The 144,179-nt window shown below is 35.8% G+C and overlaps 9 protein-coding genes across 14 annotated transcripts in view; 4 read left to right on the top strand and 5 right to left on the bottom strand.

Moving 5' to 3' along the window:
• Positions 1-44,471, bottom strand: part of grin2ab (glutamate receptor, ionotropic, N-methyl D-aspartate 2A, b) — an 80,394-nt gene extending 35,923 nt beyond the window's left edge. The window contains 3 exon segments of the mRNA XM_042716938.1: positions 38,784-39,179; positions 42,729-42,920; positions 43,478-44,471. Coding sequence (XP_042572872.1) covers positions 38,784-39,179; positions 42,729-42,788 — 456 coding nt within the window. The 5' untranslated portion in view covers positions 42,789-42,920; positions 43,478-44,471.
• A 15,553-nt stretch (positions 44,472-60,024) lies between these two features.
• Positions 60,025-66,410, bottom strand: socs1b (suppressor of cytokine signaling 1b). Of its 2 annotated transcripts, XM_042716937.1 has the most exons (5): positions 66,154-66,410; positions 65,971-66,041; positions 65,508-65,600; positions 64,032-65,377; positions 60,025-61,284 (listed from the first exon to the last, which is right to left on the bottom strand). In XM_042716937.1, the coding sequence occupies exon 5, from the start codon at positions 61,214-61,216 to the stop codon at positions 60,647-60,649; it is 570 nt and encodes a 189-aa protein (XP_042572871.1). In that variant the 5' UTR covers positions 61,217-61,284; positions 64,032-65,377; positions 65,508-65,600; positions 65,971-66,041; positions 66,154-66,410; the 3' UTR covers positions 60,025-60,646. The 2 variants fall into 2 exon arrangements, with proteins under 2 accessions (XP_042572871.1, XP_018946150.1); XM_019090605.2 differs by lacking the exons at positions 64,032-65,377; positions 65,508-65,600; positions 65,971-66,041; positions 66,154-66,410 and adding an exon at positions 62,669-63,249.
• Positions 66,411-68,742: 2,332 nt separating this feature from the next.
• Positions 68,743-72,165, top strand: LOC109074587 (toll-like receptor 2 type-2). Its single transcript, XM_019090606.2, is given in 3 exon segments — positions 68,743-68,937; positions 69,773-71,132; positions 71,134-72,165. Coding segments are annotated over 3 exon segments (2,379 nt in total). The 5' UTR covers positions 68,743-68,926; the 3' UTR covers positions 72,142-72,165.
• A 3,976-nt stretch (positions 72,166-76,141) lies between these two features.
• Positions 76,142-105,240, top strand: LOC109074589 (protein kinase C beta type-like). 2 transcript variants are annotated; one of them, XM_042716936.1, is made up of 17 exons: positions 76,142-76,498; positions 76,985-77,016; positions 87,074-87,156; positions 89,311-89,422; positions 89,951-90,079; positions 93,188-93,344; positions 93,429-93,563; positions 93,646-93,742; positions 93,852-93,998; positions 94,713-94,886; positions 94,981-95,072; positions 95,493-95,555; positions 95,870-96,008; positions 96,092-96,172; positions 96,282-96,389; positions 96,472-96,612; positions 102,199-105,240. In XM_042716936.1, exons 1-17 carry the CDS (start codon positions 76,338-76,340, stop codon positions 102,349-102,351), a joined length of 2,004 nt encoding a protein of 667 aa, XP_042572870.1. In that variant the 5' UTR covers positions 76,142-76,337; the 3' UTR covers positions 102,352-105,240. The 2 variants fall into 2 exon arrangements, with proteins under 2 accessions (XP_042572870.1, XP_042572868.1); XM_042716934.1 differs by lacking the exon at positions 102,199-105,240 and adding an exon at positions 98,609-99,095 and having other exon boundaries at positions 76,152-76,498.
• A 1,988-nt stretch (positions 105,241-107,228) lies between these two features.
• On the top strand, positions 107,229-117,118 carry LOC109094476 (voltage-dependent calcium channel gamma-3 subunit). 2 transcript variants are annotated; one of them, XM_042716933.1, is made up of 5 exons: positions 107,229-107,361; positions 107,449-107,798; positions 109,348-109,431; positions 110,050-110,190; positions 115,201-117,118. In XM_042716933.1, the coding sequence occupies exons 2-5, from the start codon at positions 107,588-107,590 to the stop codon at positions 115,980-115,982; spliced, it is 1,218 nt and encodes a 405-aa protein (XP_042572867.1). In that variant the 5' UTR covers positions 107,229-107,361; positions 107,449-107,587; the 3' UTR covers positions 115,983-117,118. The 2 variants fall into 2 exon arrangements, with proteins under 2 accessions (XP_042572867.1, XP_042572866.1); XM_042716932.1 differs by having other exon boundaries at positions 107,264-107,798.
• A 96-nt stretch (positions 117,119-117,214) lies between these two features.
• si:ch211-14k19.8 (mucin-17) lies at positions 117,215-125,243 on the bottom strand. Of its 2 annotated transcripts, none has more exons than XM_042716930.1 (11): positions 124,933-125,243; positions 124,104-124,448; positions 121,514-123,709; positions 121,320-121,390; positions 120,714-120,772; positions 119,965-120,122; positions 119,685-119,844; positions 118,569-118,760; positions 118,170-118,391; positions 117,472-117,628; positions 117,215-117,396 (listed from the first exon to the last, which is right to left on the bottom strand). In XM_042716930.1, exons 1-11 carry the CDS (start codon positions 125,000-125,002, stop codon positions 117,322-117,324), a joined length of 3,705 nt encoding a protein of 1,234 aa, XP_042572864.1. In that variant the 5' UTR covers positions 125,003-125,243; the 3' UTR covers positions 117,215-117,321. The 2 variants fall into 2 exon arrangements, with proteins under 2 accessions (XP_042572864.1, XP_042572865.1); XM_042716931.1 differs by having other exon boundaries at positions 124,960-125,242.
• Positions 125,244-127,241: 1,998 nt separating this feature from the next.
• On the bottom strand, positions 127,242-129,734 carry LOC109066849 (acyl carrier protein, mitochondrial-like). The gene is made up of 5 exons (XM_042716929.1): positions 129,531-129,734; positions 128,585-128,713; positions 127,906-127,993; positions 127,594-127,700; positions 127,242-127,514 (listed from the first exon to the last, which is right to left on the bottom strand). The coding sequence occupies exons 1-4, from the start codon at positions 129,732-129,734 to the stop codon at positions 127,609-127,611; spliced, it is 513 nt and encodes a 170-aa protein (XP_042572863.1). The 3' UTR covers positions 127,242-127,514; positions 127,594-127,608.
• Positions 129,735-130,409: 675 nt separating this feature from the next.
• Positions 130,410-137,678, bottom strand: palb2 (partner and localizer of BRCA2). 2 transcript variants are annotated; one of them, XM_042716928.1, is made up of 13 exons: positions 137,512-137,678; positions 137,250-137,289; positions 136,893-136,952; positions 136,617-136,752; positions 134,964-136,337; positions 133,195-134,681; positions 132,922-133,077; positions 132,599-132,681; positions 132,299-132,460; positions 132,070-132,186; positions 131,219-131,306; positions 130,984-131,132; positions 130,410-130,894 (listed from the first exon to the last, which is right to left on the bottom strand). In XM_042716928.1, the coding sequence occupies exons 2-13, from the start codon at positions 137,286-137,288 to the stop codon at positions 130,783-130,785; spliced, it is 3,963 nt and encodes a 1,320-aa protein (XP_042572862.1). In that variant the 5' UTR covers position 137,289; positions 137,512-137,678; the 3' UTR covers positions 130,410-130,782. The 2 variants fall into 2 exon arrangements, with proteins under 2 accessions (XP_042572862.1, XP_042572861.1); XM_042716927.1 differs by having other exon boundaries at positions 137,250-137,296; positions 137,512-137,677.
• Positions 137,679-140,632: 2,954 nt separating this feature from the next.
• On the top strand, positions 140,633-142,078 carry rasd3 (RASD family member 3). Its single transcript, XM_019082943.2, has one exon. The coding sequence runs from the start codon at positions 140,782-140,784 to the stop codon at positions 141,415-141,417; it is 636 nt and encodes a 211-aa protein (XP_018938488.1). The 5' UTR covers positions 140,633-140,781; the 3' UTR covers positions 141,418-142,078.
• The last annotated feature ends 2,101 nt before the right edge of the window (positions 142,079-144,179 follow it).

The raw sequence follows: 144,179 nt of genomic DNA, 5'->3' as shown, positions 1-144,179 counted from the left end.
TTTACTATGGGATTAGTTTTTAAAACTAAAGAAGAGTAACAGTTATGCACTTTGAAAGAAATCAGTTTATTACACATTATAATTTGTAAGGGAACTGGATCTATCTACAATTTATTAGTAATAAAAATAAATTCCATGTCTATTGCCTGGATGTGGGCAATATAGAAGAGCATGTGCTTTGGATGCATGTATAATAAAATACACAAAACCCATTGATTGCAACTTATATAATCACATAATTCAACAAAATTAGAAAGCAGAATTAAGGTGAGAATGACAATTCTAAGCAGTTTCTAAAACTGGACTCTCTTTATTGATTTAATTATACATTTAATCGGATGGGATGCCAGCTAAAACCACCAACTTTACACAGAAAGTTGTGAAAAAGGTCCAAATTCATAATGAAGGTGAATGAGGCAGAGTAAAAAGGTTAGTTTTCACTTTAGTTACACTATACGCTTACGATAAAGGTCAAAATAAATGAGGAGAAGCATTGTGAAAAAATATTATACTGCAATCACATATTTTCATCCCAACAGGATTAGATTTCTCGGAGGACCAGAGTTAGCTGAAAAACACTAGATAATTTGCCAAGGTTATGTGAGAAACACAAATGCGCTTGCTGCGGATGGAATTAAAACCATGTCTGTGGAAAAATGTCTGTGAAAAACAGTCCTAAACAGGGCTTAAGATACCAAAAAAATGAAAGAAAAGAAAAGAGAAAAAAATGAGCCTATGAAATGAAAAATACACTGTAACTAACTAAAATCTAAATTAATTTGGCAGTCCTGAAAATAGTATATACTGTACAATATTGTAGTGCAAAACTATAATAACCTTAACACACAGGAATGAAGATAAGCACATTTCCTGTTTTTGTATGCAAAAAGTATGCAAAAATCAAATCACGTTAGTTAGATCAAAGTTTCATGTTTATTTAACTTTACCCAGAGTAATGTTCTGTCAACAATCTGTCTAGAGACGCACATGACAACAAACTCCTATCCAGTTCAGACAAATACAAACGCATTTACAAGGTGGCTCAAAGACTGAAGAAAAGACTTCACTCTGATCTATTCAAAATCATTCACACCCCCACACACATTCAGTTGAGAGACACTTACCAAACCCTTCATCACATCGCAATCACACACAAACCAAACACATGACAGACCAATTAATTAATTAGACTGCCAAACAATGATTAAAATCGTGCTATGTTAAAAGAAGTGAAATCAACATCTTCCTTTCCGTCTTCCTAAAAGAGCATCTGCCATATTAAGTGTGTCTGCGCGTGGTAATGACATGTTACTAGCGTCTAAAAATCTAAAACCCATTCACTGAATCTTTATAAGTGCTGTTTGTGAGATTGCTGAGGGCAAAATAGTTTGTGCCAACAGCTTGCTTCAGCAATGTAAGCAAAATGTATATTAAGCTTGATTAAAAAAAACCATTAGGAACCACTTCCACAAAACATCCAAGTCCAATATCTGAGGCACTTATGAGGGAGCATTTCTTTTTCAAGGAACACTTCCTGTAATTTAGCTATCTGACGTCTATGCAAATGATTATTGAACTGTTACGAATAATTTGCATATTCCAATGCCAAGCTATTAAGCCATGAGGCAAAAGACATCAAGCTACAGTATGGTAAATAAAACTACAGTGCAACAAGAGTTCAGTATCTGTATTTGTTCACCAAAAAAAAAAAAAAGTAAATAAAAGAAATAATAAACCATTACTATGCGTTCACTATTCGAGCTTGCTGATTGGTTAAACAACAAGCCGCCAGTTTATCTTACATATTTTTGTTGCATACATCATATGCTTCAATTGTATTGGGCGATATGGCCATTTTTTAAATCGTCATAGCGTCAGCCCTTGAGATCGACGATACACGATATTATCGTGCATGGGTGGAGCAAGAGAGAGACTCTTTGTTCTTGTCATAGCATAACTATTTGGTGTTTTAAACCGCGCAGGTGCGCGAGAGAGAGCCTATGGGATCACCAATAATCAAAAAAATATATACTTTCAAACATACTGATAAACTAACGTTAAATATAAAAATAGTATATTTAAAACCGCTAGTTCATATATATAGTCGGACCCAACTGTCATACCACGCGTCCTGTTACATATTCGCCGCATCTGTGCATGGAAGTTATCAGTCTAAATGTTCTGCAAAATCAGTCGACGGTGAAAATCGATAGTAAATCCAACAGTTTAACACTAATATTGGACATAAACGAACACGTTAAATATAAAGTATTCAAAACAGGTAAGTTCATATATTTGGAGTAAAGTTCAATTGAACTGATGCATCATTCATACAGCGCTCCGGACCATGCGCACGCATGACGAGCCTGACGCAACGACACAGAAACAAGAATGAGATGCATTCTAACATAACTGTGGCATTAAACTCAGTTAGTGAGGGCTCGTTTAAAATATTGCACATATATAGGCCGTTCAGATTACTTTTTAAAGTGTAATGAAATACCTTATATCTGCAGACGATGTACATCTGTTTGTGGATGGAGACTTCTTCACCGGCTACAGGCTCTAATCCTCATTTGTGCGCGCGTGTGTGTGTGTGAAATGCGGTGCTGAAGTGAAATAGCTCAGTAGTTTGATAGCCGAATTATAATAGGCCGCCTAAAAAATTAAATAATTATAATAGAAAAGAATATTTAATTAATTATAATGATTATTATTATTTTTTTTTGTTGTATATTGAAAGTTATATATTCTATCGTTTATTTATTTGATTTGTGTCGATACACGATACTATCGTCTATTGGCACAACCCTATGCTACAACAGATTTAAACATGGATAAATGATTGTCAATGGCATCGCTGAAAATTATTATAGAAACGGTTGCGTTCACGTTGCGTCGCATCTGGTATGGACAGCCAAATTACTTGTCGCTGGTATCTTGCTGAATATAGTTAGGACTCGGTTTAAGAGTGGAGGCATCTTATGTTGTACAGCTCATCGAAAAAGGCTGGAAAACCTCACACAATTGGGGAAAATAAGATTTTTCCTGCCCAACACAAATAGCAGGTATATTTAAAAAATTGTAGGGGGCCGCAGAAACATATGTGGGCTACTTAATAGTAAATAAATAAATGGACATAAAATATGAATTTGAGCTGAAATTGTTTGATTATTTGAGAAGAATAAGACCATATTATTGAAAGGAGAGAAATGAACGGAACACAATGTAGGAAATTGGTTGTCTGGGATAACAGTCAGATATACAGTTAGACCTCAGTATGCCACATTTGACCAATCAGAATAGACTTTTCCAATGAGCAGTGTACTAACTTTCTAACACTGCAAACCTTAAAGAAACCTCTAATTTAAACATCAGAGCAACAGCTTCATTAATAGTACATGACTTAATATGAATTAATGTGTACGTGAATAGAACAGTGTTAAAAAATTAATGAATGTGAACACTTACAATAATTACCACAGCTGGCTAAAAAGAAATTTAAAGGTACAATAGTTTCTTGCTTTGACATTATGTGTGATCTGAAGATTTAACAAATAACGAGAAATTATTTTGAAACACTTAATCGATAGCATATGTGGAATTCTACTGATTACCATAGAAAATGATTTTAGATTCCATACGGTTGCATTGAAATTTTCATGAAATGTGTACAACTATCAGTGCATTATTTTATGTTCCACTGAAGTAAGAATACAGGTGTGTAACAAAATGAAAGTGAGTGCATTTAAATCATTTAAGTTAAATGTAGCCTATAACATACATTTAAAGGGGCGGGGGATGTGCCTTCTGTTCTAGGGATATCTGTAGATTTTTTCGCCAAAACTGCCGGAGCAGATTCAGAGCAGGATTACAGATGACTTCCAGTATCTGCTAAAGCTGTACTCCCTAAAGTTTTAAATGAAAGCCATTATCATGAGCCTCAATGTTTACTTTGTTAAAAAAAATCTGATTGAAAGAAATAAAGGAAATTAAGACTGACTCTGCTGTAACAAATTAATCCTCTTGCTAGAATATTGTCAAGTTGTCATCTCTTGAGCAACAGCCAGCAAGCATCATCCAAGCAATACAAGAAGATTCACTCAAAACAGCATTGGGATAATTGATGATAGAGATTATTACAAGTAATGCTTCAGACTAAGTGGGATAAAAGGGCAGTAACAAAGATTGAGCAAGGGTGCAGACGATTACAGCAAAAGAGAAGCAGCTGGCTCAGTTCAAGCTTGAATAAACACATTGGAGAAGCAGGTGCATGAAATAGATCACAGTGATAGTTTGGAAAAATAAAAGGAGACAATGAGGATGGCGCCAAGGCTGAAAAACATTCCGTCATAGTCTAGTTCCCAAGATTGGATTGAGAAATTTTCACGACTGAGAATCAGATTTTGGATGGGACTCAACATTAAAATACTTGTGTTATTATTTAGCAGTGTCACTAACTAAATCTACAGTGCAAAATATACAATGTGACCAGTGTACTTACCCTTCAAATGACTCTTAACCAGTTGTGTTCAGTGAATCAAATACACTTATGAATCTTATGAGTAGTAACAAAATCTGACTCACTTACTGAATCGCAAATCATGTCTGGATTTGAATCTGAAATCTGATTTATGCTGTCTGTCTATACAAAATGCAAAGAAATTATTTTTACTCCAGTGAAGAAATGACTTAATTTGACTGAAATTACCTGACTATTGGGTGAGTTAGTTTTTCAGGGTTAGATCTGATGGAATCATTTCCACTTTTTATAGTTTAGAATAAAACTTCTGTAAAAAACACAACCAAAAAATAAAGAGCAAAAAAGCTTGTGGCCTTCCTGGGTCCAAGAGGTTCTGGAGCATATGGTGAGAACTGAAAAATTCAAAGGTTATGTGAGTAATCAGAGGCAGACACAGGCCCTAGTGGACACAGTTTATAAATGAATCCAACTGTTCACACTAAAACATACATTTCCACTGCATTTAAAGGGATAGACACCCAACAAATGACAACTCTGACTACTCAGCCTCAAGATTTTCTTCTCTCCCAAACAAGGCTTCTAGCGGGTTGTATTAATTCTGTAGTTAAATTTAAATAAATAAACTGAAAGAAAAACAGATGGGTGAAATAATAAACCAAAAATAAATAAAAAGAGAAAAGCATCTTTAAATGATCAAAATCAATTACACGGTTGATCTATTTATGATGCCAATAATTATTTTCTCACATAAAATCGCTCAATCAAAACACATTTCATTTATCATATGGCTATATATAGTGTACAGTCATATGGACTAGTGTCTTTTTTTGGAGTTTGACAGCTGCAGTCACCACCATGTGTGGAAAACACAAGTATGGACGTTCTGCTAAATCTAAATCTTCTTTTGTGTTCCTCTGAGAAATAAAATCCTACATGCTGAGCAACATTAGGGTGAGTGGATGAATTTTGGTTGGATATTCTCACACTTTATTTCGATTGTATGTAAGCATATATCCACATGTAAACCAAAAACAGCACACACAACTGAATCCAGCTCATTTTTGCATAGTTGAAACACCTGCATAATTCTGCAAATAAACCATCTCCCTTTTGTAATCATCCTGCCAACTCGTTTAAAAACTCACTATACAGGGCCATAGCAAATAATTCTTGGCCCTACATGGTGGAGAGTGAACATGTCCCAAAATGTTTCCTTGGCAGTCCCACCACATATATATATATATTTATTAATATTTCATACTAGTAGTTTTCAAGGAATACGCTGAAAAAAAAATGCCCGTGAAACATTTTCATTCAGAAATGTTTACAAAGAAACCATAAGTAACACTGAATGAAATATTAAATTCTGAATGTAGAAAGACTGGAATAATATTTTCTAGTAAAATATACACCAATCATCTTCATTAACAACTTAATAATATTATAAATTTTTTTACAAAACAAAATTTGATTATGCATTGTGGTTCTACCTTTCTTTTATTTTATAGGGAGAAGCAAACGTTAGCAGAGATAACTACGGCACAGTCTCAAAGAAGGGAGTCTGCACTAAGCCCCTTTTTCTCTCTGTCTCTTTCTCTCCTTTTTATTTGACCTCACTGTCTCTCTTACTCTCTCTTTCTCTGTCTCCTGTCATTACTTTGTGCCTTGCTTTAACCAAGGGGTCGTCTAGAGTCCTGCTGGCCAAAATCTATGAAAGGCGCTCAGCTTATGCAGCCTATTTCATTCCTTCTATACAGGGCAAAACAGCATCATTTTTTTCATCTCTCTCTACCAAGATTTCTACTAGGACCACCATAAAAACACTGCATATTTAGCATGTATTATTATATTTGACAAAAATTATTTTTAGACTTATGAAATGGGAAATTTTATTTACAAAAAAGTATAGCAAGGCTTAAAACAAATGTGCAAGATCATCAGACGTGGGATGTAGTGACAGAGCAGCGACAGTTGTGACAGTTGTGTCAACTGGCCTAAAACACTCTCACACTGCCCCCAGGCCAGTGGACCATCATTATTGTTGAGCTCTGCTCTGTGAATCTCTTTTCCTCTCACACAGAAACACATGGTCAGAGCCATAATTCAGAAATACTTGGTTTTCTGATTCACCGAAAAGGCAGCGCTATCACTAACCTACTGGACACTTTCGTAGTGTTTATTTTTCCCTGAAGTCCACTAATAATGTTAATCAAGGTTTCTTGAATCAGAAAGTCTAAAACAATATAAATTATTTTAATTCGCTGATTAGGTGCTGATAAAAGTGGTTTTAATAATTGATGAAATAATCACTGTCATTAAACTGAACTGAATCAACACTGAACTGTCTACAGCTGAATAATGACACTACTTTCTTGTTTTAACTGCTTTAAAACAGAATTTGGATTGGTCTCATATTTGACATTTGCATTACTGATTCCGTTATTTAGCTCTTTAATATTGTGAATCTGCTTTTAAAGGTGATTTGAATAGACTAGCCTAAAACAATACCTAAATAACTATTTGGTTAGTGGTTAAGTGGTTAATTTTTTTTCTCCACTTACACAGTCTTGGTGACATCAGATTATTATTTTTTTTTTTTACATTGCTGCACTTTTGACAACAGAAAATTAACCTAAATTTGATCTAAATGTGCACTGACAATAATTTGACAAAAAAAACATGTTTTAAAAAAAGTAAACAGGGTCGATTCTGAATTTATGTTTACTAATGCCCTATTTATATGGTATTAAGAAGCGTTTTGGTCGATCGCATCACAATTGCACAATGAAGACGCATACCGTTTACACCTGGCGTTTTAATCCATCTCTTCTGTCCACTTTCGACCACTTCTGACCAGATTACCCCCCGTGGTGCTGATTACGTCAAGAGGAGGGTAAATGGGTGGATCTCCCTGTCGGCATCAAAAACACGAGCGGGAGGGCTAAAGTTATCGCGCACTAATATTACTTTTGCTTGTACTTACTGCTGTTTTTCTTTTCATGTTATCAGAAAATAATACTTCTAATTCAGCCCGTCAAAGTTTCAATCCCGTCTGATGAGCATGCATCGTTGTACATCTTGCAACAATTACGTATTAGGTCAGTAGGCAGAGAGTAGGCGCTCGAACTCATTCGACCACATCAGCATCTTCACAATGAAAGCAATCCAGTCTAATGCGTTTTCGACAAGCCTACCTCTGGAAGTTCTCGAAAATGGACAAGCTCAAACTGTTTCACACCCCCTATACACTTGTATTTAGTATTGTCCACTTGTGATCCGATCCACCAAAACGCATCTTAATACCAAGTGTAAACGGGGCCCAAGTGTGCTGATACAGATGATAATCTAATCCCCATTCAAACTTGCAAATGGTCATACAGTGAGTTTACACAATATACATCCCATACTATTACAGTGGACGAATGGCATGTATAATAAACATCCTAATAATTACATCTCATAATATTTTCATCCTCCCTTTAATGCAAGTCCATCAGTGGAGTTGAACTCTGTAATGATCAATCGGTCTGTGAAAGACACATATATAATCTGTGGGTTTCTCCGTTCTTGTGAAGTACAAAATCTATGATTTGTGTGTGTGAACATGAGTGTGTTATTCTTAGAGCATCAAGACTCCACTGATGGAGAGAAATAGCTGCTGCAGGGTACTCATGAATAAAACACCAAAGTTACTCAAGAGCATATCTATTCACACACACACATGCACACATACTAATCTAATGGGAGCTACATGACTTGATGGTTTACACACTTCTCACACACATGCACCCACACGGAGGGTCCAAAACTAACATAAAACAGACAAAAAACTACTATGAGCTGAAAACTGCTTTGTCAGTACATACAAGTTGGGTTTTGGGGGGGATTTTTTTCATAGCTGTTTTGCACATTGAATTCTATCGTGAAATTTGCCTTTGAATGGCTTCTCTGGCCATTCACTTTGAATTTACTCTAGCTCTCTAGTAGTGCAACATCAGGATGTCTGGATGTCGGTCTTCACTAAGTGACCTCAAACTCACTAAATAATTCACTGGGCTCTGGGAAGCATTGGAATGTTTTTGCAACTTGACAAATGTTGCCACTGCAGCTTCAAAGACAAACTGACACACTTCATAATGAAGTGGATGGAAACATCAGAGTCCAAGATTTGCAGTCAATCATATTCTTTGACCAACACAATCATAGCAACTGCACGGATCCAAAGAAATGGGTCTCTGCACTTCAAATAATTTGGTTTATTCAGATTATCCAGAGCTCTTCAAGGTGCTCCAGAAATCCCTCCCCCTGGGTAAACTCCAAACGGATTAGACATTAAAACCATTATTTTCCTGCCATAACATCATACAGCATTGGAAAATTTAATCAGTGTCAAGTATAAAATTACAGACTGTCAAACACTGTTCATTTAAAACATTCTGTATGATTCTAAATGCACATATGGAGCAAATAAAACAAAAAGCTTCTCAAATAGGTCACATGTTTATTTGGTGTGCAGTTACCTAGTTTAGTTATTGCATTATGAATTATGACTTTCATTTCTGACCCCTGCAAACGCCTACACTAGAACTATACGTGAGATTTAGAAGCAGGACTAATGAATAATGAATAATCTGCTTCTGACAACTCTATAGTTTCCCATCTGGACCAAATGTACCAGCAAATGGGGATAAACTTCTCTCATTAAAGTACAAGTTCAGTCTTCTGTGCCATATCTCAAATACTGAAATCAAATTTCTGCACCATTTAGTGCATACCCTAAAGTTTTAACTTTAAGCTCCTTCCACTCAAGTCCAAATTAGATTTGAAATATCATATATGCACTACAAATCAGCCTCAAAAGGAATAATTACCTCTGTCAGCACTTTTTATACACTTAATACTATGACTCACACTTCTTATGGACTAATCTACAGAGTTCGTTTGTTAGCAGAATTAAGCAGATAATAATATCTTTAAATTGTCTGCACAAATTGGTATTCTGGAAATAAAAAGGCCCCATGCTGCAAGCCCCTTGCATGCTAGATTTCTAACCGAATCTAACAGACACATAGGGTAACCCTTCAGTTTCCCGCTTTGCTTTCATCCTGTGGTACTAATGGCTCTAAAGCTTTCATCTTCCACCTTGTGACATATTGAGATTGATGCACAATCCAAGCAAAGGTTGTGCCAAAAGACCATAGCTCAAAGCTGACCAGCCAATAGCAGCACAAGATGAAAGCAAAGGCAGGAACCTGACTAATTTCTTGGGAATTATGATTTCCTTTGACTTCTTTTAGACCAACTTTAAAAGTCCCCCATTGTGCAGATATCATTATCTTTACTCCTGGGAGATTATATGTTCAAAAACTTTTTTAGCAGCACTCTCTTGATCTGGATAATTTGAATAAAGTTTGAAAAACAATTTTTAGTGTACTGGAGAACACATTTATAATCTTAGAAATGTCTGTGAAAATAGGGCACAATGTACTGTTAATATGAAGGAATTTTAGGCATTGTTTAACAGGTGTTATACTTGTATTTTGAATTAAATATTCCATTGTAGAAATTCCAATGTAGAAATTATCAGTAACTTTTCTACTGAATACCGATTTATTTTTCTTACAGTGTACAACAATAAACATTTTGTAACAATATTCGGTTTGTAAACATTTACAGGATTTATTTTACAGCATTCTGGAATCTAGGTAAAAGTTCATTCATTAAGAATGCTTTTGTTCATTGTTTATTAATGTTCTATCAAAAACTTAAATTAAAGGGTTAGTTTAAGAAATACGACAACTGTAGCCAAATTCATTGACACATTCTGTGTGTGGTGTCTCTTGATGCCTTGACCCCAGCCTTAGTCAATTCCTTGTGAAGTTTACTCAAGTTCTTGAATCGATTTTGTTTGACAATCCTCATAAGGCTGCGGTTCTCTCAGTTGGTTGTGCATCCTTTTCTTCCACAGTTTTTCCTTCCACTCAACTTTCTGTTAACATGCTTGGATACAAGCACTCTGTGAACAGCCAGCTTCTTTGGCAATGAATGTTTGTGGCTTACCCTCCTTGTGAAGGGTCAATGATTGTCTTCTGGACAACTGTCAGATCAGCAGTCTTCTCCATGTTTGTGTAGCCTAGTGAACCAAACTGACATTTTGAATTAGCTGATTGGCATGTCACCATATTCTAATTTGTTGAGATTTGGTGAATTGGTGGGTTTTTGTTAAATGTGAGCCAAAATCATCACAATTAAAAGAACCAAAGACTTAAACTACTTTAGTCTGTGTGCATTGAATTAATTTAATACACGAGTTTCACAATTTGAGTTGAATTACTGAAATAAATGAACTTTTCCATGACATTCAAATTTTTTGAGATGCACCTGTTTATATATGTGTGTGTGTGTGTGTGTGTGTGTGTGTGTGTGTGTGTGTGTGTGTGTGTTACATATGCTGCAAACTATTTTCATACATTTAACTGAATTGAAAATGTTAAGAAACCCAGTATGGTTTTGATGTATATGCTAAATAGAAATTAAAATTAACCTAATAAATTCTGCAAAAGCATTGTTAATTGTTAGCTAATAGCATGCTATTTTGATATGTATCAAAATAATAACAAAGGTATACACCTTTGTCGGATGTTATATTGCAATTTCATTAAAATATATTTTTTGACGTTTAGCATAAACTGGAAATTAGCTTATTTTATCTGAACATAATTCAGACAATTTTTTCTACTTAAAACCAATATGAAGTGCAGACAGTGTCTTTCACTTGACCTTTAAAACGCCCATTGTTATCAAAATCTCAATTGATTTTATGCTAACCTCATAGCTTCTTTCAATAGCAATGACATTGAATCACTGTAGAATGATATTGATATATTAGAAAACAGTTTGCACAGTATAATAAACACATTTATCCATCAAATATATTTGTACCACTAGAACAATGTCAGACTGACAGTGCTGGGTGTGTGACCTGAGCTATGTGTGATCAATATTTCATTGGATTTTTGCAGTGACAGTAAGCATATCGCTCTGGCACATGCTGCTGCCTTTCAATGTATTTGTACAGCATTGATAAGCATAGTGAGAGACCAGCCATTAGAACAAAGCCCTGCTGCTGCTAAAACACACAATCCATTCTCTTTCTCTCAATCTGTTTCTCCTCTTTTCTTTTTCTTTTCGCTCCGTCATACAAACACACACACAAAGCCATGCCATTACCGCACTGCTGGTTGCTGTATTATGCCCAGCAGTGAGCCAAAGACTTATGCAAACACTGTTAGCATGTTAGAAAAATCATTCATGTTCATTTGCTATGGTATATTAATTTGTGTGCAAGAACAATTTGGTAAATAACAGTTTTCGTGAGCCCTCTGCATATGTAATATCCTTTTTAAATTCATGCTACTCTGCAGTAAAAAGAGGTCAGCTAGTGTTACCATCGAATCCTTGATGCAGAGACATCGGTGCTGACTGCACAACTGACAAACGTCAATCAAAAATGGTTTTGTTACTCTTCAGTGATTTGGATGGTTTGGAATCTGAATCTGAATGAAGGTGAGCAGCCAAATCATATAACGGTCTGCAGCAGTGATTCCCAAGCAGGGGGCACTTAAGCAGGATCCGGGGGTCCTTGGAAATATTTCAATTTTACTTTGTTAAATCTATAAAACAGAAAAGACTAAAAAAGCTACTCATGATTTATTCAGTTCCTTAGGAAAAGTAAGGGGGGAAAGTGTGTAACAGGTGTAAGAGTCTCTTTTTCACTAATAGGGCTGTGGGGGAACAAAAGACAAAAAAGGTCAAGAAAAACCAGTCTACACTATGTAAAACTTTTAGAAAACAGTAGAATGTACTGTAAAAAATGCTTTTCATTTTTACAGCAAGAGACTTAGAATGCTACAGTAAAAAGCTGTAAACTGGTTCTAAGTTAACTGTAAGTTATAATTAACATACAGGGTGAAAAAGTTTACATGAGTTTAACACCATATTATATGTTATTTTACTGTAAAATAATAGGCTTATAGGGCCTACAATTTTTACAGATTTCACGTGACATTTCGAAGTGGAAAGACTGACAGCATTTTCTTGTAAAAAACTTCAAAAATCTTTGCTTTATTCACAGCTTCAAAGAATGATTTTTTTAGCAGTGTTAAATTTTTTTTTTTTTCATAGTAAAAACTATGAATAACTGTGTACTTAATACAGTGAAAAACATTAAAATGACACTCCCAGAAATACCTACAAGACACATCACATATTGTATGATTATATTTTACTTTTAATTATTTTATTTTTGCTATCAGTAATGTACATTCAGGTTTTTGTGTTGCATTATCTTTTATTTAATTCATGTTTATTGCATTATTTTAGTGTTGTGTGTGACCCTGATAATGTTTTGTCTTTTTATAATTCCCTGCTCTTCATCTATACACTATACATTCTGGCTATGTTTTAAAGCACACTACAACACTCATGTGAATTTTATCACCTGCATTATTATGGTGTTCTTTTAGTCAATTTCAGGGTAAATTGTCTAAGTAGTTTGGCACATTAACATTACATTACTTAATGAACTACACAGCTAAAAGTTGTAAAATATACAGGAACCAAAATGCCATCCCGTAAACACTGGAAACACAGTATTAGTATTTTTATCGTGAATTTCTGGCATCCAGACCTGTCAGTTTTCTACCCTGAATTTAACAGGAAATTGAACAAGATTAGAAAACAACACAGCATAGCTTACAGGAGAAGAGGAAAACAAATCACAACCAAATCTCTGCAATCTAGTGACAAATCAGAAAGGATTCCTGACAGAAAAATGAAACTGCTTTGACAATTTACTCCAAAAAAATAAATAAATAAATGGGAGTGCTGTACATACAGATCTACGTGGAACAGGTTTCACTGTCTCTGAGGACTGTCTAAAACAGGGGTCTCCAACCCTGCTCCTGGAGAGCTACTGTCCTGCAGATTTCAGCTCCAACCCCAATCAAACACACCTGATGCAGCTAATCAAGGTGTTACAGGCTACTTGATAATTACAGACAGGTGTGTTGGAGCAGGGTTGGAACTGAAGTCTGCAGGATGGTGGCTCTCCAGGAGCAGGGTTGGAGATCCCTGGTCTAAAACATCCTTCAAAAGACAATTATGTAATGTAAAGGGTATACGGGGCACTGTGCTATAGAAGGACGAATGATACGGCTGAAAAAGTTCCCATGATGCCATAAGTGTTTTTCTCACCCCCATGGGGGCTTCATTAAAAGATCAAACTATCAAAAACAACAAATTTCTCCCTCACTCAACCCTTCTTCTGCTATACATCTCTCACCGTGTCTCTCCCATGTGCGTGCGTTAAACAGCTTTGAAACCGAAAAGCTCCCTGTGGTTCCTTATCCTTTTCTGATATTATAACTGTAATAAAGCAGGAATCCGCAGTGTACATCTTTTGCATTGTAACGATTTTGATCTGTTGTTCCCACTGCTCTGAGAGCCCTTCGAGAGCAAGTGTGTGATTGCGAGCACACGCGTGTTAGGATGTGGGTGCACACGTTGCATGTAATTCCTTCACAATCTTCACAGTAACAGCTGGGGTTACGGTGACAACACCCCATTACTGCTCCGGTAGCCTTGGCAACACCGTGGTGACACCACGCCACTTGCCAGAGATAAGAGAGGTGTTAGTGCCACGGACACAGAGCATTTAAATTCATCGCCCTCGTCTCGCATCTGCCCTCTCTCAGGGCATTACTTTTATATAAATTAGATTCAATTCATTTTAGTGTTGAAAAATGTGATCATCTGTAAAGCGGCCTTTGAGAGTCAATGGGAACGTGGGGCGTTGATATAAAGATGATGATGCTGCCTGTGTTTGGAGATCCTCTAATATTTATCATCTGGCCCTCGATCTATACATCTTCATCTGCATCTCTCCCTCACTGGTGCGGAGGAGAGTTGAACAGTCAGGCTTTATTCTGTCAGGCTGTAATTAGTTTTCAGATTCGATGACACTTCTTTTGTTTATTCATCCTTTGCTGTGTCTTTTTCCTCACTGAAGCGTGGCTTGGAGGAGTAACATCCTTTATATCAGATGAGAAATAAAACAGTGTTACATATTCTCAGAACGCTCCCTCACTTCTCTCTGAATTCTCCCCGCTCCCTCTTGCTATTCTTCTCAAAGACTTTAACTTTCGTGTTTCCTTTCTTTTTTCTCCATCCCACTCTCCCTGTTGCCTTGTTCTGTAATTCCCTTCCTCTCTCCTTCCGTCCATATGTTTGTTGTGCTTTTCCTCTCTCATGGCCTCTCTTTGCTGATACTAATGTCTGTTTGCTGTTTTTGTAACTTCCTGTAAACAAAGCCAATCTCCAGAAGATATAGGGCACTCAAGGAAATAAAGTCAGCAATTTAAGTTGTCACTCTGAACTCTGGGGAGACGGTCAACTCGCTAATGCTATATTCTGCGCTGCAGACAGACAATCGCTAATGCATCTGACATCTGTTCTGTCTGACCCTGCATGCATAATACCAGTAATAACGACAATCTGAAATGCAAAGGGAATAAAATACACCTGATTTGTGACTAAAACAACTGCAAAAAATGATTTTTATTACTATACTACTACTACTACTACTACTACTAAACAGAAAAGACATGGCAGATAACAATAATAACAACATTAATAATAATAAAAATAATAATAAAAAAGCTCAGGAAACTTTATGTGGTTTTAAAAGAGTTAAAAAAAAAATACTTTTCTTCTCAATCCCTTTCTAGGAGAAACAATTGAGATATTAACTAAATCTCATTTGTGATTTGTCTTTCCTATCGGTTGTTTTTCTGCACCATTTAACACTAATTTAGTCACATCCTCTTCACATCCTCATGAACATAGAGAGTTTTAAGCTTTCTCTTGTTAAAACTGAGAGTTTAGAAACACCCATAACTGCTAATGCTAAAATCAAAGTCAAGCTTGTTTTTCCAAACACTTTGTTCAATACGTTCCCCACTCTTTTACTAAACAGAAAAGACAAGGCAGATGTGATGTCTTGTAACACCTACTGTGTAGAATCCATTTTCAAGAGCTGAACATCCTGTCTAAACCAGTCATAACATGACAGGTTTCCAGCAATAAGTAATATCTCTCTTCACTTAAAGTGACATGACACAAATCACAGCCAATCAGAAAATATTCCATGTTTAATATAAAATTATGTGGACAGTGATTTTGAATCAGTAAGATTTTACTGTGGGCAGCGCTACCCAAAATAGAAACTCACTTATCCCTTCCCTTGACATGGCTAGTCAGAAGAGGTAAAATACATAAATATAGTATAAAATCGCATGCAGTATAAATGTATATTTCTGTGGGTTCCTGCAGTTAAAATGTGTCGAACAGCAAAAACTAAAAGCACATAGGGTTCTGATAACTGCCTGCACTAAAAAGCATTTAACAGCTTTGGGTGGGTGTCAAGATGCCATGCATGAGGATACAAGCGATTAAGCAAGCCAGTGGTCAACCATTAAAAATCCTTAAATGGCTGCTGTCTTTGGCCTAAAATCTGCAACAAGTTTTGTAAATGGACCGGGGATCAGTCACTAATGAACTGTGTAATATTGTTGAGTCACTCATCCATAAAGGGAACTACACTTTACTTACAGTTATTCGGTCTGAACATTGGTCTTTTTTGACGTATTGCCTAGAGGAGTTGTTTAATTAGTTTAAGGAAGATGTATTATTTCTGGGGCACAGCTGGCTATTAAAAATCATCTGACAGAACCATATGACATTGTTCACATTTTTTCAAAGGTTCACCTTGGATTTAGCAAAGAACTCCTTTCTAAGAACAGGTTTGGAATGACATGAATACAGGATTACATACATTTTGACTGGCTACAGAGATGCTTGGAACTTAAGACGAGCCGCAAACTTACATTTGAACCAAATGGAGAAATTACAATGCAGTGTTATTTGTCTTTGTCTTTGTGTGGGGGTTCAAAATGTTTAAAAGGCTTTCTTTTATTTTTCATATCTCTCGCTCTCTGTATTTGTTTGGTAGAGGTCAAACCAACTGTGTGATTGTAGGAGTGAAGACTACAGGACTAAGTCTCTTCATGACTCACGCACTCTTAGATACAACAAATAAACTGGATACCGATTCATAATATTAGATTCATAATATTATACATATTTACCTATTTATTATTATACATTACATTCATGTGGCTAACTGTACAATTCAAACTACGGACATTCACATTCAGAAATTAATCTAAATACATATGCATACACCTTAAAGCATCACTACTAGTATTCTTCATACGTTGGGTTAAGGTTTTTTTAAGCATTAAAATCTATTGTGTAATGTGTTGGTGCTACAGACACAGATGAAACCACAAATCACGTTGCTTGCTGAGGAGAGGTGTGCAATTACATTTCTAAGTGATCAGATTTATGATTTTCGCCTAGAGCATGCTAAAACTGGTGTAAAAGTAACACAAACTTTCATTGAGGGAAAGAAACCGAGCCATTATCTAGGTACTAGAACATCAGAGACTTTGTGGCAGGCTTTTCAGATAAGCAAACACCAGAAGACCATAGCAACTGCACAGCAACACACTAAAAACAACTCAGAACACATTAGCAACCACACAGCGATGTCCTGGCAATCATCCCAAACACCCTAGCAGATATTAAGATCTGGAATATCTAAGCCAGACAATGTTCATTTTCACATTTCATTTTGAAGAGATAGTTCACCCAAAAATCATAATTCTGTCATCATTTACTCACCCTCATATCTTTCTTTTTTCTGTGGAACACAAAGAAAATATTTTGAAAAATATTAGTAACCAAACAGTTTTGACTTCCAAAAAAAAAAGAAAACGCACTAAATTTTCTTTAAAAGAAAGTGTCATACAGGTTTGCATATTAGAACTATCCCTTTAATTTTCTCCCAGACATTTTCACATTCAGCAAATGCATTATACCCTTAATGTCACTAGTGATTTTTTGAAAGACCCTGAGATAATGCAAATAACTCTCAATTAGTCTGCCTTTGTTCTGCCTAATGTTCATCAGTGCCATGTTAATCTTGAGGGTAGCTGGGATTAAATCCTTTGGGGAAGTTCAAATAAGATAAGATATGCACATTACCTTGTACATTTTAACCTAGAATCTTGATGTTGATTAAAAAACTCTGTGGACATGTTATGAATCAACTACTCTTAAGTTTATTGGCAAAGCTTCTTTAATAGCTGAGCTTTAAAGATAATACAGGGTTTACCTTCGACAGAGTAAACTCAGCAGGAATGCTGGGAAATTGGCAGATCTAACACTAATAAATGAAAAATTTTCTTGTTCTGAAATGGAACAGAGCTACTGTATCTCCCTCTCTTCCAACCCTGATTTTTTGTTAGTGTGCAAGTGTGTTTATACTGCACACTTCCCACGCGCAGTGAGCCTATGACTTGCATAAGAGAACCTCACCTCTTTAACTCTTTCCTTCTCTCTCACTCTCTCTCTCTCTCACACACACACACACACACACACAAACAGAGACACAAATATACACAAATGCACAAATCAAACTCGTACTAACCAGACTAACATTTCTTTAAAACCAATAAAATAAGAAATTTTTCAAAAGGTTGGAAGCTGGAGAGCTAAATATCATACAGCAATGTCAAAACCAAACCACCAGCACAGGATGATAAGCAAACCATAATAAGCAATAAGCTTTAAATTAATGGTTCAGTTCACTAATAGCACACGCTGTGAACACAAAGCACTTCAGGTCATTTCACAATTACAAATATTTTTGGCCTTTACAAGTTACTTTACAAAAGTATTGAACAAACAGCACAAGATGGACAATTTATCTACTTTTATAGAGATGATAGATGAGAAGTATATATAAAAAGTATCTAAAAAAAAAAAATGCCACATCACTATATAGAAGTTACGTCAAAGATTTGGGGTCAATAAAACATGTCTTCTATTCATCAAATAATCCAGAAGAAAATTTGAGAAATGCTTCTTGAGCAGTAAATCAGCATATGAGAATGATATCTGAAGGATTATGTGACACTGAAGAGTGCAGTATTATTATTGATGTTAAGGTTTTAATTATCAGGAATAAATTACATTTTTAAATATTACAATAGAAGACAGTTTGTTTGTAAATTGAAATAATATTTCACAATATTTTGATTCTTACTGCATTTTGATTAGTACATCACACTGCATAAGCACTTTCTAATATTGAATGTATTATTAGGGATGCACAATATTGGATTTTTGCCAATATCCGATGTGCTGATATTTTTCAACTCATTTTGGCCGATAGCCGATGCTGATACCTATATATTTCCTTTTGTTTGGAAACACCAAGTCTCAATTATTTTTGTTTTAAATAAACAATAATGAAGTTATTTTATAATGACAGTACATTGAAGCTTTGAAAATAACTATAAATAATCGATATACCAATTGCTGCATTTTTTTTCACCCAGAAAGATGCAGTAGAAACCGTTGATCATGGTAATATCCTTGCTGTCTATGGAGGGTCAGAGAGCTCTCAGATTCCATCAAAAATACCTTAATTTGTGTACCGAAGATGGGTTTGGAATGACATGAGGGTGAGTATTTAATGACAGAATTTTCAGTTTTGGGTGAACTATCCCTTTAAGATGTGTGTAAAATTCTATTCTGTTTTTGTGAAATTCAGATTTTCTTTTATTACCACCACATATTCCCACCACGTAACGGTTTTATCTCACTCTCAGACACAATACCCAATTCTCTGCCATTTTTCATAACCGGAGAGATGCTGACAGCCCTAACATCAGTGATTGACAGCAAAGAATAACCCACAACATTGTGCTAATGTCATACGCATGTCAATGACTTGCTCACTGCAGTTCATGCAGCAACAACTGAACTTTTTCGTAAAATGCTGCTGTGACTCCTGAAATTTAAAGGTAGTCACTTTCATTACACAGTAGATTTTTCTCTTTGTAACTGAATTGTGCATGAACATAACGATCTAAACAGGACTGACAACCATATTCTGCTGCTGTGTAAATATAGACATACTACACTCTCACTGTTCAATGACAAATAAGTCATCTGTATGTATGCTGTATACCTTCTGTAAATTCAATATATTTTCTTTGCCCTTTTTGAAGGACTCTAGTACATAATCCAGCTGGACTGAGAAAGTCGTCCGACTTTATAAATTCAAAAGAACATTTTACCTTTCGAACCCAGTTGGTAAAATGTCCACTTGTCAATAAAAAACAGATTTCTGCCTGAGGCATTGTGGGAAGACTCCATCTTTCTCTCTTTTCCTCTATTTCTTTCTCTTGTTCTCCTGAAGAAATTTAGAGGACACTCCAGTGGACAAAAAAAAAAAAAAAAAAAAAAAGAAAACTCCTGTAGCTGGAGAGTATCTTAACTAAATCAGTAAGTCATCATAAGTCACTTTAATTTTATTTTGCTTTATTAATTAAAAAAATATATATGATTATTTATTTTAATGCAGTGGTTCTCAATTCCAGTCCGGAAGACTAGTGTTAATTTCGTTAACGAAAACTATGGCGAAAAATGTTAGTTGACAAGCTTTTTTCCCCATGACTACAGACGATGAAGAGACAACAATGAGGTCAATAGATAATAACTATGACTATATCACCATGCATTTTTGTTGACTATAAAAGATGAGACTATAAAAGATCTCCTCTCTGGAGATGTGTTCGGTTTTTTCGCTTGCAAATTCCACCGTGTAAATAGCGAATTCTCTCAAGAGAATGGGAGATGAGACTCTGATTGGTTTATTGCAAGTTATGCCAAAAACACACCCATTACTCATTCAGGGAATAGGGACAACCCTTTTAGACCATTTTTCCCATTGTTAAACTAGCAAAAGTGGATTCGGCCATGCCATAAGTGTACCTGCGCCTTGTGCTTTAGACCAGTGTTTCTCAACCCATGGCCTATCACGAATTCAAATGCAGCCCACCATGTATTTATAAAAAAATTAATTTCAGTTTTACAATTCATTTTAGTATTTACATTAATTTAAATATATACTAAACAAATATAAGCTGTAATGTTTTTATGTAAAATAATTTAGTTTCTCATATATTATTTTCAGACAGGAGCAGACCTGTACACGCGTAATTAACGTTACGCATTTAACGAACACTTACAAGAGTGCACTTTGGCAGAATTCAATTCAAATAGTCATCAGCAGCCATTAGTTTGGTTAAATTTAGCATCAGAATGGACGAATTTGTTATTAAGGGAGAAAAACAAAATGTGGGAAATGCCAGCAAAGGAACACATACAAACAAGAATAGTCAAAGTATCAGGACTTTTAGCAGTGAAGGTAGGAGAGTGCGGGATTTTCGGCATCACCATTTGGTTTGCCGCGCCACTCACTCCGAGATGTAGGGCCCTATGAAATCAGTTTTATTTTTTCCTAAATTCTGTTTTATTTTTTTCCAAATTCCGTTTTTTCCATTTAAATTTTTCTGGATTCTTTTTTTTTTCAGTTTAATTTTTCTCAACTCCTTTTTAATAGTTAAATTAAAATGTATTAATCAAAAAGCATGTCTAATTAATTAAAATCATGAAACATACATTTTCACATCAGTTTATTAAAAGTTCAGCAAAAATTACATGTTTAGGGCCCTATGAAAGGTTTTATTTTTTTTCCTCGCCATTTTTTTTATTGTTACCAAATTCTGTGTTTTAGCATGTCTAATTATATAAATGCATAAAACAACAATTTATTAATTTCTTTCTTAAAGTAGCCTTATGATTTTTTTTCCCTCAGAAATTCTGTGTTGTGTATTTAAATTTTTCTGGTTATCAAATGAAGGCTTAAAACGTTTATTTTATTTATCTTTTAATTATTGAAAAAGCAATCTTTATTTTTTGGCAAACAAAGGGGATTAACTATTAAAATTAAAACATGGAAGAAATTGTGTGATTATTCCTTAAAAAAATAATGTTTGTTTCATTTTAATAGTAGTAGTAGGCTATGTACATTCTACTGAAAAATAGTAATAGGCAAAATGTCTTCAAATCAAACCAGACTTTTATTTTGACGGGTTGCCGTGAATACCTTTACAGTTCTGTGTATGTGATATGATGCTAGTTTTACGCGAATTAAATGGTCAAATGCTCATAAAGTGACTCTCAGAGCAGTTCTGGATTTGTTCTTGATGTGTTTACATCCTCATTTAGTGAGAGGGCAGACACTGAGATCACTGGGAGCGTCACGCATGCTTCAGTACGTGTAATAAATTAAACCGCTGGTCTGTGCCATTCATTAACAGAGACACATAGAGCATGCAGGATTCATATTTGAATCGACTTTTGCGGCTTAATATTCACAGATACTAGTCCATATCGCGATTTGATTTAAGTGTAATTACCTATTTGATTAATTCATTCAAAATTTGACAAATTCCATGACATTCCGCGTTAAACTGTGAATTCCGTTTTTATGACTGGGTTCTGCGATTCCGTCTGTGTTTTCCGCATCACGGAAATCATAGGGCCCTAAAGATGTTCAGGCAAAAGGAAACACCCATACTACGCAGCAATCGTCCTTAATTGCAGAAATGTGGCAAAACATCTCTGGAGAGAACCTCAGATTATTAAATTCGAAAGTGCTTTCCATATATGGATCCACATAGGCTACATTTGTGAACGCACATTTTCTGCAATAGTTAAAATAGTGAAAGTGAAGTGAAAAGTGAAAGGGGGCAGTGATTTAATGCACTTACCCTATAAGCATACGTAAATTATTATTCAATTAATTGGTGATTAAAAAAAATATTATATTGACTTCTAAAGCAATTTTTTTGTCATGTCTCTTTTTATAATCTGCATTTGGGGGCTTTTCTCAGGACATACTGATACACATAATAAACTTGATTAGTTAATTGCCATATCAGGTCATTAATTTAATTATAATCTTTAATCTGTTAACAACATATGATGCACTAAAATCATCTTTAACATTTACTACCTGTGGAGCAACAACTGTGCAATTAACATGTCTAAACATACTGCTGCCAAGGTATTTACATGCATAAATATATATTTATGTATGTGTCCTCTGATGCACTACACAAACTTGTTGACAGTAGCACAGCGCAGCACACTGTCAGTTAATTAATAGTGAAAGATTCCTGCTGGACATGAACTGAGCTAACACTTGATAAGATGACGAGGCAAAGGACGATGATGACACGTCATATAAACATAATGTGCATGAAAAGTTCTATTTCTGTAAATCTCTGGCAGACTAATAAACGCATACACACACAGACTGAGGAAGGAGATGAGGCACAAGGTCAGCCAAACTGCAGCATGCCCGGAGCAGACAGGGCTCAAGTGCCTTGCTCAAGGGCACAACGGAGGAAGGTTGTACGATGCAGGGTCTTTCAGATACACTCTTCAAAGTAAAGGTTGTTCAATGATTCTTAGATTAAGTGAAGAACCCCCTTACCAACAAGAATAATTTTTCAGTGTGTAGGGGGTTCTTGAGGCGAGATGGTTCTTTATTATTGTTTTTGTGCCAATGAAAACATTTATTGCTCAGAGGTTCCTCTTCCAGAGCTCAAGAGACTTCTCAGATGTTCTTCACTGTATCAGATATTTCTCCAAAGCCATTACTTAGGGAATACAATGGGACTAATATAAGTCAATTGTTGACATTCAGTAAATTAGAGCTAAATTTGGTAACTGCAGTTTTTGATGAGAAATGTTTGAATTTGGAGTTTCAGTCAGTCTATATGCTAAGATCTAGTGGTCGACGAATATAGATTTTTTTTGATGGCCAGTGCCTGTATCTTAGCAAGTAGGTTTATAGTTTATAGATTATCAATATATATGATAATCACACTATTTAAATTTAAAGACAGCAAAACACATGTATAACAATGTATATGAAATTACATTTATTTTACATAATATTTAATAATTTATATAATTTAAATAATTTGAACTTGATTTAAAAAATAGATCTGTAAAATAAAGACATTTATTTAGATGGCAATTTGTGAGGTTTGCACAAGTAAAGAAATTGTTTAAAATACAAATAAAAAGGAAGTAAACAATGTAACCAACAGTGCACTGAAGTTTGTGAGCACTGGGATTTTTTTTTTTTTTTTTTTTTTTTTTTTATTCCAGCACATGCAAAGCATGCATGACTGTGGCAACTTTAACATTTGAAAGGATACTATGCCAAAGCTATTGCTTTCCTTATTCAAACTGATTTTTTGTTTTTCATGAATGTATGAAGAGCATTGTATCTGGTGGGTACTGAAAAGTCCATTTTTAATTTTTAGCAAAATGCGATATCCGCTAAGTTATTGTAATGTTTTCTTCTTTTCTTTCCAAACTGCGACAAACGCCATGCTCCTTTCTTTGCAGAATGCGATATATCTGCTCAACTAATCACAGGGCACCATTCTACGCACTGTAAACAGTAACAACCAATGACAGCGCACCATGTCACACACTCTAGACAGTAATGGCAGTGCTCTGAATACACCGGGTTTTCCTCATCTACTTTGTACTTTGTAATCAACAAACAAGGGCTGCATGATAAAGCACATGTGATTGCCATGTGAAGCCTGTTCTGAGATAAATCTCCATCGTGTGCTTTCAGATGGAGCGGCATTTAATACATAGAGCCGTACATCACTCACAAGTTATGCAATATCACGTTCATAATCGCAGATGAGTCGCATTCAATTATGAAAGCGATATTGCGTAGCTTGTCAGTTTAAGTGTTTTGATTAATTCCAGTAATGTTTTTGTTAATACAGCATATAGTACTAGTCAACTAAATGAATGTAACATAGCAAAGATGAATGCACTTTTGATAGCTAGTTGAATGTAAGGGAAATACCATTTTGGAATTTCTGTGGTTTAATGTGATGTTGTTAATTTATGTTCATGATGAAGTTCTTTTATTGTTGTAGTTAATTTATAGCATTAACAAGATGACCTGTTGAATTCATTTTGGGAGGGATGACTGATTGAATGTATTTTTAGTTCAGTGCCTGTATATAAGATTAGTATTGACCAAGTTCAGGGGCTGTCATATGTGGATCAACTTCCTATGTTGTGTATTTTTAACCGTTTGATATGAAAAATAACTTTTATATTGATTCAATTTAAAAAAAAAAAAAAAACTGATTGTCACGTGTCATGGATTTATTGCATTTTGGGAAAAAAATAACATTTTATAATAAATCTTTGAAAATCTAAATCTGGATGTGAATTTTTAATGTTATTATAACCTAAAGATGGTATGTGGAAGTTTGAAACAGAAAATAATGGTTTTCATCTTGCCACTTTCATGGTAAAAAACAAACACTTTTACTCAAATTGATCAAAATGGATTTATTGCGTTTTGGAACCAAACTCTTCATATGGTTGACCTGAAGAATGAAAGCTATATCATACACTTGGAAAATTATGAGCTATATCACCACTTATCGACACTAGGGGTGTGACAATACACTAATAGAAATATTAACTAATCAAGGGCTGTAACTAATGATTAATCAGTAGATTAATCAAATAATCTACTGATTATTTTGACAACTGAGTAATCTGGTATTTTTTAGTAACACAAATAGACCTAAGTGAATATCTGGCTTTAGTATGACTATTTATATACAAACTAACGATGAGGCAATGATAATTGGCTCAAATAAAATATCAAAACCAAGTAATTACATGGTTTTATTGAACAACACTGTTAAAATACAAGATGTAATATGCCTATACATAATGAGCATAACCAACTTAAGTACATTATGTATTATAACAAATACCTGCAGAAGGCGCCAACTGCCTGGTGACGTTTCACTTTACAGCGTGATTAAACAATGTTTAAATCCATTAAATTTTCCTATTTGGCCACATGCAAACTCAGAAACTTTTATTTTGAATTCCTGGTGTACAATAAATAGCATATTTAGAAATAGTTTGATGTATTCTCCTGTGTTGGTTTATAAAGGTTTTTAAAGGTTTATAAATGATTTAAGTTACAAATCTAGAGATATAATGAACACTGTTTTCCCAGATGAACGTTAAGCAATTCAAATTCACAGCATATGCAGAGGAAGAGTTTACCCCATTTCGCACATACAGTCTCTAATGGTAAATTACCAGTAAGTTACCATTAAGAGATCATGTGTGAACAGGACCTTTTCAAAAATCCCGGTAAATTTGTTCTAGCAAATATATTGTTCTTATGGAGATGACATGATTACTCTGAGCTGATGCAAAGCTCCACTGCTTTTTAATTAGTTTTTCTATCTAAATATGCGCTAGATGGACATCTTTCACCATTGTGCCTCGCAGCTTTTTTAAAGTGTCGCACTTCTCCATTCATCAGGACTGCGGCTCTGCAATTGGATACTATTATGCGCGTCTCGTGTTTATAAGAGCAAAAAATTCTGATTGGCTAGTAATGTTAGTTTGGTTGAGAGTGAAAGCTGTGCTCCTCTCATACCATAGGCAAACTCATGGACTCAAAAGTGATAAAGTTTTTTTAAAATGTAGGCTTTTTTTCTCTGCAGCCAAGCACTGCACGCCAAAGATCCGGCACGGTGCCGGAGAACTTTAAGCCAGGTTTACTGTATAACCCAGAATATCACGGAATTTGCCAAATTTGGATGGATTCATCAAAAGTCAGTCAATACACTTAAATCAAAACAAAATATGGACTAGTGGATGTGAATATTACACAGCAAAAATATAATTTAAATATGAATCCTGCAGTCGGCACCAATGGCCTTGTGGTTAGTGTGCCAACATACAGTGCAGTTGCGCTTATGGCGACCCGAGTTTGGTTCCTGTCTCGAGGTCCTTTTGCCGATCCCTCCCCATCTCTCTCCACCCAGTGCTTTCTTGTCAGCTCTCTACTGTCCTGTCCCAATAAAGGCAAAAAACTCACATAAATATAAATTTTAAAAAAAAATGTATCCTGCATGTCACTGTGTGAATGAATGGTGCAAACGTGCGGTTTCGTTTGTTACACACATACAGAAGCGCGTGTGATGCTCAAGGTGTTTTCAGTGTCTGCCACCTCAATATATGAGTACATGAACACATGAACATAGTCTCTAGACTGCTTTGAGAAAAACTATCATCATATCATAAACAGAGAAACTTAAAGGTCTTCACAGCAACCCACCAAAATAAAAAAGTTGGTTTAACTTAAAGAAACCATGACAAAATATTACTTAAAGGCACAATATGTTAGTTTTCACTGCTAAAGGGCGCGTATTCAATGCAATCCGATGGGACTCGGGCAGAAATCATATTCATGGATGAGCTAATGATTTCTTAACGTAGTAGAATGAAGCAGGGTGAGGCCGCTGAATGAGTGCAACACATGGCTCGAAAGCAGCGGAGCTTTTATTATGCCACAGTCAACTGCTTCTGCTCCTTCTGGTAGTAAGTATGTGTGCTAAAGCAGTGCTGTTTTATCATACTAGATACATTGGAAAGTTCTGTTATAATGCTACTCTGTGCGGTCGTCACCTGTCTAATAAAACATAACATATTGAAGTGTCTCTGTTGTTTCCACGTTTTCTAAAAACAAAACCGGTGTCATGAGAAATCGAGTCCCCCCTCGAAATCAGGTTGGCTTAGGACCCCGAGTGATCCCACTGGCTCAACGAACTTTTAATGGGTATTATTTTTAGTGCCTGATTTCAATTCCTGCAAAATCACGCTTTGATTTATGTCTAGGGCTGCAACTAACGATTATTTTGCTAATCGATTAATCGGTCGATTCTTTTTACGATTAATCGATGAATCGGTTTATGTACTTATATTTTAGTTTTGCCCATTTTTTCCCCAAGTAAATTATTAACAAAGGGTCTTTATCATTAAACATAGACTTTTTAGAGATTTTTAACCATTTTGCATTGTCATATCCTCATCAAAAACATACCTGGAGTTGTGTTTTATTATGTGTTGGTTATCCTTTGTCAAACTCTTCTGCAATCAAAACACTGACCCATACATACTCTAGTAAATTTCACAAGGAGGTTTCAAGTAATGTTTTCACCATGGCAGTCCTTAGGGCTCCTAAAGTAGTTTAACATCCCGAACAAAGCTTATTAAGGAATCTTTCAGAACATATTTTCACGAAGAATAAGAATAAGAAAAAAACAGAATAAAATTGCAGTAAATTGCATTTTATTATTTTTTTTTTCCTGTAAACACACAGCTTATACCTGGGAAACAGCTTTATAGCTTATGGTGTGAAATTGTAAACAATTCTTCGAATAAAGTGCCAATGGCATGAAACCTGAATGGAATTCACATTTTAAAGTAAAATTTAAAGTAAAATCCATCAGATGTTTGTCCAGAAAAAAAATTGGACACACACAAAAAACCTGCTGTGTGAAAAAGTGCAGTGAATACTTAGAAAAAAAGTGCATTTCAAATACATTTAAACATTAACCTCTCTCATTCAGTCATAATTAGGGCTGCAAGAATGAATTATGAACTGGTAAACGACAAAGCTTTAAATGTGAATTGTTAAAAAAGCAATGTTATCAGCTTTTACGACTAAACATTTGCAAACAACAATGTACTGCAGAATCTGCACAAATAAAAGTCTTTGCACACTGTGATTTTCATCGGATTTAAATATGTAACTGTTAGTGGTCCTTTTAACAGTGCAAAATTCAAAAATGTAATAAAGCGATAAAATGTTAAACAAAACAGCTTATGCGTTAACTGACAGGAATTCGACTACCTGTGGGAAATGAGGCAGAACACTATTCACTCATTATTTGAGAAAAAACTTTGCAATACAGTGCAAAAAGGTCAACATGTCCAAATGTTCAGGGCTTAGGCTTGCTCTCTTTTTAGAGGATATGTTTCCTGCCGCAGAAAACAGCCGCAGTTTACAGGTTACTCTTCTTTTTTGAAGGCTCAAAGTAAAGTGCTCGCACACTTTGGATGACTTCGTTCGATTAGTTTTATCTTCCGCTTTTTTCTTTTTCTTTCTCGAGCTTACTCCACTGCCGCCTGCCTCATCCATCACGCTGAATGCTGCAGAGACGTTGTGCGGGAAGCACGTGACATAAAACGAGGCCAGCTATTGGCTATTCGCTACTTCTCCTGCTGTACTGGCTGAGTAAAACCTCCGGTGGCTCATTACTGCCACACTTTGGTCACCGCAGATTTAAAATATGCAAGAAATGAGCCGCTTACGGCAAAATAAAAATTATTTAGCAACGAATCGATTACTAAATTAGTTGACAACTATTTTAATAATCGATTTTAATCGATTAAATCGATTAGTTGTTTCAGCTCTATTTATGTCATTTGAACTTTGTTATAATGACCATTAATGTCTTTTAAATTACGTTTCATACGCTAGTATACAACTGAAGCTATAGGTTGTGAAATCAAACATTTCTCGTTTTTATTTTTACAGATTACATTCTGTATGTTGCTTTTATAAAATTATTTTAGCTTGAAAAAAACAAGCTACCGCAGCTCCGATCAGCCATACAACAAGCTATCGGACAACTTTTGATCAGGCATTTAAAATAGCTACTGTCTTGGTCCTAAGCGGACCAAATTTCGTGGAGGGACTCGATTTCTCATGACACCGGAAATCGAGGGGTTAATGACATCATTGCCAGGCGACACAATGACACTATGGACACGGCCCGTGTCGCTAGTTAAAATTGCTTATTTTTCGATTTAAACATTCTTCGAAACATTTGGGATAATGTAAGTACACAAGTCAGCAAAATATATAACACTGTTCTAGTGGTTTTTGGATATTTTAATGAAAAAAAAATCTTACATATTGTACATATTAAAGTAATGACAGTACTATTACTACTAATAAAATTATTATTAAAACATTTTTATAATAGGAAATATTTACCATAAAAAATATTTACCAGAATTTATTTAGCAGATATAAAATTAATAATAATTTGTTTAATAAAATCAATTAATTAGAGATGTTTTTGATTATTAATATATAATGACACCATTAATATGAAGCTTTTGATTATTATGGTTTAAACAGTTTTTGTTGAATATAGAAATTTATTTGAGAAAAAATAATTTGGTTTTCATAGGGCCTTAAAAATTAATCTTTTGCTAAACATTTGATGAAACATGATTTCAATCAATTAGAAATGCTTTTTGACTAATAACATTTTATTTAACCATTAAAAGTCTAGAAAAATTTAAATGGAAAAAAATGGAATTTGGAAATAAATAAAACGGAATTTATTAAAAAAAATCAAATGGATTTCATAGGGCTCTATATATTTCCTGTCAGCATTCAATTCACACAGACCGACCACTAAACAGAGTACACATTTTATTATGCAGTCTGCAAATGCACAAAGCATCTCACAGCTAAATTTGACAAAGTTTGCAAGCTTTGAGAGATGAAATGTTTATTAGATATTCAACGACTTCTTTAAATTAAATGCATATTTGCTAAATGCTGTCAATAGACAGTGGCGGCTCGTGGGTTTTAAAATAGAGGAGGGACACTAATTGTATTGGTCTGGGATCCCTGCCGACTATTATTATTTGCTTAATGGATTTAAAATGGCTTTTTGGTTGCTTTTAGTCAGAAAATTTAAAGAAAACGACACACATACAACAATATAATATCATTTCACTTACCTGGCCTATCACTTGAAGCAAATATCTATCCCTTCTTAAAAGTCTGTGTTAAAAGGGAACTGTCTGTTAAGCTGACTGCTGTATTCTATATCCAGCTTAGACGTGTTTTCCCTTTTTTTAATGTGTATATATACTGTTTGAATGACAGCTTGGTAAATCTGTTGGCGATCACATATTCAATATCGCTGCTCATCATAAGTAATTAGTGCCTTATCAGCGCAGCGCGAGACGTTCAAACTAATATCACGTAATTTACGTCTCTATGATGATTTGTTGATATCAGAAGGGAGGTTTGCCTCCTCTACAAGGTTTCTTTTCTCAACACTCATCAGCGCTGAAAGTGAACACTCGATGCTGATTGGCTGATTTTTTTTTACCAACGGAGGCACGAGAGCTCAACTCTCCCCCGGCCTCCCCCTCCCCTTCTCTATCACCTAGCGGTTGTAATTATTTCACCAGATTCGGCATATTTGCAATAGAAATGCAGCAATGTCCAACTTTGTTAACATTTTATGGTATTCCAACTGTGAAATTACAAACAAAAAAAATACACATTCTGAGATATGAACTGAAATTAATTGTGAATTTTATTAACATTAAATAGTCCTCCTCCCATTTTCAGCTCAAGATTTTGCCTCCCCCGACGAGCCGCCACTGTCAATAGATAAAGTATTACAGCATTTGCCTTTCTATTAATAATAATAGAAAAGCAAATGCTATAATACTTTTTTACATTGAATAGCCGCCACTGTCAATAGATAAAGTATTACAGCATTTGCCGTTCACTGTCAAACAGGGACTGTAAACTAATGAAGAGAAAGAATGCCACTCAAGCACTGGCATTCTCAGCGCTGTCAGAATAAAAGTCCTACACACTGTGAAAAAAAATGTTTAAATGTTTAAAGTTTCCACAAAAATATTAAGCAAGGCAAATCAGCATATTAGAATAATTTCTGAAGGTTCATGTGACACTGAAGACTGGAATAATGATAATTAAAATTCAGCTTTGCGTCACAGGAATAAATTACATTTTAGAATACACTGAAATCACTTATTTAAAATTTTAATAATACTTCACAATATTACAGCTTTTACTATATTTGATCAAACAAATGTAGCCTTGGTGAGCATAAGAGCAACAGTAAATGGATTTTGACTGGAACTTTTAGGGATGTAACAATTAACCGTGAGCCGGTTGAAAATCGATTTAAAATATGAGATGATTCAAATCAGTTGAGATGCTAAACAAATCGCGATTCATTTATGGATAGGAGTTTATATGAATGCATGTCTGAGGGGAGCTTACTGTCTTTAGAAAAGTTTAGATGGTATTTTTTCTTTTCATCTTGCCTCTGTATAATGCATATTAAAGTTCATAAGTGCAGCGATGCTTCGTTTACAACAGAAACCAAGGAAACACTTTAAGCGCCACCTGCTGGCAGAGACTGTATCTGCTTGTCCGCTGTTATATGCACATATGTATAGTTTCACAAAACTGAAGTCAAATTATTCTGTTTTTGCTTCAAAATGTCAAAATTATATAATCTAATATAGATTAAAAACTGCTCATGTTGCATGTATGTTTGTTTGGGTTATGATTAAAATGCTGTGGTTGCCTCTAATTTTAAATGGAAAGAGCACAGACAAAGCCTTATTTTGTTTATATGAAGAGATTTATTTTGTCTTATTTATTCGATTTGGGGCTTCTTTTAAAATTTCAATTTAGTTTTGTTATTTACATTTAAATTCTATTTAAATTTTGTCATTTAGCAGTTGCTTTTATCCAAAGTGACTTACAAATGAGGACAAAAGAAGCAATCAAAACCAACAAAAGAGCAATAATATGCAAGTGCTACTGTACATTAGAATATTATTATAGTTATATTTCAGTTTCACAAAGAAATGTACAGCATTTTGTCCAAACAATAATAAAAGGACACATTTAATTCATAATTTGTCTTAAATATAATTTTGTTTAAAACAAACAAACAAACATAAAAATTGTGAATCGAATCGTGAAATCAAAATCGTGAATCGAATCGTGAGTTGAGTGAATCATTACATCCCTAGCAACCTTTCATTTTAATAGTGTAGGATCTCACCATTTCCTTTGTTTCTCAACCTCATTAAAAAAAAAAAAAGATCTGGAGAATATACATGTACTGTAATACAGTTTGGTAACAGAAAAGTGAGAAATGCTATCCTGCCTGAACAGACAGAGTATGGAAGTGAATCATAAGGGGTGATCAGTCCCACACACAGCTACCATGCGACGCTTTGAACAGCTACACATTTCTGCATCTAATCCTACGCCAGGCAGTCTTTGATAATGCGATGACTGCTAGACCATTATGACCAAACATGGACATTCTCTATGAAAAAGCACCTGAAATAAACGCACAGCCTCTAGATTAGTATTTATGTAATTTTCAATGTGAAATATCAAACATTAAAAAGCATATTTAACTGTGCCCTGGTGCATGCTGACATTGATCTATCTATCTATCTATCTATCTATCTATCTATCTATCTATCTATCTATCTATCTATCATTTTTGAAAGAAGTCTCTTATTCTCAACCAAGGCTTCATTTATTTGTCTAAAAATACAGTAAAAAGTCAAATTGTGAAATTAATATAATAATTTTCTCTTTTAATATATTTTAAAATGTAATTTATTCTGGATCATCATTCCTCCAGTTTTTTGTTGATTAATTTAATGCATCCTTGATGAAAAGTATTAATTTTTTCCAAAAAAAAAAAAAAAACTCATTGATCCCAAACCTCTGAAAGGTAGTTTATATAGCAGCGACTTATTGTTTTGAAAGGCAACTCAAGCGGCCTGATGCATATAAAAAAAAAAGATCAGATTCAACATATTAACATAATCTCTTGAACTCACATTGTCTGTCTTTATAATTCAGTCTCACCCTCACACACAAAGAAAAAGCCTCTGGCCCAAGACAAATCCGAAAAACAGTAGGAATTATGAGGTTAACGTTTCACTCTAAATCAATTAGCCTGTGTGTCTACTTCACTATACAATATTCATAAAGTTAGTGTCACACAAAACGCAGAAGGCTGCGGAACAGGGAATCTAAACTTAGCCCTTAAAAGCTGCTTTCAAAGGTTTTTTTGAGTTGTTCTGCCCGTTCTTCTCCCAAATAGACTGTCATTTCCAGTGAAGGCAGCGCTAAGAGGGAAAATGACCTCATTCGGTCTTGAATGCAGCCACCAATCTCCATGTTAGTCAATTGTCCTTTACAACCCGCGGAAAAGAAGTGACGAAAGGAATAGGATGAAAGAAAATAAGTGAGGACGAGAGAGACATGTTGGTGGTCTGCCAGGGAGAGGGATCCTTTATGTAGACTTTCTCTTCGGATAAACCCTGAAGGAAGAATGATAGAGAAAGAAAATAAAAGAACGGGAAAGAGAGAGAAATGGGGAGAAGGAAGGTTCACATATAGAAGGATTGCTGAGATTAAAAGAAGAGGGGACAGACTGAAACTTGACAAAGGTCTGAAAGCTTTATCTTCTAAAAAAAGACCTGTAAAGCTCCATCTGATCCTACATTTCAAAGCACCACAAACAGTATGGGAGCTTCCCTATAACCTGACTTGAAGTGACACTGACTTGGCTAGAGATTTGTTATCCAGTCTCCTAATGGCAGTAACTGAATGTAAATTAATTTCTAATTTCATATCTTTGTAAACCAAATCCATCTATAACAGCATTTAAGAATTGCAGTGAGTCACTGTGACACAGCCCAAAATAAGTAGGTGGCCATCAAGGCGCTACTGTTAGGAGAGAGAAGGATTTATCATACAGTATTGAGCGATGGCAGATCGTTTGTCCACTGTGTACCATTCCGGAGTCTTGTAAAGCATCTTAAATTACATTTCAGCTTAGGTCCGCCATTGTAACTTTATTTCGGGGTCTGCTTGAAGCGCAGCGATAGATCACACAAAATAACGAAGGACAAGTTTATTTTGGCTTATACAGGACTTTCACTTAAGCTGTAGTGATCCTTCCTTGGGGGCATTTGGGAATGTAGGAACACAGGTAAAGTGTAAACAAGAGCTGGCACAGTATTTCAAAATGACAGAATGCTGTTCTAAGCTAAATAAAAACTGACATCTTAAATGACAAAAACATTTTAGTGCTATAAATATTTTAGTAATGGATACACTACCATTCAAAAGTTTGGGGTAATATTTTTTTAATTGATACTTTTTTCAAGAACAATGTGTTAAACTGATCAAACTAAAAGAAAATGCATAACAATCATTTTGAATATTGCCTTTCATGCAGTGTGTAATGTAGCAAAATAGAGTAGTATTTCGAATCCCACTTCCGTGACAGCTACACGGGGTAACACATTTGCATGATGCCCATCTATGTCCTACGTTAGCCAGTCATGCACAAATATACCCACCCTCAAACACGTCATTTTACTGATGACTGCTTCTCTAATCTCAGGGAGCTGATCGCGGTATTCACAAACCGCTTGCTCTTGAAAGACAGTACCCAGTTTATTTGTACTAGCTGGCTCCACTGAACCTGCAAGTATAACAAATAACAGATGTTTTTATTTTCTATCGAGTGTTCAAAATATGGAACTCTGGCAATGGGCGGATAGTTTCCGACAAGTGCTGCAAGCTGTAGACCAATCACCAACAAACTGGGCCATCTGACCAATCAGAGGAGAGAAGGCTCATAGAAAGGAGGGGTTTAGAAAGACTGAATCTTAGAACTGCTTCGAACAAATCGTTTGAGAATTGTTGGAAAATGAAGTGATATTAAATGCATATTTTGAGAAAACGAAAGCAGTGTTTGACCTTGCATGCATGTACAACTATTGTAAGAGACTCCCAAAGCAATATTAGGAACCTTAAAAATGGCATAATAGGGGCACTTTAAAAAAATCTTACTGGACCCAAACCTTTAAATGTAGTATACATCATGATTTGAAAAAAGTATAAACTGAAAAATTACCTAAGAGGACCTGCACTTTTTTAATTGTGGAGATTTTTTTTTTTATTTTTTTTTTTATTTTTTTTCTCTCTTTTTTCTTTATTATTACATATTTTATTTCAATTTTTTTTATGCTACCACATAAAACTAAGTAGCATTAATCGAACCAGTAAAGGGAGTTTTATTGTGGCTGACATCATCAAAATAATGTCACAGTGACATCAGCAAAGTGTCTTATAAGCTTGTTAGAGACGAGTTGGCTTTTAACCTTCGAGTGGGTTTTCTGTGCGTTACAGTGTTTTTTTTACAGGCACTTATTTGGCACTGCTGATGACATCATATGATCTAATGTGCCAGTGCAGCCTCAGTCTATTGTTAAATGAATAACAAGAAAATTTGAGAGTGTGTGGGAGATGGATAAGCGAAAAAGAAAAGGACTGTGTGTGTCTGTACACGTCCGCCTGTAAGTGTATGTTACATATTTAATTTATGTCAGCCCCTCTATTTAGTTCTTTTCTCCCATAATGCACCTCTCTAATACAGATGGGATAAAAGTGGCTTCAATGGGGTAGAAAACAGCTTTAGTGTTTAACTCTTCAGGCCTGGCTCTCTTTCCTTCTTTTCTTCTAGTTTTCTTTCTCTCTCTGTCCCCACATATAGACCCTAAACACATATGCCCAGACATCATTCCAGAAACTGAACATGCAAACCACATAAAGCAGCTCATCGAATATTCAGTCCTGCCCCCTCAGTGTACGTTAGTGCTCCCTGCCCTTTCTTTCCCATGTCAGAAGTAGAAACATGGATAAAAAGATGCGCCCCGGCGCCTTCATTTTTAATAACATAAGGAGGAAAATCTGGGTTTACAGTGAAGCGAAGCATCCTCCAAGACCCTCAGATACATGCTCTCAAAACACTCATGCTCTCCCCAGAGTACACCGCAAAAAGACATGCAGTTGAACTTGATCAAAGCAGGCCAAGAGACACAGTGGTACAAGAGAGAAAGGATGTATAATGCTATAGAGATAAAGGTCATTCTGAAACATTCTAAAGCAGTAGTTCACACAAAACTTAAAATTATGGCATTATTAAGTCACTCCAAACTTAAAATTTGTAGTTTTTCCATGGATCACAAAAGGACACATTTTGAAAAATCTTTACATGGTTATGTCTAACTCCTACTTGTTTGAATCTCTTCTTTTTAGATTCATGGGGAAAAAAGATGACTAATATAAAAGGTGCTGCACTTAGAGATCAACAGATAATCAATACTTGAGACGGGTCTACCTACAAATGTACATAAATAATATGCAGCCACAGTTTTTAACAAAATCCACTCGTACAATACTTCAATACTGACAGTATAGTAAAATCATACTCTTTACTTAATTTTCATACAATTTGTGATTTAAAAAGAACAACTTTGCAAGATAAACGTGTAGAAAACCAGTCCTGTTCTAATAGCATCATGTATGCAAAAGTTACATTTAGGATGCCAAATGTTCTATAGTGCTAAATCAACTAAATATGTCTAAACACTAAATTCATTAACACAGTTAACTCATTTATCTAATCTGACACTGAAGCGGTTTTATTCTGTTCATTCTAATCAGAAAGACTGAGACCAGAAACATCAAAAGCCGACCTTGATGTAACGGTCAGAGGTTATTTATATAAATAATTAATAAAGCACTGAGAAAAGACTTACTTCATTTGTGTGCAAATACATTTGGCTTGATATTTTGCTATTTTATGTAAGGAAAACTTCATACATGCCAATGTACACTTCTCTTTTAAAAGTCTGAGGTCAGATTTTTTTAATAAATGTATACTTTTTTCAGCAAAGACACATTAAACACATCAAAAGTGACAGTAAAAACACTTATAATTTTACAAAAGATTTCTAATTCAAGTAAATGCTGAAATGCTGTTCTTTTAAACTTTCTATTCATAAAGGAATACTGAAAAAAAATCTACAAAAATACTGGAAAAAAAATACTACACATTCTAAACTGTGATAAATGTTTTGTGAGCACCAAATCTGACAATGAAGACTGAAAAATTCAGCTTTGCCATCACAAGAATAAATTATGTATAATAAATTATATTTATTAAAACATTTTCCATGTATGTAATAAAACAGTTACTTTAATTGTAATAGTATTCTCAAAATATTACTGTTTTTACTGTATTTTAATCAAATAAATGCTGCCTTGGTGAGTGGAAGACACTTTTCCTACAGACACATTAAAAAAATCTTACTGACTTCTTACTGAATGTGAAAGGATCTGACAGTAATTGTTATATTTTCTGCCTCTCTATTTCTGTTTATTTCAGACTTGGAAATGCATTGTGCTTGACATGTTATTGCACAGCCAATACAGCCAAGGCTGTATCAGCCTCGGTATCAAAAGGAACTCTGGGAGATGATTTAAAGAAGGAATGAGAAGTGTTATGGGAGACAGCAAGCAGGGGGCCTCTTAATGTTTGAGTTTCATTCACATCAGCCCCAGCATTTGACTCCCTAAGCAGCGCTTCCCTCCTGAAGAGTCTCTTCAATTATTACCCTCCAAGCTCTACAGCAGCACTGGGGCCTAATGTGTCAAATACGAAGTTGGAGGATGTCGCTCGAAGGAAATTAGATAATGAAAAATCGGAACCTTATGAATTCTAAGCAACTTTCAATATATACACTTGCCATCACAAATAACTTGTCAAACATACAATGAGAGAATAAGCAGATAGTAAAACAAAAAAACTAAAGCAAGACTTAAAAAGAATCTACTAATTACATAAAAACTAAACGCACAGTACTGTCTGGTTTAAGCGAGAAACGTTTCTAACCATGAGCTTTGACAAAGCAACACAATCCACTTACTTTGTGGTTGTATTTCATCCCTGTTAAAAGGGATTGTGCGTTCATCTAAAATTATCAGATCACTCCTTGGAAGGGTAGTTTGAAGTGAACTCAGCCAGATGATGCAATGGGATGACATGGTCGTCTACAAGAAGTTTCTACAGTTTATGTGGATGAAGACTGTTTAGTAATTGCCTTATAGTCAAAAGCATCCATTTGTTAATGAATTAAAAAAATTTAAAAATCATTGATGTTTAACATAAAATAAAGACAGCATCAATGAATCCATTTGCAATCATAAACTTTCTCGGCTTCAATGCTCAACTCTTTGAGGCAGCTCTGTCACTACCCCGGCCGCAGGTTTCTGTCACACCCACACAACTGCAACCCATTTTGCTATAAACACAGCTCATTGCCAACTTTGCAGAAACAAATAGACTGACAGAGGGACAGTGACAGGAAGACTGGCAATCCGTCAGGCTATATCTGATGCAGATGGCATGACTGATAAAGAAAATCTGTCAGGTATCTGAATTGTGTCTCTTTTAATGCCACGCAGCTAGAGAATCCAAAACATGGCATTGAATATTTGAAATCAAGCTTTCTGTTTAGGCCTTGGTGGTAAACATCTGATTGATGCCAGATATGATAAAATATTCTGCGGTGGGTTGCTGTAAATGCAAAGTCGAGGACAAATAAAGCGCAAAGAGCCAGCAAGGTGGTAATGCATGCTTACCTTTTCGGCCATTGTCATGGCAGAGCCGCCATGGATTCCCAGTATGGGCATGGAAGTCTGAGAGGAAACAAAGTCCAGCATCTGTGCCACAGCTTCCTGGTCCGTGCCGTCTCCATAGACCAGCCCGTGCAGTCTCTGTCGGGACATGAGCTCACACAGGTGTGTAAGCATGCTTCCTGGGTCCGTCTGGTTCACCTGGACGCTGAGAACATTCACATCCAGAGGCGCACCTATCCCACGAGCCGGACGCAGGGCTGATTCGGATACGGTGGGGGTTTGGCCCAGTATCACAGCTACACTCAGGGATGGAGGCTTCTCTGCGGCCTGCGACCAACCCAGCAAAGCCCATAAGACCATCAAGCAGACTACAGCTCCCATCATTCCTGGCTTCAGCCCCTGTTAAGATGAGAAGTTTTAAAAAGATGCAAAACTCACTCAGTCTTACCAATCAGGCTTACTAGATCTCAATAGACCAAAATCAGATAAAGCACATCCATAAATTACAGTTTGCCCTGTAACTCTGCACGCAGTGATTCAGTGGAGGGGGACTGGGAAGCGAATCCAGAAGACAAGCTTTTAAAGGTTAAGATGATATGGTACTCTGTTCAACTACTCAATCATTTCAAGTCAATACTTTTCAATTAGCCTAAACAGTTAAATGGAACAGTGGTTCACTTATTAGCAATTAACACTGATGTACTGTCTTACAATATGTCATCGTGGTTACATTTAAATGGCCCGTCTAATTGATAGGACTCTTCAATAGTTTATAACGATTCTAGGCGGAATTTGATGCCCGAATGATTCCAGATGGCTAGTGTAGCTGTCTCTTAAATGATAGTAATAATTGATGAAACTATGCACTAACTGGAGTGCATTATAACTTCATGAGTGAAGAACAGCTTACACATGGTTAAATTTAAGTGTGCTGATGTCAGCGGTTTAAAGAAGGTTTAATCTCAAGAGACTGAATGTAAAAGTCAACTTTGGAATTAAGGAAACTCTACTTATGGCTTAAAGGAATAGTTCACTCCAAACCTCAATCGGCACCTATCCCTAATCATTTTCACTGTAAGGAAAACAGCAGTGTGAACGTACTTCAAATAAATCTCCTTTTATGTTACAAAGAAGAAAACACCATACAGATTTGGAATGATTAAACAGTGAGTGAATATCTGACAATATCCTTTTAAGGTAAAAAAAAAAAAAATAGATATAGATTTTTTCCTGTTCATTTGGCTCCTTTTATCAAGGTAGAGATACTTCGCTATCAAACATGCTTTGATACCAAGATTGATCGAATTCACTCTGAACTTTTCACTCTCAGAAATATCACTGGATACACCTGCTTCATCCCTGGAGTTTAGTCATCATCAGTCATATTTGCACCTCCATTTCATTTACCGACTACCTTGGGCCATAGCCAATAACCACAGATGAAAAAGTACTCAGATGATGAGAATTACAACAAAAATATATTAACTAGTACAGTCAAATATCCTGTTTCTTATTTAACTCAACTTATGTCATTGGTAGCACACAAGCAGGGCACATATACAGCAACAGCATGAAATAGTGTCAGTTTGTCTCTTAATATACTGTATGTGCCAGGGCATGTAATTTAAAATCAATACTCATCATGACACAAAAATCAATAAAATGAAATAAACCCTACAGTCTCCACAGCTTGAAATTTGGGGGTTTGTTTGGGGTGCTCAGCAAGGAATGATGTGATAAGAATGTGCTGCCATCAGCTACTACGAATACTACCATTTTTTTTTTTATCACCAGTCCTCAACAAAGGGCATAGCTCAATGCAGAAGCTCATGAATACACAGCTTAACAGAAAAAGTCCTACATTGGAATATTAGATGGAATATATTGCAAATACTTACTGTACATGTGGGTAGTTGAAAAATAATAGGGACATGAACATTTTCAAGATCAGCACATTTTTAATAATTGTATCTGCATTTCATTTAAAAAAAAAAAAAGTCCTGCAATGTGACAATTTTTTAAAGTATAAATATTCCATATGGTCTCTTAAATAAGGAAGCAATATATATACAAATGTATGTATGTATGTATATATATATATATATATATATATATATATATATATATATATATATATATATATATATATATATATATATACACACACACACACATATACACACACACTCACATACATACATACAAGCAATTAAATGATTATGCTGATTTTAATTAGTAATTTTAAAAGCACAACATTGATATAGCAATGCTTGAGCAGAAGTGGATGACTGTTACTGCCCGATGCATTATATAATTCCTCCTACAATGTCATTTTTGAATAAATGAAGCAAAGACTTGTTTAACACCTGACAAACTAATAATTTATTGATGCGTTTTCAATTGTTGGCAAACACTTATAGCAGATAGTAAGAGGGTTTTGCTTCTGTCGGCTTAAACATTCAGCTGTATTGTGAAGCATACTAATTAGTGCCAATCACATAATTGCCTAATTGCTTTCTTGACTGGTAGTTTGTGAGGGTCCAAAAGTGGTACATGCATCAATGACCACATTAGAGATTCCAGAGACAGGCAGTTGTGCACTGTTACCCTTGTAACTTTCTCATTTAGTATACTTGCTAACGTCCATAATTGGCATACTCAGAGCTATCCCAGCAAAGCAACCATGCCCTTAAGTCTACCCCGGACTAGCACTTAGCGTTTGCAAATGCATCTGTCAGATTTGTTGGACGTTTTACAAGTAAACGGTGTGTAATGTTTTCAGTCACATTAGGCATCACCTTCACCCTAAGCTTGCAGGATACAAGTGAAGAGCAGCCAAGGATCAAAACAGAGACAGTTCATTTCGCTTGCATACAAAAACAGACCCATGGATTTTTATGCATCAAAATTTGAGCAACTCTGCCAAAAACGTCTTGCCAATAGGAGTGTTTGTACGAGTGAGGTTTGAGTATATGCCTGGAAGTACCAACCACAGTTTTGATGGTCTGTCACAGCTCATATTTCATAATTCAAAACCACAGCATAAAGTGCCAAGTGCAGATCGGCTCCTCTGTTAGCAGAATATCACCGCTGAGATCACTTCTCTTCGCAGGCGAATGGGGAGGTTGTGGGTGGATTTCTGAGTTTGACTGTGTGGAAAGGTGGAGGGGTCAATAGTTATAAGCACCTGCACTAGGTCCTCCTCCCCCATCCATCTCTTTTTCTGACCAACACGTACGCTCATGTATTCCTTCGGTTTAAGGTACAAAACCTTTATTCTAAATGCAGACAGTTTAAAAAAAATTTTTACATCGTCCGTTTTCTCTTTCAGGTCAGCTACTGTTATGGTGAAGCAACAGTTTGAGGAAAATCTTGCTATGCAAATTTAAAGTCAGTACATATTATTTCATTTTAATTGCCAGAAATTTTGAAGGTAACTAAATTGCCCCCTTGAATCCTGAGGTTTGGTACCACCACAAGAGCGCATTAAGTACGTTCAACAGGGCAGTGCATTAGCCAAGTGCTCATGTCTGCGTTCACATATCTGATTAAATTATGTTCCTGGCCTAAGGCATCACAAGAGTTGGCCCAATATAGCAAATGTAAGAATGCATTGCTGTATATATATCTGTGCATTCAGTTAAGGTCATTTTATCAAGACGTATATAAGTGTCTCTATACATGAATGTGTAGGAAGTGTGCGGGCGGTTTAGAAATATTTCAGCTTCTAAAATTGTATCCTCCATTACAAGAAAGACTATTTCAGGCCTGGTCCTGTTAGCGTAAGGAAAACATCAAAAATGTGCCTGGACAACGTGACTGCACCCAAATCTGCAAGTCCCTCATTCCCCGTTTAGACCGAACCCGCGGAACAACGGCGCCCCCTGTCGGATCTCCCCCTCGGCCGCTTCACACCTATTACTAAAACGTTCAATATTTAAAACGTACCTTACCTTGCGTGTCACGAGGTGTCAGTGAAGGAGACTCGCCGTGGTTGAAATGTGCCATCTGTGAGACTGACCGATGTCTTGTGAATGTGATCCACGAAGATTTCCTCACAGAGAAGGCGCGTTTCTCGGCGCATTTTTTTTTTCAGACCTTCGGCGAACCACCTTGATAGGAGCTTAAGTGTTCAGTGTTCTGGAAAAAAAAAAAAGTCAACCAAAATCCTTACACCAGGTCAACAAACTCATTATTTTAGTGTATTTCTATAACTTCTCGCTCGTGTTCAGTAGTCTACGAGCGAAAAGCCACACCAAAAGGCTTCGCGAGTGGGCAAACTGATCTGCGTGGAAGCGTAACGGTTCCCCCGCACAAAACCAAGTCACCTCAGAGGCTGACTACAACGCCACATAACCGTGTTTTAAACGACACCTATCAGTGAGCTTCGAGGGTGAAGTCAGCGGTTAAAAGTGTGTGAGAGACCCGGCGTGTTTAAATAACGGCCGGTGTGGTATTCCCCTCACGCGCGCCGCGCTCGGGGTTAGTCTCTATGTAGGGCGCTCGCTCGCGCAGCAGGTGTTGCGCATCAAGGCGGTTGAAATAATTTCTCCCGTCACATAAATAAGCCGACGATTTCGTCAACGGGAAGCTCCAACGACTCCCAGTTGGCTGTGAGAGAGCGAGCCCACATTTGGTAAGGAAAAATAATACGGATTCTTTTATGTTTTATTGAAAGTAAAAAGAGAACAACTCACCTAATGTCCCCGTTAAACATTTCCAATACACCAGCCAGGAAATTAAACCGCGTCCTCGGTAGTCTTCATCGTGTAACCTTGATCTTTCTTTATAAACAAATCCGTCAAGTTCAGCGCTCTTAACGGCGTAATTCCACCAGTGTCCTTGTGTTTACCGAGTCCATTCCTTACAGAGATTAACCAGAAAAAGGAAAAACAACGACATACAACGACCACATGGATTGTTCACCTTAATATTTCTGTAATTTGTTTTTTCTGAGACTCGAATGCTTTCCGCAGTGGAGCTTGTGGAACCTCTGAGGGGGATTCCGTCAATAATATCGCATCCTTTTGGAGGAAACAACAGCAACGCGCCGTGTTCAGTCGTTAAACCGTCGATAACGGGGGTGAGGTGTATTTTGGAGAGAGTCTCCTCTGCGACACCATCGACTGAACTCGAGACATCATGGCAAACTGTCGAGCGCATGTACGCTCCTTCACATATCAGCGCGGATCTGAGACTGTACTCGCCAATGCCTCCCACGCGCTCCGCTCCAAATTCAACTCAATTCTCTTACCTTGCCACCTATAATTAAACACAAACATACGTTCCATACACGGATCTGCTGTCTGTCAATGCAAACAGACTAGTCTTGTCGCCTAACTATTGTAGGAAATCATTTGGTTATGAGGCGCATTCATATTTCCATCCAACTTTACAGACCATTGCTCTCAGACGCGCACACCATGAATCGAGTAGATGGTAGATTGAGGCTCTCTCTCTCCGTCACACACATGAATACAGTCAAATGATAATGAGCACCATTAACAGTCCCTGCGCACGATGGGTGCGTCAAAACTGTGGAAAATTCTCAATCACACGACGCCTCAGTAAACAAGTCATTTTCCCGCTCGAGGTTGCAAAACCATGTCCCATCCACTGTCGCCTCCACGTGTTAAAGAGAGAAAAACAGTTGGACGAACCTGTCTGTCTCAATAAAAACGGGGATTTTGGGCTTGCTCCGTTTGCGCCAAAATTGGTAGTTGGTTATGAGTCAGATGCTCCCAGCTGTGTAATTTCCCTGTTGGAAATCCACGGGAGCCGTTATGATCCTCAACTCATGCAATTAAATCAAATGATTTTATGCTCTAAGATCATTCACCCAGTCAAAGGAAAAACTGCTTGACAAGTCTATTTAAAGTCTTTTAAACTTATGATTATGTACAGATGACACGTGTCCCCACAGATTTTCAGCCAAGTGGATTTTAATGCAAATATCCGTCTCTTTAAAAAATTAAGCCACACCATTACTGTGGGTTTAAAAAAAAAGTGTTTTCCTTTTGGTCATGTCTAACCTTACAAAATCTGCTAGACAGAAATTCAGCAGATTACCACAGAATTCATAAAATGCAATACCATCTGATTCCTTTACCTGAAAATAAAGAGTACAATACTCTCAGCTATTTTTTTTTTATTTCATTTTACTGTATTGAAATTCATTTTGAAGATTATACCCCCCAAAATAACACTAATAAAAAATACTTTATAAAAAAAAAAAAAAAAAAACAGATTCCACCTGGGCCTATATGTATTATCTCGCCTAAGGTACTGAATGAGTCAAGATTGCCACTGGTGCCCCCTGAAAAAAAAACTCTCTGTATATATATATAATGATGCATTTCTACTCTAAAAGAGATGGTCAAATCTTATCTGACACATTAAGATCAGTTTATCAGATTTTTTTGAAAGCATTTGTAGCACTTTATACTGCTATTCACAACACAGACCATCCAGCCCACTATTTTATGGTTACCAGGAAACTACGCTTCAATATGATGTAACACTACAAAACCATTTAACATATATATCATTTAACCATTTAGCATAAACACAAGCTATGCCTTAGGAACGTTCTTTGTCTTGCTGTTTGTCCTCAAAAGCATTATAATTACTCATTCTTTATAGGTCAACCTTTATATAATATATTCATGTTTAGAAGTTACCCACTTTGACAACCTCCACACATTGATTTTGAAGAAATAAAACTGAATACAACCATGCAAACCACTATAAAGTAGATCTGACGTATCTAAACTCATATACATTGTAATGTACTGCTGCTTTTTGTTACCCCCAGCATTTTTTGTCTCCCTCAGCCAACCAATCATGTTTCAGAATAGGCTGGAAAAGGACGTTTTACAGTCCAGTGAACAAATTTCGAGATGATAAACTTTACCATTTGTAACAGCAGGTCCATTGTGATTATCCATGTCTGTGTATCTAAGTTTGGAAACCTATGCCCATTATCTGCTTGCTTGAGCAAATAATGCAAATTCATGGCTCAAAGGGAACTCTGATTTGCTTTGGCAGGAAAGATCTTAATTTTCTTTTTCAAATCATACATCATCTCATATACAGAACACATCAACAAATGTTTCAGGACATTTACAGTATAGCAGAATCTGAAACTTCCAGACTTCCAGTGGCTCAAACATGGAGCTAACAATGCCAAGGTTGAGTGTTCTGATGAAATGTATTTCTTGAATGGAAAGTAAATTGCTTTAGACAAAATTATCTAACAAATGCATGTTTTCTGGAATGTATTTCTGCTAGCTATCCATTCTGTTCATTAATTTGTTGTTTAATTAACACAGGTTTGTGTTTATGTGTGGGCATGGAAGCAGTATTAAAGCCCCAGAGTATCTGTAACAATTATTAACAATTCTTTTATACTGCGTGTGAATCACTCAAAGACACAAACACTTATTTGCTTGTATTAAATCAGCCCTAATGCAGAGTTAAACTGGGTCAAATTAGGAGTTGTTTACTTATTAAATTAAAGCCCAGAACTGACTTGAAAGGAGTCACAGGTAATTATCCAGAAAGCTCATAATGAAACAATATTTCGACTGAGAACAGATAATAAATTTTAGACATTTTCTTTTAAGGAGAGAGCTAAATGATATGCTTTGGCAACAGACACAAGCTCATGTTGACTACTGAAGATCCCATTTCCTTGGACTGTTTGGATTTACAATAAACATTTCATTTCCCACATCTAACATCCACTAATAAACATCAATAAATTGCAATTCTGACACAGACTAAATAAACCAAGTGCAAAAAAGTAAGGCGACAGCTACAGCATCACAAAACATACACAACTTCATGAATAAATGAAGAAGGAATTAAGAAATAGTAAAGAAGAAATGGAAGAGAGGTTTGCATGAGTCTGTCATGAGCACAAAAAAGTGGGAAAATTCTGTCTCCATGGTAACCCAATTTTCAGTGTCACCACTTTTGTTACCAAACAGACCATGCTACATTACATAAAATACACACTCACACCCCCCTTCACACACACAGACAAATGTGTGCATACACTCGCAAACATACATTCACTCAACAGAACAGCAGTTTCACTCTGACAATAGAATTTCCGTGACAGTTTTAGCTTTGACGCACCATAATATCTCTAGAATATAGCCATCTTTTGTAATTACTTTATTTTTTTTAGAAAAAGTAGCCCGAGAACAAACTTTTACACTTTAACACCCTTTCTATACCGGAAACATCTTGAGTGATTCAAAATTAAACACTAAGACAGTGTTTACTGTAATGCTGATTATGCAGTCATGCATCTGCAATTAGTTTAAATCAAATCTAATTTTAGTCCTAATGCATCTTTCTTTATACACAACATACTAAAGCAAATGCACTCACACGAGCCCTGATGTGCATGCACTGCCTCACGTATAACATGCATGCTTTCACACATACTGTGAAAATCACATTCTGCACATAGGCTCAAAAGAGAGTGGTGGGGTGTTTATAATGTCTTTAAAATGATATGTAGATTTTAGTTTGAATTAAAATGTGAACCTATCTTCATCTAATTTATAATAATAGATACTGTAGATAATGCAGAAAACAGCAACATTTTTCCTCGAATGCAGTGATTCATTCACTAGAGAAAGCTTAATGTCTCATTTTATTTGCGATGTAATTTTGCAGGATGTCCAATTTTGTAGTAAATAGTTCAGTTTATTACATTGATTCCTGTTTTATACACTCAATGCAGAATGATACAGTACATAGTGTCAAATGATGTTGAATAATGGATGCAGTATTATCACAATGCAATGTGGATGCAATGTGGAGACTGCCAAGCAATCTTGTAACAAGCAACAATACATACTAAATCAGAGGTCATCTCAGACCAACACTGGTACTAATTCAATAACAAAGCCATCACAAACACATACAGTACATCAGATATTAAAGACATAAACTATAGAGGTTTTCAGAGCTTCATGTATTCAATATCCAGCACATTATCATTAAATGAATTTGAACTCTCATTTTGTATTCAAAATAGTGAGCTCTGCAGTTCTAGCTTAATGTATAATGCAGATGAGTGGAGGGGGAAATGTCCAAATTCAAATTGAAAGCATATAGTATGTTGTCACACTATGTGTAGCGAGGAATGAGGAAACTCAGAATGCACGATACTCTTCTTTTAATTTCAGTAATCCAAAGGGGTACACAGGCGCACAGGACACACATAATCTCAGACAAACACAACCTGAAAGGACTAGGGTTTATGACATATGGGCAATCAGAGGAACACAGGTGAACAGAACCAATCCAATTAACAATTAACATGAGGAGAACCTGGGTAATGGGGAGCAAAACGCACACAGACAGTCCAGAACCCTGACATATGTATAGCTGAACCAGATGTCCTTTTTTTCTCCAGGTCATGTATTTGAGACCCATGTCACGTTTCTGGATTGGTCTGAAATTTGTCCCGTACATAAAACAACTTCTATGATAGGCCTACTGTTCTGGCAAAAAAAAAAATGTGGCATCTGGTCAACATACTTATAGGATAATTTCCTTTTTGATGATGGTAATTTCAGTCAGATGATCCAATTAATGAGATGAATGGGGAGAGAATTTGAAGGCTCTTCTGAATACTAATGAGCAAGGTGTACAATATTGCAAGAACTCATAAACAGCCAGCTGGACAATGATATGTTCTTGTTTCCACCACAGAAATCACTATAACACTATATATGATTAAGAAAGTAATGCAATGAACAATATCACTGCTACCCAAAAAACATTTTAAGACAGTTTTAACCAGTGATTCAATATCTCACTATTTCTGTGGTTTATTTGATAGGACAGCTGTATCAAGTCCTGTTCCTGGAGGGCTGCTTCAATGCAGAGTTTAGCACCAGCTGTAATTAAACATACCTTAACCAGCTAATCAACTCAGCTTTTCAGACTTACTAGAAAGTGTTGGAAAGTGGAGGAAAACTCTACTCTACAAGCTCAAATCATGGTGTTTATTGTAAGTAGTGTATGTCGATGATTATTTCAGTTTACTGTTCCCATCATGTTACATATCAGATTGTGACAAAGTGAGAATTCTCTTGCAGAGAGTAAAATAAGCTGAATGGTAAAAGGCTAATGCAGTAATCATAGTAATAAGGCAGGCACACTCAGTAGTAATCAGTTACATAGGAAAAACAAATCCAAATATGGCATAAACCTGAGTACTACAAACAAGAATGCAATTGAAGCAACTCAACTGCTTGTTTACACTATCAAGACTTATGATGACTGTAGATCCAGGCTACTGAAACATACTAGCAAACAGTAAACAAAGCACAGGTGCGTTCAATTAACTTGTGGCAATGCAGTAGGGTAAGACATCTGGTGGCTGCGGAATGGAACTGCAGGAACTGACTATAGAAACCTGAATGCATTAGCAAATAAACTCAACAAAACTGTACGTAGTTTGAGATTGGGTTAGTATATTAGGTTTGAACTGTTTGAGGCAATGGCCCATTCCTGTCTTTAGTCAAGAGACTTATATTGATACTGGAAACCAGCAATTCAGCTGATTAGCATCGAGATAGCAATGCGATGTAATGTACACTGAAATAATATGATGATATAAAAATTCTATTTAATTTAGTGCTGTCAAACGATTAATCTCGATTAATGGCATCCGAAATAAAAGTTTTTGTTTACATAATATATGTATGTGTGCTGTGTATATTTATTATGTATATATAAATATACACACATGCATATATATATTTCAGAAAATTATGTTATGTATATATATTAAATATATGTATTTATAATATAAATTATATGAATATAAATATAGACATGTAAATACATGTAAATATTTTAAAAATATATACTGTATATGTATGCATTTACATATAGATAATAAATATACACAGAACATATTATGCAAACAAAAACGTTTATTTTGGATGCGATTAATCACGATTAATCGTTTGACAGCACTAATTTGTTTTTGTTTTTCAGAAAGGGTGCAAAACTGATTGACAGCGAAGAATTTCAAATTGTTACAAAAGATTTTTATCAAAATAAATGTTCTTTTCAACTTTCTGTTCATGAAAGAATCCTGAAGAAAATGGTAATATTAAACATGATGTTTTCAGTGTTAATATAATGAAATGTTTCTTGAGCACTAAATCAACATATTAGAATGATGCTGTAAATTCATCATTGCCATCACAGGAAAAAAGTTTAATAAATACATTTAAAAATAAATCAATAAAAATAGAAATATATAAAATAGAAATAAAAATTCTCAGTAATAGTATTTTTACATTAAATGTGATGAGCAAAAGAGACTTCTTTCAAAAACGTGAAAAAACTTACTGACACTTTTGATCAGTGGTGTATGATTAATATTAACATTTCATTTAAATGACTAATATTAATTATTTTATGTAAATAAGTCATATGAGTCATATTAATTTAAATGTACTTTTATTAAATTATGAAGGATCCACAGTTTATACACAAATGTATATTTAAATGAATTTAAATTATATTAAAATGTCATTTTTATTCTACTTGTGATGCATTTGGGTGATGATAATTATATGATAATTATACTTTGATAAAAAATTATAAATTTCATCTGTGTCAAGCTATTTAGATGTTCTAAATCTTTCTTTCTTTCTTTCTTTCTTTCTTTCTTTCTTTCTTTCTTTTTTTCTTTCTTTCTTTTTCTTTTTTTTTTTCTTTCTTTTTTTATGCAGTTTAACATTAAAGGTTTTGTGATTTTAGGTTTTTTGTTTTTATTTTTCTTTGTTATTTTACTGTTTAATGTGCAGAGACAGCTATAAATAAGCCATTCATGGTTGATTTCCCCAAAGTGTGTAAACATGTGGCTCTATAATGCTTTCAGCGTTGCTCTATTAGTTCAAGTCTATACCTGGCAGACAGGAGGGACTGTTTGGAATTTTTTCAATTCTGATTGTGCTGCTAGAAAATTATAAAATAAATAATAATAATAATAAATAATATCATATGGTATTATGGCTAATTGGAGAACCAAGTTTACATTGTTCTTTCTGCTAATCATAGAGAGATACTAAATTTACAGTCATTTGTATTTAAAATAATAATTCATTTTTAAAATAATATTTTACATTGTTCAGAGTTTGCCATCCCAGCTTACTGTTACTGTATGTTACATTGACCCGTCAAGTTCCAGGTTCTTTAATAACTGTTATCAAGGTCAATGGAAGCCAATACAACATATTTTAGCTCATGACATGCAACACAAAAGTCAGTTCGTTAAAGCTTGAACGGACTCCCTCTACGGGTGTAAATCACTGAAGTGTGTGACACTAACTTGAATGATTTATAATCCCGCAACCCCAGTGTCACTGCACTTTAGCCATTAGGAGAGAGGATGTGCAGAAGGACATTTGTAAAAGTCAGCTGGTCATTAAGTTGAGGGAGGAGACGCACTGTCCTGTCTGATAATGATTTATTAAGAAGCGTTCAAATCTAATGGGGGTTTGTGTGATGGCTTGTGCGTGTGTGTGTGTGTGTGTGAGTGAGGGTGTGTGTGTGAGTGTGTGTATTCGTCTAAGTGTAATCCGCTAATTTAGGTTTGCATGGTTAGCTTCATCAAGCTGAATGGCTCACTGTAGTGAGCATGTGCTTTGCTCCACAGTTTCTGTACTGACAGTTTTACTCCGAGCCAATATCTGGAGCACGCGTGGGCCTAACACATACTCTGACGCAACACACACATGGTGTCCTGGATACACCACAGATCCGACAACAGCCAGGAACCACACATATTCAGACACACAGGCTATTATTCCACTATTTAACTTCAGTTGTGTCTACACATGAACATTGGTGTGTCTGTTAAAATGTTCATGACCAGAACACTTCCTGCATGACTTTTATCTATCTTTATGTGTTTGTGTCTGTGCATGTTATAACTTATTACTGTATTGTTTTTTCTTCCTTCTGTTTTTACTATAATGATTTAATACATTTTTATTTTACAAATTGCAAATGTAAGTTCACATAAACTCTGGTTTAAATGAACAGGGATGCTCCATACTGAATTAAAGGGATAGTTCACCCAAAAAATGTAACACATTTTGCATTTGCAACACAACAAAAATTACAAAGATTGGTCTGCACTCTAAAATCTGTTATTGCAGTTAAAGCGGGGGTTAAAAAAAACCCGACATTTCGGCCTTCATCAGTTGTGTTTTCAGCACAAGCCTTGATCAAAATGAACAGTAGAGATAGTTTTTGAATTCAGCTCACATCACTGAACATGTCACGGATTGATGATGTAAAACTCTGGACGAGTCTCTTTGCGCAAGTCTTGACTGTCACACAGTCTGACATTAATGACAACTGAGTGTGACATGGCTTATAGCTTGGAACATGTCCATACAGTCTGAATCTGACAAGCAAAAATTTGTAAAGGACTATTATAAATCACACAGTGAAGAATGAGAATGTTCCAAAGAGCATATTTTGTCTCACAGTACATCCAAGACATGATAAGCATTTCTAAAAAAAAAAAAAATTGTTTATGTCCAAGTTTAAATGACAAAAAAATCCCTAAATGTTTGTACCTCACTGTACGTATATATAACATTTGTGTAGAGGATCTCAGTGGAGCTCTGCTTCAGGCTTCTTGGTTGTACTTTATAACCTACTTTGGATTTCTGAGCGGGACAGTTTTTCCCCAAAGTCCTAGGCCTTCTGTAGCTCAAATATCTGCAACAAAGTCCACATTTGTTGTGTTACACATACACTCTTGTCCTGCCATGCAATATAAAGTGCATTGAATATACCAAAATACACCAGAGGCATTGTATTACATTCATTACATAACATAACATAGCCTCATAACATAACCACTCCTCACTTGTAAAGTCAAAGTCGAGTACTCATAGTGGGAAAAGGGGTATACTGGACATTTGGTGTTTTCCCAGAGAATCGACTTTTGACACTGACCTTGTGGTCTTGGTCTTAGGCTTCAATAGATGACACAAACATGGTCTTAGTCTGGGTCTTTTTACTTGATGTCTTGATCTGGATTTGGGTCACTGCTTACGGTCTCAGACAACAGACAGTCTATTTCCAGTGTTTTTGGCACAGTATTTTTTCATAACATTACACAGGGGAAATAAGCCTCCACAGCTCCTGTCCTCTTTGGTGGACCCAGAAGTCTTTGTTTTCATTTTGTCTTCATCAGGGAAATCCATTTTTAAGGTTCATGTTTATGTTCACAAAAAGATGGCATTTATGTCAGAATTTTAATTGGAATTTCTGGGTTTGGAAACATTGAAAATAATGTGACAACTTTCTTAAAAGAATTTGTAAATGACTGCTGGAATAGGTTTAGGATTTCCTCTATTTCTGTTCAGTAAGTGCACTTCTCTCACTACAACCTTTCAGCCTGTGTGCCAAAAAGCATTGGTAAAAATGAACATTATTATTCTTTTCAGTTCTACTTTCTGATTATTTTGACTTCTCCACTCCACAAGTGTTGCTGATATTGTAAAAGTTAATTAAGTTGATAAGTCTAGTTTTTGCTTTGGATCTGGACATCAAGAGGTTTCCTGTTATGTGTCTTGATGTTTCTGGTCTTAAAAACTCTATTTTACACTGTAAAAATATCTTGTTAAATTTATGGTAAATGTTTCAGGCAAATGTAACAATGTTTCAGGTACTACAGAATGTCATATTGCCTGTATATTTCACAACTCAACTGTGTATTTAACCACCAGGGCTCTAAAATAATGCAATAAACATTAAGTAAATAGCATATAAATGAACACAAAACATCTTAATGTACAATAAACTAAACAGTTTTAAACAAATTATATGGTAATTCATAGTTTTTACATGCAAATGCTATAGTAATGCAAAGTAAAATATTGTCAAATGTATGGTACATTTGAAAACATTTTACTTTGCATTCCTGAAGCATTTTGCAGTATTTCTTTATGCAAAAATTGCATTTTTTTTTTTTTTAGTGTACCTTTCTTCATTAGTTTTTAAAGATGAGCCATGTTGCAGCTGATTATTTTTGCTGCACAGTTTTTGTGGACTGTAAAAACTCTGTTTAGTCTGTAAAAGTATGACTCACCTCAAGTCTGAGTCGCAGGTATTCTAATATTTGCCAAGATATTGCAAATACTTGCAGGCCTTCAAAATTGTTATTGGAGTCTACAGTAAGTCACGTGCCTTGAGCTGTATCTCAATAATCACTTAATGCAGATGTGGATACCCAGTTGAGTTTAAGATTGCATTCACACAGTCAGTGGGATTGACACTGTATTTTATCTCCCAAATTTATGTTTTTTTCCATAAATAAGTCTGTCAATAAAAAATTATCTGGAACTGCCACCTTCAATCAACAATCCTCCATACCTGTATGTGTATACCTTAGCAAAGTGCCAGTTGTTTTTTAATAGATGTGGGTAGTGAGAAGAGTGTTTTTCTGACAGTGCCAAACTCACATTTCTTATGCTGTCGTCTCTTTACACTATTGCAGTTTACACTGTTTTCACCTGGACAATGTCTTTTTCTCTTTCTGAATGACAATGACTAAGATCATTATCCACATACAGACTCCATGGCTGCAAAACTGGCATGCTAAAGAGAGAGAGAGTAAGAATGGAAGAGAGACAATACAGAAGAAGATTTTTACAGCTGGACCAATCAGAATGACACAAAGATACTAAGGCAGGGAATCATAAGAGCAAGAATAACTTGGCTAGAGAACATTTGGAAGTCAAGTAGGAAGACAGCTCTACACTCTAAACATTTTAGGCTTAATATTTATGTATTTTAATTGCATACAAATCTTAATGTTGTGTAAATTTGCCAGTCATACATAAACAATAATAACAACAAGAAACAATACGATTTGTGTAAAAGTATTATGTGTTTCTAATACACAATGACCAGGTTTATATATTTATCATCAATAAATCCAATTTGTTTAAATCTCATATATTTTAACTTGAATATTGCTTGTTACACAGCTAGCCATATTTAAACCATGTCCATACTTTTTTAAACGGTTTTAAAATGAACAGATTTCTGCATTTTTTTCTGGGAATTTTAATAAATACCTTTTGGAAAACATCTTGAAATGATGAATTTGTTTGTTAGAAAGACATGACTTCAGTTGTGTAGATCACTGTGGTGTTTTATCAGCTGTTTGGACTCTCATTCTGATGGCACCCATTCACTACAGAGGATCCATTGGTGAGCAAGTGGCATAATGCTAAATGTCTCCAAATCTTTTCTGATGAAGAAACAAACTCATTTACATCTTCAGTGGCCTGGGGGTGAGTAAATGTTTAGCAAATTATAATTTTTGTGTAAACTATTCCTTAAATAATAAACTACTGTGACATGATTAAATTCTGAGTGAGCAAGCATTTTTTCAACCATAACGTCAAAGCCTAAGTATTTTATCCTTTAAAGCAGCTGGCTGAAGATTTATACTTGCATTTTTCCTCGAAAATATGTTTAAATGTACAAAACAATAATTCTGTATCTGTTGTTTGTAATCAATATTGAATTTATATTTATTTTATATGAATTTATATATTGAATATTATTTAATTTAGTCATTTTATTTTTATTTATTCATTCATTTATTTTTGCTGAAATAGTGAAAATGTGTATTGAGTGCATTCAGGTTTCAATAATGATTAGGAATATTTTATGAAGAAAAAAAAACACAATTATATTAAGAACATCCATAATATTATCCACCAGAGGGCATCGGGTAACCTTATCGAAAGAGGGTATTGGTTTTTTAAAGAATGCAGATTTGTTCTCAACGTGACTCATCTGGGTCAAATCAAACAAAGAGACATTCTCAGTGTTCATCTCCTAAATAAAGAAATCCTTTTGTGTTAGGTGATACATTTTTATTGGTTCTACATTTCCAAATTTAGATTTTTCCAAAACATTAGCTATTAAAACATGACTAAAATTAGAAGAATTAATTGAGACTTTCTGTCTCTCTCATCTAGGAAAACAGACTTTTAAGTCCAAGAAACCATTTGCATGTGTTTCAGCAAGGTGCGTCAAAACCAAGCACAATCACCAGGATCCACTGAAGTTTTGCAATGGTTATTTAAGTGTGAAAAGCTGCGGGCCCAAGATATGTTTGGTCCCTTTGACAGCTTTAAAACGCTAAGGGTGAAACTGACCCAATATGTTTATAATGTTTGAGTTAATCACATTGTCTGTAAACATTTAACTGGAAGTTTATTTATATAGACAAATGCTTTGTGATGTTTATGCAAATGACGTGATGTAACATTCTCAGCTCTGAGAAAACCCCAAGGTGTCTTTTCAACCATTGACAAGATGCAATCACTGCAACAGATACACATGCCCTAAAGCAATCCAGCTTGTCAAATGAAAATGCTAACAATGTACCACAAAGTATTTTAGTTAAATCTGAGTATTTGGTTGCACATTCAATTCTTTAACCGCAAAAAAGAAACCAGTCAGTTCTAGTTTAATGTAATTGCTGTTGGCGTTGAAAACCTACCCGATTAAATTACATTACATTTTAAGTGCAGGAATACAGAATAGTTACCACTCGGTTGGTGAATAAAAGCATAGGCGCTGACTGATTTCCTTGATGTAAATACTGCTGTATGATTTCTGGGAAATCACAGGTTTCTGGTGGAACCAGTCCCGCAGAGTTATTGCACAAAGTGCCACATTTGTTTCTTTTTCTTCTAACAGAGCACACCAGTTATTTTGTTTGAAGAGGCCATGCAAGATGGTGAACATTTCATAGCTTGTACAAACAAACACACAGCCCATGCTTGGTCAACAGCAGTTGTGCCAGTAAATATTCAAATTATAATATTTGGTTTTAGTGGATTTATGCCATTTTTACAGTCGATTATTATTTATCACATCTCAGATTTGCTATCAAGGGACTGTGCACATGCACAGTAACATTACACACTATAACTGTTACTAAAAACCTCATTACATTTGATTTTTGTTAAGTTGTATAAACTCTTCCTGGCCAGAACTGCGAATATCACACTTCACTCATATCTGTCATACTACTCCATATTCTTACTTTCCCTTATTCTTGTTCATTCTACTCCTATATATGGTTTTTATGTTTTCAGAATCTGTTTTCTTGACTAACTAAGCTCCCATTTAGTCCTTTGATTTGATTTTTGAATGGTATGTGTATTAAAACGTCCTATTAAATTAGTAAAATGCAAGGAATTACCACAGTGTAGTAGTTGGAAGCAATGCCCTCTTGTGGCCAATGTATATGACAAAGTAGCAATGATGTCTCTCATATGTGTTCAATGAGAATATATCTATATATTTTAAAATGAGAATATATCTATATCACTAAACATCACCAAACCCCAAGAAAGCAATAGGATTAAAGCCCGGATCCAAGTGTTAGTTTAACTGAATGAGGTCAACGGTTCTTGTTCTCCATAGGGATTATAGGCCTTAAGGGGTGGATGCCAAAAAGAGATATAACAAGTTTGTTCAGCTTTATGTCTTTTAGCATGTATTGTGGAAGGTATAAATCAAAGACCTTTAATCATTCATTGCTAAAAAAAAACTGAAGAAATGAATGTAACTCTCTTTCACATACTCTTGATTAAAAATATAATTTATGATCCATAGGTATAGGTATAACATGTTTGAACTCCCCTTCCACTAAACACAGAATTTGATTTAAATTTATGTATTTGAGAGACACTCGCATGACTTAGATTAATACATATTAGTATACACATATAATACATATTATTAAAGAAGTTTAAAGTAAAAATGTTACACCTTCAATGTCAATGGGAAATCAAAACTGAAATGTATTTCTTAATGCACCACTCTTTGTCTTACTCTGCATGATTCACTGATGCGTGTTATTCCTATTAAATAAAAATGTTGCATTATTTTTTTTGTTTTTCCCCCCTCTGACACTACTTCCTTTTTTATAAAACACTTTTACTTTTTAATCCTTTTCCCTTCAGTCACCTGACTCCATTCACGTGGGCGATGCTCTCATCATGGTCCAATCAACTGCTGATGGATAAAATCAACCACTACATTTTTTCTCACTGAATATCTTTCTTGCGCTTGGAAAAATGCCAATTACGGAAGAAATTTGGTTGCATGGAGTATTTCATGTTCACTAGCTATGCTGCTTCACAGCCACATTCATGCCAGATTCTAAAACGAACAGACCCTATCAAGAATTAAAATTCTAATTTGAATGTACTGTCATCATCATTTTTGATATATGAAAGAAGTGTATTATGTAAGAAGGAAATGCTGCATTAAACATTGAAGTGCTATTAATCTTGTTCTCTTTATGTCTTTTAGGTTTTTTGTTTTGCAATACCAAACAACACAAAGGCAGTTTTGTTGAAATACTTATTGATTAATGGATGTCAAAGAGAGGTGATGCCAAGGCATGCAGTAGGAATACTTTGGCCCATGACAACATTTCCAGTCAACACAGTGGTAAAAATCATTAAAATGCCTGGTTGAGCAATTTGAGCATTGACTTCTAATGAGAGAATGGCTTTCAATGGTTGAATGCTGAATGAATCTCAAGAACTTTGATTGAGAAAGAGAGTATACTGTGGCCTAGCTGTCGTCCTGTACATCTTGTCCAGATATATATAACTATATATACACACTGACCCTATTATTGTTTGCATGATCAGCATACTGCCTGTGCCCACTATGTATAAAAATGTAGTGGATGATGTTTTTATTTTTTTTGTTTTTTATTGTTTGCATGATCATCATATTGCCTGTGCCCACTGGCCTAGGAATATATGTGTAACATTGTAAAATCATATATATAAATATAAAATAACATTCTATATATATATATATATATATATATACACACACACACACAAATATGATCTCATTCTCATACTTTTCTCTCTAGGATGAAGCACAGTTGTTTTGGTATTCCTCATATAATATAAATAGTAGTAAATAGTAGTATAGTAGTAATGGTAATAAAATATAAATAGTAGTAGTAATAATAGTTTATAGTAACTTATAAAAAAAAATTAAGCTTACAAAATCACATAAACTTAAATTAAAATTTAAAATACAGAAATAAAAGCTAACTTAAAATATAGATACTATTATAGTATATATGTAAATAATACTAAAATAACTCTGCTTTGGATAAAACATCTGCTGACTGAATAAATGCATTGATGTAGATGTCCTCTCCTGTGTTAGGTATGTGAGGTATTCGGGACAGAATCACAATGGATGTCTTTGTTTCAGGTCCTGAAAAACCATGAATGTAATGAGATCATTTTCCATTTTCTTGCAAGAACAAATGCAAGAACAAAACATGCTTTTCTGTTTTATTCTGCAAAAGAATTGTCAAAAGAAAATAGATAGACATGGAGGAAAACAAATGTTTTCCTGTTTTGGTCCATGAGGATGTGATTTCTATAAGCACAGTGGTCTGTGATGCATGGTTTGTGATTTAAAGCTATGATTCTATTCCAGTACTGCTTCTGCTGTGAAAATACAGACAAATACACAACATGAACACAGTTATTTTAAGCATGTACAGATGGCCTGACAAGCACATGATGACATGCAGTAACTGGCAAATTTTAAATATAAAATAAGATCATTTTAATAAATTGTCATTCTTTTGTAGAAGTGTAAAATAGAAAGAGAGAAAAATGTGTTGCTTAAAAAATTCTGAGGCAGACAACTCATATTTTCCCCTAGATGGGGCCGTTTCTGTAAAGTCAGTATGTAAGAGGATACTGATTTTTTCTTTTAGGGTTGGGCCACATTACAAGAAACTTATCCGTTAGAACAAAAGAAGTGAAAGAGAAATTGACATAGAGAAATGACAGCAAAATTAACTTTAAATCACCTCAAATAATTTATTTTTAATAATAAAAAGCAATCCTAAACAAATAAAACCCTTGTCTCACTATGTGAAATGCATATTTCTGCATAGCAGAATGTGTTACTATACAATACATACTATAGATTATATAGCTTGCATATTGTATGTACCAATACATAAAAATAATTCAAACGTTCATACTGATAATGACATCACCAGTGTGTTGTGGTCAGTGGTTTACATTCATATATAACATTCATATATATATATATATATATATATATATATATATATATATATATATATATATATAATACAGACAATACTATGTAAAGGTAACTGAATTGTTAAATCACTCATTTTACACAAATTTAAACTCTGCACTGGCCCAGTACCAGCAGAATTGCTGTAAAGCAATTTAAGGCCTGTGGTGGTGTTGCCCTGATCTTACTGCGCATTAAAAAAAAAAAAAAAAATGTTTTGTAGTGCATAGTTAATATCGTAGAATAGTCCAAACAATCACTACACACATAAATACAGTACATGTTCTAGTTGGGTCAATGAAGAGCACAGAATCCTATAGGTATGGTCACATTTACCTCAGTGAAAATTAGCGTGCAAAATCAATGTCATTCAAAAAAAAAACAACACAACTGGAGTTTGTTGCACAACCACCTTAAAGTTTGTGTTCAGGTTTTTGTGCAAATTTGCCGCGTTGCCTAAAAGAAAATTACTTTGTTTTAAAGTAACTTCTATGTGAGCAAAATCGCCACTACTGACAAGAAACAAAGGACATTTTTTTGCCCCGTAAAATTTCGCTGAATTTCCTCTTATGTGACCCCGTCATATGAAATGTAATGTTTCCAATAAATTGTACTTTGTTATAGAGCTGCAACATCTGTAACATCTTCATATGAACTACACACATTCATATACTAAAAGGGTACAACCACAGAAATTCTTTAAGTTTCTTGCTCACAGGCAGATGTTGAATACTATCTTTCCCAAAACTCCGCACCACAGCTCTTCTCGCCAGTTCTTGCAGGCTCTGCGGCGCTTCTCCGCGATACGGCATACTCAGACTCTTTTTTGGGGATGCAATATAGTAACCTAGTAGGCCAAAAAGGCAAGAGAAAGTATGTTTACTGCCCGCTAAACTGAATCCTCCATCCTTCAGGAGCACCCTCACGCTGGTCGGGCCCTCGGGAGACTGATAGCTGAGAGTGAAGAAAACATTTGCTTGCATGCTGTCCCGGATCAGAAACGTCCCAAGAGGAAGTTTGGCAAGTCTAGCGTGGGCTTCATCTACTTCCAAGGGACCCCAGTAAAATCCACTGTGGTTCAAGTAATCCACAGTCTGGGTGATGAGGTCACATTCCCGCTGGTCCCGAAAGGGGTGAAAATGTGTTGGTTGGACAGCACAGGGTTTAGGGGACTCGGCCAGCTTGGATGGGCCCTGTCGTGCATCTGCATGGTCAGTGTCATTATGCTGGACCATTCTGAATCAGGGCCCACTCATACCATTCCTCCATGGTCCTAAAGCATAGATGAATGATTCTGTGCCGCCTGTTTAAAGAAACAAAGAGTTCTAACATCAAGAGGTGGGAATGGCTCTTGCACGGACACACTCGAGAAAGTCTGTGAGAAAGTGCATGAGTATGTGCAATAAAGCACACTGGTTTCAAGTGTACTCAGGTTTAATTAAATTCTTCATTACGAAACAGAAAGCCCACCCTTTCTATGCAGATGATGCTCTATGATGTGCGGTGTAACAAACACAGCCTACAATTGTTGCCTTTTGATAAGAAAACCATAAAACAGAGAAGACCCCTGTGTGTCTTAGTGTCAAAGCACTCTGTGAACTTTTATGAAAGGGCACATTTTTTTCAGATCAAATGGAGTAACCCTAGGAACATACACTCTTAAAAATAAAGGTGCTTCACAGCGATGCCATAGAAGAACCATTTTTGGTTCCACAAAGAACCGATCAGCAAAGGTTCATTGAAGAACCATCCGTTTCTTACCTTTTTATAATCTAAAGAACCTTCTTTCGCCACAAAGAACCTTCTGTGAAACAGAAAGGGTCTGCAGATGTTAAAGGTTCTTTATGGAACCATTTAGTTAAAAAGGCATCGTGAAGCACCTTTTTAAAGAGTGTATTCATTTGAAAAATCATATTTGAAAATCTGATGATTAAAAAGAATGATTATATACAGTGAGGACTGTGTGTGCTGTATTTTATTGTGCACTTTTACTTGATGGCTATTGGTTACACCGCATTTTTTAATCAAAAACAGTCCAAAGATTTGTAAGAAAAACGTATGAAATCAATATTAATGCAACGATGACATTTAGAAGAAGTTAAGAAATCTTCTTGTCACGGTTCAGTGGCAAATGAAAATGATTTCCCTCACGTGTGGCTAATATAGGCTACTCTAAAAATCAAGATCCATATCAAAAGCATTACAAAAATATAAAAGAAAAATATTTAAATAATTTATATTAACACATTTCATATTTTAAACTTATATTTTAAACATGAAAACCATCATAAATATCTAATGTGACGTTTTTGGTTGGCTATATAATTCTTTGAAAGTTTTGATGTGATATGGTCTTTATGGAAATAAGCGTTTAACGGTTAGCACATGAAAAGCGAAGCCCCCTTGCCTTCTCTGAAATCCCAGCACATACATGTAGGCTATTCTCGAAAGAACTCCAAGGTATCACATGATATTAAACAGTTCTCCTGTGCAACAAGTGAAACGATTTCCATTTAACGATTTTTAATGTATGTCACCTACACTTTTAGGAATAACCATTAAGATACATGTGTACCGAAAAGGTTTCCATAAAGCGGTGTTAATCCACGGATAATGTCAAGGTGAAATTAAAGGAGAAAGAAACACCTCCAGTCCGGTCTCAGATGAAAAACTTCTAGCCCACTTACCGCAAATGCAGTTTGATGTTGTCCAAGCCAAACTTCTCCAGAACTGTGTCAAGATTTCCTGCGATGCTTCATTTTAGTTGTAACACATCATTGTTCTCTCATAGGCTGACCATTACAAAAGATAGCGAAAGCGAAAGCTTATAAGGCGGTCTCGCCTCTAGCATATGAATAAATGGAAGAACTCTTTCAAGAACGGCATGAGTCTGGATTAAGATACTAGCCTATATGTCTCTGTTTATGCACGCGTTATACCATTTAATGTATTTTATTTACACTAGCCTCTGTGTAATCTGCAATGTGAAATACTAGATTTAGGAATGGGGTTGGATTTTGGCAGCTCTCTCTGCCTCTCCATGTAACAGGCCACCTTCAAAATGGCGAAGATTTTGGTGATTCAGCAAATAATGAACATTAAAAGCTTGTTATAACCAAGCTACTGCAGTTTGTGTTCACGAGTGTGTATTTTAAGATGTTATTTAGCCTGCTGTGTTGAACGCGCGTCTGTTTCACTTTCATTTCGGAGGCATGTTTTACTTTAAATCACGTGATCTTCAACTCATCTCGTCTTACAACAGGTTAAGAGGTTAAAGTATCAGGTCTTATCCTGGTTTAATTATATTGTTTAAGACTGTAACCCTAAACAGACATATGAGCTACACATCTACGAAATGAAACGCTATTTTCAATATAATTTGGAAAATCCTCTACTAATACAAATATAAATCAATAGTTTATAGCATTTTATTGTAAGATTATTATAATCTTCCATACCACTGCAGAAAAGTACATAAATATGTACTTAAAGCCTATAAGAATCAGCCATTGAAAAATCCTATCAGTCTATGGATCAATCATTATTTTGAATATTAAGAGACAATATCCACCTTGAAGTCTATGATGGTTAGGGCCCTGATGCACCCATTAACAAACACTATATGATTTTTACTTATAAGAGAAAAAAAATAAAAGGTAACCAATGACAATGTTAAAGTGACCTGTATAAACAGCAGCATTCACTGGTAACTCAATACATAGTTTTGAGTTTAAACGGATGTTGTACGATTAACTGTTCTCTCTGTAGATTGCTTCTGACTTTTAAAGTAATCAGACGATCTCTAAAAATATCTGATAAACTGCATCTCTGAGTGGCAAAGCAAAACGAAAACCTGGAATAATTCATCCTAAATTCAGGTCTTTTTCACATTTTAGAAAATACTCCTAAATCAGTTCCCAGTTTATATCTTTAACAAATATGTTTGTTTGAACCATAATTAGTAATCAATCAATTAAGGATAAAACATATTTTAATCTATTTTAGCTATAATTTGCATGTTTTGTTTGCAGATTTCAGGGGGGAAAATACCTTGCACTGTACTGCAGATGAATCCAAAGATGAATTTTCACCTGATGGACTGAAACAACCTTTAAGATGATGAGATGAGTCCCAAAATACAAAAAGACCAGAGCTCTTATGCGACTGACATCAACTGCTTGCACATTCAGCTAGAGAGAATTTACTACAGCTGAGTAGGATACTGCTCTAACTTTATAGGAAAATATTTTTACCACATCCCACCATTGGTGCACACAGGTGCTTTTTCATTTCAGTTTCACTTTAGTTGACCCAGGTATTGATCGTATCACATGCAGGTGAAAATATTTGGGAAAAAAAAAATTAGTGACAGTCAGAGAGACATAGTTGACATAACTGTACAGTATAACATCTAAAAGAGGAAACCAAACGTACTGAATTAAAGTAAATGGGTATTACTTCAGTCATTTGTTGATTAGCATAATAATGGAATATTGTAGATTTCACAACGATAACACTTAAACGAAGATTCACTTTCAGAATGACACCTGATCACAATTAACTGACATGATCATCCTGAAACAAAAAGCAGAAAAAAAAAATTCTAAAAATTTCATTTTACAGGAATACATCTCTATCTGATCTGCTAGTTTCACTAACCTAAAACCAACAGCTGTTAAAATAACCACACAATTTGCCTTTAAAACAGATAATGCAAACGGCTTCCAAGAAATGTACTTGATAATAAGCTTACACTGCACTCTACTGGCAAACCACCAAAAAGACTTAAAACAACAACAAAAAACATTATTGTCTGCATGAAATTAAAATTCACTTTATCAATATTCTAAATGGATGTTATAGGTTTTATTGTTTACCATACATCCAGGCATGCATGTATTGTTCATAAGCGACAGACTTTTCTCTTGGTGACGTAAACAGGACTTCATCTGCCTAAATCTTGTCCCTCAAGCTCATGTTCATCTGCATTCACTGATGAGTGCAACCAACATTTACATTTCAACGTTCAGTCAACACCTGATGCATTCAACCAAGTCCACAACCAAGTTACACTCGGATGTACATCACAATATAGAAGAACAGTTCTGTCGCTACTCCCATTTTATTGTGACTTTTAATAATTTTTTGAATGACAATCAGTGTGCATGAGAGAAAAAGAAAACATCTGGCCAGTTACATGTAGAAACTCGAGCTTCCTTAACCACGGTCCACTCATGTAGTGACCATAAATAATTTATTGTATTCTTAACCCCCCTTAACTTTCCATTTGTAGTTTATGAGGGGGCAGATGCTGTTTCATGTTCCTCCTTCCTGCTGTGTCTCATCATGTAGATGGCAGCTGTGAGTGCAAGAACACCATATGTGGCAAGAACGAACTGGAAAAGGGAATAAGTGGTGGGTGGGTGGGTATGGGGGGGTGACACATTTAGATACAAGTGACATGAGCAACGATCTTACTGTTGTATTTGATCATGCAACAATCTGACAGATCCTTAATGATCTTACATTTCTGCGTCCTTGTAATGTGTAGCTGTTAAAATGTTTCCTCCATCCTGTCAGTTCTGTTGGGGTTGGTGCATCAATCCCAAAGAGCTGTCTCTGTCATTATAAAAGAACAAGGAATTATGAATAAAACCATGTCCATAAAATAAAATAAAATGAAATGAAACGAAATAATAATAGTTTTAGGTGGTATTATCATAACATGGTACTTAATAAACCTAACTTAGCTACTATTGCATTTCTTAAAACACTATGGTACAGTATGTCCAAATGGCAAAGCCATTTCTATTATTATATTTTATTTTATTTTACATTTATACTCATTACTTTGCAATTTATATATTTATATATATATATATATATATATATACGTGTGTGTGTGTGTGTGTGTGTACACTTATTATGACAGCAAGCATGGCTGCTTTATGTTGAATTGTGATTTATTTTAGTAAAGTTATTTGTCTACCTTGACTTCGCTAATAAGATGCCCAAAACTTGTCAGCGGAATGCGGGTCTTCACGGGGGAGGTCGGCATGTCTGTAGAAAAAAAACATCTCTTTTTAACCATTTACTGCTGCAAATCAAAGCAAAGCACAATGGAAACATTAGCATGTGAGCCTTGAAATGCATATACACACTCAACACGTACTGAATCGCTCTAAAAATGCAGTTTCTAAAAAGAACACACTGCGGTTGTTTACAGCTGTGGTATTAGTTCCGGAATTTTTAAATGTCAGCTCAGCATCCAATTAAAACTCCCTAACTGAGCTGTTGAGCCAATGGCTGTAGGCCTGGAGGCGGGACTTTGAGGTGGTTACGCAAACTAGTTAAAGCGCCCGTGTTTGAATTTATGGTCAAACGTAGCCTACGTCGTAACCGAGGTCAGCCAGAGGAAGTTGTAGAGGCAATGTATGGGTATCTGTTAACCAGTTTAATTTAACTTCCTTTAATGTGACTTGTTTAACAGTTAACTAATTAATGACATAATTGTTAAGGCAATTTCCTCTGGTCTTCCTCAAGGACACAATGAATATATACTGTATTCAGCGGGTACGGAAAGTATTCAGACCCCCTTAAATTTTTCACTCTTTGTTATATTGCAGCCATTTGCTAAAATCATTTAAGTTCATTTTTTTTCCTCATTAATGTACACACAGCACCCCATATTGACAGAAAAACACAGATTTGTTAACATTTTTGCACATTTATTAAAAAAAGAAAACTGAAATATCACATGGTCTTCAGGCAGTTCCTTTGACCTCATGATTCTCATTTGCTCTGACATGCACTGTGAGCTGTAAGGTCTTATATAGACAGGTGTGTGGCTTTCCTAATCAAGTCCAATCAGTATAATCAAACACAACTGGACTCAAATGAAGGTGTAGAACCATCTCAAGGATGATCAGAAGAAATGGACAGCACCTGAGTTAAATATATGAGTGTCACAGCATAGGGTCTACTCTGTATACTTAGGACCATATGATATTTCAGTTTTTCTTTTTTAATAAATGTGCAAAAATGTCAACAATTCTGTGTTTTTCTGTCAATATGGGGTGCTGTGTGTACATTAATGAGGAAAAAAATGAACATAAATGATTTTAGCAAATGGCTGCAATATAAAAACGAGTGAAAAATGTAAGGGGGTCTGAATACTTTCCCTACCCACTATATATATTTTTTTTTAAATCTCAATTAGCCTACTCTTTTCCAGATCCAGAATATCGTTTTGCGATGTGGCCTGCAAGATGTGTTGTGGTAGATGATCATTATTGGCTGTTGCCATTCAGTTATTGCATGTTTACACAATACGAGGTTTAAATACATAAAAATTATCATTGGTCAAGTAGGATTGGGGTTTTGAACACAAGACATAAAAAGTCATATTTCTTGTTGAGGAGAGGTGTGCTATTATTTTATGTGATCAGACGTTCAGTTTTTGCCTGGTAGCAGATCAAATCCCATTTAAAGAAATGAGCCAAGACATTTTAGAGACCAGAATATCATTATATGGTACACACAGAACATGCCTTCTTTTTAGTATAAACTATGTTGGAGCCATTGTATTGAGTTGTAATTTTTGATTATTTTGTGTGTATTTAGGTAGGGTTTTGATTAGGGACAGGTTGCGTAATGGAAGGTCAAGCAAATTTTTTGACCGTGCTGTGTTGAGCATATACCGTGCAGGACTCGTAACAGTTTATCTTGAATTTAAAATATTTTGTTTTTATGAAGACTAAGTTAAGTTTGTTTAAGACTGTTTTTTTTTTGGTTGTTTGCAATATGCCAAATGGACAATAAATGGATTGGCATATCCAAATTTATCCCGAAGGTATGGACAGTGTATTCATTTTTTATTCAAGGCAGAAGCACGTGTCCAAACCAGACACTTAAACCATCTGCTTCCCTACAAATTAAACTTGCAAGGTTTCCTTTCTGAACCATTAGTGTAAAACATGTTTAGAAGTAATACTTTATGCCATTCTTTCTTCTGTTTTAACTATCCAAGAGAGTTTTGATGCTAATAGGAACTTAAGTTAATGCTGCCAGCACTTTCCTTTTTTGACTCAGTCTGCATATTTACACTAAACGTGACTTGTATAATTTTTTCTCTATTTGTATCTGAAATTCAAACACAAAAATACTGTTGTGCCATCAGCAGTTCAAATCAACTGGAGCAGAAATAGCAGAGTAACTTTATATGTCCCAAGTTAATTGAGAAAGTTGTTTATGTCTGATATAGGTTTATGCCACTTTTCACCCGTCACTTACTGGTGACACAAGGGACGAGTCAAGATATTTTATCTATAACAAATAAAAGCAAGTACTCAACATAAAACCATAAATATGACAACTTAAAATTCCTCTCTATCATTTTCATCATGAGGATCACAGTATTTTATCACAGGGCTCTTCTCTTTTTTTTATTACTCTTTGTAAAATATTAGCAGTGCCTCGAATTAAAGCTGGTTATGAAAAGCACTGGGTGTGCCCTGCAATAACCACAAGACTGATATAGAGATACTTTATAGTAAAATTCATGCCTTGCTTAAAAAAATGCTACTTCCTCTTTTCGAATCCTTAATTTGGTTTTTAGTGTGGTGAAAACAAACCGATATCTGAAATAGTTTTACAAAAAACTATTTGCATAAAAGCTGTGTAGGACAGTTGAGACAGTCTGAATACTTATCACCCAACTATAGCTATAAATGAAGTATGCAAGTTGCATTTACACATGCTCTGAGACTGGTCTCTATGGGTGGTTCCCTAAAATCTATGTTCCTGATAAAAGAGTCATGATTTTGTAAGTTTCAATCAGGCTATTGTGTCACTACCTCCGGTGACTCACACATGTTTGTTTGTTTTCTACTTTTATGACTACGGCCAAACTGCAGTTTGCATAGAAAAGTGGACCAGACATAATTATGGCAGGCAGGTAATCAAAGTTGACTTCTTCTGTCTTGAAATATGCTAGACTGGTAGTACTTTAATATTCAACATGTTTTAATACTGCAATCATAAGCTTGCGATTATACAAAACCAGCTGTAAAATTGAGGTAGTCACAGAACGAAGTGAAAGTGCATTGATTGACTGACCGTTTTGGATCAGAAATTGTGGATTTCTGTTCGGTGAGTTTCTCCTTTTGTGTATGCTAAATGTATTACTGTGACGCACAGCTGAATTTTCAGCAGCCATTACTCCAGTCTTCAGTGTCATATATTTCAGAAATGATTCCATTATGCTGATTTGTTGCTCAAGAAACGGTTCTTATTAATGTCAATGTTGAAAACAATTGTGCTGCTTAATATTTATTTATTTTTTTGTGAAAAGAACAGCATTTATTTAAATTTCTTACATTAATTATTTTAATTCGTCCATTAATTTTATGGGCATTTCAGTTAACTCTATAAATATACATGCCATGCAGTGCAAAAATTAATTACAGGTCAAACACCTGTAAAACTGTGTTCCTGTGGCTCAGTGTTAGAGCATTGTGTTAGCAGAGCAGAAGGTTGTGGGTTCAATTACCAGAGAACACATGTTAGGTAAAAAATGTTAGCCTGAATGCACTGTAAGTCACTTTGGATAAAAGCATCTGCTAAATGCGTAAATGTGAAACTCCTTACGGTAAATTCCTTCATACTAATACAATATATTGTGCCCTATTCTTATGGCTTGTTTTTAGAGTGTGTACTAGGCTTTTAGTCAATTTTATGCATCTTTACTAAATAAAATTATTATTATTTTTTTTTAATTCTCTTTTTTACAGGATGAGACCCTTGGAAGCAAAGAAGTCCGTAATACTTTTTTTATTAATTTTGGCCCAAGGCTTTGACTACTCCTGGACATGTAATTGTGATCAGCAATATTTTTGCAACTGTTCACTAAATCATCTCCAACAGGTCCCAAAAGTTCCAGCGAATGATCTTTGCCTTGACCTGCCATTCAATCAAATTGAGGCTATTGACATGAATGATCTCAGTCCATATAGTAAGCTGAAAACCCTGAACTTGCATAAAAACAAGCTCAAGTTTATACACAAGGAGGCTTTCAAATCTCAACATAAGCTGGAAGTTCTTGATCTGTCCTTAAACAACCTAGAAAAGCTATCTTCGTCTTGGTTCCACGAGCTAAACTCTCTTCAGCAACTGAACCTTGCAGGAAACCCATACACCACCTTGGGACCTGCTCCCATTTTTCAGTCTCTCCTTAACCTTAGAACGCTGAAGTTCGGTAGTCCTTCACTGAGAGAGGTGTGCAAGAATGGCTTAGATGGGCTCACCCATCTGGATGAGATGACATTCATTGGCAGTAACCTGAGGTCATATGAGAACGGGAGCTTAAAAGCAGCCAGTCCCATAAGTTTAGTCTCTTTGAGCCTTCAGAGTCTATTTCAGAATGATCCAGAATTAGTCTCTAAGGTTCTTCAAGATGTTTCCCACCCTAAAACTCGGCTGACTATCAAAGATGTTGAACTCAGAACAAACACTTCGACAGAATCCTTTAAAGCGACGAGAGAAGGTGGGACTGAAAGCTTGAGTTTACATAATTGCACCACAACTGATGAAGCATTGACCTCTTTTTTGATGGTCATGGATAATTCTTCTTTGTCTTACATTGGTCTTGAAGAAGTACATTTGATTGGTCAAGGGTGGTGGCAGAGAGCTTCTTACACACATTATGAAAACTTACATACGGCCTACATACGTAATCTCGACATCCAAGGATTCTTTGAGTTCAGTAGCATGAAGCAGTTGGGATTTCTGCTGCTGAATCTCCACAAGGTGTCCGTGATCAACGGCACAGTGTTTGTTATTCCGCCAATAACTACTGTCCTGTTGAAAAAACTTCAATATTTGGACCTGAGTCAGAACCTCCTTTCAGACCTGACAATTGCATCGACGTTATCTACGGGTTTTGGTGCATATCAAAACCTCATAACTCTTAACGTGAGCCAGAACGTTTTAAAATCCCTTGGGCTGATGTCTCATTTGGCCACTAACCTTAAGAGCCTCACATATTTAGACTTAAGCCATAACAGTTTTGTTTCTATGCCAGAAAAGTGTAGTTGGCCAGCGACTCTCAGGTTTCTGAACCTTTCCAGCACAAAGCTACGTAAGATGACCCCATTGCCTGCCTTCTAGCTTGACGGTCTTGGATCTCAGTGAAAACGATCTGATGGTTTTCAACCAAAGATTTCCCCAACTTATTACGCTAATATTGACAGGCAACCGATTTATAAAACTCCCACAGGGTGAATTATTTCCAAGGCTGCAGACACTGCTTATCCAAAGGAACGCCTTGCGGATGTTTAACAGGAGTGATTTGAACAGATTCAAAAACCTACAATATTTGGAATCAGGTGATAACAATTTTGTGTGCTCCTGCAAGTTTGTATCTTTCTTTAAACAGGATGTTGACCTTTTCATCACACTAAGGGACAGTCGTCGCAATTATGTGTGTGATACTCCATTCACTCTCAGAGGTGATTCTATTGACAGTGTCAGACTGTCAGTTTTCGAGTGCTATATGATCCCTGCTGTCTCAGTGCTTTGTTCTGTGATTATCATAGCGCTTGGACTTATTGTTGTTACCTGCCATAAGCTTCACGTCATATGGTATCTGCAGATGACTAAAGCATGGATACAAGCCAAAAGAAAACCTGCAGTTGGTCGACTGGCCGAAGAGCTCCACTATGATGCTTTTGTATCTTACAGTCAACATGACGCTGAGTGGGTCGAGGAGATCCTTGTTCCAGAACTAGAGAGCGCTCATCCTCCGTTTGCCCTGTGTTTGCACAAACGGGACTTCCAGCCGGGCCGCTGGATCGTGGACAACATCATCGACTCGATTGAGAAGAGCCATCGGACTCTCTTTGTTCTGTCTGAGCACTTTGTTACCAGCGAATGGTGCCGTTACGAGCTGGACTTCTCACATTTCCGCATAGTCGATGAACACAATGACTCTGCTGTGCTGGTACTTCTAGAACCAATCAAGAAGGAGACCATTCCCAAGCGTTTCTGCAAGCTGAGGAAGATTATGAACTCCAGGACGTATCTGGAGTGGCCTGAGGAGGAGGAAAAGAGAAGCGAGTTCTGGAGCAATCTGAGAGCTGCTCTACAGAGAGATGAATGTTAATGGCTTGCCAGGTTGTGTGACAAATATAGACTAATCAAAACTGGCCAAGTACCAAAATGCAATGTGTCTATGATGCATTACTTTTTTTTGTAGGCCTGTATTGCTATCATGAACTAAAAGCAAAACATAACAAACTGAACATTCAAAAAAAAAAAAAAAAAAAAACCCTGGCTACGTGTTCTGTACTAGACTAACTGAGACTTGTCATAGCACTTGTATACCATTGTTGTTCTCGTTGATCTGATTGTTTCTACTGTTCTCATTTGTAAGTCGCTTTGGATAAAAGCGTCTGCTAAATGATTAAATGTAAATGTAAATGTAAATGTTCAAAATATTAATAAATGCTACAATAGCACATAAATAAAACAAAACTAACACTACTGTATAATGTATTTTAACATTTGCAGAGTTTAAAATGTCAGATCTATCAAAAGTGACAATGTGGATAATATAATATATTTACAAAGTGTCAAAATGCAATGTCTGTCAGCTAGGATAATACCAAATCAGATGTGCCTGCTTTCATACATAGGCCCATTGTTACTTCACAGACACATGATATGTTCAGAGCACTGACAGCAATGTGAATGCATATGGTTCGAGGTACAATATTAGCATAACAAATATGAATTTTCCAGGCCATGTGTTATCAGTAGAATGTGTTTATGTAATGAGAGATGTGACAATGGGAGGTTATCTATAATGATTGTATACCTTTGTATATCAGATTACCTATTGTATATCACCAGTATGATGATTTCACAATGAGTTCAGCCACTTTTCTGTCACCTATAAGCAAATAACATTAGACTGAATCAAATGCTAATGTATGTGACAATAGCAATAATAAACTGTAATAAAATCACAAACGATTACTCTTCTGGTAACTTTCTTTTGTTCATATCCTATTATATTAGACTTATTCTTTCGTTTTTAGCATGTTGTCTGTAGGCCTGCATACTGCAGACTTCTCACTTTTTAAAAAAGAATTTGGTCTATTTTGATAGTCTTGATATTATTGCAAACGATCTGTTTTAGGTCTCTTTTTCCAGAAATCACATGATACTGACAACTTTTTAAATAGTATTTTATTACCACGGCGCCACCTGTTGGATGGACTGCTGATTGGTCAGAGAGAATCGTCACCATTCACCTCGTCACCATTCACCGCGTCATCATTGCACGCGCCAAACGGAGTATCCTGAAGAACCCCGTCAGCAGCGTTTCATTTTGCCTCCCTCAGCCTCTCCAGAAACAACGTTTGTCTTCTTGCTGTGAGAAACAGCCACATCCCGAGGACCAAGAACAGCATACACTCGATTTCCTCCATTGTCATGTGTGTGTGGGTAGCGGGTGTGTGTCGCGTAAAAGATTACGTCACTGCAGTTTCCAGCGGCGTCGCTATGACGACCAGGTACCATTGTGGAGGTACTATGTGCAATGGAAACCGGAGCGAAAAGCGAGCCGAGTCGAGTTGAGCTGGTACTGGTAATGGAAAAGCGCCATAATGTTCTCACAATATAACATTCTTGTTCTCATGATGAAACCTAAATCAAGCATGCAATTTTGTGCAATGAATTGACACTGTATTATCTTGTACCAGTGTGGAGCTCAGAAGATGACTCTATTAAATGCTTTTGTTGCCAATGCACGTGATTCAAAGAAAAGGGTTTTAGTGATGATTAGTGAGGGTCATGTCTATATATAATAAACTGTAAACTTTGACAGAATATTGCATGTTTTAATAATGCAATCACAGACTGAGTCCTTATTAATAACCTGACTGGTGACCCCCCAGTGGGTTCATCACAAGCTAATTAGTGAACACGCTGCGTGAGCAGTATGAGTCAGATAACATTTAACAGTGATCACATCTGTCAGGCTGGATGATGTGAGGATATGCCTCAATGATGAGCTCTTTTGTGTTTGTTAGTAAACTCAGATCTCTTTCATGAGCCCTTGGTCAGTATCTGATCATCAATTGCATCAAGACAGAGTGAAGAATATATAATATATATACGGTCAGTTAATCGTTTTAAGTTTTAATATCATATGTTGTGGCAAAGCGTCTGCTAAATGGCAGAATTAATGCAAATTAAAAGGGGAATTTTTTTGTTTCCCCAAATAAAGAACAAGTGGGAGGTCTGAATGTTCCTCATTCAGTCATTTTATGCTTTGCTCTTGAACAGTAATTGCAAGGACAGTCCCCTTGGTGGTGCCTGGGGTTAAGTGTCTTTCTCAAGGGCACAATGGTGATTTTAGTGAACCCTTATTCATGGGTCACCACTACTGGGGTTTAAATCAGTTCAGATCATAGACCACTAGGCTTTAACCACAATATTTGCATCAGATGCTGCTGGAAAGAGAACCGAAACATTTTCTGAGAAAAATAAAAGCTTAAAAGAATTGCCACTTTTTCAAAAACCAGCCTTTTTAAAGTGCAAGTGAAAGTACAAGTCAATACTGTTGTTTTTTTGTAGAAAATTACAGGTTTGAATGCCAACATTTTTCTGAAACAATTTGTCACCAACATGACAGTTAAAAAAGATACTTGAGATAGCTTTTGGGGCTTCTCAGAATTGCCACATACAGTCTGATCCATTTTGAGAGCCCTCTCAAAAAAGACTGGTCTCTAAATAACTTATAAGGTTTCTGGAGGTTTCATCATGGCTGCAAAACCTTTGTGCACAACGGAATCCTTAAGTTCCTGCAAGAAGTTTAAAGACTGTCCTCCAGTCTATCATGAGGGAAAAGGTTTTTGAGGCACCTAATATATACACTGAAGTTTAAGTTTAATTTGTGACTGAAGTATGGGGACAAAGATAATAAAGTAACTTACGTACAGTATTATCTAAACTGGTTTAATGAATTGGAAGGGTAATATAGGCCAGCATTAGTGTGTAAAGAACAGCAAAAATATATATATTTTATGTAAAAAAAACAACAACAAGGATTTCATGCCTGGTTTAATACATATATACTTTTGTATGAGATTATTTTAAGGAATTTTAATAAATTACAGAACTGGTGTCAACTAACTCAGCATGCTCTCTGGGTAAATAAAAATTTGAATCTACATATTAAAAAATGTATAAATAAAAAAACTTGAAATGTCATGGCTGACCACACTGGGAGGGTTGTAACACTACTTTCATATGTATTTCTACTCAACCCACAAAGATTGCACAAAATGGGACAGTCTATAACATGACATGACATAATTGCAAAAGTGTATGCACTAACAATGTCGCTTATGTTTTTAGAGATGTTGCCTCATGTTTCATGTCTTAGCTCTGTTTCAGTTTTGAATATGTTTAACATCTCAAATGAAAATTTTTCACATGAATTTAGGTAAAAATGGAGGGTAATAGAGCAACTATTTTTGTCGTTTTTAGTTTTAATTTGATTTTGATTGTGAATCCATCCATATAAATTTGTATTTGTTTTTTTTTTTTGTTTTAATGGTAAAAGCAGTTATGGGATTGGTTCTGACACAGTTTTGATTAAAGCAGTAAACTTATAAAGCAAATGTATGCATTTAGCAGAAGCTTTCATCCAAAACAACTTATTCAAGGTTTATACTTTACCAGCTCCTGCATTATCTGGTAATCGAACCCATGACCTTATTGTTATTAGTGTCATGCTCTAGTTTTCAAACAGATATGCCTAAAACAAAATACAAAAATACTACAGTAATATAAAAAATACTACAAACTATTAAAATAGTACAGTTTCAACTTTACACTGAATAATAATTAAACGTCCACACAGTGAGGGTAACAACACAACATGTGATACCCACGTAGCACAATTTCAATGTCAATATTATTTTAAGCGTCTTGGCGGAAAGCTGGTAAATGTTTGCAATGCGCCAAATCAACAATGACCCAAATGACCCTTCTAATGACAGTTTCCTCGGAAATTCTTTTTGGACGGGTTTTTCAATCGGGCTGCGCTACCAAAATGTTTTTCTCAACCGCAATAGTCATTCAAAACGGCTGCAAGAAGGGGGCGTGGTTACAGTGTGACTTACTGAGCGCTGATCGCGACGACAGTCAGCTGGGGAGAGGCAGGCGTTTGCGCGCGCGCGTGCCGACCAACCGGGAAGCGAAGCGCAAGTTGAGCAAGACCCCGTACAACGGCGCAGGCTACAAGTCGAGGAGATTTCTACCCACTACATCCATTCCGTCCCCATCATGGCCGACCCAGCGGCTGCGGAGGATGCGGGGGGCGCGCGAGGCTTCGCCAGGCAGGGCGCGCTGAGGCAGAAAAACGTGCACGAAGTGAAGAACCACAAGTTCATCGCGCGCTTCTTCAAGCAACCGACCTTCTGCAGCCACTGCACCGACTTCATCTGGTGAGTACGCTGGAGGACGCAAATGTGTTGTTGTATGTAAACGGCAGCGAAAGGCACAGGTGACTCACTTGATGCTCGCGACAGGAAAAACACCAAAGCGTTTGAACGCTCTCAGACATCCGCAGTGCTGTCAACTCTGAACAAAGACGCCGAGCGCAGACGGAAAAGACAAGCGACGAGCGCAGCGACTCCAGCGCAATGCTGCACCTCTACGAGGTGTTTAGATTTCAGTGCGCTTGTATGTTTATGCAATTAGGCTACAGCACATTTGTTTAGGCTCTTCTCTTGCTGTAGTAAGGATAAATGTTAACTGGCTATCACGAGAAATCTCTCTCGTTATGATTAAGCCATCATCATCATCATCATCATCCTAGAGATGGATTTGGCGATTTTGCGGAATATGGCGCGCCTGCGCGTCTTGCTGCTGAGCGCAGAGGAATGCAATTCTGTGCTGTAATCTCTCACACAGTCTCGTCTCTTTTGCAGGGGTTTCGGCAAGCAAGGCTTCCAGTGTCAAGGTAAGAGTCTTTGGCCCCCTAGAGAAATTTGAGTCTGTGCATTTTCAATGACTGCAACTGTTTATTTTCTGTTACGTGACAGCTGCTTGCTTTTTGAAAGCAAGCGGTGTTGCAAACATGTTTACATTGTTCTTTCATTGAATTTGCTTGTGTTTGAGGAAGAAATACAGAGAAGCCTTTTGGTTTTCTAGTGGCGAGTTGAGGAAATTGAGAGTGGCAGCTGTTGTTAGTTGTCACAGCCAACACACACAGCAGTTTGTAACTATTTTAAGTGGTTAATTCACATACATTTATTTTGTAGGATCTTCTTACGCCTCCTTGACTCTTATGCTTACTTTTTCCTTCATATGGATCACATCATACAATTAATGTGAAAACAGTTAGGTTTTCTCATAAGATCTGTTTGTCACAGCTTATTCGACATTGAATATTTCCTCGGGTAGTTTGTTTCTGTATAGGCACATACCTTAAAGTTTCAGCCGCAGCTGCACATTTGCACCATTATTTCCATTCCATATGTTTTCATACAGAGATAGGTCGTTCAGCTTTTTCTAGTAATGCTCCGTATGTATGGAATGAGCTTCAAGGTACATTACATATAGAATCTGTACCATCTCTTGCTATGTTTAAAAATATTTTAAAATCTGTTTGTATAGAACAGTGCACATGTTATAATAACTGACTAGGATTTGTATTGTTTTTAGAAAATTGTGCTTTATGTTTGTTCATTGTGTGGTGATGTGTATTTCTTTGTAACTTTGGCCTTTGCTGCCTATCTTGACTAGGACTCCCTGGTAGAAGAGATATTGTATGTCAATGGGACCTTCCTGGTTAAACAAGTAAATAAATAAATAAATTCCATACAAAAGCGCTGCTAGAGAAAAGCATTTGTAATCGAATTGAACTTTTGTCTCTTAGCTTGGCATCACTGAGTATAGCCCTTGGTGACAACTTCCCCATGTGAACTGCAAAGTGAACATTCAGATATGAAATACAATATTCAGGCACTGTTGCAATGAACGTAACAGCCCAAACTGCAGTTATACTGGCATTTGGCAGCATTATCCTTAACACATCGCCTCCTACTCAGATCATTAAAGGGCCGTTAAAAACACATCATCCACAATTACTACATTGCAGTACTACTTTAATAAGATAGCAGATTCAATGTTTTTCACTGAAGTCAACTTAAAAAGCATTCAGATGACAAACGTACAACTGCTTTGCCTATAGGTGAAATAACTTATGGACTATGCAATTAGTCTTAAGGTAATTATCAAATCAAGATTCCCCACCTGTCAGAAAAAAATGAAACCTGGAAATCATGTTGTGTTTTTTCTCCATCTTTTGTATGGAAAGGAATATTTTCAGCAAATCTTTCAGTTTAAATCTTAAATTGCTCCAAGCTTTAAATATGTGTTTCCAAAACATTTGGCTCACCGATATGTGAATAATCTTTGATATTTAAGTAGTGACCGTTATGCTAAGCATTACAGTACAGTTAATACACCGAAGTTGTCATCTGCGTGTTTTAGCACAATGAGTTCTGTACAAATGGACTGCTTGGCTTGTCTGCGGAAATAACGCCTCATTCCCATGTTTCCTGCCTCCACATGGTCTTCAGCAAATTCAAAATTTATGGAATTGATTAACATATTTTATCACACTTAGAGCGACATATCTCTTCAGTGGCTCTTTATCTTTGCAGTCTCTAATATTGTGTTCTGTAGTGAATTAGTTTTCTGATAGTTCATTCCTCTGGCATCATCTAATGTATATGAAAGCCTGTCAATATTAAAGGGATACTCCACCCCAAAATGAAAATTGTGTCATTAATCACTTACTCCCATGTCGTTCCAAACCCATAAAAGCTCTGTTCATCTTCGGAACACAGTTTAAGATATTTTGGATGAAAACCTGGAGGCTTGAGACTGTCCCATAGACTGCAACATAAATAACAGGGTCAAGGTCCATAAAAGGTATGAAAGTCGTCGTCAGAATACTCCATCTGCCATCAGACGTGCAATCTGGGTTATATGAAGCGACGGGAACACTTTTTTTAAGCGAAGAAAACAAAAATAACGACTTTATTCAATAATTCCTTTGTCAACGGTCTTCTCTGTCTCTCATTATCTCCATATGCTGCGTATGCTCTTCTGTATCATCCACGCCACAAGGATGCGCTGTTTTATTTCAAATCAAAGCTAAATACACGTAGAAACAGCACATCCTCCAGGTTTTCATCCAGAATATCTTTAATTGTGTTCCGAGGATAAACAGAGCTTTTACGGGTTTGGAACGACATGGGGGTAAGTGATTAATGACACAATTTTCATTTTGGGATGGAGTATCCCTTTTACAGTAAATCTTTGCTCTGTTTTATCATCTAATGCCATTTTGTACAGTATGTTGGCATGATTATCATTTTTATATAATTGCTGTAATGCATAGTCATACAAAAATTCCATCCATTTTGGCAGTTTTTATGTTTAATAAGCAGCAAGACATATTCACTCTGTTGATATATTTTTAGTACTCTGTGAGGGCCAGCTGGGCTGTCGCTGATGCAGCGATATGTTAACAGTTAATGTTGATCATTTACTTGACACACACACACACACACACATACAAATGCGTTTTCATGTGTTCTTTAAATTCCTAATGCAAATATTAATAGGTACATTTACATAAAAATTTACAAGACTAATTTAAGTTTGACGTCTCATACTTGTCACTTTTTATTTTTCTCGTAAGGGTTTATAATTGGTAGAAGTGAAAAATAGAAGGTATGAGAGGAGGTCAGAGCTGTGTGTCCCTGACCTGCTTCAGGTAACAAAGAGATGTGTCTGATACAAGCACAACAGCTATTTTTACCATTTAATTTTACTGGCAAATACTTGCAGACTGAGGATGAGGTGAAGAGAGTGAGGTGGTGCATAGAGATGAAATTGCAAACAAGAGGTTGAAGTGAAGGCTACTGTTCAGTTAACCAAAGACATGTTTGAAATTGTACAAAATGCTTGTATTAATGCCATTGTTAAAGCTGCAGCCAAATATAATGCTTTTTGTGATGTCATCACATTACTAATTCGTTCATTAACATCACTGATCTTTCTACCACTGCAAAACATGTACTTGTTGTGCTCCTGCATGCATGTAAATCTATAAACCCAAGCAGGCAGGTTCGTATTAAATTACACAGGCCTGAACAAGATGGAACAGTGCCAAAATGTGATGTTTGAAAAAGTAACAGTTGCTGTCATTGTTTTTCATTTACATTATGATTCTTATCAATTTATATGTAAGCTTACTACTCTGAAAGTGTTTCCATATTCTAGTGGTTGGGAACAGAGGTATTCAAGCCTTAAGTTTTTTGTAAAATGAGTTCAAAGAAAATGGAGATCATAATGGTTGGAAGTTGTTTTTTCAAACTTTGAAACTTGATACTCATTGCTTGCTTCCTCATTTACATTTCGAAAACATATTGTGTTCCCTTCAATTTATTCTGTAAATTGTCTTTAATTTTCTTTAAAAATTATGTATTACTGATAGTAGTGTTTTCCTGTGCAAAATTCACAACAGTGAGTGGTTGCCAGGGTTCAGCTATGTGGTTGCTAAGGTGCTCGGAGTGTTTTATTTTTTTAAACGTGGTTGCTTCCTAGCTTAAGTCTAAAGAGCCCATCCCGTGAAGTCTCTATAATGTCCTGGTCTTTAGTTATGGCTTCGGTTCCTCCTTCAGTTCACTCATTTTTCTAATGAAGCTTGTCAGATCAGAAAACAAATTGCCACTCAACAAACAATGACTGTGAAGTAAACAGTAACATTTAGTTTACAGTAAATTGCACGACTTCTACACTAATGGAACACTGGATGCAGTGTTTGGAAATGTTATGATAGTGACTGCATGGACTCTGAGGTTGCTTGGAGAGTTTTAAAGGGACAGACAAACTGATAGCAGGCCTTTGCTACAGAACCCTGTCATCACTGACAGCATGAATCTTCTGAATCACACATCTGTAATGTCTGGAGGGCAATAATTGAATGCAAAGTTATAATTAATAATGACCTTGACTCTAATTAAGATGCATAGCTGTGGGATTTAAGAGATTCCCTAATGAATGTGTGTAAAGGCCTAGTTTCGCCATTTGGTTCGTGTTCACTGTAATTCCTTTTATTAGTTGTGACTGCTAGGAAAAGCATCACTAAGCATTTGAACAAAACCTCACCACTAAAGTTAAAGGTTCTCAATCAATTTCAAAGCTGATTTTAAGCACAGTTTTGTTTATTTTTGTATGGTGGCTGCCCACTGCTCCAGGTGTGTGTTCACGGTGTATGTGTGCACTTTGGATGGGTTAAATGCAGAGCACGAATTCTGAGTATGGGTCTCCATACTTGACTGTATGTCACGTCACGTCACTTTAAAGAATGTTAGCGAAAGTTCTAAGAACATTCCCTGTAAGCTGAGAACTCAATTTTATGTTTGTGCCAGTTAAACTTACATTGAACTTTCACTGAGGGAGGGATCTGAGCCACATCTAGAACAATCCTAGAACATCCTAGCAACAACACAGGACTCTCTAGTAACCACATAGCAATATCCTTGCAACCATAACACCTTAGCATCGTGGCAGAGTCATTTGCAAACACAACTGTCATTTTCTTCATTTCTCTCTAGTGTGTTGTATTTAAGCACATGGTCCATATTGTCCAGGAAGCTCGGGAGTAATTCAGGTTGTAATATTCACGTAAGCAATTAATGTTTGCGACACTAATTTACGGTACTATGGAAAGAGATTGGTGGGCATTGGCCAGTGATTTGTCACATTTAAATGTGGCTGCAAGCAGTGGATTAAAAGCTTTAAGTTTGGTACTCACTGTTTGTCTCCTTATTTAAGACTGCATGCACTGTCCATCAAAGGCAACAAACAAAGAACAAGACACAGGTTTAAATGGCGAGGGTGCAGTAGTGTTAGCCTGCCTATGCAAAAGCAGCTGTTCTGTCACTGCAGTGCCATATTTTAGTGTTAGAGATTTAGTTAGAGAACTTCTAGATACTGTGCAAGTTCAAACTTGCTCAGCTTCCAAACATTGGAACGTTTGTCTTATCTTAATGGTACACAAATGCGTAGGTGTGAACTGGGGAAGCTGTGCCACTTAAGTTGCCTCTTGTCAAGAAAAAGTTTGTTGAAGAAGGGCTGCACGACTATGACAAAAATTATAATTGTCGATTATTCCCTTGAAATTGTAATTGCAATTATTAATTACGATTATCAAAATTTAAATCAAATGATGTTTATGCCATTGTTTGATGCAACTGCATGCCGTATTTTTATAAGCGAGATAAACGAGATGAAAACACAATAACTGAAAAACTTTTAGTGCTTTCCTATAGTATTAAGCCTCAAAAGTCAACTATACATCGGATTGGTTTCTTCTTTAAATTATAAAAAAGTAAAAATATGAGTGGTATTATAATGTAATACTAAAACCAAAATTAAAAGAATGTGGAAAACCCTTAAGATAACATGTAAAAAGAAAAAAACGCATCTTAAGCATGCAGAATATAAGTTGACTTTGAATGATTAATTGCCGCTTTGAACGATTACGTAATTGTGGCATCCATAACTGTAATTGTGATTAGAAATTCGATTAATTGTGCAGCCCTAAGTTGAAGTTAATAGGCCAAATTATATTTCGAGATGTCTATAATGGGACAAATATGATTTCTATAAAAAGTAGGTTAGCGAGAAAATGTGATGTCCACAGGCAGGTTGAATTATTGGGAATGCTTAAAAAGTTAGTGTTGTACATAAATACATAAAGGTAAATCAATACTTGAATAGTTTTTCTGAGCACCACCTCAGATTTGGTTCATTTTACATGCTTTGTAGAAAATGAACATTTTTAAAAGACCCTTTCCACATGAACTACAGTTCAAAATTTGGGGTCAAGGCTTTTTTTTGAAAGAAATTAATTTTTTATCCTGTAGTAATCCATTAAATTGATCAAAAGTGACAGTAACGACATTTATAATATTACAGAAGATCATTTCAAATAAATGCTGTTCTTTTGAACTTTCTATTCATCAGATAATTCTGAAAAAAAAATCATGGTTTCCACAAAAATATTAAGCAGAATAAGTGTTTTCAGCCTTGAGGATAATAAGAAATGTTAGTTGAGCAACAAATCAGCATATTAGAATGATTTCTGAAGGATCATGTGACACTGAAGACTGGAGTAATGATGCTGAAAATACAGCTTTTCATCGCAGGAATAAATGAAACATTAAAATGTAATGAAACAGAGACGTTATTAAGAATATTTCAAAATTTTACTGTTTTTACTGTATTTTTATCAAATAAATCCAGCCTTGGTGAGCATAAGAGACTTAATTTAAAAACATTAAAGAGATCTTATCAAAGGGAGTGTATATAATCACACAGCAAAAATTGTATACAGTTTGCTAGATTAAGGAAGTCACACATCTCACCCCGCTCTCTGCTACATGTGTATAATTGTGATATTGTCAAGAGTTAGACTGAGGGAGACTGTACTTGACATTTAGTGGAGAGAACAGTTCCACACTCTTTAACCCTTAGGTCTTGTTGCTAGGCAACAACTGACAGATTAAAGAGGGAATGTCCTGGAATGCTTCTATAGAAAAGGGGAAGGGTGTGCTGAGTAGAATAGACTGTTCACATGTGAAGGGGAGATCCTTTAGCTTCAATCTGGCCGCTGTGACTCAACTTTCCCTGTCGCCTCCTTTATGCAACTATGCATGTGTTCTTGTGGCTGGAATGTCAGTGCATACCAGTCTGTTGTTCCTTCCCTCACCTCTACCCCTGTATTGATGTTTACCTGGCCTGTCAAGTCCACCCAGGTATTCAGACAGAAATAGCTTTTTTTGTGAAACAGGTTTACGGCTAAATCACAGATCGCAACAGCTGCCATTGGATTATCAACCTCATAAATAATTTGTCAAACAATACATATTTAATAGTCTGGTTAATATGAATGCTAGTTCCCAGTGATTAAAGTCTGAAGTCCTGTGATGTTTTGTGTGTGTTTATCTGATTGTTGCTTCTTTCTTTATGGTTGTCAAGCCAGTTTTATTTGTCAGTAACATTTACAATTCATTATGCTTAAAAGTATGCTTAATTAATATAAGCAAGATATATATAGGCAGTAAGACTGTACAATATTAGCGAATGTCAGTTAATACATTAACAACACTACGAGCAATACATTTGTTACAGCATGTATTAATCTTTGTTAATTAATGTTAGTTAATAAAAACACAACTGTTTATTGTTAGTTCTTATCAGCTGAAGTCTATTAAATAATATAGACAGATTCAACTTTTGATTTTAATATTGTTAAAATTATAGGCTGATTTATATTAAATAATATAGACAGATTCAACTTTTGATTTTAATATTGTTAAAATTAACTAAGAATCCCGGAAGTGGGCAGCCATTTTATGCTGCGGCGCCCGGGGAGCATCCTTATTGTTAAGTGTTACCCCCAATTCCTGCCGGCCCGAGACTCGAATAACCAGAGGCCACGACTTCCCCTAATATTGTTAAAATTAACTAAGAATAATTAATGCTTGAAGTTAGTTCATAATTATAAGATATTTTTATATTGTTTTATTTTTTCATTATTGGTTATTTGTAAACCATCATAACTATTTAAAGAATGTGATCTTTGACACCTGCAAAAATAATAATAATAATAATGTCTACAAGCTGGACTCTTTGTACCTGCAAAACTACCCCTTGTAAGCTGTGTTTACTGCATACTTCTTAATAATTTGACTTTTTGACTTGTTTTGCAGGAAAAAAACATCCAAAACAAGACACATTTAATTGAAGTGACTCTGAAAATGATTTTTAGACTTGTTGACAAGTGTATTTTGTTGTACTGCACTATCAGATTTGTGCACTTATCTTTAACTAGTTTATGCGTAACTTATATGGAAAAAAATTCAGTGCAATAAGACAAACCAGTTTTGTCTTAAAGATATGCTAAATACCTTATGCTGTTGCTTCTCAAGTAAAATGATCATGATTCAAGGATTTTTAGATATTTTAATCATACAAATAAGACAAAAATACTTGTTAAGACCAAGTTCAGTTTTCATCATTCAGTGCTGATCAGGACTTAGCTGGCAAATGATTATTAGCGGTTTATGATTATAGGCTTTGATTGCCACACTGATAGACTGATTATAAAAAGAGCAGATTACAAAAAAAGCCTCAATCTTTTTTTTTTTTTTTTTAGGTTTTTTTTTTACGTTTTTATCCCATCCCATGCTATATTTTGAACAAGAGCATTATTTATTAGTATGGATGCCTATACATTTACATTCATTAGACAGACATTTTGAAGTGATTTACAGTGAATTCAGTGTATACATTTATCATTATGTGCATTATTCTGATTGTGTTTTCTGATTTGTTGAACATATTTAAAAAATGTTCTGCAGAAATCAGCACAGAAAATGTGTGAACAGTTAATTTAGGCCTCCATGAACTCCATGGTTATTTAGAAATGTGGACTCTTTTTAGCTTGTGTTATGTATTCATAGTTTGGCCTAATGCTAGTTTAACATTGTATACAGAGATTAAAGTGTTTTTGACCCCTACCAATAACTGTGCCGAATATGAACCTGTTTGGACTGACCAGAGAATATGGGGTTTTGGTGATTTACGATAACATTTAGAGAGTATTAGATTTCCAGAGGCATATTCTTTTATAACCTTTGGTTGTGAGGTTTATGATCAAGTAACAGGCAAATTGGGTAATTATGCAAACATGAGCCGGAAGACAAAATGCTTGGCTCAAGTTCACAATGCAGCTGAAGCAACAAGACTCAAATGTACATGAAGTTTAATTACATTTGGTGACTTTTATTTGTTGATAGCTTGATAGTTTTACATTTTTGCTTATGTGCAAATAAGGCCTAGGCCTATATTACAGGGTGTTGTGAAAAAAATTAATAAATGTGTGTACTGTTTACTTTTACAGTTAATTGGAATAGATTTGAAATGTAAAATATATATATAATATATATATATATATATATATATATATATATATATATATATATATATATATATATATATAAATATTTTTACATTTAAATATTAAAAAAAGAACAAAAATGAGAAAAAAATTAAATAGAGATATTTAAAACAAAACCTAGTAAGATTGAAAACTTTAGAAAAATTACAATGTAGTAAAAACAAACTTGCATTTTTAACTAGTTAGATTCATGTCAGTGTTATTGTTAACTTTCATAGTCAATTGAAATAAAAATGCATACATTTTTAGACTTATAGTACATATAAATATTTACATGCATTTATATATGTATGTGTGTGTGTGTGTGTGTGTGTGTTTAAACTAAAAAATTAGACTGAAATAAAATAACTAAATTGATATTAAGATTATTAAAATTAAAACTGAAAAAAGCTTAATGGAAATATAAATAAAATGAACAAAAATTATGAACCTACCCTAATAAAAAATACTCAAACTTAAAAATGTAAGTGAAAACTGAAAATATAAAAAATTAGGGTTATTTCAAAACATTAAGAAATGTTATAAAAATACTGAAACAACACTGATTGATATGAATAGCTAGATGCACATATGTCATCTCGAGCTTTTCAAAAAATAACATAAACAGTGACTCCAAGAAGTATTTGGGCCCTTGAGCTGCACTTAAATATGTCTGAATGTGATTATATTAGATCACAAAATATCTAACCACATGGCATTCGCAAACAAAAGCCACGGTTACTCAGCACTAATAAAGCAACATGTAACCAACAGTGTAGTTCATCACATTTACTAACTTTTATTAACCTGTTACATCCACATTTGACAACCAGAACATGTTTGTCTTCATTCTGAACAGTATAGTTTTACCTTCAAAGCCTAACAAGCTTGGCTTAAAAATGTGCTTGTGCAGTCTTCCTGTAAAATATTGTGCACAATGATGGAAATGTTCAAAAATGTCCTAATGAAGTTCTCTCTTTCTCTCCCCCAGTGTGCGGTTTCGTGGTCCACAAACGCTGCCATGAGTTTGTTACTTTCTCCTGCCCCGGGGCCGACAAGGGCCCCGCATCAGATGTAAGTAAAGCCACATGCACTAGAAAACTCCCTCATCCACCCACCTTCTGGCTTCTCTTGCGCCATCTTTTCTGATAGTGAAGTACACTTCCTTTTCAGCTGAAGAAACGTCTTCCTGTGACTAAGCAGTACACACACACTCACACACATATGTAGACACACTGCTTGGTGAGCAGTTTAAATATGTATTCAGTGGTAACTGATTATGTACTGTTTAATGAGCCTAACACAAATCATGTTCCTCTTGTGTTTGCTTGCATTATATATTCACATGCAAACAGGCAGAGGCATCTGTTTTCTCTTCTCTAATCTCTATTTATAACCGCGCATCCTCCCTATATGTGTAAAAGCGCATTTCCTGTGTTGTGCTTTGTTTCTGCGTTGCAGCCAATTATGTTTGTTTTCCATGAATGATACTGTACTTCACAAGTGATATTTGTTGCATCTTCGTTGTGTGATGCTGATGTGTAGGAAAGCTTTGATTCTTGACCCTTTCACTACTGACTCCTTTACAGAAGCTTGAAGAACACCGAGAAGGTGCTGAATAATTAGACCACTAACTTGTTTTTGTTGAATTTGCACTTTGCACTTATTTAAACAAAGGAAAAGCAAGTCAAAATTCTGCTTCTTCACATAGCTGCATTTTTTTTTATTAATTTTTTTTACAGTAAACTTTGCTTTACATTATTTCTTTGGGTCTCTACATTGGCGCCCACTAGCTGTAGGAATTTATCATAACATTTCATACAGTGCTGCAGAATTCTTTTCATTGTTTTTTAAATTCCCACTTGTATATCTTGCTATCAGTTGCAGTGCTTGCTTTTTCAGTTATACGGGTGCATCTGACCTTTTGCAAGCTCCGCCCTCCTTGGTTACTGTTGCTCAGTCGCTCAAGTTTTGCTGAACTTCCTATAGGAATAAATGGGTGATTTATGTGAATTCTTCGGAAAATGTTCTCATAAATTGAATGGATATTATTTGTGCATGATGTGGAATTTTTGTGCAAAGGTGCATTTTTATCTGCCGTTTTCTATGAGTCTAACACTATAAAAGTATATCATTTCTTGAAATCAAATAAACATTAACTGAAATAAAATATTTAAAAACTTATTTTATTTCAGCTAGCTCCCAATGCAAAATTTCTTATTTTCATTTAGTCTAACCTGTACGGTGGCCATGAAGGGCAAAACAGATTACAATTCTGAAAACAAAATAACAAATTACAAACGCAAATGCAAATCTAAAAAACAAAATAATTCAGAAAACAGAACAACAATTCAGAAAAGATTAAAACAAGTCAGAAAACACAATGACAAATCAGACAAACCAGAAGAGGTAGGTATAGTTTGAGACAGCGCCATTGGTTTGCGATTACTCACCACTGACTGGACGAGACATCTGTCAGCCGAAAAACAGCAGAGTCTTGGTAGAAAGTTCGGAGGTGGTCTTAAAATAGCTCGGTTTAAATGTATTGTAACTATAAATTTAAATGTATCAGACTATACTACCTCTTCCGGTTTGTCTGATATGTCATTGTGTTTTCTGACTTGTTATAATGTTTTTTTTAATTGTTATTTTGTTTTTTAGATTTGCATTTACATTTGTAATTTGTTATTTTGTTTTCAGCTTTAAGATCAATTTATGTCAATATTCAAAAAATTCTAGTATCTCTGTGATACTGTGTTGGTGTAAGTGTAACATCTGTTTCTAATGCACTTGCTGCGATACAATGAATTTATAACTGTCACCTTCACTATTAAATGAATTAGTATGTAATGAAATTATTTTAAGCCACAGTGAATTTAGGCTGATATAGCTTGTCTTTCAGATGTTTTACATGTTCAGGTGGGAGTAAGAGCTGAAACATGAATTAATTCACACTGTGACGTGAACTTCTCAATTCATATAAAGATTTGAGTGAAGGAAAAAAATCTAACAACAGCTTTACACACACATATATGTATATAGTGATTATTAATAATTTTATTTTTATCTATTGATAATTTTACTATACATTTCAAACCTATATGCCCTATATATTTCAGCCATACATTGCATTGTGAATGCATCTGTGTTTGCTTCTGCATTATTGTTGTAACCTGAGGTTTACTAATTAGGTATTTTGATAAGAAACGGTGTGTTTTTGTGTCATAGGACCCTCGAAGTAAACATAAGTTCAAGGTACACACATACTCCAGCCCCACATTCTGTGACCACTGTGGTTCTCTACTGTATGGACTCATACACCAGGGGATGAAATGCGACAGTGAGTCTAAACCTGCACACACACTAAACTATGAAAGCCCTCTTACAGTGACCTCTGCTGGTTATGATCATGCATTACATAATAGACTGTTTGATCTGCTCATCTGTTTACTTATTTGAAAATGATGCATGAAATGCAAAATGTTTGTTATGCTTTGTATGAGACTATAAATCTGTTTACATAGATGTATTTTAAATTTTAACTAATTAAAAAGCAATAAAAATCTGAACGCTTATAAATATTCTATACAATGAAAAATAGCACAGTTATAAACATATATAGATTGGGCTTATATAAACATTAATTGTTTTTTAATCGTTCAGTTGTTAAAATCACAATTATGTGCAGTGCATGCATGTGTAAATACAGCTGTCTATTTAGTGTTCTGTATATTAGCTAGCGTGGGTGTGATCTTTGTGTGTTCTGGTGTCTGTGGTGATTGTGTGGGCATTTCTGAGTAAGTAGTGAGTGAGAAACAAACGCTGCATGTGTCATGCTGTCAATCTAATTATGTGTGGTTTTCTGCAGCTTGTATGATGAATATTCATAAACGATGCGTGGAGAATGTTCCCAGCCTGTGTGGAACAGACCACACCGAGAGGAGAGGACGCCTGCAAATCAATGCTAGTATCACCAATAATGTTCTCAGCGTGACCAGTGAGTTCCCACACACACACACACACACACACACTTTATATATATATATAAATATATATTATAGTGGGGATATTTCAGTGACTCTTAAATTCTTAAATTAAGCCAATTTAGTGGTTCAGGAAACCCTACAGTAACAACCACTCAGAGCACCCTAGTAACCACATGCCACGTATAATAACCACCCACAAAATAGTACATTAAATTGTGACAGTAAGGATATATCTAATGTTACAAAAGATTTCTATTTCAAATAAATTCTGTTCTTTTGAGCTTTCTACTGATCAAAAAAAAAAAAAATTATCAGTGTCATATGCTTTTCAACTTAATACGAAGATCATCAAATGGGCATATTGGAATGATTTCTGAAGGATCATGTGACACCACTGTAATGGAGAGTAATAGCTGCTGTAAGTCCAGTTTAGCCATATCATCAAATATATTAAAATAGGACAGGCACTTTAAACATTTTTATTGTATTTTTGATCAAATAAATGCAGCTTTGTTGAGCATAAGAGACTTTTTCAAAAACATTAAAAAACAGCATACCGAACGTCAGGCTGAGAAACCAGCCGGTCTAATCTAATCTAGTGAAATGCAAGCTTGTTCATTTCAAAAACAATTTAGTCCTGCAAATCATCTTAGACTAGTTTAACCTGAGGTTTGTTTCCAGCAGAGTTGGCATGCTTTAATCCTGTTTTATTTTGAGGTGCGATTTATACAATAGAATTAGGTATTAATATTAAATAATTAGTCTTGATTCAGGTCAGTTCATTTAGATGATACTACATAAATAACAGGATTGGTTAACTGACAAAACATTTTACAACCCCTGAAACTACTATGTAGCTACACTATCAGTGTGTGGATATTTAGTCCTGACACGGCTTTATAAAGGTTTTATTGATTTTAAAGAGATACACTTCTAAAAATTCTCAATGTGCTGCATTTTAATGTGACATTTTAATCATTTTAATAATTGGTCAGTAGCTTTTTCAAACAAATGCTCTGATAATAATTTACTTGACTGGAGTAGTGAGGAAGGGCTTTGTTCAGAAACTAGAGAACCCACAGCTGTGCTAGATTTGAATATGTAATGTTATAAGCAAATATCGTCTGTGTTCATTGTGTGTGTTAGTGCTGTTGTGGGATATATAATATATCAGCAGGGCAGAAAGCAAACTGCTTCTCTAGCTGGAAATTTCAGCTAAGCATGCAAACCAGTTCAAGAGTATTGAATGGAAATGTTGAAATAATGGTGATGGTTGCATGTTTTGGGCTTAGCTAAAGAGGATTCCTAGGTTTTTGTGCCTTAAATTTGGTTAAAAATGTAAAATTTGTCTCCATGAAAAATGCTTCTATCACTCGGTTTAAAAAAAAACACACACACACAGCTCAGCAACAAAGTGTTTCTAAACGAATCTGTGTTTTCTCAGCTCTTTTTGCCTTGGGCAGAAACTGCATACTCTGGAAACATGAGATCAATCCGCCAACGATTGCCCCACATCCCATTCACACACACCCACACACCAGCTCACCCATCCATCAGCTCTCTACAGATACATTTAGAGGCCTGAGTATATAGATAGAAGTTTCATACACTTCACTGTAAATTTATAGCAAACTTGCAGATTCTTTAGAATTAATCTGCTGATGACATTGTACAAATATAGAAACCCCCACAACAGCCACATAGAAACAACCCTTAGCATCCACCTAGTGATGCACAAACACCAAAAACAGGAAACCCCACCCCCCTCCCTCCCAAAAAAGTAATTAAAATAAAATAAAATCAAATATCAATATTTTTGAAAACTAAGTTATTTATTTAAATTAGTTTGTTGTTTTAAATATTTATGTTTTAGTAATGTTAGTTTTATTTAAAAACTTTTTTTATTTTTTTGGGGTTTTTTTTAAGTTAAGTACAGTACAGACCAAAAGTTTGGAAACATTACTATTTTTAATGTTTTTGAAAGAAGTTTCTTCTGCTCATCAAGCCTGTATTTATTTGATCAAAAATACAGAAAAAAATTTGTAATATTGTGATATATTATTACAATTTAAAATAATTGTTTTTTTAAATGTATTATACTTTTAAATTATCATTTATTTCTGTGATGCAAAGCTGAATTTTTAGGATCATTATCACATGATCCTTTAGAAATCATTCTAATATGATGATTCATTATCAAAGTTGGAAACAGTTCTGCTGCTTAATATTTTTTCAGAACATGTGATACTTTTTTAGTAAACTTTGATGAATAAAAAGTAAAAAAAAAAAAAAAAAAAAAAAGAAGCTATGTTTTTAAAAATATAAATATTTTGTAATAACAATATACACTACTGGTCAGTAATTTGGGGTCAGTAATTTTTTTTCTTTCTTTTTTTTGATAAAAATCAATACTTTTATTCAGCAAGGATGTGTTAAATTGATAAAAAGTGATAGTAAAAAAAATATATTATTAGAAAATATATATTAGAATTTTTTTTTTTTTTTTTTGAATGAATGCAGTTCTTTTTAACCTTTTATTCATCAAATATATTAGACAGCAGAACTGTTTCCAACACTCATAATAAATCAGAATATTAGAATGATTTTTAATGATCATGTGATAGACTGGATGTTACATGTGACACTGAAGGCTGGAGTAATGATGCTGAAAATTCAGCTTTGCATCACAGGAATAAACTTGATATTTTTTTAAAGTATATTCAAATAGAAAACTATTATTTTAAGTTGTAATAATATTTCACAATATTACAGTTTTTTTCTGTATTTTTGATCAAATAAACGCAGGCTTGATGAGCAGAAGAAACTTCTTTCAAAAACATAAAAAATAGTAATGTTTCCAAACTTTTGGTCTGTACTGCATATAGAAATAGAATAGTATTATATTACATAGAAATGTTTCAGACAACATAAACTATTAACGCACACAACAAAATGAATAAAATTTAAAATAAAAACTGAAATGTACAAATAAAAGCTAATTCAATATATTAATAAATATTTCAATAGTATATAAGTAATACAAAAAAAAACACTTATCTACTTTGAAATATATTCAATCCATTGGTTTTCAAATGACATTTTTCTGTATTTTATTATAGTCAAGGAAGCTCGTAACTTGGTGCCAATGGATCCAAACGGCCTGTCGGATCCATACGTGAAGCTTAAATTAATTCCAGACCCAAAGAGCGAGAGCAAGCAGAAGACCAAAACCATCAAGTGCTCCCTCAATCCTACCTGGGACGAACACTTCAGCTTGTGAGTGGCATTCATTTGTGTGGAATGAATATCGATGTTTGTGTCACATGTGCAATGTCTGTTTCCATCTCCGTGTTACTATAGTAACCTCAAAGATACAGATAAAGACAGGCGTTTGTCAGTGGAGGTGTGGGATTGGGATCTGACCAGCAGGAATGACTTCATGGGGTCGATGTCTTTTGGCATCTCTGAGCTGCTGAAACAAGGTGTCGACGGATGGTAAGCACTACAGATGCCTCCTACACATGAGACCTCAGCGCTCGAGGATTAAGATCATCCTCTTTATCTGTTTGGATTGTAGGTTTAAGTTGCTGGGCCAAGAGGAGGGGGAGTATTTCAGCGTTCCAGTTCCACCAGATGGAGAGGAGGGCAATGAAGAACTGCGGCAGAAATTTGAGGTGAAATCCACGTCCCTTTTCAGTTGTATTCACACATATTTTTTTTACTTGTATCTTTCTTCCCTTTCTGACAATATTCTGATTTTGATTGACATTTTAAACTCTCCAGAGAGCCAAGATTGGCCCTGGCACTAAGAATACAGATGGCTCTTCAAAGAATGACATCTCCAAGTACGATGCCAATGGCAACCAAGACCGCGTGAAGCTCTCAGACTTCAACTTCATCATGGTGCTGGGCAAAGGCAGCTTTGGCAAGGTAGGACACACCATTCATTCATGCACACATCCTCATTAACACACACAGTAGTGTTAGTGTAAGGTCTGCCAAAGCTAACTTTTTGAGATTAAATGCAGTTAGGTCACAAAAGATTTCTGTTTCAAATTCTTTTGAGCTCTCTATTCATTAAAGAATCTAAAAAACATATAAAAAGATTATTAAGCAGCGAAACTGTTTTCAATATCGATAATAATAAGAAATCTTTCTTGAGCAGCAAATCAGCATATTAGAATGATTTCTGAAGGATCATGTGACACTGAAAATACAGCTTTACCATCATAGGAATAAGTGACATTTTAAAATAAATGAAAAATAAGTTATTTTAATATTTCAAAATATTACTGTATTTTTGATGAAATAAAGGCAACTATGGGGACCATATGAGACTTCAAAAATGGTTAGTATTCATAAAAACTTCCTCTAAAAGTCCTCTAAAAGTTATTTTTAAAGACTGGTTGAATAGTCAGAAAAAAAATCTCTGGTAAATAACTGGTAAATAATTTATTCCGTACGAAATATTGAACAAAACGTAATGCTATTTGTAGGCTTTATATAATGTAATGTTAATATCATAAAATCAATTATACATAATTGCTCAATAAATTAGTTAATGACTTTTTAAATTTAAATCATTTCTTTTAATTATGTCATTATCCGAATAATCATGTTCTCCTTTGCGCTGTCTTTCTACAGGTGATGCTCGCCGAGCGCAAAGGCTCAGATGAGCTGTACGCAGTGAAGATCTTGAAGAAGGATGTGGTGATTCAGGATGATGATGTGGAATGCACTATGGTGGAGAAGAGAGTTCTCGCTCTCTCTGGCAAACCACCCTTCCTCACCCAGCTCCACTCCTGCTTTCAGACCATGGTACACATCACACTCTCTCTGTACTAAGCAGATTCACATACGTATGAAAAACACATTATAAACCTATGATCAGTTGTGTTGTTGCTGTTTGTAGGACCGTCTTTACTTTGTGATGGAGTATATCAATGGTGGAGATTTGATGTATCAAATACAACAAGTGGGAAAATTTAAGGAACCCCATGCTGTGTATGTATTCACTACTAAAACACAAAACAGTTAAAGGATGCTTTTAATTAGTTAAAATTATACATTTAATTATTTATTGCACAAAATAGTATTCTAGATTATTATTTTAAGACTGGACTAATGTCTGCTGGAAATTCAGCTTTGCGGTCATAGGAATAAATTACATTTTTATTATTATAGATATATTAAAATAGAAAACCGTTATTTTTAATTTCACAAATTTTTCAAAAAGCTTACAAAGTGTTTTAAAATATGACTTTATTTTTCCCATTTTATAAAAGCAAACTTCGTAGTCATCAATTATGGTTATTGATGTGTTTTAAATATTAATGCTATGCCATGCTAACCAACAAAATTATTGTTCTTTAGATTTAATCATGAGTCAGATCAGTAATCTTTTTTCTTTTTTTTTACCATTAGGTTCTATGCTGCAGAAATTGCCATCGGCTTGTTCTTTCTTCATTCAAAGGGCATTATTTACAGGTGAAATGATTGTTTGTTTGTGAATCTAAGCAGTATTTAATAATCTGTTAGAATAATACACAAAGCATTATACATTAATAATTATAAAAATATTTGTTAATATTGTAAATCTATTAATGATGTAAATTATCCCTTCAGTTAATTTCTCATATTTTTAAAATACCAAAATAATGAAATTTAATCTCATATTTTTTGATGCATTGCATTATTTAGTAAATAATCATATTGTTGTCAGAGCAAATATTTACTAATGCGTGTGTGTGTGTGTGTGTGTGTGTGTGAACTGTTGCTCTTTGTTTTCTGGGTTTGTATAGAGATCTGAAGCTGGATAATGTGATGTTGGATGCTGAAGGCCACATTAAAATTGCAGATTATGGCATGTGCAAAGAAAACATGTTTGATGGGGCCACAACCAAAACCTTCTGTGGCACTCCAGACTACATCGCCCCAGAGGTGTGTGTGGATATATGAGTGTGTTATGTTATTACACTTATGTTAGGGTGCACGAGGCATATATATGCTCTCCTATGTTACAGATCATTGCATATCAGCCGTATGGCAAGTCTGTCGACTGGTGGGCTTATGGAGTTCTCCTCTATGAAATGCTGGCAGGACAGGTAAACTAATGCCACCTTATTATTCTGGGTCTTAATTCAGAGCAGTTGTCAGAAGGAATTATGTGATTGTGATAGATGCAGTGATGCTAGTGTGCTTCCTCTTCTTTAGCCCCCTTTTGATGGTGAGGATGAAGATGAGCTTTTCCAGTCCATCATGGAGCATCATGTGTCTTACCCCAAATCCATGTCCAAAGAAGCAGTGGCCATATGCAAAGGGGTAGGTGACAGACACAAACACACACTTTATACATTCTTGTCTATGCTTGCATACAATAAGAGACACTGATACATGTTGGCAGCTGATGACCAAGCATCCAGGGAAGCGTCTGGGCTGTGGACCGGAGGGAGAGCGAGACATTAAGGAACACGCTTTCTTCCGCTACATGGACTGGGAAAAACTGCAAAATAAGGAAGTTCAACCTCCCTTCAAACCTAAAGCAGTAAGCAATAATGCAGCATTTTTTTTCTGTGTGTGTGTGTGTTTTATCAGGTGGTTGCATTTCAGAACATGGAAATAAAATGGCATCCTTTTTAAACTTTTCTTGATCTTAGTACATGTGATGGAGAATATTTAATCTAGTTTTAGTCTTAATTTTCTAGTCTTTAGTCTTAATTTTGTAGAGAAGATTTGGTGTATGTGGCCAAGACGCTGTGGTTCCAAAATGCTTAGTGCAGGAAGTAAAGCGTCACTTCATGCTCTGCTGTTAAACCACAAAGATTATGAAAACACAAATATGTGAGGCACTGAAGGTTTGCTTTCATATTTAGACTAATATTCTGCAAAAAACTATAATGGAGCATTTTAAGAATTTTGCAGGTTGACTCAGGATGTGGATATACAGTGACCCAAAAACATATTCAGAGACTTAAACCACACTAAAATATATCTTTTTATTCATTTTAAAGACATATAGCACAATTTATGTATCATGATCAAATTTATGTATCATGATAAAATGATACATATGCTGTTTCAAAGCCAACCAGCTGCTTTGGGTAAACAATGTGCAAGTGATTAATGGTAATGCACTGCTTATCTGCCAACATCTGCATCACTTAAATTTAATTCATATTCATGACCCAAGCTGCGCCTGGCAGAGCATGTGCACAATACTGCTGAACAACTGAAGAATCTTTAATTTAAAAAAAATATATATATATATAGTTTAGTTTAGTAAAGTAAATATTTAGTATAGTATAGTAAATATATATATATTATATATATATAGTTTAGTTTAGTAAAGTAAATATTTAGTATAGTATAGTAAATATATATATATTACAAACATAGCACAGTATCTCAAATTTTTATGATTACCAGGACTATACTTATTTGATCAAAATATTGAAAAAAAAACAGTACTTTTTTTTTTTACAATTTCTATTTTATTTTGTTTTAATATGTTTCATTCCTGTGATGGCAAAGCTGAATTTTCAGCATCATTATTCCAGTCTTCAGTGTCACATGATTTGCAACAAAGTTTAGGTCTAATTATTAAACTGACAATAATGTTAGTTATTTGTTTTTAAGCTTTCATGTGGTATCTGGAATAAGTGTATCCATGGCAACTAGGCATTTGAAATCATGTGGAGAGAGGCTGATGAGATTGTTAATGTGTCTCCCTCTTTTCGGATCATTCCTAAGCCCCTGCAGTTAACAGATTGCACATGAGTATTCTTACAGGTTTGATTTAATTATTTGATTTATTTTGAATTCTTCATGATGAGTCTATATGTGCATAGATCTCCATGTGACAGTACCGCCTGATTCAGGTTAAGGTTAGATCATCATTTTGGGGGGGTTTTCTCTAAAGTCTAAGCATATATTTCTGAAAATGCATTTATAGCAAGCCCTGCCCCACATAATTCTGCATTACGGATGTGTGAGGTGAGTTCAAAGAATAAACATTTAAATATTGAATTAAAAACCCATTTACCCATTGACAGGTAAGTGATTTAGATACAGAACCCTTATTATTTTCTCACAATCCCTGCTCTTCATCCTCTCACTTGGAATTGTCCAATTCCACAGATCACATTTTTCTGAATGCTGCACATTCATGGCCTGAAAACAAAATGTGTTTTTAATGTGTTGACTTCTAGCGGCACAACAATTAGCAGCATCAGAAATATGTTTCTAACACAGAAAATGATGTGCATGAAAAGTTTTGCTCAAACGTGAGCAGGAAGGTTTTTGACTTACAGTGTGTGCATATATTTTAGTTATGCAATGTAGGTATGTGCTCATCATTTTCTATCATTACACATTCACTCAATTAAGACTGTTACTATATAAGTGCTGTTACTATTATCACAGTTTTTTCAGTTATTTTCCCACATTTGAAGCTTCCATTTGTCATTAATTCCTCATTTGTTTGCTCACGCCGTACCATCATTTTCCCATCCCACATCTCTCTTCTCTCGTCTTCTCCACAGTGCGGTCGAGACGCAGAGAACTTTGATCGTTTTTTCACCCGCCATCCTCCTGTCCTGACCCCTCCTGACCAGGAAGTGATTCAAAACCTGGACCAAGAAGAATTTCAGGGCTTCTCATACATTAATCCAAATTTTGCATCTGTGAAATCCAAGTAGCCAGTTTTAGCCAAGCTCAAAATAGGGACCAATGAGATTACAGATCTTGAAATTACGTAGTGTGAATGAGCCAATGAGAGAGTTCAGGTAATTTCGATTCATATTGTTCCTTCCTGCTTCTTATTTTTTGTTTGATTAAAAGGATCAAGGAAAGAGATTGACTAACTTTGTAAAAGAACCTATAAAGAGTGAATTTGTGGCAGCCTTGTGAGATTTTGACTATTTGATGCTTGTATATCATGGACTGTAGTTTTACGGATTTAAAAAAAATCTGGATAAATCTAGTGTTATGGACACATTTCACCCCTAGATATTATATATATATATATATATATATATATATATATATATATATATATATATATATATATATATATATATATATATATATATATATATATATATATATATATAATGACAATGACAACTATAAAGACAATTTAAGAAAGACAAAAAATGCACTCAAATGTGATAATGTGACAATGCAAAAAGATTGTAATGGTTTTAAAAATAGGCTTCATTTTATTTATTATCAATTTGTTTCTTATTATTTTCTTTTCATTTTGGGGGTGAAATGTGACCTAGACCGGCCCTAGAGGCTTTGTGAGATTCACTCATTGTCTCTGATGAAGCATATCTTTAGAATATTAAATATAGCTGCCAAATCTATCTTTCTCCCCACACGCACATGTGCGCACACAAGCCATGCACCTCAGATGAACCATTTACAGCTTATGGATCAGTATGTTTACTGGGTCTTACCCCATTTTAGTGCTTTTTTCAGTTGGGTGTTGTACGTGTGTTGTGTGAAACCGTGCCAAGTCAGAGATTGAAGTTTAGGAACTGGTCATGCCACGTGTAGTTTTCCAACCAGTGCTGCTTGGATACTCATAACCACATCCTTAAACCAACTGGAAATGATAGTGATGTGACTACAACAACTTAGTTCCAGACATGATGATGATGTAACTACTTACGAGAACATATCTTTTATGTCATTATTCTGCCAAATTTGTGATGTAAGACTTTTTTTGACTTGTTATCTGTGCCTGGCAGTGTTTGGATCAAATTACTGTGAAACTGTGGACAGACTGTTTCTATAGAGGAAAATATATGAATATGTATTTGGAATATATTCATGATTTTTGTATGTCTGTATATTTTCCTTCTCTGTGTTTATTCTTGCATACACAACCAGTACCGAAATGTAGTCTCCGAATACTGATATTTTAGGATATATACTAAATATAGTTAATAATATGCACTTTTTTATTTTGATCACTGATCATACATTGATCATTTTTAGATGACAATATTTCATTTTTTCTGGTAAATAGAATTCAGCGGTCTAAAAAAAAATTTTCCAATGTATAAAATGCAAAATTAATGTTAACATACAGTAAATATAAGTATATCGGTATACATAGCATATATATAAGGTGGTCAGTAAGAAAATTAAGTCTTTTATGCTCACCAAGGATGCATTTATTTGATCAAAAATACAGTAAAAATCTGTAACATCACAGAAATCATTCTAATATGCAGATTTGTTCCTCAAGAATCAAGTTTCTGTGGAAACCATGAAGCTTTTTTTAGGAATCTTTCATGAATAGATTTATTTTAAATGTTTTGTAATATTATAAATTGTTTTATTTGTCACTTTTGATCAATTTAATACATTCATCTCGTCACTTTTGATCAATTTAATCCATCCTTAGTGAATAAAAGTAAATAATTAAAAAAAAAAAAAATAATAAATTTACTGATCCCAACCTTTTGAGTATAAAACAGTGTCCACAATGCAAGTACACTAATTGACTGGTCTTAAAAATAAGCTACCTGTAAAATAACCATCAGCAAACGGCAGATCCATATGAGAACAGGAGGAGTGTTTCACGTGAGTGTAAAATTGTGTGTTTGGACTTCTGGGTCTCATGAGGACATGATGGTGCAGTAACTGAGTAGGTACAGGAACCAGACTCTCAAGAAGTACTTCTCTCCAAGGCCCTTATTCTTGAGCTGGTTTGGGCCTCTAGCAGAAGGTAGGACTTTGTCTTGATTGTCCTCTGTCTTGAATGAACGGGCATTTGGTGTCTCTCTGTTCCTGGTTTATGTGTTTAGAAGAACTTTGAGCTGTTTGTCTCCAGTTGGTGGCTGGACTTTAAGGTCCAAACGTTCATCTCATTCTCATTCAGAATGTTTTAAAATGTTTTAGACATTTAGGGTCTAGTTTGCTCTCCTCTGTACTGTCCCTCCATGTTATTTGTGGTTTAATTCGGCCTCCTCCAGACTGACTCTTTTGTCTTGAGTGTTTGATTCAGATGTAACTTCAGGCTGTGGGTTCCTCTTCATCAGTTTTCTCTTGGTCTTTTTGTGTTTCTGACTTTTAATATCTGATTATTCTCTGTGATGTTTTAGTGTTGTCTTGATATGTGATTATAATCACAGATGTCTGATTTAAAGTCAACAGAAAATCAAAATAGATCCTATTTGCTTTCTTCATGCATGTTTCAGGTGATTTGGGATATTTTTCCAAAGTGCTTCCGTAATTCATGATAAACTTTTTTTCTGCTGTTGTCACCAAGGCTTTGTGAGCCATTTGATCATGTTAATTTATTAGCAGTTTTCATTGGCAATTTCCAGAGGACAAATTTAAGATTTTGTTGTTGAATTTCCTGCTTATCACAGAAACACACTGTGTAAGTAAAATAGGTTGCAAATGCAATTTTTTGTTGACTTTATTGCATTGCTGTAAGTATAATGGTCTTATTGAAGTGAGGCACAATGCAAAATGCCAACAATTTTTTTTTTACATTTAAATTGTAAATTTTCATATACAGTAATTAAATAATGTTAATTTATACAAATTAATGTTAAAATGTACACTATCATTTAAAACTTTTGATTAATACTTATATTCAGCAAGGATGCATTGTATTGATAGAAATCAATGGTACAGACATTTATAATGTTACAATAGATTTTTATTTCAAAACAGCACAATGTTGTGACTCTAAAGACTGGAGTAATGATGCTGTCAATTCAGCTTTGCATCACAAGAAAAAATACATTTTAAAGTATATTTAAATAGAAAACAGTTATTTTTAATTGTAATACTATTTCACAATATTACAGTTTTTACTATTTTTGATCAAAAATGTGATCAATTTTTTTTTTAATCTTAGCAACCTCAAACTTTTAAACAGTAGTGTATGTAATTAACTAATGTAAACATGTAGAGCCTTGCTGTATTGTGATGTTATAAAAAATGTAAAAACTTTAAAAAGGTGTAAACAAGTAATATCCTTGATCTTTAACCTTTAACACCTTGAGTTCAGGTTACTAGTTATAACTTAGACCATTAGTGATGTATGCGAAACATTATGCACATTCATGGTCACACTCATAACTCTCTGTCTCTGTTTTTATTTCAGAAAAATCGACGTGACGTAGGTAATTTTGACAAGGAGTTCACCAAGATGGCGGTTGAGCTGACACCAACGGATAAACTCTTCATTATGAATCTGGACCAAAATGAATTCCAAGGCTTCTCCTACACCAACCCTGAGTTTGTCATCCAGGTTTAACACCAAACTTCAGTTGATTGCTCCATACAGGTGTGAGAGCAGGACACGCTCGGTCTTATTACTCAGATAGCATCATTTTGTCCCTGTGCCACCTGAAACGGCACAAACCCAGCAGGTTCATACAGAACCAAACCAGGATTATACTCAGTCTCAACCAAGGCCTCAGAAACTCTGAAATGAATTTGCCAGAGGAGAGAGAACGGTTATAATAGAGTGTATTCATAGTCTCCATGAGAATGTCTTGTGTTTTCATCTCCATGAGAATTATCCTACCTCTTTCCTTTTTCCTGCAGCCCCTCATTTTCAAATGAATTAGCCTGACAACATGCAGCACTAATGGCCTTTTCCAGAGCTAATTAGGCCTTACGCAACCTTGAACCATTTACGTTACAATCTGCTCTAAATTAGTAAAGCATTTTGTTATCAATTCAAAGTCAAGTTCCCGTGCATCAGTGAGTGATAGATGAGGAAATATCCTCAAGCACTTCTTGCTAGATGTTTGTTTAGATGGTTGATATCTGTCAGCTTGGTCTGAGATTCTCAGCATTACAGCTAAATATTTAAAATAATGACATCCATATGGCCTTTAGTTTGCTCCCAGCATAATGTCTCCTGTTCATGAGATGCTCTTTAAATTCTTTGTGTCATGATAACTTGAGGGGAAAACATAAGACAACAGGGTTGATTTATAATTTGGATAAAGCTTTGAAAATCATAACTTTACATGAAAACGGTTGACATTTGTGGTGCCAGAAATATGTTGATTGTATGCCTTTATTGCTGATCAGTCTTGAATCAATTAATGAGCTTAACTCCGAGAGCATCATATTGATTTTGCTTTTTGAAAATTTTCAGTTGAATTTTCTCTGGGAATTCTGTGCTCTTGTTATTATGACAGTCATATTTATAAGATAAGGAGGGTAATTATAACACAAGTCATAATTATGACATAAAAAGTCATATTTATGAGAGGAAAATCAGTCATACTTTCAACTTGTTTTATTTTTTAATCTTACAATTTCAGCTTTTTAAAAGTGATGACTTTTTGTCAGAATTTTGCCCCTTTTTTTAATAATGACTTTTATCATAAGTTTTATGTCTCAATTTCAACTTTTTATGTCTGCATGACTTAGTACGTAAATTTTGACATGAATTCATGTCATAATTATTTACCAAAAGCATGATTTTCCCTTGTGTGATGGAATTGGATTTTTAAAGAAAAGTTGGCATATGTTTGAGAGGGAAACCTTCTGCAAGCATGACACAAAGAGAATAAAATGCAAAAAGCAGTGACTGTAGCATCAAATAACATCAAATTAAAATATGCTTACAAAAAATGGATTGTATGACAATACAGCCGTTTGATGTGCAATGTGATGAGAATTACAGATCCTGACTGGAAAATGTTAGAATGCACTTTCAACCTTAACTGTGTTTAAAGCATTGAGTTTCACCATTTCTTTTCAATTTATTTTTGAACAGCTGACAAGTGCATGCGGTTGCAATCCTTGATAAGGTGCATTAGTGCTGTTTACTGAATTGGCATCAGGGGTTGTTCCATGCATATCACTGGCTGCAGAGAATGTGATTCATTCAGTATGAGCTGAAAACTACAACATTAGCTACTGTACCAGTCTTGACTGAAACCCTAATGTGCCATATATTTTTGTGGGGGAATCTGCAGTGTTTGGGGAACTCGTTATGTGCAATGTGTCTGTGTTAAACAGACTCCACAAGGAGTTTTAGTCTACCCTATGCATGCCTGGTAGAGCCCTTGCTCTTTAACTCGGTGTTAACTTATTAACTAAGTGTGTCAGTAATGGTTGGATCTGTTGTAGCATAGATCCTTATAAGGGTTATGGTGTGTGAACAGTTCTATTTGTTTATGTTTTATTTTGTAATTAGATATATGAAATAGAAATATAAGTATTCTAGTCTTCCAAATGAAAACACGTTGTGTGATCATGTAAACAGTGATAAGTATAATCTGCTTTTCCTGAGGTGATAACTGGAAAAGTGGGGATAATGTATAAAGATATTGTATAATATTTATTGTATAGTGTATATGGAGGGTTAAATGTTTGTGAAGACCTGTAGCCTGAACTACAAAGATGTGAGAGCTGGAAAAAGAGATTGAAAAGCTTTTATTTGAAAGCAACTGTTTGTTTTTAATAATCTTTAAATACAGTTTCAAAATCATTCTGATGGTTCACTGACTTTTAATAATGCAAATGGATTCTGTTTCTTTTCTGCTCCGCGAAAAGGGTGGATTGCTTCATTATGGCAGTAACATTATTGCTTTAACTGGACTTTTATAAAAAAATATATATATATAAAACAAAGTGATAAAATAGCATATAGCTGACGACCTTACTAGCGTTACTGTCCTAAACTAAATCTCTTCGGCATGTGCGTAACTGTAAATGAATTATGTGGCCTTTACGCAATCAAGGTAATTGTCACACCTCGAACAAACATGCACACTTTAATATTGTAATCCCTGGCCCTGTTTAGTAGGCAGTTATTATTTTAGTTTTTCTATCATGTTTTAATGATGAAGGGTTTAAAGGGCTTCCTGTACAAGAATGAATCCCCCCCAAAACAAGTTTTATACTATGCAAGACAGATGCAAGTCAACAACGACACATCGACATAACATCCAGACAGCAGCAGTGGTTGGCTATGGGGAGGGCTATCGCTGGTAATTGCAAAGATATTTTGCATGTTATTTATTTATGCTATGTGGATTATTAAAGCTGAAGTTTTCATATGCCAATATGTGTGTTTGTAATTTTTGTTGTTTTTGTTATGAGGTTCCATAGAGAATCCATAGGTTCTAAGGTTATTGGCCCATTCACAAGAAAGTGAGAAATGTGTAGGCTCAGTCATTGTACTTTAAGTAATTGGGATTGAGAATAAAAGTATATAAAGCAGCGACTGATTGATGATGATGCTTTCTTTTTTTAAATTAACTGTTCTTTTCCAAGCCATTGTTAGATGCCAATGTTACCTGTCATATCTATGCAAAGATTTGATTTCAAAATCAGTATTGTAGCTACTAAACTAGTTCTTGTTATGGTTTTAAACCTCAGAATGATCTCAAAGTAAGTCTGATTTTGAGGTGGCTGTGCTTTAATATTAAATTATTATAATCTTAATTGATTTTGCATGTGACAGTGATCGGTGTTAAGTAGCATACTACTGTAAGGTTATCCCTGCCTGCTTTACATTATTAACAGTTCAAAACATTAGAGACGTAAAAAAGTAATCAAATGTAATCAGTTACTGTCACTAATCCCTAGCTGGAGTCTGGATTCCAGACCCTTGCAACTTACCCGGGCTCCATTTCCCATAATCCTTTGCCCAGACTCATCAAGACTCACTAATTACAGTCACCTGTCTCTCATCAACTCATCAGTCACACACTATAAGAATGACACACACACACTCTTTCACCGCTGATGAGTGATAGCCTGTAATGTTTCCTAGTTTCCTTGGTTTTGTTGTTTGCTGCCTGCCCTGACCATAGCCTGTTTATTGGATTACTCTTTTGGATTTGCCTTGGATGGTTCTGTTTTGCTGGTGTTTGACCCTGCCTGTCTGACTACGATCTTATTAAAATTGCATTTGGATCCTCAACCCTGTTGTCACACATCCAACGTTACAGTTACATTATTTAAATACAATAATATAAATAGTTACATTACTTATTACATGTCAGATAGGGTAACTTGTAATCTGTAACCTATTACATTTCCAAAGTAACCTTCCCAACACTGAGTACTGTAACCTGACATAACTGAGTATTTAAAATTGTACATTGTAAAAACATGTCATAGCAACAATGTCTAGCCATTTATATTGTCACAATGATTGTATACGTTTCATACGACTTTACAGTCTAATAAAAAACTTAAATATGTGTAATTTCAGAAATGTTAAGTGTTAATAAAAATAAATTTTCTGTCAATATGCGCGAGCCTCATCACCTCTATATGCATAGAACGCAATTAAAAGTCCCAACTAATTTTTACGGTTTTTAAATAAGCAAATGCAAATGACAGGGTAACTAAATAAATGTGTTAGTTTGTGCATGTTCTTCTTTAAAATCAGTGTTAATTTCATTAACGAAGACGATGACGAAAAATATTCGTAAACAAACATTTTTTTCTGTGACAAAGGGAGACGTTGACGAGTAAAAACATATTTGATGGGTGAAAACTGAACGTGTGTCACATGCATGCCTTCCGTCTTAAAGGGACAGCATTCCCAATTAAGTACCTATCCGTGTCATTGTTAACCAACAAAAGATGTTAAATAAATATATTAAGTAAACCTATTGTATCTGAAAAATGAGTTTAATTTGTATCTCTTTCGTATTTGTATTATTGTCTTATTCTGCTTCTTTTTCAAAAATTTTAAATTATATATATGAAATATATTATATATGAACAACTATCATTTTTATAAGTTGTACCCTTGTTTTCACTACTGTTAAAGGGATAGTTCACCCAAAGATTTTAATTGTCATCATTTATTCAAGTTTTTCCAAATTCAATCCTTGATTCAAATTTATCATAAGCTTAATTGATTTGTTCTTAAAAAAAAAGAAGAATCCATGACTATTTTTGTTTGAAGACTACATAGAAAATAGCTACCAAAATAAATGACTAAAATGTGACTAAGACTATTAAGCATTTTCGTCTCAAGATAAAGAGTGAATCAAAATCCCAGTCAAAATGAACACTGTTTAAAATGTACTGATCCTTTATTGCATAAGTTTATCTGTGCTGTTCACGACACTGGCGAGCGCAAAGTGGAGGCGGTGCTTTACATCCACAATCAGAGGCTCAACCCCATACCCACCTCAGTAGTATGATCCATGTGGGAGTGCACACAGACCAGTCATGGGCATACTGGGTTTATTCGAGGGAATATCGAGAAAACCTAACACCACCGTAATGTCTTTTGGGAAAAAGTTTTTCTTGGAGTTGATTTTGAATGTATAAGGTAAGTTTGAAGCGTTAAAAGGAGAATTTAGCCTACCTAAATGAAGGAGATAAACCCCAATGATCTTTCTCACTTTGCGCGTAAAAGCGCACCGGATGAGGAACGCGTGCCAAAACTTATCGAAAAAGTCACTGTCACAATCGCAGACATGTGAGACTTCATCAACACGCGTGAATATGGATAAGCCGTGCTAAGTGTACACTGATGCCAGAGAGCCGGGTGCAGGATGAAGGTGTGTAATCGTGGAGTGCAGATGCTCCTCACCACGGCGGGGGCTTTCGCGGCCTTCAGCTTGATGACCATCGCGGTGGGCACCGACTACTGGCTGTACTCGCGTGGAGTCTGCAGGACCAAAAGCGTCAATGACAATGACACCAACCGAAAGAACGAAGAGGTACTTACGCACTCGGGACTCTGGAGACAGTGTTGCATGGAAGGTACTTTTTTCCTTCAAAACTGTGATAAAATGCTTTTTATTACATGTATAAGTGGATGACTTGATAACACTATAATAGCCTATATATTTAGCTCAAACTATGATATGATTTTTATTTTATGATTGCAAGTTGTTGCAGTAGAACTGTGGTATAACACTGAAAAAGAATTAAGGTAAGTGTTTGCAAACCATTTATTTTAGCTACATTTAATTAAATATATATATATTGAAAGTTAGTCAACTAAATTTGTTTATTTAAATGTAGCTAAATCAAATTGATTTGCAACCACTTACCTTAAAAAAATTGTAAATTCAATAAACCATTTTTTTTTGCCAGTGAAGTAAGTGTTGCAATAAATTGATGGTAAATTGATATTCATTAAACGAATGAATGAATTAAATGACAGAAAGGTTCTGAAACCTTAACCCAGTATTTGTTTGAGATTTAATGTTTCTGAATAATTGAAATATTTATACTCCTACACCAAAACATTGTAAATGATAACATCTTAAATGACTAAATTAACTAGGCTAAAGTCAAAATAGCATAACATCACTTAATCAACCTAAATACATTAATTTATACCAACTATTGTTTATGGGTTAAATCAGGTAAAAATAGCTATTTAATTTTTTTTTTTCATGGAACAGTAGTATTACTGTTTTTTACATGTACCATGCTAGTCTTTGAAGTACCTTGAATTACTCATAGTACACATTCACTATAATAGTACTATCTTACGTCACTGTCATTTTACCATTACGTTTTTCTAAAGCTTGTGTCAGATGATTATAAATGTTTAAAAGTTGGAGCTGAATCAAAACCCTTTCCTGTTTCCCGTGGGTTGATTTATTTATCTAATTATTGATTGAATTATTTTTACTTTCTCTCACAATACGCATTCCTCTAGTTTCGACCCATCTCTCACTCGCTCTTCTACTCTCTGACCTATATCACTTCAACGTCAATTCTTTTAATGGAAAGTGTAATGAAGCGTTCACTCTGTTAAAAGGGCATCAAAGTGGCAGCGTTCATGTTACGCGTGTGAATGCAAGAGATATTTAGGGTACGAGTAGACTGTTATGAAAGATGGCTGGCACAGACCATACACTTTCTCTAAAACTAATATTCTCTAAAACATCAGTTATACACACAAAGACATAGAAATCCAGCTATTAAAAATGCAGATGCATGTACATGTATGTGGCATCTACATCAAACTCACACATGCAGTGAGCATTTTGTATTAAATTACAAACAACAAAAAAGAAAGCCACGGAAGCCCTGTTTAAATTGACACTTTTGCTTCTCTTTTAAATAGTTACTTTGGCTCATGATATTTGATATGTGGAATGACACTGAGCAAAAGAGAAAATGTGTTGCCTGGATAAAAGAGAAATAGTGTCTGTGTGTTTTGAGAATGTCTAATTAGTTTGGAGGATATTGATATTGTTAATGATTTGATAGCATTAGTCCAATCATGTAGAAAATGGCATTGGCCTTTAACTGAGGCATGTGTGATTTTGAAAGTATCTGGTGTTTCTTACAGGCATATTTAAAGGGGTTTGTAAAAACATTGATCATTTTCCAGAGGATGCAGATTATGAACAAGACGCTGCAGAATATCTACTGCGTAAGTATCTACAAAGGTTTCACATTCAGTTCACATGCAATGAAAACCTACTATAAAAATAGCATTTGCAAACTCTGTAGTTTCCAGTTGAATCACTGTTAAAACAAGGTTCCTTCCTAAAGATTTTAGAAAAGTGTGGAAATGTACTGAATTTGATTTGAGTAAATTCCAGATGTGAATATATATATATGAAAAAAAAGCAGTGTGTAAAAATATTTGTGTTATTGTGTTAATCATAATAATGCATCAGGTGAATACAGTATACAGCAGATTCTTCTCATCATGTAGCATGTTATTACTTCAGGAAAACCAACGGCAAAAAAAGAGAAAATAATAATATTTAGAGATGACAATGTTATATAAATATAAAGTTGAAAATAATGCTGTATGAAGCATTTTTATATATGAACCATTTTATGTAAAAATATGGACTGAAAAATTTAGAATGGTTTGAAAATTATGGAATTTTAAAATGGTAAATATTTAGGAACCCTGTAAAAGAGCTCAAATAAAATAATAAGAATTAGAATAATATTAAGTATATACAGTAGATTAGAGAAAAAACACTATTAGAGATTAGTTATAATTTGTGTGTGTGTGTGTGTGTTTGTGTGACAGGTGCTGTGCGCGCCTCGAGTCTTTTCCCTATACTGAGTGTGGGACTGCTGTTCATTGGTGGAGTGTGTGTTGCTGCCAGTGAGTTCTACAAGAGCCGACACAATGTCATCCTGAGCGCAGGCATCTTTTTTGTCTCAGCTGGTATGTCCATATGCTCATATGTAGACTTTTACCTGGTTATATGTACCATAGATGTTTTCAAATGTATCAATTATAAACATATCCACAGCAATCACAGGGTGAAGCACCCAAATAGCAGCCCTTTGTAATGTTGAGTAGATTTGTTTGATCATAGCAAAGCAGATTTTGTATTACTTGTAACTTTTTAGCTTTTGACGAGTAGGTGGCACTGTAAGCACATTTATGTGGTATTCTCATGACAGTAATATGGAAGCCAATTCCGCCACATAAGAAACACTATTTGGTTAATCATAATTATGACAAATGTGAATTTAGGACATAAAGAGTCAAATATATGAGATAAGTTTAATTAGCACATAAAAGAGGAAATTATAAGAAAACGACTAAGAGATAATGACAAACAATAATGATAAAAAGTCGTCACCTTTAATTATATAGTGCTTTTAACAAAACAGATTGTGTCAAAGCAGCTTTACAGAATTAAATAAGAAAAATAGTGTGGAATAATGCAAAACAGTAAACACTCAATTTTCAGTTAAAGTCAGTTATGACATAAAACGTCTTAATATGGAAAACCGAAATTATGACTTAAAAAATCAAAATTATGACAATTTTTTTCATTTTACTTCATAATTTAGACTTTTTGTCATTATTTTGACCTTTATGTCATGTTTATGACTAGATTCCCATAATCTAGTCAAAATTATGAAAAGTCAAAATTATGGGAAAATAAGTCCTAATTGGCCATTTTTTTTGACTTTTTATATCACCATTATGACGTTTTGTTAGAATTTCAACCTTTTATGCAATTTCTACCTTTTCATTTCATTATGACTTCACATTTACATCGCAACACTGCCTAGTTTTTATCTCATAATTATGACTCAGTATCTCATAATTTCGACTTTTTATGTGGCATAAATGGGCTTCCATACAACGCAACGTTTCATAAACAAAACTACAGAATCAGTGACAAGGGTGTCTTTAGCAACTTCATGAGTTTAGAAAATTAGTTTTGAAGGCAAAACGATTCTTTTCATAAGTTATTTATGAATTTTTGTTCAATAAGTCACCAGTTATTTTGAGGAAAAGCGTGAAAGCTTCTAAGGACATTTCTTAGCAAATTGCATGATAACATTATGGATATTGATGTCATTTTTGTAACCATGACACAAAACTGCATAGAACACACAATGAAATTACTCACATTTTCTGTATGAATTTTTACTAGCATTTTACCTGTATTTTAAATCACACATTGTACTCCGATAGACAGATAAGATGAAAAAGATTGATTTTTTGAGAAAATAACTTAAACAGTGTACCCAAATAATTAACAATTATAGGTGCAAAATAGGGGTTGAGCGACTTTGAATTTTAATTTTTTTTTTACGTCGACTTTTATGTGACTTTTAATGTGATTATGTGACTAGTCACTGATGAAGTCATTAATGAACAAATAATAAACTCTTTGTCCACAGCTATGGCATATGACAGCGCTGCCCACATGGCTATTGCTCCTATAAAAAAGTGACGTGACATACAGCCAAGTATGATGGCCCAAACTCAGAATTCGTGCTCTGCATTTAACCCATCCAAAGTGCACACACACAGCAGTGAACACACACACACCGTGAACACACACCCGGAGCAGTGGGCAGCCATTTATGCTGCGGCGCATAGGGAGCAGTTGGGGGTTCGGTGCCTTGCTCAAGGGCACCTCAGTCATGGTATTGCTGGCCCGAGACTCGAACCCACAACCTTAGGGTTAGGAGTCAAACTCTCTAACCATTAGGCCACGACTTCCCCCTATAACAGCTCATTTTTATTAGTTATTTTGCCTTGGGGTCGTTTTATTTCTCACAGATTTCTGCTCATTCTAAATCAGATATAGATAAAGTAGCACAGTAAAGATTACATTTATATGAATGCATTAGTGAGAGTGACTGCGTGTGTTAATTAATTCTACATGGCAGCGTCTCTCTAGTGGTAGTGACGCTGTGGGACTTTAGAGCACTTTGGAGTAGAACAGGGATTTTAACTAACCTGTACAATAAGCTGTTTAGACTGTTCAATTTCGAGCATCCAGTAATATAATCACACATGTCTTGTGGCGCTTTCGGAGTATACATTTATTTGTCATTTTAACTGTTTGGAAATGGAGCGTAAATGTGGAAGTCCTTCAAAGATTTATTATCCTGTTGCGCCCTCTATAGGACCAGTGACTAGTCGAAGTCAAGCTTGAAGCATCATGGGAGAGCATTGAAGTCGACTAGTCGATTACTTTGTTGAACCCCTATTGCAAACTAACAACTAAGGTATCATAAAGAAACTATTAAAATTATTATTGAACAAGTGTAACTAGCATTCTAATTTGCATGCATTGTGCATACTGCTAGGCACCTCTCTCCAAGTCTCTACCAGCTGATGTGCGGCTTGGTTGTGTAGCTGTTTCAATACTTACTAAATTTTTTGTGTGGTTAAGAGGAAAAGCATGTCTTTTTGTCATTTTATCACTTTTTAATGTTGTCAAAGTCGTCATTTCTCCTGCTACTTTTAACCCCTCTTTCTTTTCAGTGGTCTCCAGCTCCTGTAACACACTCTAGCGTGAGGCTGTTTCTGCTAGCTGTGCAGGCTCCACAGGCTCTTCAGCATTTTTCCCCAAATATCACAAGCCCCGCAGACTACAGCTACAGCAGCTGAAACAAGCGCAAAGCTGCTTACGCTTGCAACACATGCCCTCACATCTCAGTCTTTTCCTCCTGTTACTTCTAATCCTTTTCCTTTTCAGCGGCTTCCAGCTCCCATAGCAGACGCTAGTATGAGGCTGCCTCTGCTAGCCGTGCAAGCTGCACAGGCTCTTCAGGATGTCAAAAAACCACGCTCCCTCCCCGTGGCCTACAGCAGCTGAAGGAAGCGTGAGGCTGTCTCCGCTTGCAACTCAGGCCCACACATCTCAGGATTTTCCTCCCGTTTCTAATGACCACTTTTTTTCTTTTCAGTAGCCTCCAGCTTCCATAGCAGACACTAGCCCAGAGGCCGATTTAAACGTCAGGCTGCCTCTGCTTACAATTGCAGCCCATGCTCCACTTCCTCATAGCTCCCTGCTTCATTTAAAATGACATTGTCTTCCAGATCAAGTTCCACCTCCCCTCGAGCTTCAAGACGCAGCAGATCAGGAATTCAGAATTCAGAAGCTTTTCAGAAGCTCTGTCTGTGTGAGCTGGCTGTGTGCGCCGTTCATGCGGGGCATGTCCCTGCCGGGATTTTTTAGTATCGCCTAAAGCATCAAAGCAGTTTGACCAATAACATGCAGGTATTGTACATAATCAACCAAGCTGCACGTGAGATGGCGAGATCTACAGGGAACAATCAAAGTGATGTATGCACACGTCTTTGTTTGTTCATTTGACTTGAAGCATTGCTGCATACCGAGAGAAAAAAAAAAGACACCAAAGTAGGTGCAAAAGCGATTAAGTGGTGCGAAAGCATAATGAGCAGTCTGCTCTTCTCTCAATAACTCTAATGAATGGCACACAATGATTGACCTGCACAGTGCAGACAGCCAAAACCTGGATGTTTTGGGCGGTATTGGGGTCCTGGCTAGGGCATGTCCCGTGTGGGCGGTGCATATGGCCACCTTATGTCTACATCCCCTCTTGACCCTCTTTTTGTCGATGCCTGTAACCACCCCATCACATGTTTTTTGGTTTCAAAAACATCTAAAACTCTCCCTCGTCCAATCAGGCATACCTCTAGAAATATTTTCCAGCCACTCCTTCCGAATCGGGGCAGCAACTACAGCAGCTACAAACAGCCCTCTCACAGCAGCGGATCGAAGCTCTCGGTTGATGATCATCGGGCGCCTTCAAGAGCTATCAGTACAAATAATTTTCACATTAAGAAAGCCCATTTAACTCTAATTTAAATTAAATTTTAAGCTACTGCTGCAGTTTCCTGCTTAATTTGATACTGCCGCCGCAGTGCCCCGCTCATTTGATACTGCCGCCGCAGTTTCCTGCTTAATTTGATACTGCCGCCGCAGTGCCCCGCTCATTTGATACTGCCGCCGCAGTGCCCCGCTCATTTGATATTGCCGCCGCAGTGCCCCGCTCTTTTGATACTGCTGCTGCAGTGCCCCCGCTTATCTGATACTGCCGCCGCAGTGCCCCGCTCATTTGACACTGCCGCCGCAGTGCCCCGCTCATTGGTACTGCCGCCGCAGTGCCCCGCTCATTTGATACTGCCGCCGCAGTGCCCCGCTCATTTGGTACTGCCGTCGCAGTGCCCCGCTCATTTGATACTGCCGCCGCAGTGCCCCGCTCATTTGGTACTGCCGTCGCAGTGCCCCGCTCATTTGGTACTGCCGCCGCAGTGCCCCGCTCATTTGATACTGCCGCCGCAGTGCCCCGCTCATTTGGTACTTCCGCCGCAGTGCCCCGCTCATCGGATACTGCCACTACAGGACCCTGCTTATTTTGATACTGCCCTCCATCTGTCGTTTTGAGTTTCAGGCTTAATTAGCATCGGACAGGGCTCTCCCTTCCGGTGCAGCAGAGCTGCAGCTCCCTTTGGTCGTAGTGAGAGCCCTCCATCTGACGCTTTAAACCACACCACCTATTCAGCTTCAAGAGGGGCTCTCCCTTCTGGTGCAGCAGAGCCACAGCTCCCTTCGGACACAGCGAGAGTCCCTCCCCTGGCGTTCCATCATGCTCCTCATTTGGATCTTAATGTTTACTCCACTTTTCTTCATGGCACGCATATTTTTGGGGGGCTACTCACAAGTTTGTCCGGCTGCGGTCTCATACCATTAGCTTCTTTTGGGGAGTTTTCTGGGTTCGGGCTCTATCCTGAGCTCGGAGCCCTCCCTCCGGACAGCACGCCAAATATGCTACTAATTGCTCTACCATATTATATGTTAGTGTGAACTCGTGAATGTATGATTAGGTTAGAAACACACACATAAATGAACTGGAGCAAAGGTTGACAGTATCTTTTTTTTTTTTTTAGGCCTTAGCAACATTATTGGCATTATCGTGTACATCTCATCCAACGCTGGCGACCCTAACCAGAGCGAGTCGAAGCGCAGTCACTGGTACGGCTGGAGCTTCTACTGCGGCGCTCTTTCCTTCATCATAGCGGAGATTGTTGGGGTCCTGGCCGTGCACCTGTTCATCGATACGCACCGTGCGCTGAGATTGCGTTCGCATCGCACACTCCAAACCAGCACGCATCCCCTACAGCATCGGCGCTCGAGCAGCTACCGTTCCCGCTACCGCTGGAGGCAGAGTCAAAACCGCTCCTCAGACTCCCGATCGCGCGAACCCTCTCCGGCACCGGCGGCCGGTCCCGGGAACGACCTCGGGCTTTACGCGCTGGGACGCGGACTTCCACCAACAGCTGCTCACGCGCTCGCGCACAACACACTCAGCGCCGGGCGTGGTTTTGCACATTTTCATAACTCTGTCATCGCTAAAAACAACTTTGCAAATCCTTATGTGTTCACCATGCAGAACTCGTTGAAATCAGAAAGAGGGCTTTCGCACATACAGAACTCGTTGAGTACCGAGAATGGCTTTGCGTTTGCAAATGCACATGGCCAACATTCTGTCAAACCTGAAAATGGAGTCGTGCTGTCGCAGAACTATAAACTAAACTCAGTTAATCCCAGTAAAAGCCCAGTGCATGCACAAAATTCTGGGAATGACAATTCACCAGTGCAAAATGCTGTAAAAGAGCCTTCATATATGTCTCATAGTAGCACTGCGTCAAGAAGAACAACTCCTGTGTAAAAAAAAGAAAAAGAAGAAGAAAAAGGACATATGCTGCTATATTATGCTATATGAAGTTCATGAATATTAGCTAATTCCTTCACTGAATATGTGCATATTATTTGCTTTTAGCTTCATGTACTAAATGAAGTGGATTGACTCTGGAAAAAAAAACAAATACTAATGGTGCTGTTTATTATGTCCTCTGCTGCCTTGTCCTTGGAACTTTTCCGGATGCAATACTCTCAATGGCCACATGAGCAGCAAAGGGCAACTGTTATGTCAAAACACACTGGACCTTTTTCACTGATGACGTTTTTGACCACGTAAATGTAGAAAAGCATTTTATATTTTCATTTTAAAAATTTCATGTACATAGAAATTTGCCCAAGTATGGTGACTTATGAGAACCCCGGAAATTTGAAAAGGGTCCACTGGCTCATTCATCATTTCTAGATCCATATTATGACTGATAAAATCAATCCACTCTACTTCTCCACTAGATCTTCTCTGATAATATAATACATTATTCTCATTCCAGTGGTCCAGTGATCAGCAAAAAAAGCTTCAAAAAAGTGTTAAAACGTTGTTTAGAGCATTCGGTTTTTAGTGTAGATTTGATGTAACCTATTCCATTGGAAAAGTTAATATACAGTTTTTATACAAATTAACAGACAATACAACTGATAGGACAGATGGCCTGGAGCAACGGGGTTAAGTGGATTGATTTTACACTCAATGAGGACAGAAAAGGATGGTGGCATTAGTGTCAGGGTCATGCATGACTATGACTGAACCTTGAACTTTACATTTGCATGTTAGCCAATCAGAAAACGCTGTCTTGCTACCTCAATTATTTGGCGTGTTCAAGTTTGCTTACACCAGGTTTGTTGTCACATCTTTGGAAAGTAGAGCAGGAAAATATGAAAAACGAAGTACAGCATTTTCTATTAATTTCTCATTTCTTATTATTAATATTAAAACAGTTGTGCTGCTTAATATTTTAGTGAAAACTGTGATACATTTTTTTCCGGATTCTTTGTTGACTAAAGTTTAAAAGAACAACATTTATTTGACTTTGAAATCTTTAATAACATTATAAAAGTCTTTACTGTTACTTTTAATCAATTTAATGTGTCATTGCTGAATAAAAGTATTAATTATCTAAAAAAGTTTCCTAAAAATCTTGACACCAAACATTGGAATGGTAGTGTACATTTTATAGAGTACACTGGAAGCAGATCCCAAAAAAGTATTTTTTCAGTTATTTTTTTATTTTTGGCACAACAGTGGTGTTCCTGAAACAGATGCAATATTCTCTCACTTGACCATAGCTTGTTGGGTTTTCTGAGACTCTCCATTAAGCTGTCCAGCTCTTCTCTAAATCTACAAGTTCCATGCCTTCACAGTAAGAGCGTGGACGGGACGCTTTCACCTGGATATGAAGAACAGTTATGTGTCATTCCATTTCAACAATATAGATACAGAGTCTTTAGTGTACGAGTCTTACTGTGGTGGTATTCCTGTTGAGCTGCTGCAGCAAAGGGAATGGTGTCCATTGAATCGGCTCGATTGGCCAGCTACAGACAGACAGATCACTAGCCTTCCCAGAATCCACCACACCATCCGCCAAGCTGCAATTGCTGAGATCCCAACCATACTGAGAACTGTAAGCCCAAACATACATGGAAAAATCATGTGAACAACTTACTAGTATCTTATGGTACTACTATGATGCTTTATACACTACCATCCAAACATTTGGGGTAAGCATTTAGTGTTACAAAACCTTTATAGTGCTACAAAATATTTTCTTTTGAACCTTCTATTCAGCAAAGAATACTGAAGAAAAAATAACTTGAGCAGCACAACTATTGTCATCACTAATAATAATAAGAAATTGTTAGAATGATTTCTAAAGGATCATGTGACACTGAAGACTGTAGTAATGATGCTGAAAATTCAGCATTGCATCACAGGAATAAATATTTTAAAATCTATTGAGATAGAAAACAGCTATTTTAAACTGTAATAATATTTCACAATATTACCATTTTTTACTGTATTTTAAATACAGCCATTGTGAGTATAACAGACTTCTTCCTAAAATATTAAAAACCTTACCCACACGAAACTTTTGAACAGTAGTGTACCATGATATTTATGGTAAACCATGATTTATTCAATAATATGCAAATCTTACGGTACCCGTGAGGATATATGGTGTTGAGGTGTGCTCCACTACCGTGGTATGTGGATACCACAGAAAGAGTATCATCATGGTAACAGCAGGTACGGTCAAGTGCTCTCATGTGTAGTAAATCATCAGAACGGGTGAAGGCTGGGTTATCTAACGAGTCCGCAGAGCCCGGCCAGGACCTTCCCCAAAAACGAGCCGAAAGCTCATCAAAGTGATTAAATCTGCAATAACTGTTTCCACACACAGAAGACAAAGGAATATTATTCACACATTCGACCCCTGTGTTGTGGCGCTATCTCAACCCATGGTTTGTTTTAACTGGCCAATGATTTCCTGCAAACTATTTCCAATAACAAAGAGTGTATGGGAGTGTGTGTGTGTGTATAAAATGATTGAACATGTGATACCTGCTGCGTGTTTGTTCCACTTTGGCTTGCATTAGCATGGTTTTAAAGCGGCGCACTGTCAGATAAGACAGAAGAGCCATGATTGCTGCGACAGCGACCAGTACTCCAAAGCACACGCCCACCAAACGCGGCCGGGTCATGCGGAGGTCACAGCGCTGGCCCATAAACCAGTAATCCTCCCCAACAGGACACCTTCAGAAAAAGAGAGTTTGATCAGCAGGATTTTAACCCGATAAAGTCTGCTGTATCATATTTGATATGAAAATGTTTGATTATCAAAATGATGGAAATCTCCCTGTTGTACACAATATTCTACATGCTTTCTGTCATCTGATTTATACCTTTATACCAAGTAAAAGGCCTTTTGGTATAATTGTAAAACCATCTTCAAATCGTGTCCTTTTACTGTGAAATCTTTACTGATTCTTATAAAGTAAAACAAAAATACTCTATATTGTTAGTAATATTTCATGCTAATTAGGTTTACTTGATTAAACATCATCTTGTAGAAAAATCATGTTAAAATGTTTCAAATATGATGAAACAGGCTTTTGAGGAACGTTTATTTGTACATCTCTCAATCATCAATGTATTAGGAGATATAAAGTGACAAATTATATTTATATGCATTTCATGTTTAATGTAGTCTGCTATACTATTATGAAGATCTTGTTGATTGACATTACAAGCTATCAGAAATTAATCAATTTTTTTTACTAAAATTAGAATTTTGGTAACTGAACCAAACTGCACATTTTTACTCAGTTTGTTCCTCTGAATAAAATCATGTGTTAACCCCTTAATCTTTTATACTATATAAGCCATAAAAGCCTGATGTATCAAATATAATACTTAAAAAAACACAAGCTTTTTTTATTTTATTTCATCTAAAGGTTTAATAAACTGTTCCATTCAAAAAATATAGATATATTTTTCTGACTATACATATATGGTTATATATGTTAGGCTTTACAGGGTTAATCAGTGTGCACATATAAATGCACAGGTCTGGACCAAAACAAGTTGCAATTAAGATCAGGATTGTATGCTGCAAAAAAATAAAAATAAATGTGATTACGCAAAATTACACTGCATGTAACTGTACATGGAACTTACTGGCAGATGGGCTGTTGCCCGAGCTGATGGACACAGATGCCTTGATGTTTGCAGTATTCAGAGTGGCACACAGATGTACAGGTGGCATTGCCCTTTGAAGAAACACACTGGAACCCAGATGGACATTCAAACAACCATTCACAAACATCTGTCTGCAAACCTGAAAGAAACAAAGAAAGAAAACAAACAAAAAACGTATTAAGGTATGATAGGTGGTCTGAGATAGAAATAAAAGACGAGAGATATCTAAGTGGTTAAAATCTCTTTATTCAACACTCACCTCCCACAGTAATATTCTTCACTCTAACTCCACCCACAAGTATTCCTTTCTTTGGCAGTGGGTTTAACCCCGCCTCTTGTAACAGAGACTCCACCCTTCCCAGCCAGGAGAGTGCTTCCACTGTTTGGAACTGAACTAGTGTTTGCAGAACTGGGCCACTGATGAAAATATCCATGACAGAATTCATCAAATCTACTTATTTAACACAAGTCATCCACTATTTAGATATTTTAGATCAGGTTTTCAAAATCTTTTTCTCTGCTGAACCACTGTGACTTAAATTTTGTACCTGAAATACTCCTTGAGATTTTAAACCTAAAATGTATTTTTGACTGTTGATTGTTTTTCAAATTATTTATGTTTAATAATATTATAATACATTTTATATAATAATAATAATGTTGTCTGTTTTAAAAGAATGTTATTGTTTTTATTTTGCTTTGCCATTTCTATATTCATATCACAATTTCATGAACCCTTCACAGTTTAATCATGATCCTCTAGGGGTCCCAAGCTGAAAGTTTACTTTAGAAAATCAGTCAAAAACAACAAAACCAACAAAAACAAATATTCATTTACAATTACAAGTTCTTCCTAAGTACTCAGTGAATTATGAATTTCATTAAAGAAATGTCTAGCTGACAATATATATATATATATATATATATATATATATATATATTATATATATATATATATATATATATATATATATATATATATATATATATATCAGTAAAACTTTTTACCTGTGCCAGGTTACATGTTGATTCTGAAATCCAGAAAGGTTGTGCAGAAATGTCTCCACCTACAGGAGTGGATGATGAGCAAAGGTAATCAAATTATCCATCAACCATCTGCTGACATGAGTGTGCCTACACTAACATTCAAAATTTGGTGTTCCAAAAAAAAAAAAATTTTATCCTGGAAATAAATTAATATTTAGCAACGACACATTCCGCTGATCAAAAAGTGATAGTAAAGACATTTATAATGTTATAAAATATTTCTATTTCATACATAACTTTCTATTCTATTCAAGGAATCCTGAAAAAAATGTATCACGCTTTCCACAAAAATTTCATAAGTTTCATAAGCACCAAATCAGCATATTAGAATGATTTTTGAAGACTAGAGTAATGATGCTGAAAATTCAGCTTTCCATAACAGGAATAAATTACATTTTAAAATATATTCAAATAGAAAACAGTTGTAATAATATTTCACAATATTACCGTTTTATTGTATTTTTTATCGCAGCCTTGGTGTGCACAGAAGACTTCTTTCAAAACATAAAAATTCACCCTACAAAGGTTTGAATGGTAGTGTATATAAAGTAATTCAAATGGTTTCACCTCAAGCAACCCCATACTAGGGACATAATCTCCTTCCAGAACAATCTGTAAGAGTACTTGAAATGTTTTCTCTGAAAACAGAAGAATAAATGTTTTTCAGAAAAAAAAAAAAACAAGATTCATGTTTACTAAGAATATAGAGAAGTGAAAAATGAGGGGTTTCAAGAAGCAAAAGTGACAGATACGTTACTCACCCTTGATGATTGCTGGCTGGTCCTTCACTATAAAATAATGGCGCCCATGTAGCCACTTCCTGTCAAAGCTGGATGCAGTAGAATGGATCCAAGATGTTTGAGTCACTGCTTGTTTAGGTACTGTGTGTGCTTTTGTTTTAATTAGATAAGTGCTTGTGGTCATGTGTTGGAGAAGTCTGACAGTGCTGGGTTTATGCACTGGAATGTGTGTCTGGAACTGGACAGAAGTCGTTTCTGTGGACGTGGCATGTGGATTCATCTGGGGGCTAGTTATTGAAGGTGTGTGAACCACAGAGGTCTCACTAGTTTCCCAATGTGGAGTGGTCGTACTAACAGATGTGCTAGTTGGAACAGCTGTACTGACCTGAGAGATGTGTGGAGTTGTGGTTTCCAATGATGAAGCACTCAATGTGGCGTTAGTGTGGGTGGTAAACCCATTAGTGTTTTCTGTTGGAACAGTATGAATGTCGTTAAATGGAGATGAGCCAAGAGTTGTCTTCGACCTTGTTGTTCTAGTCTGAGTAGGATCACTCATTGTTTGACCACTACTCATCTTACTGATATCAGTTACATCGGAAAATCCCACATTGCTCTGAGTGTTTTCCGAAGATGTTGAATACTGAGGTGTAGATGTGTATATAGGGAATTCAGTATGAATACTTGATTTTGTGTTGGTATTCTGGACTTGTGATGGAGACACATCAAGTTCTTCTAAATCAGTGTGGTTTTCGGATCTCACTGTAGTGCTGTCTTCAACCATGAGGTCAGAAGTCACATTACGACTAATCTGAGGACTTGACAAAGAGATTGATGGAGGGCTGGTGATGAGGCTTTCTTGTTTGCCTTGTACTGTGGAAGCTAAATACAAAGTGCATGCAAGACCGAGACAATCACTTTCAGATGGTGACAGATCCTCGTCCCTTTTTGGGGTACTAGGTCTCTCAGTAGGGGTCAGGTCTGGAAGGATGGTAGCACTGATTTTGTCGTGTGACGTCGGGTAAGAGATTGACGCAGATGCGGAGCTGGTTCCTTGGGTGCTTGTATCGTGTTGACTTTGGATGGTGTGTGAGTTGAGGGTGGTTGATGCTTCCAAAGATGTCAAAGTTGGAGTCTCAAGTGTGTTATATGAAGAGTGCATAAACTCGCTTGATGTTGTTGGCTCATTCTCAGTGGTAACATTCATTGGCAGCTCATTCGGAGACGTGGAGTATTCAGCCGTGTCGTTATCAGAAAACACTAATGTTTGGGTTTGATTAACATCTCGAAACTCTGATACTGTTGCAGGCGTACTTGTAGGGAGTACTGAATCATCATAGATTGTTTGATTAGTAATGTTTTTATCTGCATTAGTTGACCTTGGAGAGCGATCTGTCCTGTCCATCTCTGATGATATACGTTGGTTGTCATCTGTAATTGTGTTTGAACTCCAAAAAATCGAATCAAATCCACTCGTCCCAACATTCTCTGATATTGTAAACCCATTGCTATTTGGGAGCGTCACCGTGGTTGCTTTAGACTTATAAGAACTGTCACTAAGAAAGTGTTTAGAAGTTTTGTCAAATGGCTGAATATAATGCGGACTTACAGTCATAAAGCTGGAAGTTGGAAACATTGAACTTTGATCATCTCTTTTTGTCTTTTTGGGCTGTATTTTGGTAAATACATGTGTATGTGTGTGCTGTGAACCAATATCTAGTTCAGTGTGTGCAACATCATTTGTGGTTAAAAGTGCACTTGTTTTCGCCACATCAGTTGCCTGTTTGGGTGTAGTTTGTACAGACACCAATGGTGATTGGATTTCAGTAGAAGACGGCATCAAAGAAGGTTCATTAGACAACATTGTATGTGTGTTCATGTGTGTGTCAAGGGCAGAGCTGGTCTGTGTATCAGAATAAGAATGTGTGCCAGCAAGTGCGAGGTCAGAGATCCAGGCTCCAGCCGTTTCCTGTCCATTGTTGGTGATTTCCTGTGGAAACAGGGGTCTGGGCTTATCGTCCAGGTCAGACACACCTCCGCCCTGCTGTATACTCTCACCCCTGAGAGTGTGTGTTTTGGGGGCTGCATTGCTGCTCACTGGAATGTCAGGAGTGTAAGTTACATCGTTTGAGCTATTCGGAGAAGGAGACACCGGGTCAGCATCAGAGTGGGTGTAAGGAATCAAAGCAAGAGTGTGACTGTCCTCTGACGTGTTCCATCCTGAGAAAAACACACACACAATGATGAATGGAAACAGGAATTATGAGATTATTCAAGACACAAGATTCCAGCACTAACTAAGAACACTGCATTTATGTATTTTCATATGTATTTGTATATACTTAATAACTGCAGAAGGAATATAACCTTTTTGTTTAACTTTGTATGAAAAAGGAAAATATGGAGGATCTTTAGATTTTTGCCAAGACTATCTGTATTGCATATATTTCTCCAATAAAAAAGGTTCCAACACTAAGGGAAATGTACAAACATACAACAACCTTCTCACTGGGTATTGTTCATATACTTCTCACATACACTAAGGATTTGGGGTTGGTAAAAAAAAAAATTAATATGAAAAATATGCGAAAATCATGGTACTTAATTGACTTACTCAGATGTAATGTGGCAAATGTTTCATCAGTCCTTCTCAAGCTCCATTCGATGATGGTTCTCCCAGTGCCAGAGAATAGTGCCCGGTCCTCTCTTTCATGGATCAGTGTTTTCCCATTCCCAAATTTAATTCCAATACGAGCACCTTTCCCAACAGAAATGACCTCTATCCAAACAGTCTGATTTTCATAAGCATCAATAATCCAAGTGCAGGTAACATCCAAAGGTTTTTCTGCATTGTCACTGGTAATTCTGTTAAATAAAAGGCTGTTTGGCCGAATTGAGCCGCTCCTCTCTCCAAGAATTTTACCTCCACAGTCTTGATTCAAGTTCAACAGTGTGTTACCTACAGAGAAAAAATCATCATCACTTTCAATAAGTTAAGAAACTTTACATATTTTAACCTTAAAGTTAGGTAATAACTTTTAATACCATTTTATATTTTAAAGTATCAGTACTTTTATACTTTAACCATATTTTTTGTAAGGGACGTCACTGTGGTTGCTACTTTTATTCCAATAATAGCATAGTAGCCTACTATCAATGTGCATGTCCAAAAACAACAACAACAACAACAAAAATGTAGCCTATAAGTACCATGGTACTTTTGACACGTGTGTAAAATCTGTGGTGCATAAACATTCAGTACCTATGTTATAATTAGGCCCACTACAGTAAATTTAAAGATTACCATGATACATTTTAAAAAGGATATGATATAGATGAATCATAACATAAACTATTTAAAAACTATATTAAATAGTTTTTATAAACCATCTAAAAATATGGACACGTTTAAACATAAGGTAATGTGTTTAGCATGTAAATACCTCGTATTGATGAAATAGTTGTCTTACCTGGAGCGAAAATAAATATGAAAAGATACACAAAACGACGCATTTTGCGAGCCAAAACATTCCAGGAAGGAATCCTTTCCCACAGTGAATTCCATAAAGATTATTTAACAATTCTAAAATATGATGTAGGCAATAGGCTATATAAACTAGTCAAAAAAGTATGTGTAACGATGATTCATATCAGTTTCTTTCTGTTTTTTTAAAGACCTTTACAGAAGAGTCAAGTTCATCCCTCTGTCCGCCGCAGAAACCGCGTTGAACCGACCTCAGCTCAATTTATGAAGCTCGCGCGTGCGTGTGCGCTTCTGTGAACGCGCGAGCTCGCCCAAGGGGTGTAGAAAACAAGGCATCGTGTAGACATATGATAACGATTAGGCATCCTTTTAAGAGGGAAAATGGGTCGGAAGTGGTAAAACGTTAAGGGGACAGAGGAGATTTCAAGATTAGGTTAATTATCGAGGTTGTGTGTGTTTGTGTGAAAGAAAACAGAGAGAGTGTTTGTTTGCGCTCCCCTGACGAGCCTGTGCTCTCAGTTCAAACTAGAAAACAGATTAACGCAGAAGGTCATTCAGTGTCTGTGTCTCAAAATCAAGAGATGACAGCAGTTTTAGGGGACTGAATGCCGGAATTGAAGGAATATATACTACCACAATTCTTCTGTGTGAGGGTAGATTAGACAAGCTCAGGTTTTTAGACACTGCATTTGTAAAACGACGTAAAAAACTATACTAAATAAAATTCAAACTATTGCTTAAAAGTCCATTTCAGTAGCTATTTCATTTTAAATCCAAATCTCACTGCATTTAAAACTTTGCTTAATCTTTTGCTAATGCACAGAAATCCTGACATTCACAAACACACAAACACACACACACACACACACACACACACACACACACACACACACACACACACACACACACAAAAGGAGGAAATGCCTGGAGCGTCCCTCCCTAGCTTCTCATCATCACAGTGAGAGGTGTGTTCACAGACGTCCACTGACATACTAACACACACATAAACACAGAGGGATGGAGAAGGATTTATTACACCTGAAAAGGAAACATGGGTTTAAGTCCATAAGATAGGAGTGTCTTTAAAGTTAAAGCCTTTTTGAACTTAACTTAAACCAGAGTTCTTCTCTTTTACCCTAAACTTAAGGTTAAATTGAAACTCCAGGTCTGAATTAACAATGATATATTGCTTATTTCTAAAGTATAAATTAAGAAAGAATTATATATCATGAATCAAATAGTTTTGCTGTAATCCTAAATTTTGATATAAGACTATGTGTAAAATTTTATGGTCTAAATAATATTCTGAAGGAAATACAGACACAGTCCTTTTATGCTGAAGAGCCGATCCTGAAATACACAGACTTAAGAAATGGCATTAAAGGAATCCATGTGCAAATGTGAACAAGAATGTGAAAGTATCATTATTTTAAGGCCACACTGCAATAAATGTCAACAGCTTAATGTTGTTTAGGGAAAATTAAAGGTTATTAGTGAAAGATTGTATTAGTTTTATTAGCATTAACATCAGGGGGTAAAGATTAAGTACTGGACAAGAAATGTTTCCTAATATAAACTCTCCTGGCTCCAACTCTGGAAAAGTCTTGCAGTAATATTTTAGACTTGGAAAGAATCTCCAGTAGGTGGTGCTATAACATACCAAATACAGCCACTTCTAACTATAACATTTGAACTTGTGTAGTTTCTTGGTTTATACACTACTATTCAAAAGTTTGGGGTCAGTACGGTTTTAAATTAATACTTTTATTTAGCAAGGACATATTAAATTGATCAAAAGTGACAGTAAAGGCATTCATATGAATACAAAAGATTTCTATTTCAAATAAATGCTGAATGATTTCTGAAGGATCATGTGACTCTGAATGGTGTTGAAAATTTTGCTTTACTATCACAAGAATAAATTGCATTTTAAATTATATTAAAATAGAAAACAGTTATTTTAAATTATGATAATATTACACAATGTTTACTGTATTTGATCAATTGAATACAACCTAGCATAATGTTTCCAATAAATAAACAATTACATACATACATAAAAATCGTACCAACCCCAAACTTTTGAATGGTAGACTACCTCATATAAAACATAATTCTTCTAAGCATCCTGTGATTTTGTCTTAGTACATGGTTTAAATGTCAGAAAACAAAGTATGACAAGAAAACAAACCCTTGACCAGTTATATGAATGAACAGACTGATCATACTGGCACAGATTCATAATGTACCTAAAGACAAACAATAAAGTATTTTAACTTTATTCAAAGTCTTTATTTTTGTAGTGTTCATATGGATTATTCACATTATTTGCATATTGTATGAATGAGGAGCTTGTGCATGTATCTAGCAAACAGTGCTGCAGATCTGCAAATCACAAGCAGCCACAAACAAAATTATGAACACTGATTTAAGCATGTTTCTAAATACAAAAAGAATAAAGAATGAGGAAGAACAGCAGAAACATAAACAGTTCATGACGAAAGCTCCATGGTCTTTGTCATCTGACGGGATTATCTTTATCTGGATGAAAAAGAACAAACAAGAGTTCATAATAAGGTTCACACGAAAATGACTGAAGTAATGTGAACAGTACACTCACAATGATTATTTATGCTCATTCATAAACATCCTTCTTGTCTGCGATGTACTGAACAATCTCTTGTGGTGTCATCAACTTCTCTGCATCAGCATCAGGAATTTCAAAACCTGTGCATGAAAGCAAACACTTTATCAGCTGGGTAGATAGATACACATTCATAACCAGCTATAATAATCCATTTCTATTAATCCTTATACATCAACAAGAACAAATGACATACATTCAAAGAATAGATAAATACAAAGAAATGCCATAATGGGAGAAACATTACACTTGAAAAAAAAAAAAAAAAACTTTTTACAATTACATTACCAAATTCATCTTCCATGGCCATGATGATCTCCACCTGATCTAAACTGTCCAATCCCAAATCCTTCATGAAGTGCGACGTAGCCTGAAGCTATTAAGAAAAACACTTTTAAATTATCATCAAACACAGTTAATCTGCAGAATATGGTATATTTGAAGCTAATATTTCAACCAAACATGTTATCCATCTGATCAAAACTATGAAGTCCCTTTCAAGGAAAGTCTGTTCACTCCGCAGCCATATTTGCAACGCCTCCGGGCAGCTCAAACAAGTCCTATCTAAAAATGAATGGGGGAATCCTTAAATTTAAAAAACTGCTTGCTGAACTCGCAATTAAATTACATATTTCAAATCAGCAACAATATCTGAAATGAACTGCCCCATGAATGTTGTTTCTTATGCTCAAATGGGATTTAAAAAGCTTATTTTTCAGGCTAGACAATGCGCACGCGCAGTCATAACGCACATAAGACTGCACATGTGCAATGGCTGGTCTAGCCCCAGGTTTCTATGGGAACCCGAGCTTCTAACGGCCGCTGCAGTGATGCAATGACTTTACCAATCAGCGATTGGCTCTTTCATTTAGAAAGCGGAACTCTTCCACCATATTGCACACTGCAGTTTCTCTTCATCAGTATAGGAGTGAACGGTCTTTGTCTTTCTATAGTCTTTGGTATTTACCTTCTCGGGGGTGATCTTGTCATAGAGCTTCAGGACGTACAGGACACGGTCATGGATAGTCTCTAGGGTTAATGGGGGCAAGTCACCGTACTGCCTCCACTGAAAAACCTGAAATGAACTGCCGGAGATCTACAAAAGAATACAAAACATCTTAGAAAATACATTTTATAAGGATTATTTCAAGTTCAACAGACATCTGAAGCAGTGTTACTATTTATAGTATTTATTAATGATTTGAACAAGCTTTTATTTTTAAATATAAATTTTTTTATTTAAATTTTAGTTTAAGTTTTAATGATTTTGTTATTTGCTTTCTATTTGGGTTTAATTTATTGATTAAATTTTGTATAGTCAATCAGTCAGTTGCCAAAGCCTTATTTTTAATTAGGTTTTTTTTTTTTTCAAGTTTTACATTTAACATTTATACATATGTATTTCAACGATTTTAGTTTACAATAACAACAACGAATTGAAGGTTCAGAAAAATAATAACTGATGATACATGAGTCATATATCATCGTATATGTGTTAAATATCAGAATATCATTGTGAAAGAAAGAAAAAAAGAAATCATACTAGATATAATATATAAATATACAGCGAAAACAAATACACCTTTAAACGATCATAAATATATTAATACTGTCATGTAATTCATACATACATATAATCCATTATAACTGTGTAAATCATAACTGATTACAGCAAAAGAGCTAATTAAAAAAAAAAAACATACAGACCAGTCTAATGAGCTATTATGCTACATAAAGATGATAACACTTAGGTTAATTTAGAAACATTAATTTGAAATGTACATGCAGGTAAGTTGGTTAAAAAGTATTCTGTAGCTGTATGTTGATATGATGTTTGTCCATCATGCTGAAGTCATTCTAACTAAAGACACGGGTAGGTCATTGGCTGTCACGAGTCAATCACTAACACACACCTGCGCCAGCGGAGACTTGTGTCCATTAGTCAGCTGTGAAAATGTTCGGCCATGGGTGAGCGGAGCTGCTGTTAATGTCGCCGCAGTATTGATACTGTTTAAACATACAGCACGGTGGTTCAGTGATCGGACACATCGGGCAATGATGCGCGCCGCCATGTTTCTCAATCCGCTCCCACAATGCACGAGACTGCCACTGCGCATGCGCGACACACTGTCTTCCATTATGAATGTAAAAGTTTAACTTTCAATAAGTATACTATATTTCATGATAATAAAATTAATTGTGTATGTACAGCATCAACTGTTCAATGTAGATTAACATACGTGTCAACTATAAAAACTATATATATCCAAAATCGTTTCAGTCGTTAATCATCCAAAACATTTACTTTTCATAAAATGTCCTGTTTAATTCTGATTAGGACACTGGACCACAAAACCATAATGATTTATATATTTAAATGAACATTTCTACATCTGAAAGCTGAATAAGCTTTCCATTGATGTATGGTTTGTAAGGATAGGACAATATTTGTCTGAGATAAAAATATTTGAAAATGGAATCTGAAGGTGAAAAAAAATCTAAATATTGAGAAAATCGCCTTTAAAGTTGTCCAAATGAAGTTCTTAGCAATGCATATTACTAACCAGAAATTAGGCCTTGATATATTTACATAGGCTATATAAAATATCTTCATGGAACATGATCTTTACTTAATATCCTATTGATTCTCGACATAAGAGAAACAATTATTAATTTTGACCCATACTATGGGTTGTTGGCTATTGCCAAAAAAAAAAAATGGATTTGTGCTCCAGTCTCACATATTAGCTGGGGGCGTGTGGACAATAAAAATCATACGATTTGACATTTTCTCATCTAAAAACTTTAATCTCAATATTAAAGGCATTAAAAGTGTTTAAGTAATTTATGTTTTATTTTGTAAAATATATTTTACATACAGTATCACATCTAAACAGTACAAATATTTCTCTGGTTTTGCTTATATTAACTGTAAGCAACAGACAGCTTGTGTAATAATGTAACATTTTTCATTTTTTTAACAATGGCACTAATCAACATATTTTTGTTTTATTAACAAGTAATACAAGTCATTTGGCATGCATTTTGCTGAATAGAGATGTATGATGTGTTTATGTAGATTTATAATGAAACACACTAACATCTCCATTCAGATATCCAGTCAGCAGCATATCTGGCCCTGCCCAGCGGGCCAATCGACAAAACTCATCCAACACACCAACAACTAGCCATGCTTCCTCTGAGATCCCAGACAGCAAGATAACCAGACTGGAAAACACCAACAAGCCCAGAGCCCCAGACATCACCATCTATTAACCTAGAGAATGAGACAAACATCCATTAATTTGACTTTACTGTTAACATTATGTGTTCTTATATTGGAATATTTATCACTTCTAATCTTACTGCTGTTTGTGTTGATCAGGACAGCTGATAGAGGTCAGTGTGATATGTTTGCCAGTGAGAGGATTTGTGGCAATCAGCGTAAAAAGAGATGCATTACTCTCATCATCACACACATTTCCTGCATTCTGAAGCAACACACACAGCACCCCCTGCAGGAAAGAAAGCACAAGGTTATCACTGGCACACACTCATTCTTCTACACACACACTGACGCAAGAACAATACACTCACTTACTCTGTAACAATATCCCTTCATGCAGTTTGTCATGGTTAAAGTCTTTTCCAGGAATATAGTCTGCAGCAGCTGGCCTGTTTTCATGTTCCTGAAATTCACAAGTGTGACCAAAGCGATAATCAATTATACAAATTAAAATACTAATAAAACAAGTTACACACAGTATTAAAAATGATTTACTGACAACTGTACAAAACAGCTGATTAAAACATCACAATAATCCACATGACTTAATTAACATCGAAACGATGTGTGTTTGTATTAAACAAATCTATTAAGATGTTTTTAACTGTTACTTTGGGCTAAAATATGAGTTCTCTATCCTTAATCTTTCTCTATTTTAATCTGAATCAGGAGAGAAATATGCATAGCTCAAGCACTGTTTTACAAGTGAAAAGAGTCCATGTAATGCAAACTTTTTCCACATCTGTTCCAATGAAAAACAAACACTTGGATGGCCTGAGGGGTGAGTACATTTTCCACTCATTTTAATTTTTGGGTGAATTACTCCTTTATTAGTAATAGAAATACTGCTATTTCTGCAGTGTGCATCAATTTAGAAACAGAATGTATAATTAAAGGGTCATGAAACCCCAGACTACTTTTAGAGATTTTAGCAGAGGTGTTTGTGTTGCACATCATAGAAGACAATGTTAGCATCCAATAATTTTAACTGTTGGCTATTTTCATCGTGTTGACGTCACAATTTGTGACGTGGCAAAGGACTATAGTACATCAATGACACTTAGTGAGTGTAATCATTTTTACAGCTAAATTAAACAATTAAAAAAGTTTACTAATAAAAAAGACTTTCAAAGATGTTTAAGACTCAAAATCGTTAAATTCATTACCATATAAGGAGAGTTTTACATTCTGTCCAACCAATCAGAGCATCTTTTTCACCCTCGACAGCTGCAAGGGTCCGAATGTTCTGCTTAGCAGAGGCCAGGGGAAGAGTGTTCTTGACCCTGTATAAAGCAAGTAAATAATAAATAGTTTTGCTTAAATATTTCAAGTGAACAATACATAAAAAAAGGTTTAATAGACACAGGTGTTTAACATGCTGTGATGGTTTATTACCTTCCATCTTGAGTCACTGTTAACACACTGACTCTTTGTTCATCTCCAGGGGTGGAGCAACACACAAGCCGACAATTAGACACACACAACACTGCTTGTAACTTGTCCTTGCACACTGCGTTCTGAGAAAACGGCCCATCCATACTTGCACAGCAAAGCATCCTGCACTCAAGAACACACAGGGAATTAGACTTTTTTGTGTTTATTGAAAAAAAAATGTGGTAAAGGGAGTCGAAAATAGCATCATTTTGGTTTACTCAATAGTACTTTTGCTGTTTTGTATTATACCATTTTTATTACCTTGCCTCTGTGATTTCCAAGTGACCCAGAGTGACACAAAGCAGTCCCAAAGAGTCTGGTATCCTTTGCAAAGACATGACGGACTACAGATACAAACACAGAAGTCAAATCAGAGGGACATATTTTATATACATCTAATATATAATTTTTAGATGTCTTGAAGATTAACCAAAGTCTTAAAGGTTTGGAACAATACAAGAATGAATAAATGATGACAGAATTGTTACTTTCTGGGTGAACTAACCGTTTAAACTACTGCATAAATTCAAAGAATTGCCAGCTTGCTGTCATTTATGCTGAGGAGCTGTAGCAAACTGGTTTACCTGTGCAAATGTCCAGGTGTGTAAAAGACACCACGACTGAACTCCCTTCATCTGAGCCCAAAGGCAAACGCTCCATTCTCCTGCCACACATATGCACCAGTCCTCTGATGGCCATCGCACCAAACACAAATCCAACACACATCCACCCTCCAGCGCCTGAGTACAAAGACAATCATCACACACAGACACAGGCAGGTAAATAGACTTTAGGACAATTTAGCACATATCACTGCATTGCATATCAACAAATTATTTATTTTAGTTTATAGATACCTTAAAAGTGTGCATCTCCTGCAGGACTGCAGAACAATGAACTTCATCAGTGAATGAAGTGCCAGTTAGGGATTCCTCATGCACTGATGTCCGGTTGTTGGACGGAACAGAGTTACGCTCCTCTAACGGAGTACTGTTATTATCAAAACCAGTCCTTGTTTCTGTTCTCTGAAAGGTGGATGTGTCCAAAGAGATTGTCTCAACAGGAGTTTGACCTACAGCTCCAGATTTATTACCACGGTGAAACAGTTTCAAATTTGGGTTTAACCCCATACTTTGGGTTTCAGACCCGAGCTCAGAGCCTTTATAGGTTTCAACGTCCATTTCAGAACTGTTCTTGGTTTGGATTTCAGACTCAAAGAGAGTTTTAAAAATCACTGGTTCAGGAATATTGAGGAGTTGAGCTTCATTTCCTGGCGTGCAACTGATCTTATTTCCACATTCAAGATTGCTTTCCGTACCAAAACTGCATTCACGTTTCTGTTCATTTACTGAGATGCTTGAGGATTTCGTTTCCGGGCCATTTAAGTTTTCATATACCGGTGGAGTGTTGTTTTGGGATGGCATACATGGTTTCACAGTATTTTGAACTTCTGTCATTGTTTCTTGACTATTTTGAGTTTCATTTTGTGTTTCTGAACCTCCCTGATCTCTTTTTATAGAGATACGATTTTTGATGTCCCCTGTTTTAACTGAGACTGATTCTGGAGACACATATCCCATAAGTGTAATTGAAGAGGGAGACCTCAGGATACCAGAGGGAGAAAACAGAGGTGACCGGAGGTCTAATGGTGAACCTGGAGTCAAAAAGTGAGGGGACATTCCCAAAGACGGTAGGACCGGATCTTGACCTTTCTGTGTGTGTGAAGTCAGAGATGGGCTCAAACTTAGTGTCACAGGGCAAGGCGAGTTGTTCTCCGGGAGCATGTGAGATTGTTTTTGCATCTTTCTTTGCGACTGAATCTCGTTAATGTTTTCAGTTTCTGAGGATTTAAGTGGCGCCTCAACTTTTCTCTCATTATTTATGCTTCCGTCCGGTTCAGGTTTAATAATCTGTCTATTGTCCATCACATCTGAGGAGAAGGTCTTTATTTCAATAACAGCGTTGAGGTCCTTTTCTATCTCTGTCCGTGACTGGTCAGCAGGGTCTGACTGACAAAGTGGTAAACTATCCTCAAGAGAAGAGGTAGTTAGGGCTTCTGGAGTAAATAGCTCACCCACTGAGTAAGGTGCTTCGCAATTACTCTTTCTCCCGCTCATTCTCTGGCGCCTGCTGCTCTGCCGTGTATTGTACACGAGGGGACGCTGTACGAAGGGCTCTACAACTGAAGTGGACAAGCACAATCTTTCTAACTTTAGTTGTCCAAAATCCTCATCAGGCAAGTGGAAATCCTGGAAATCAAGAGCCGCAAGCAGTCCAGTTTTCTTATCCTTTTCTTGAAGAGCCTGAATGAGTGAAGCTAATGATGGCAGAAGAGGTGAGGGATCTAAACACAAAACACATTCACAAACATGTATTACCTGTAACATGATGGTTCCAGAAAGTACAACAGCTCTCATCTACATTCATGCATTTGGCAGACACTTTAATCCAAAGTGACTTCCATTGCATTCAATGTATATTTATTATCATTATGTTCGTGCATTCCGTGGGAATCGAAACCAATGACTGTGGCATTGATAGTGTCAAAATTATTTGTTATTCAGAATAATTTGAAAATACATACTAATAAAGAATATAAAAAATCGCATCATCTTTTATTTTTTACCTGTCTGAGATGCTTTTCCAGTTTGGCTGTGTTTTCTTCTGAAAATAGGGAACAAATTTGAATCCGGGAGGAGTTGGGAATCAAAGCAAAGCTGAGAATCTGGAAGATGCTTAAACTCTTGAGTAACTCCTTGCTCCGGACTTGGCTTTAAACTCGCTGTGGGCCCAAGAGAATGGACTTCCTGAGATTCTGCCTCTAGCTTTTCAAGAACCAATACTGATTGGCTGTGTGATTCGGTGTGAGACGTGGACTTTGATTCTTTAGGAGACTCTAAATCTGCTTGAGAATCACTTGGGGGATGTGATATTGTACAATCAGGATCCGCTTTGGCACATGAAGCAGTGCTTCTTGGACGGCCTCTTCTCCCTCTCTGACCCTTTCCTCCCCGTCTGGTCTGGTCAGTGGACCTGCAGACTGAATGCTCCGTGGTCATGTGACCTCTACCACTCGTTTGCGATTGGCTGAGCCTGCGTCTGCCCCGCCCCCCAGTGAGCTGGCTGTAAATGACAGCATCTAGATCGACAGAGCTGTGAGAGGCAGCCATACGCCTCGTCGTCCGAATATAATACTCCACGGGAAACGGTAAACCCTCAACCAGCGTGCAAGAGTCCAGAACACCAGTTTGTTTAATGTCTATCCTGTCATCATAACCTTTATTTGAGTCTTTGAGCAAATGGTTAGTTTGTTCAAGCATCTGGTGTGATTTGTCAGTAAACTGTACTCCCTCAGATGACTGAGGGAAAGATGAGGTTTGGATAGACACAGCTGAACCCGAGTGTGATTTCTGCTCAACGTTAACCTTTTTCTGGCTACAGTGAACGTTTTGATTTTCTTCACTTGAAACCACTGGCGGTTTGTTATCTGTCTGGCTCATAGAGCAGTTTAATACACAATGTCCCACTCTTTTCCCATCAGTCTCCAGTTCTTGTGATGGCTTAGTAATTTTACCAACTTTTCTTATGCCTATTGGCCTGTCCTGGTTCTTCTCCCTCTCAGTCGACATCTTCTTAATTTCTCTTTCTTTTTTCTTTTCACAGTCCTTGTCTTCCATCTTACCATATTTTCTCACTCCTTTAAGACTGTTCTTGTTATCAGTACATTCACTACCCTCCTTTATTTCAGTGTCCACCTTTTCACAAATGCTGTCTGCACTTCCATCTCTTTCTTTTTCTTGGCTGATGTCAGTGTCTGATTCACGCTCTTTGTTCCGTAGACGCAGTCGACTACGCTTAGAACGCAGGCGGTGGGCGGAGCTTCGTTTGCATGCTGGGGAGTACAAAGGCGGTGTGGACATAAAATCAGCAAAATCCGATTGGACGGCAGGGATTTTTGGTACAGCGGAAAAACCAGAGCTGTTTCTTTCTGCAACTAGGCCTGAGACAGCAAAAAGAAAACCAAAGTTTATTAGTGTTCGGAATTCTTTACCTTCTGAAAAGGCTTTATTATGTGTTTAACAATTTTTTTTTTTAACTCTCTTCCACATTTACATTACAATGAACGATAAATGTGGTCATCACTGGTATCTCAAACCACTGAGGTTATGAATATTGACACATATGTAGTCCGCTATGGTCTAGACTCCACAGCGATAAATCATAATATTATCAGTTATGTTTGTCTCTATTCATGTTTTTACACTGAAGTTAGCCTCACTGGTTTGTAATCGCAGATTCTCATGGCTTTCTGAATATTCTGATGTTGGCATGGATGAAGTCACAGAAGATGGCTCAGATGTGTGTGGAGAGTTATTCTGTGTAAGTCTGCGAATGGCATCATGGCGCTCTGCTCTCTAAACCAAAAACAAATATACATCAACAGGTTTAATTATATGCATTACAGGTTCAACTGCAGAAACCAATCCAGTCTAACAGTGTTAACATCAGTTTGAAGATAAATTCTTGCATACCCACAAATATGGCATGTCTTTACCTGCAGTCTCTGTGCGGTCTTCTCATACTCCTGCTTCAGCTGCTCCAATCGTCTCCTCAGCTAAAACATTCAATGAATGACAAATGAAGCAATATTTTTATGTCTGTCATATTAAGTAAAAACATCAATACATGCTAATTATACAAATAATATTATATAAAAAGTACTATTGGTATTCCAGTGAGGATATCAGATGTTACATGGCACTATACCATGTATGTCATAAAGTACAGTACTATAGTATTTACAAGTTATTTCAAACAATGTCCAAAACAACACAGCATGATCATCGCAGTTATTAGCTAATCAGCTTTTGTCAAATGGTGCTTCCACAAATATATAAACATATGAACTTACTGTCTCTTTATCTTCGTTAGGGAGAATCTCCTCTGACATCCTGTAAACTAATGTGTTAATATATTATTTCTATATTTGCTGAGATGCAGGCGCTTGCACGTCAAAGTAACTTTATACATGTGACATATGAAAACATTACGAGAATCACAACCAACTGTAAACAACCACATAATCATCGTCTGACTGACGAGCACTGATAGATAAACACAGAGCGGGCTGGTCAAACAATGAGCTTCAATTAAATTAACATTTATTTACATACCCAGGAGAGAAGTTTACGCTCAAAAGTTGGTTTTGACCTTGGTTTCTAACCTGACGAGACTAGCGGAGTATTTTTGCCACACTCAACAGTCCCGCGAGTTCTGACTGCAGACAAAACCAATCGATTACAGATCACACTCTCTGACCTTCAGGTTAGTGTTACTCGATTTGGCTACTGGATAATGGGATAATAAAATCGTGCTTTATAACAATAGACATATAACCTATTATATAATAAGTTTTTTAACTTAATGATTTAGATTTAGACAGACGTGTGCATAATCCGTCTCATCGGGACTCTTTAGTAATGTCTGTTTTTTTCTCCGTATTATTTAGTGAATGGGGCTCAGATTCCAGTATTGTTTTTCCTGTCTCGCAGCTGTAAATTTAACAGTGTGGTTGATTAAATATTAGCTTTGTAAGTAGTGTGTTTGCATTAAAGGGAATTGGTGCTTCAGAATTCAAAATAGTCAGGTACATAAAGATCACGTGTAGTAGCCTAAAGGTTTTAATGGCAAATAATAGATCTTATCGAAGCTTCTGCTCATGACAACTGCCATTACTTAAATAAGCAACTTAAATTATTATTTCCTTATATTATCCAATAAATCAGGTTAAAGGTGTAGTTCACAAAAAGAAGAAGAAGAAGCTTACTCACCCAAGATGTAGATGAGTTTGTTTCTTCATTGGAGAAATTTAGCATTAGACACTTGCTCACCAAAGGATCCTCTGCAGTGAAGGAGAACCCAGCTGATGAAAACATCACAATAATCCACACAACTCCAGACCATCAATGTCTTGTGAAGCAAAGAAGCTGTGTTTGTAAGAAACAAATCCATCATTAAGATCTTTTTAACTTCAGACTGTTGCTTCTATCCATATTGCTTTCAAAGGGTGGTCTACTCTGAATCAACAGAGAAAATTTTAGCAATGTGAAAATGGTCCAAAACAGTTCTTGGCAAATATGTTGTTGGTGGATTTTGATGTGAGATAACAGGGGATGGACTTTTGGGAAGAAACAAATGGGATGGACAGCAGGAGGAAAACTACTCTAACCCTATCTGATTATCTGATACTGAGTAAATGCTAAGCAATAGAGTATAGTGCAAATATTCCATAAAATATTTGAACGGGAGGTCACTTGACTGATTTTTACTACTTTTTTCTCATCTGCACCAGGGCAACCTCCATATCCTATTAATCTGCATGATTTGCAATAGTTTTTATGCAGGATTTGTGTTAGACAGGACATTCATTCTCTGCAAGCATGGACAGCAAGGGTCCATTTAAAGACAGTGGGCCTCCTACATCATGGTTCCTTAGAGGCAATACTGATCTAATGATGTGTCTTCATGTGGTGCGAAGAGGACGTCTCCCCAAAATGTTAATCTTGGGAGATTTACACAGAAAAGGTCATTTCCTGTCAAAGAAGTGAGTCACATGCACCTGAGACTTTACACTGCAACAGCACAAACAGACTTATCTCTAAAGTTGCTTTAATAAATCCAATCATACTAAATAGGCCTAATAATATAAATATATACTGCATTAAATCAGACAGCAATGTGCAGAAAGGCAGAACTGAAGGTCAAATTAATCATCCTTTCATTTTAGTCCTAGATAGTTTGATGGACAGCAGCAACAGATTAATAGGGAAATAGATAAAGTCACATTGACTGCATTTAGCCTTCAGACTTGCGTAAACACAGTGTTTGTGTGGAAAATATCAGTGCTGTGAGGTCACCGTGTGTATTTCCATGCCTACCGTCTGACACCATGATTATAATATGCAGTATATGGAAAATCATCTCAGGCGAGCTCATGAAACGATAGCTATTTAAAATACCTCGTTTCTGACTTTTCTTAATGACAATTACAGCCTGGTTTAAACAAGTATATAATGCTCCTTTGAACAGTTGACATATTTTATTTCAGTAAGCTTTCAACAGAATGATGAATCATGATGACTAATTAAGCTAATTAGACTGGTAGTTTGCTGGAGTCTATGTCTTTGAAAGGTCAGCCATGCATAAAGATAAAGATGATTAAATATTAGACATCAAATAATATAGGCCTGTTCACATATTAGTTAAATAATTAACCCTGCTGATAGATAGACTTATCCAGGGCAGAGTAAAAAAAAAAACAAGCTTCTATAATTTGCCAAACCACACCTACAAGAAGTCAGGCTTCCTCAAGTCAGAATCCTGCTAGAAGTAATAGCACATTATTTGTAAATTCAAAACTGTCTATTTTAAAAAATAATACATAAATTGTATGTGAAACATTACACTCATTGTTGTGAGATGAAGCTATTTGTCAATTGGGGGACAATTATGGGGACTCACACTGGAGGGGTCTCACACTGTTTAGTATTTTCAAATAAATAGATTATACAATTATAAGTAAATGAAGAGATTTACAAAGATTTTGCAAATTCACACATAAATACAATATGATCCACAAATAGGCCTATATTTAAAAAAAAATGTATTTAATAAATAAACCAAATTTGCCCATTATTTATTTATTTATTTTTAATGTTTCAGCAACTATAAGAATTAGGTTAAGCTTATTAATTTCTCACGGTGATAAATAAACTCAAGCAAACAGAAATCATGTTATTATGAGGAGCAACCCTTACGAAAATTAACCATGGTTTTATTATAGTAAAAGTGTGGTAACCATGTTTTTGGTGCACTGATTACCATTTGTATAACCACAGTTTTACTACAAATACCATGGTTAAACTATGGTTAGTGTAGCAAGACCATGCATGGTTAATATTTGGTTACCATGGTTTAGTTTTTTTTCTTTTTTTTTTTTGTAGTAAAACCATGGTTAATTTTATACTGTTCTGGCACTTTACATTTATAAAACACTTTCATTATTATCCCTGGCTATATATTTGCATATCACTAAAAGTGTTTGGTCATTGGTGTTTAAGATACCAAACAGCTTTTGCGCGAGATTAATGAATCTCAACAGTTTGCGTCCCGAAAATTTCCTACTAACCCCAGCGGAACTCACTGAATAATTCTTACAATGTCTTTCGAATCGTCAAACTCCCACGCGTCGCGTCATTGCGTTTCCATTGGGTACAACCAGTAGTACGTGGACGCATGCAGGTAATATAAGCGCAGCATCCTTGCCTCATCTCAACACTTCAGTATCGCGTCTCGATGGCATGAGGACATTAAAAGTTTTAGATTTGTAAGTCTTACTGAATCTCTTCAGCAAACTATAATTTATCAAATAAGCAACTGAAGCAATGTCTTTGCTGGTGCGGGAGCATCGGACGGTCCGCTTTGTGTTTTTGGGTGCCGCCGGGGTTGGGAAAACTGCTCTGATCACCCGTTTCTTGCAAAATCGCTTCGACTCCAAATACACGCGCACGGTGGAGGAGCTTCACGCTCTTGAGTACGACACAGACGGCGCGAGGGTGCGCATTGAGATCTTGGACACGAGCGGTAGTTATTCGTTCCCAGCGATGCGCGCTTTGTGCATCCGAACCGGGGACGCGTTTGCGCTTGTGTACGCCGCAGACGAGCCAGACTCCCTGGAGGAGGTGCAGAGACTCCGTGAGGAGATCCTGGAGTTGAAGGGAGAGAAGTTTACTGGTATCACGGTGATAGAGAACAAGGCCGACCTGGGCAGCCGGAGTCGCCAGGCCACTGCTGAGGTGATGCGCGCGGTGGAGGAGGACTGGGGCGCGGGCTTTGTGGAGACGTCCGCACGCAGCGGCGAGAACGTCACCGGTGTGTTTCGGGACTTGCTTCAACAGATGAAGTTACCGAGCCGCGTGAGCCCGGCACTGCGCAGACGGACGCAGACAATGAGCAGAGAACTTACAGAGACGCGGAAAAAGCCTCCAATGAAGAAGAACAACAGCTGTATCTTGTCTTAATGGACATTCACGTGATGTTATAATAGTTGTGCATCATACTGATGCTTAAGTGGCCTGGATCAATAGACTCCACATAAATGTTGGACAGTTTAAGTCTGATGCTTTATCATAATCATGTAAGAGTATTCTTTTATGAGTGAATAAATGCAAATTATGTTTTAATCAGTATGTTCTCTCTGCATAATCTTTACCTTGTTCCATAAAAGGTAATATCAAATGTGACCTACTTGGGCTAAAGTAGCCTACAGAATACAACAGACATGTTTTCTTAGTTTAACCAATAATGAAAGAGTAATAATTCAGTAATTTGATGACATTATCTGTCACAGGTCAGATCAATGACAGATTGTCTTAATAAGGTTTTTTTTTTTTTTTTTTCGGCTATATCCTGCTACTCTGATCCCAACACACAGAAAATAACACTTTGCATGTAAGACATAGATCATGTGGTTGAATGACCAGACCTTTTCTCAGGAAATAAAGTCAGCTCTGCACCTTCCAGATGGCCTTATGTTAGTAATCAGTCTGTGCATGCCTCAACACCTTGTCACACCCTTTCTTTGGGGTCAAAAACAGTTTGCAAATAAAAAAGAGTCTGCAAATAATATCATGTGCTTAAAGGAATGGTTCATGAAATAAAATTTGCTACACCCCCAGGCCATCCAAGAAGTAGATGAGATTGTTTCTTTATCAGAACCGATTTGAATACATTTAGCATTACATCACTTGGATCAATGGATCCTCTGCAGTGAATGGGTGCTGTTAGAATTAGAGTCCAAACAAAGACATAAAACATAAAAACATCACAGTAACCCACTCCAGTCCATCAGTTAACATATTGTGAAGTGAAGAGCTGTGTGGTAGTATAAAACAAATCCATCAAGTTGTTAACTTTAAGCTGTTGCTTCTGGCCAAAACACGAGTCCATAATTTATAATAATGCACATCATCAACTAACTAGTTGGTTTTCACTTGGATATTTCTATCCTGATTCAGATAAGACTTTTTCACGAAAGCAATATTAAGTTACCATTTAAAATGTAAACGGATTAACTTGTTAATTACAAACACACAGCTTTTAATTTCACAAGACGTTAATTAATGGACTGGAGTTGTGTGGATTACTGTGATGTTTTATAAACTGTTTGGACTCTCATTCTGACGGCACCCATTCACTGCAGAGATGACCAAGTGATGTAATGCAAAATTTTTCCAAAAACAAAGTTATCTGGGTGAACGATTCCTTTAATGCTTCAAAAACTGAAATGTGAAATAAATGTGGATCAATGCATTATATAGTGGCAAATTGTGTGAGTTTGACCATAGAATTCATTAGTTGGTTTGTGGCATATCAACGTTTTATTGTTGATTATTTGGAATTAACACCAGTTCCAGAACTTTTCAAAGCAGATTATGAATAAAAACTTCATCTTCCATCTGAACACATTGCTGCTCTCCTTGCTTCATTTCTTTGTCACCTCCTAAAATATATTATATTATTATTATATTTATTTAATAGCTATACATGTACAAGCAAAAATAATATTTACAGCCACATCTACAATAATGATTGACTATGTATAAACACAGATGTAAAAACCAATGGTAGCAAAATGAAACAAATGTAAAAAATAATGGTATAAACATTTGATCGCTAAATAGAGTATTTATGCCAGTAGTAATGTTAGTCCCAGCAGTTGCTGACCACGTGACTATGCGTAGGTTGATGTATTTTGGAACTGTTTAATACAGCCCATGCATAATTTATACAGCTTTCATGGAGGCTGACATGTTTTATGCAAACATTGAGTACTTCCCTGCATCCATGCAACCCACCTTTTTATATATGCTAAAATTATCTAACTGCCATGACAACCTTTTATAGAGACACTTGTAGTGTTTTAATTGGGAAATTGTGGGTGCATGCGTGCATTTGTGAATGGATTAGACAGGAGAAAGTCGTGAGCATGAGAGTGAGAATGCTGTCATGAAAAACAGTAAACAACCTTATTAGGAAACACTTCACAGTATTCACAAAGACACAGATATGCTCTCAAAAAACACCTACACAGCTAATTTAAGTCATGTCTTCTCTTTAATGGTTTGATTACATGAAAAAAAAACATACATTTGCATAATTTATTTTTTCATATCAGTTTATTTAGAAGAAAGATATTAATTTTAAGTCTGTTAGAAATAGTTGAATATCATGAAATGAGTATTGAATAAGACACTAAAATAAACACTAAGAATTGTAAAATAATAATAATAATAATAATAATAATATAACATTGTTTGTTACTGCACACTGACCTTGTAACAATGTTTTGGTTTTGTATCACAAGGTCTCCTCTACTCACACCCACACTTGAACAAACATAAAAACGTGTGTAATGATAGGTGACATAGTATTTTTTCCCCTCCACAAGCTAAAATGTGCCCTCATTTGACCATTTGCACACACACAGATGGCCAAAGGTACACAAAGTGTTAAAAGCACGTGGGATAACTGGCTAGATTAAAAACTAGAGCAAGATAATTTACTTTTCGAGGTTAGATACTAAACAGACTTTAAGCGCACATGCTTGAATGAATGTGTTTACAAACCCAAAAGGGCACACGTGGCATAATTAAACAAATAGTACAATGTACAAAACCAAAGGATTAACTGTAAATGTCAAGAGCAAATAATATATAGCAATTTATCATCAGGTAATTTTGTTTTTATTTATTTATTTTTTTTTTACAAAACTTAGTTGTTT

Source organism: Cyprinus carpio, chromosome B1 (assembly GCF_018340385.1).
Source record: "Cyprinus carpio isolate SPL01 chromosome B1, ASM1834038v1, whole genome shotgun sequence".
In the NCBI taxonomy this organism is placed as follows: Eukaryota; Metazoa; Chordata; class Actinopteri; order Cypriniformes; family Cyprinidae; genus Cyprinus; species Cyprinus carpio.
This window is presented reverse-complemented; position numbering and strand designations above follow the sequence as displayed.

Coding starts and splice junctions, on each gene's coding strand:
- socs1b (XM_042716937.1), bottom strand. CDS start 61,216: ATGGTCCAGCATAATGACACTGACCATGCAGATGCACGACAGGGCCCA.
- LOC109074589 (XM_042716934.1), top strand. CDS start 76,338: ATGGCCGACCCAGCGGCTGCGGAGGATGCGGGGGGCGCGCGAGGCTTC. Junction 76,499..76,984: donor CACTGCACCGACTTCATCTG/GTGAGTACGCTG, acceptor TCTCTTTTGCAG/GGGTTTCGGCAAGCAAGGCT. Junction 77,017..87,073: donor GCAAGGCTTCCAGTGTCAAG/GTAAGAGTCTTT, acceptor TCTCTCCCCCAG/TGTGCGGTTTCGTGGTCCAC.
- LOC109094476 (XM_042716933.1), top strand. CDS start 107,588: ATGAAGGTGTGTAATCGTGGAGTGCAGATGCTCCTCACCACGGCGGGG. Junction 107,799..109,347: donor GAGACAGTGTTGCATGGAAG/GTACTTTTTTCC, acceptor TGTTTCTTACAG/GCATATTTAAAGGGGTTTGT. Junction 109,432..110,049: donor CGCTGCAGAATATCTACTGC/GTAAGTATCTAC, acceptor TTTGTGTGACAG/GTGCTGTGCGCGCCTCGAGT.
- si:ch211-14k19.8 (XM_042716930.1), bottom strand. CDS start 125,002: ATGCGTCGTTTTGTGTATCTTTTCATATTTATTTTCGCTCCAGGTAAG. Junction 120,123..120,713: donor CAACATGTAACCTGGCACAG/GTAAAAAGTTTT, acceptor TATTTTCATCAG/TGGCCCAGTTCTGCAAACAC. Junction 117,397..117,471: donor TCAACAGGAATACCACCACA/GTAAGACTCGTA, acceptor CTTCATATCCAG/GTGAAAGCGTCCCGTCCACG.
- LOC109066849 (XM_042716929.1), bottom strand. CDS start 129,734: ATGCGCAGTGGCAGTCTCGTGCATTGTGGGAGCGGATTGAGAAACATG. Junction 128,714..129,530: donor ACAAGTCTCCGCTGGCGCAG/GTGTGTGTTAGT, acceptor ATTCTTTTGTAG/ATCTCCGGCAGTTCATTTCA. Junction 127,701..127,905: donor GGCCATGGAAGATGAATTTG/GTAATGTAATTG, acceptor TTTCATGCACAG/GTTTTGAAATTCCTGATGCT.
- palb2 (XM_042716928.1), bottom strand. CDS start 137,288: ATGTCAGAGGAGATTCTCCCTAACGAAGATAAAGAGACA. Junction 132,682..132,921: donor ACACCTGGACATTTGCACAG/GTAAACCAGTTT, acceptor TTGTATCTGTAG/TCCGTCATGTCTTTGCAAAG. Junction 132,461..132,598: donor TTGGAAATCACAGAGGCAAG/GTAATAAAAATG, acceptor TCTTGAGTGCAG/GATGCTTTGCTGTGCAAGTA.
- rasd3 (XM_019082943.2), top strand. CDS start 140,782: ATGTCTTTGCTGGTGCGGGAGCATCGGACGGTCCGCTTTGTGTTTTTG.